Genomic DNA, 144,179 nt, shown 5'->3' on the forward strand with positions numbered 1-144,179 from the left:
GAAGTTGGCTCTCCCACCTCAGAGGCACAGCACTGACTCCTGGTTGCAGCACCAAGAGCCTTTCATCCGCATGGCCAGCCCGCTGTCCCCACGACTGTCGTGGCTTCGGCCGCCGGGGCCACTCCAGAGCCGGCATCCTCAGTGAGGCTGCCCTCCCCTTGGGCTCCAGGGCAGTTCCGTGACGGCGGAGGGAAGAGACCCCGAGCCGGTATTTGTAGACTTTTTGATGATGGCCATTCTGACTGGTGCGAGTTGATACCTCAATGCATTTTTTTGTTTTGTTTTGTTTTTTTATTTTGGCTGAGTTGGGTCTTTGTTATTGCGTGCAGGCTTTCTGTAGTTGTGGCACGTGGGGGCTACTCTTTGTTGCTGTGTGAGGGCTTATCATTGCAGTGGCTTCTCCTGTTGCGGAGCACAGGCTCTAGGCACGCAGGCTTTGGTGGTTCCAGCACACAGGCTCGGTAGTTGCGGCACGTGGGCCGTAGAGTGCACGGGCTTCAGTAGTTGTGGCAAACAGGCTCTGTAGTTGTGTGCACAGCCTTAGTTGCTCTGTGGCATGTGGGATCTTCCCAGACCAGGGATCAAACCCATGTCCCCTGCATTCACGGTTGGATTCTTAAGCAGTGCACTACCACGGAAGTCCGTCAATGTAGTTTTGGTTTGCATTTTTCTAATAATTAGTGATGTTGGACATCTTTGCATGTGCCTTTTGCCTATGTGTATGTCTTTTTAATTTTTTCCCGGTATGCGGGCCTCTCACTGTTGTGGCCTCTCCCGTTGCGGAGCACAGGCTCCAGACACGCAGGCTCAGCAGCCATGGCTCACGGGCCCAGCCGCTCTGTGGCTTGTGGGATCTTCCCGGACCGGGGCACGAACCCGCGTCCCCTGCATCGGCAGGCGCACTGTCAACCAGTGCACCACCAGGGAAGCCCTGTCTGGTTTTTTTTTTTGAGGTTTTTTTGTCTTTCCTCACAGTCTTTTTTCCTTTATTTAAAATATTTATTTTGTATTGGAGTATAATTGATTTACAGTGTTGTGCTAATTTCAGGTGTACAGCAACACGATTCTGTTATATATATACATATACCTATTCTTTTTCAATATCTTTTCCCATAGAGGTTATTACAAAATATTAAGTAGAATTTCCTCTGCTCTATAGTAGGTCCTTGTTGATTAACTATTGTACATATAGTAGTGTGTATAAGTTTTCCCAAGCTCCTAATTTATCCCTCCCCTTACCTTTCCCCTTTGGTATCTTAAGTTTATTTTCTAAATCTGTGAGTCTGTTTCTATTTTGTGAATCAGTTCATTTGTATCATTTTTAAGATTCCAGATATACATGATATATATAGTATTACTCTTTCTCTGTCTGACTTACTTCACTTAGGGTGATCATCTCTAGGTCCATCCATGTTACTGTAAATGGCATTGTTTTGTTCTTTTTATGGCTGAGTAGTATTCCACTGTATATATATAGCACACTGTCTTTATACATTCATCTGTTGATGGACATTTAGGTTGCTTCCATAGCTTGGCTATTGTAAATAGTGCTGCAGTGAACATTGGGGTGCATGTATCTTTTCGAATTATGGTTTTCTCTGGATATATGCTCTCTAGTGGAATTGCTGGATCATATGGTACTTCTGTTTTTAGTTTTTTAAGGAACCTCCATACTATTCTCCATGGTGGCTGTACAGATTTACATTCCCTCCAGTAGTGTAGGAGGGTTCCTTTTTCTCCACACCTGCTCTAGCATTTATTATTTGTAGACTTTTTGATGATGGCCATCCTGACTGTGAGGTGATACTTCGTTGTAGTGGTGATTTGCATTTCTCTAATAATTAGCGATGTTGAGCATCTTTCATGTGCATTTTGGCCACCTGTATGTCTTCATTGTGGGTTTTTTTTGGGTTTTTTTTGGCGGTATGCGAGCCTCTCACTGTTGTGGCCTCTCCCGTTGTGGAGCACAGGCTCCGGATGCGCAGGCTCAGCGGCTATGGCTCACGGGGTTAGCCGCTCTGTGGCATGTGGCATCTCTGGACCGGGGTACAAACCCGTGTCTCCTGCATCGGCAGGCGGACTCTCAACCACTGTGCCACCAGGGAAGCCCCATTGTGTTTTTTTTAATTTGAGCTTTTTTCTCCTTTGTCACAGTTTTTTTTTTCCTTTTAAAAAAATTTTATTTTATATTGGAGTACAATTGATTTATTACCATGTTGTGTTAGTTTCAGGTGTACAGCAAAGTGATTCAGTTATACATATACATATATCTATTCTTTCTCATATTATTTTCCCATTTAGGTCATTACAGAATATTCAGTAAAGTTCCCTGTGCTATACAGTATGTCCTTCTTGTTTACCTGTTTTATACATTAGTAGTGTCTATATGTTAATTCCAAATTCCCAATGTGTCCCTCCCTCATCTATCCCCTTTGGTATCATAAATTTTGTTCTACATCTGTGAGTCTGTTTCTGTTTTGTAAGTCACTTCATTTGTATCATTTTTTAGATTCCACATATAAGTGATATCATATTTGTTTTTCTCTGTCTTACTTCATTTAGGTTTATAATCTCTAGGTCTTTACATGTTGCTGCAAATGACATTATTTCACTCTTTTATGGCTGAGTAATATTCCATTTGTGTGTGTGTGTGTGTGCACGTGTATACACACACACACACACCCCCCCCACATCTTTATTCAATCATCCGTTGATGGACAGTTAGGTTTCTTCCATCTCTTGGGTATTGTAAATAGAGCTGCTATGAACATTATGGTGCATGTATGTATCTTTTTAAATTAGAGTTTTTGTCTTTTGTAGATATCCACCCAGGAGTGGGATTGCTGGGTCATATGGTAGCTCTATTTTTAGTTTTTTAAGGGACCTCCATACTGTTCTCCATAGTGGTGGTACAAATTTACATTCCCACCAATAGTGTAGGAGGGTTCCTTTTTCTCCATACCTGCTAGCATTTGTTATTTGTAGACTTTTTGATGGTGGCCATTCTGACTGGTGTGAGGTGATCCCTCATTGTACTTTTGATTTGCATTTCATTAATAGTCATGTTGAGCCTCTTTTCATGTGCCTTTTGACCATCCTTATGTCTTTTTTTTTTTGAGGTTTTTGTGTCTTTTGTCACCGTTTTTTGTTTCCTTTATTTAAAATTTTTATTTTGTACTGGAGTATAGTTGATTTACAATGTTGTGTTGGTTTCAGGTGTACAGCAGAGTGATTGTTATACATGTATCTATTCTTTTTCAGATTATTTTCCCATTTAGGTTATTACAGATTATTGGGTAGAGTTCCCTGTGCTATACACTGGGTCCTTGTTGATTATCTGGTTTATATATAATAATGTGTATATGTTAATCCCAACCTCCTAATTTATTTCTCCCCCCACCTTTCCCCTTTGGTAACCATAAGGTTTTTGTTTTTGATCCCAGCAGGGTACTCCTCTCTGTTCACTAGAGCTATATGCTGTAGGGGTGCCCCCTGTGGGGGTTGCACAGCTCCTTCTGTTTTGTCAGGTAACTGTTATGGGTAGTCTTGTAGGCGTGGCTGGTCACTGGTCTGGTTGTTTGCTGGCCCTGCCTTGTATAGAGGCTGCTGGCCACTGCTTGCCTGGGCTGGGTCACGAGGTGGCCGGCTGCACAACCCGGCCGGGGGGGGGGGGGCGGTGCACTGAGCCTAGTGCTGGCCTACTGGCAGGCACAGCCAGGTCCTAGGGTCTGGCTGCAGCGTTCAGGGGTCCCAGATCTGGTGTCAAACCACTCGCGATTGGGGCCAGTTCCTGACCCAGATGGCTGTGGGGTCCAGGGTGTCCCAAAGTTTGTGTTCACCTGCTGGTGGGCTGGGCTGGGGTCCAGCTGGTCTCAGGGCTAGTGCTGGCCTGCTGGTGGTGGGCCTGGTGTGCAGTTTTATTGGGGCTGGTGTCTGCCCGCTTTTGGGTGAGGCTGGTCCGTAGGCTAGTGCAGGCTCCCTGGTGTGCAGTACTGGCAATTATAAGGTTGATGCCTGCCCACTGGTGGGTGGGGCTGGGTCCCAGGGTCTCTGGGGGTCCTGGATCTAGTCCCTGTGCACTGGTGTGTGGTGCAGGGTCCTCGGCCCTCTGGTGGAAAGGGCTGTGTCCAGGGGTGGCTGTGGGCTCAAGGGGTCTTAGGGCAGCCTCTCTGCCAGTGGGTGGGGCTGTGTGGCCACCTGGCTAGTTGACTGCCCTGAGGTTTCCCAGTGCTCTTGCCTACAGGCTGATAGGCGAGGTCAGGGCTGGGTCCTGAGGCTCATAAGCTAGATGGAGGATTCCAAAATAGCACTTGCCAGCACCAGTGTCCACATGGTAGAACAAGCTCCCAGAATGCCTGCCTCCGGTATCTATGTCCCCAGGAATGTTGCCTCCTGCCTCTCCGGGAGACTCACCAAGATCAGCGGGTGGGTCTGACCCAGGCTCCTTTCAAATGACTGTTTCTGCCCTAGGTCCCAGAGTGTATGTGTTTCTGGTCCTTTAAGAGTGGGGTCTCCATTTCCTACAGCCCTCTGGGACTCTTGAAAGGAAGCCCTGCTGGCGCTCAAAGCCAAGTGTTTCCGGGTTTCAGCTTCCTGGTGCAGCACCCTCGGGCTGGGGAGCCTGATGTGGGGCTTGGACCCCTTGCTCCTCGGGGAAGACGTCTGCAATTGTAATTTTCCTCGCATTTGTGGGTCAGCCACCTGGGGGTTTGGGTCTTGACTGTACTGTGACTCCACCCGTCCTACCCATCTTGTGGTTTCTTCTTTCTCTCTTTAGTTGTAGAAGATCTCTTCTGGTAGGTTCCGGTCTTTTTCACTGATAGGTGTTCTCTAAATAGTTGTCATTCTGGTGAGAAGAAATGAGCTCACGGTCTTCCTACTCCAACATCTTGGCCAATTTACTTTCCTTAGACTTTTTGATACTTGTGATTATAAAATTATTACGTGGTCATCATAAAATAAGAATAATCCTAAAAATTCAGTCACGGTTTAGAAAATAAAGATTATCTGTAATTCCATCAATTGGATATTATGTAAACTGTGACTTTTGACAAAAATTAATAATATCACGTAGTTCTTACACAATTTACTTAACCAACCCCATTAGTGATAAGTTGTTTCTAATTCTTCACTGTGGCAAACAGTACCTTGACTGGATGATACATGCTTCTTTGCACACCTAATGATGTCTTTGTGAAAATTTCCCAGGACTGGACCACATTTAGACTTTGATTAAATGTTGCCAAATTGATCTCTAGCAGTGTGAGAAGGTCCCCGAGCACTGGGTATTATCATTTTTCACATTTTTACTGTAGTATCTGTTCAAACAGATTCCTGTTGAATTCAAGCTAGATTAGATTAGTTCAGCATTTTATAAATTCATGAATTTTATTTAAAGCCAGCATATTAAGTTAATAAACATGTATGGTTAGATTTCTTAGATAAATAAATACTAAGTTTAATGTGTATTATACAAAGGCAATATTTCAAATGCCTTCTTCAGTGAAGTCAATCCTGCTGGTGGTACTTTCTTGTGAAAATGCTGAACATGCTGAGAAATAGTGAAGATGTCTACAAGAATTGAGTAGCTATAGTAATTACTATATTTTCTTTAATTGATTCTTATGACCTGGACCTCTAAACAGAGAAAATTACAATGAAAGAAATCACTACCAATGGAAAATACATTAACTATATTACACGTCTAGTTTAAAAGTAGGAAATAAATAAACCACAGGTAATGCAGGGCAGAAATAAGAAATAATGTCACCAGGCAGTTCTGTCAGCAGTATAGGAACTGAGTTTGTGGAACTGATTACTTAATGACCAAAGATGAGACAGTGAAATAAATCAATGCAAGAGCAAAGAATAAAGGGGAAGGGTGGCAGTTAACATCAGGTAACCCTAAATTTTTTTATATCCATTAAGCAAGGAAAAGGACCCTGTGAAACTATAATAACCAAATGCTATGTTTTAAGACATGAAAAAAATTAAAATATACAGCTTATAGACTCTCAAATATTAAAATAAATTTGCCTTCTAGTAGCTCAAAATATCATAATTGAAGTTAATTTCTCATTCCTTATGTAAGATAATACACCAAATTCAGAAAACAAGGGATTTGCAGTTATGCATTGTTTATATTCAGTAAAAATCTTTTAGATTTTAATATTCATTTTAAAAAAGTGCATAGCAGGTACACCAGAGGATTCTCAAAAAATTTCAAAACTCAGTATATTTTCCTTATCTTCAGCAAATTAATCTATTAAAAATGAATCAGGGACTTCCCTGGTGGTGCAGTGGTTGTGAATCTGCCTGCCAATACAGGGTACACGGGTTCGAGCCCTGGTCCGGGAAGATCCCACATGCCGCGGAGCAACTAAGCCCGTGCGCCACAGCTACTGAGCCTGCGCTCTAGAGCCCGTGAGCCACAACTACTGAGCCCATGTGCCATAGCTACTGAAGCCCCGTGCCCTAGAGCCCAAGCTCTGCAATGAGAAGCCACTGCCATGAAGAAGCCTGCGCACCACAACAAAGACCCAACGCAGCCATAAATAAATAAATAAATGTAAAAATGAAAAAAGTTTTTTTTTTTTTTTTTGCGGTACGCGGGCCTCTCACTGTTGGGGCGTCTCCCGTTGCGGAGCCCAGGCTCCGGCTGCGCAGGCTCAGCGGCCATGGCTCACGGGCCCAGCCGCTCCGGGGCATGTGGGATCTTCCCGGACCGGGGCACGAACGCGTGTCCCGTGCATTGGCAGGCGGACTCTCAAGCACTGCGCCACCAGGGAAGCCCTGAATTGAATTTTCAAATTCTCTTTTGGCAGGATAAAAACACCACATACCTATTTAAAATTAATTTTGAAAATGTAGTCTCAAAGCAAAACACTGCCCTTGAGTTTCCTCCATAATACTGAGTTCTCTACAAACATATCCATTATACTTCAATAAATTAGTTTTAAAAATTATATACACTTCAGTTTTTATGAGAATCTTCTATACTTTATTAGAAAAGATATCTCCAGTCGAATATGTTAAGAAGAAAGATAGCTCAAATATTCTAGAAATGTAAAATTTCAATTTTTTCCCCATTGCTTACATATTGGTCTATTGGACTTACAAACAGCAACACTCTTGGGCTGATACTGTTAAGAACTTTGCTTAAATTTTGAGGACAGAAAAATAAAAATTTCACAAGTCAAAAATGAATCATGAATAGATTATATGCTGATGCACACTATAAGATAGATTCTACTTAAATAAATTAAAGGCAATAGTTAATGCAAAATAAAAATGGAATGCAGGCAACTTGAAAATAAGTTTAACGTATATTAAAAATTAAAATAGCACTCTATTTAAAAGTACTGTCATATGCATTCCTTAAAAAGCTGTGTGTATATCTAGACTTCAAAAGCGAAAAGTCAGAACGAGCACTGCACAGTGAAGATGCAGAAAGTTTTACCAGAGATCTTTTTGTTTACTAACAGAGACATATAAGCAACTTTCTATTCCTCAGTTAACTGTTCTCCCCAGCCCCCAGTACCCAGCAAATCAACTCTAGTCCCAGCTAAGCACAGCAAGTATCTGATGGAGAACACTGATATCATCTGGTAAAGTCATTTCAGAAAGCCTCAAATCCATAGCTTCCAGTACAGGACGTTTCCATATAGAATCTTAGCACTGGAGTCTAGAGTTTTGCCTAGTCTGAACTTGCGTTTTATGATTCTTTACATTTTTAATAGCTTTGTAAGTACTTCTACATAATAAATTACCTTTCTTATTGATGAGATCAGAAGTTTTTGAGCTGAAGTTTTCCCACAGACAACCACCTTTGTATGGTTTCCCCCTGCGTGTTTGGAGTGTGTGAGATAAGAGAACTAGAGACAGCACATGCCTCCTTGTGGGTATGACACCTGTAAGGGTTTCCTTCAGTAAACCTGCGACTGTGAGAGGTCAGCGTGCTGGGACGGGCAAATCTTTGTCCACTCCTATCTTAGACATAGGACTTCTCTCCGCTATCTGTCCATGTTGTTAATCTTGAAATTGTGGAAGTTGTAAGTGGTCAGTGACATACATCACACTTAAAGGGTTTTTTCTCACCACAGTGAATGCAACTGCGGATGAGTACCTGGCATTTTTGAGCAAAAGCCTCTATCACATAATTCATTTATATGGCTTTCTTACATTGAGTTTTCAGCTGGTTATACTGGGTGAACACATTTCCACACGTGTGGCAGAGGTAGAGTTTGACTCCCTTGTATGTATACTCACGTGCCTTCTCAAGCTGCTGGCTTGTAAAACCACTTTTCCATACACGTTACACATCAGCTTGCCCTTGGAAGACCTCTGATCCAGCTCTTTCCTGGAGCTTTCCAGCTCGTAAGGATTCTTGACACTGGCTGTATTAAATACAGTGTGTTTTCTCTCAGAGTATAGTTGAACTGTGATTTTCCACATTTTCGTTTCACTGTTAAGAGTTTGCACAGAGACATCTAGTAATGGAAATGTATTTCATCAACTCAAGTTCTGAATTATTTCTTTGTGCAACTTGTTCTGTTACAAGTGTGGACAATTTACTTGCATCTAGAACTGTTTCAACAGATGCATTCTCTGACCGTCACTGAGGTATCATACTCTTTTATTCTGCCCTGTTTTCTGGGAGTGGAAAGCTTTCTTTTGAGTTTGAGATAACATCTTTGCTAAAGCCTCTTGTTGAGGATTTGCCTGAACTAAATCTGGCTGTTTTTTGTTTTTTTTTTTTTTTCCCGGTACGCGGGCGTCTCAGAGTTGTGGCCTCTCCCGTTGCGGAGCACAGGCTCCGGACGCGCAGGCTCAGTGGCCATGGCTCACGGTCCCAGCCGCTCCGCGGCATGTGGGATCCTCCCGGACCGGGGCATGCAGGCGGACTCTCAACCACTGCGCCACCAGGGAAGCCCCTGACTTTGTTTTTATTTCCAGTTTTTAATCAAGAGCTTTAGAAGTTTTTTTTTCTTCTTCCCCTTTTAGGTGGCTTGATTTGATTCAGTAATTTTTAAAGATTTAATGTCTTGCAATTAGAAAAATGTGGCCTGTATAATTGTTTTAAAAATTCAGGTTTTCTGGGTATATTTTTTTTTGGTTAATGTTTGGTGGACATTTGAAAAAATATTTAGTTCACGTGAGATACAAAATTTTATTATATGGAGATTTAACTGCCGATTATAATATTTCCTATTTTGTCTGTTTTGCATGTCAAAATTAGACAGGTGTGTTCAAGTTTTACACACAAAATTTAGGAGAATTCTGATGTCACCTTTGTTTATTGTTTATCTTGATAATCTTTTTAAACCCTCTCATCCCCATGTTTCTTTTTTCTATATTTCTTGCTTCTTCCCTGTCTGCTGTGTTCGTTCCTTGTGGTATGCCTTATTGCATCTCCCGGATCTAGAATTCACATTTCTTATGTGTTAGCTCTTCATCTCTATCCCTTTCCTCTGAATTCTAGAATAGTTTCTCTATTGACTCAGTTTTGTGAAATCTCACTACCTATATTTTTAGTTTACAATTCCATAAAAGTTACTTTTCATTTGAAAGCAACCATCCCTGATCTGATTAATCCTTTTTGAGAGATATGACATAGCTGTAGATTTCTGTTTGGAATTAAAATTAGAAATCAAAGTTTGCTCTTCTTCTCTGATTCTGTAGAATGAAGTCCTTTTTTCAGGAGGCTAAACGTTTCCATATGTTCGCTGATTTTTAAGGAAAATTTTAAAAGGTTATGTGGGTCACACTGCTTTAATCTTTTAATCCTTAACGAAAAAGCAAGCGTAAAGCTTTCTACTCTTTTCTGTAGCTTCTTCTTAGTTAGAAAATTACTTGATTACAGAGTATAGGAAAGACAGCGAGGTTGAATGTTTTGCTAAGCATTTGTTTCTAGCCAGTCAATAAGCAAACACCAGTGGCTGGTGCTTTTAGGTATTTACAGCAGGGTTGAAAATTGCTCCCTGGAATCTTGAGCTAGGCTAAGGAAGTTTTTCCTCCATGCTCGTATGGCAGCTTGAAGTTACTGGGTGCATCGTGCTCCTTATCAATGTGGCCAAACCAGTTGTATTAAGTACCTCTCTTATTTAGTCAACTGTGGTGCAAGTGAGACAGAGGGCAGTTGCCGCAGTCTCCCTGCTTTCTGACCATCACAGATCCTTCTATTTGCCTGCTGCTCAGAATTTGGGGGTCTTCATGGCCTCCGTTGGGGAGCCCAATAGACTTGAGTTACAGGTTAACTTTCACTGGCAGCTAAAACTGTGGGTTCTTGATGTTGGTTGCTACCGCCCTCAGTACACACACACACCCCATCTGCATCCTGTCATTTCCTTCTCCCTGAGAGCACCCTTCCCTGTTCTCCAGCCCTTAAAAATGTTTTCATTAGTTATTTCAGTAGAATTTGGGAAGAGAAACTCAAATTCTAATCTTGAAATAGCAGTACCCGTGCCAGCTGTGACCATTTCATTCGTTGTGAAAGTGTAGGAAAGTGTAGAGGGAATGCAAGCTATTTCAATACACTAATCCAATTTTCTCCTCCCCCAACCCCAAATGCCTTTCAAATAAAGACCTTTTTTTTGAATCATGTACACCCAAAGCAGACTATTTTTAGTGACTTAAAAGAAGTCATAATTGGGGGATGGGATTTAGAAATGGCTATGTTAGTGGTTCTTGATCAAGGGAATAGAACTACCTCAAAACAGATTCAGTCCCCAAGAGAATAAATGCATAAACAAGTCAAAAGGAAGCAAAGTAATATAATATATAGTAAGTAGCATTTTGCTCCCGAATCGCAATGCAAAACCGAAGGAAGCTAGGCTGCATCACCTGATTTTCCCGCATTCTCTTTTTCTTACCGCTAGAACGTCATGAGAGGCTGGTGAAAAGCACACCCACCCGGCTTCCCTGGTGGCACAGTGGTTGTTAGTCCGCCAGCCGATGCGGGGGACGCAGGTTCATGCCCCGGTCCGGGAGGATCCCACATGCCGCGCAGCGGCTGGGCCCGTGAGCCATGGCCACTGAGCCTGCGCGTCCGGAGCCTGTGCTCCGCAACGCGAGAGGCCACGGCAGTGAGAGGCCTGCGTACCGCAAAAAAAAAAAAAAAAAAAAAAAGCACACCCACCACTTTTCCAAAGGGCAGGACAAGTGAGATGATTTCACAGCTCTTAAGAGTATGGAACTGGCGAACCAAAAATCTCACCCACATATTATATACCCTATTAAAACCTCTGAAACCTCCGTCACGAAACACCACCTGGATAGTGTCGTAGAAAAAGGCCTGTAGGCCAAAGTCAAGTCAGGAAGTCTCTGGAGGAATTGGGGTAGGAGACAAACCACACCCAGCACACTTCCGTGTGGGAAACTGAGCGGTCAGTACCTGAAGAGAAATCATTATATGGGTAGTGGGATTACAGACAGATGATGCAGTTCTCTCAGATGCCTAATTAACAAAATGAGCAGCACAAGGAATCACTATTGTGGTAACCAGATTTGAAGTAACCTTCTATTTCAAAAACAGATTGTTTAAAAGGGACAACACAGGATGTGAGAAGTGATGAGAAGGGAAAGAAGACAGTAAAAAAATACTTCACATACTATTTTTAGTTATCTTTGATGTTCTTTCTATGTGTTACTTTACACTAAGATGTGGTGGAGGGTAACCAAGTACCTGATGAAGTAAAGTTTCCTTGTAACCTCTGAGAGGGAAGGAGGGAAAGTATATATGCAGATTAAAGATGTAAGAAACATAACAATCAATGTCAAGTATTCTATTTAGACCCTAATTTAGACATGCTTATAAAAAAAACCTGGGAGACCAGTTGGGAAACTTAACACTGGATATTTGATATTATCTTATAAGGTGTGATAGATGGTGCTTTTTAATAAACTTAAAAAAAGTTTATTTACAGATGAGTTGCTAGGATGTCTGGGGATTTGTTTCAAAATAACGGTGGGGGTGGTGGATGAGAATATAGATGAAATAAGTCTGCTTATATCTGGATAATTTTGGAAGCCGGGTAATGAGTGGGGGATTACAGGATTCTTCTGTACTTCTGTATGTTTGCAAATTTTCTTATATTTAAATAATGTAGTGGGAGTGATTTTGACTTTAAATATGCCTAATCACTGAAAATACTATCTACCATACTTCATCTGCAGTATTTTCTGTGCACAGGTTGGGAAGGGTGACTACAGACCCTAGCAAGAGGAAGGTGATTATACCCCTTTGAAAACCTAACTACAGATGACATAAAGATATAAGAAAATCACTCATTCTTTGGTAAGTGATATATATTAAAGTGGAATGAAAAATGTAAATTTTTAACATATCCCACTTTTTAAAACATCTTTATTGGAGTATAATTGCTTTACAATATTGTGTTAGTTTCTGCTGTATAACAAAGTGCATCAGCTCTATGTATACATATATCCCCATATCTCCTCCCTGTTGCGTCTCCCTCCCACCCTCCCTATCCCACCCCTCTAGGTGGTCACAAAGCACCGAGCTGATCTCCCTGTGCTATGCGGCTGCTTCCCACTAGCTATTTTACATTTGGTAGTGTATATATCCCACTTTTATATAAAATTTGCTTATTTATACTTTCACCCAATTTTTAAGTTAGAGTAATGTACTAATACTTAATAACCCACATCTAACATTACTACATGTTCTAATAGAAGAACAGAAAAGATTAGATTTCTAAGACAGCATATTTCAGTCCAGAAATATATGAGTATTGGAACTAGGACTGGTTTGATATTGTAAATCATTTCTAATTACACAGAAAGGATGCAGAATGTAGTGTTTGCTTTTAGTTTATTAACTTATTTCTCAGGGATCTGACTTTCCGAATATGTTCTGTTTGGAGGTACGATGCATGCATAGCCTTTAAAAATGCCTTTGTACAATTTCGCCTCAAAATAATTAAATTCACAACATACACAGAAATCTAAGACATGGTATTTACAAGATTTAATAAATTCTTGCTGTTTTAGGGAAGAAATTGAGCAAATCTTTTACAGTGGGGAAACATGGACAACTGGGTGTCATTATAAACAAGAGATCAGAATTGTTCAGTGTCAAAGCCACGTTTCATGGCTTTAGAAATTAAAATTGAGTCGTCATTCTATTAATCTCTGAATGCTCAAGCCATGCAGAATCTACTTGTATTAAATATTTGGGGATGCAAATAACAGAAAAAAATACGCACGTCTGGTGAATGAAATCATCATCAGAATTACCTTTTACAATAAGAAAATACTGTTAATAATTCTTTCAAAAAGATACAGTAGTGGTGCAACAGACAGTGCCAAATTTATTTTGATTTTAAAGTAACATTACATTTGTCATTTTTCTCTACGGATATACAGACACACACTGTAACGACTCGTTCAAAGTCTGAACAGTGATTACAATATTAAAATATAAATCAATTTAAACTATAAGGGGACATCTTCACATTCCAGGGTACATCACTGATATTTTCAAAGGACAGTTTTTCTATGCCTTATATTCTCGCTTTTTGTTTATACTGTCAAAAACATTACAATCACCTTTTAAAATACTATATAAAATCGAGTTGCCACAGAAAGTTGGAATATGAACCCCCTAGATAACTGGGACAAAGCAATGTCAAAACTGAAGGAAACATTGATCTCTTTTATAATAAGTACTAAAATTGAGACCAGCTCCTTAAAAATTATTAAACTGCTCATCACACTCCCACTTTTTCAGGGAAATAAACAAATTAGCAACACTTTCCCCACCATCATTAATCTGCTCTAAAACTACCTTTTCTACCACGCACTTCTTTTATTTATTTTAAATTGCGCGCCTCTGTACTCCCTCAAACAAGGTCATTATTGGAAACATTTTACAATGCTTAGAAAGTTTCTGACTCATCTTTTACCACTTTAAACTTTTAAGAACTACCTCAAAATGTAAGGGGCAATGTACTTTAACAAAATGACAAAGGTGCTTTCTACAAACCCAGTTTACAAAACAGTGAAATAATGTAAAATGTACAGTCAGCTCTCTGTGTTCCCAGATACATCAAACTGGTTGTATTTTAAGAAAAAACCTGTTTTGTTTTTTTTTTTTTAACTAGAAACAAGAAGTGCACCAACTGATCCTAAAAGCATAGGCACCTCAGCAGCCAGATCCTTTTGAAAAGGCATCTTGAAAGTTGACTGAATTCTTGTTCAAACTTGTCATAGGCAAGAAGTAGTCTATATATGGGACACAGTTAAATATATCAAATTTATCAGTGTCAAATAATTTTGCTTATTTTAAAAACTGAATACAGCCTATGTTGGCGTATGAAACTTGTGCACAACCAGAAATGAACATATACAAAACTTCCTTAAAAATCAATCGCTGATGTCTCAAACCCCACCCTCTACACCTATCAAATAGACTGATTGCTCATATTTCCTGGCAGGTGAAAACAATGATTTACTAGATCTATCACCAAAGGACTGGAACCATGCATCTACTGTATGATGATAACAGTTCAGTAATCTGGATGTATGTTCATGCAATAGTTTTAAAGTCATCTACATGGTTTTAATAAAGCATCAAACGGTTTCCATACATGCTACTTTCATTCTCGACTGACAACTGCCAAGTTAATTGCTGCCACTTCAGCATTATCACTAAGAATACTGGGTAAACCTTTAGCTAGAACATCAAGCAATATATGTATTTTTCCCCTAAATTGTTACTTAATACCAAGTGGGGTTGACCATCACTAAAGAGATGTGAAACCATACAAAGGCAAAAGCATGGGCATATTACAGGACAGTAGGACTGATAGACTTATTGGAGACTGACAGACACCAGTGTTACTACAAAAGCCTTTAAAGAGTGAATGCTGTTTTCAGGTCAATGCTTTTAAGCCCATCTGCTTTCTCACCTTTATTTTCACAGTTTTACCACAGTTGTTATATGAGAGATGTTTTATCAGTGTAAGTACATAGCCACGCTGACTTTGTGAGACAAGTAGATATTCTTCAGGACATTTTCCACATATGAAAAAATGTTTTCAAAGCTGCAGGTACAGTGTGAAATTGTGATTTTGATGATAAGCTATGATAAGTTATTATGCCTTTGGTTTCATTATGCTATTAAGTGCAGCTTGTTTTTCCAGGTCTGCCAGAGATTACTGCTAAATTAGCATACAGTGACAGCGTGAAGCTTGTGTGTGTGTGTGTGTGTGTGTGTGTGTGTGTGATAGAGAGAGGGAGAGAGAGGAGAGAAGGGGGACGGCTGGTATGGGGGAGTATATATACTCCTCAGGTTATAACCTGAGGTAAAATCCTTTAGGATTAGGAAACCTACCAACTTCATTGCTGTTTATATTTACCCAAATAGGGGGAAGATTCCAAAATCCAATTCTGAGCTTGGAAGAAAAGTCAACAACGGTAAAGACCTTCATTCAGTGTCCTGTTAATAATTTTCTAGTGGTGCACTTTAGTAAGTCAAATGATTTTATGTCTTCAGTTATTTATACCCTAAAGTTCTAGTTTCATAAATAAAGAGTGCTTTAGTATCACCTGAACTGTCTGAACAAACTCAGTATCATCTCTGAATACAGTATTGTTACATTTTAAAAGTTCTTAGTTTCAAAGTCTGTTGTATTCACCTTTCTCTCAGTCGTTATTTCTTGACTAGCCTTCTCTTCCTCCCCAAATAACGCAGCGTGCAACTTTATGATATTGGCCAACTATAATGTTCCTCACACTGTTTTGTTAACATATGTGCAAATATATCTTTATTGAACAACTAATATTAATTTTTTTCAGCTAAATTAGGATTATGGCACAAAGTATTATCTGTGCTGTAAACATCATGGACTCATCACAAATTGGAAGGAGGGGGAAAAAGGCTCTAGGGGCTGCAAACATTTCTTATAGAACCACAGCTGAGCTCAAGATTCCAAGTGGATTTTGGAATGGATTTACATTCAGCATACGTTCACTGTGCTATTGGTGAAGCGCAGTTTTACGAGAAGGTCATTCATAAAATCATAATTTGTAAGGACTTGGTTATTTTAAAAACCAGTGGCCTAATAAAAGCATGCAGTAACTTAAAAAATATATCTATTATGCGGCATAATTAGGTCTTAGTTACCAGTGTTGGTATAGCTTGATGAATCACTGTACAAGCAAAAGGGATCTTATTGCCTCTGATTGTACTTTCGAACAAAGGGCACGATATGCCTAATTCCTGACTGCTACAAATCACATTTTAAAACATTTTGTTTGTGTGTTTGAAATTACCCCTGAAAAAAGCAGCAATTACAAATACCCTTGTTATTTTGTCCCCCCAGGAAAACATCCTCTGGTTGCTTCTCCCTGTCCTTCTCTTCAGTAGGAAGCAACAGGAAGAAGCCTGGGGAGCCTGGGTTTTCCAGAGAGCTTGTGACCAGGTAAGTCTGCTCTGGCAATTCACAGTTTGTCTGCATAAACTGTAACATGTCACATCATGAATCAAAGTTCTAGTTTATAAAATAAGGGTAACTTATTTTATAAGTAACTTTAACAGCAGTAACTTTAACAATTGGGGTTGCACAGAAGAGCTCTTGACTTCTCTGTGTACATTCTTTCAGGAGTGAATCCTTTCCCCATTTCAAGTATCCCTTTCTATCTGTAACTCTGCAATGAGTTAAGAAAGGGGGAAAAAAACCCTCCCCATTTTTCCTTTATTGAGCACAAGCGGCTGCATTGTCATCCCCCCCCCCCCCCCACCATGTTATATGAAATGAAAAGGCTGGGCAGATGAACAGATTCCCCAGGTTTCCTTTCTTTCTAATGGGCGCTCAAAGCTTCACTCTCAACCTAGTGCAGACTCTTGGGAATTCAAGTGTACCGTGGCATCTCACACTGCTCACAGCGATTTAGTGCGGGGTGGTTCAGAAAGGTGCAGCTATCACAATTCCATGGAGCCCCTTCATAGTCTTCATCTCGGGGTTGTGTCCGAGGACTCTGTTTGGAGCTACTTGGATGCTCTGAGAGAAGTTAGGAATAAAAGAGAGAAAACAGAGTGAATTTTTTTCTAAGTATCATCAAAACGGAAATTCAAAATTACCCCCCAAAAGCAAGGAAAGTGGTATTGTGAAATGACAAAGCCAATAGTATACATAGCTACTAGAAATGCAGAACTAAATAGTAAGTTTATGATATATTTTCTACTTTGTTCTCAACAATTTACTTTTTTCCTACAAGTAGGTAGAAGTCCAGCACAGACTACCTTCCAAGTTAATTAAACATCTCTCGATAGTGGATAGTTATGCTATATTCCAGCCAAGTGAAAACAATGAGAAATGTTATATAGCATGTTAAATTAGTTCTGAAGTTTTCCCTCACAACTTCGGCCCGCCCATGACTCCCACCCCCCCCCCCCCGTAGTACTAGTCATACTATATCAAACATTGATTAAATGTGTGCCTTCTTCCATGAGACTTTCAGCTCCACAATATGCATGTTTTTAATCATAATGACTTATAAGTGGTGTGACAGTTCATAAAAAACATTCTATCATAGGGTGGATGGGTATGTCGATCCTTTGATAAATTCAAAATAGCTGTCCCTGTTTTACAAATTCAGGTTTTTCCAGGACCAGAGGTGTAGCTCCAGGAACAATCCAATCCAAAGCCCACAATCCTTTACCATTCCCAAATCCCAAAAACCTCCCCTATTTATCTTAAGAGGCTTGTAGTAGTGGGGGGTGGGGTGGATCTGGCCTTAAGGAACAAAGTCCACCTAGGAGAAGCTTGCATTTCTCCTCCTATGCCTTTGAGATGCCAAAGGTCTAGCTGGTCTACTCCAGGAATGCTTATATAGGCCATTTTCAAAATGCAAACTTCAAAGGTAACTAACTCTCATCAACAAGAAAAAAATAAAGGGGGGCTAGGTAACAACATGGAACTTGGCTTGTCATACAGACCATAGAGTCAATTTGACTAGAAGTCAAATAAGATGTTACTATTCCTGTTACAAAATTTGTCAGCAAGAAAATAAGTTGATATGATGAAACTTTAAAGGTAAATGAGATGAGAGTTTTTAGGTGAACTCTTGAGGAATAATGTTTTAGGACTGCCTACACAGAACAGTTTCTCCAGATTTTTGGTAACTTTTGAAACTGCTAAATTAAGCAATGGGAATTCACTGAATATTCGGATCATTTCCAAATAAGATACGAGAACATTAACTGCTAAACAAGTCTGTTTGCGTTCACTGGACATGTCTTGGGACCCACTAAAGAAAGAAATTAATTAGGTTATTAAAGAAAGAAAGCAGGTTATAGGATATGTTCATAGTTTGTCATACCAGCATTTCCTGACTGGCAAACAGTTCATAATTACTTCTTAGATTTTGCTAGAAACCAAGGCTCTAAGGTTACGAATTCTAATTAAAATATGTAAGTAAAAGTACTAAAAACTCATAAGGAAAAACATCTTTGTATGCAAGGAAAAAGAAGGGGCATAAGGAATGAGAATGTGTTTTGTTAAGAGAACAGAAAGTAATTTGTCATAAAGCTGGTTATTTCTAAACGGGAAAGAAAATAAGGGAGAAATTAATACGAATATAGAAAGTTGTAGAAGGTTTGTGAGAAAGGAATTCTATGGGTGGTCAGGACTAAGATTAAATTTGAGCGTGTAGCTGATTCGGTTTGTTATGAAGCAGAAACTAACACACCATTGTAAAGCAGTTATGCTCCAATAAAGATGTTAAACAAAATAAAATAAAAAGTACACTAAGAGGAAATCTTAACAGAAAAAATGTAATACTTTAATGTTAAAGGGAACGTGGTGCAAAACCTGAACTTGTTATCTCTCTGTTAAGAGTACAAAGTTTTCTTATAATATTAATCTGCTTTTGATAAGATATTGTAAAGTCCAAAACTTTCAAGTTGAAGTTGTTTTTTATTTATTTACTTGGCCTTGTTTCCTAGATACTATTATTTTTAGAGGACTCTGTCCCATATGGTGGCCACTAGAAATGCAGCCACTCTGAACTGAGGTGTGCTCTAAGTGTAAAAGGAAGATTTAGTATGAAAGAATGTAAAATAAAATACCTCACTAATTTTATATCGATTTCATAGTGAAATGTTATTTCACTTTTCTCTTTTACTTTGGCTAATAGAACATTTTAAATTATGTACGTGGCTTCAACTGTTACTTCTACTGGACAGCACAGCCTTAGAAACTCAGTAGAGAGTAATTTCTTAAGGGAAAAAAAAAGGTTGGCCTTTACTTATGAGAACTCTACATGGGTTAACACGTGTGTTTGGACATTTTGCACAAACTCCAGACACACAAGTACAAACCATCTGCAGCTGCTGCCTGGGTGTCATGGATGTCCTCCTGTACTCTGGAGGTCACGCTAATTCTTCGGGCTTTCCTCTCAACTGTGCAGGTGTCTGATGAGTCTGCATGAGAAGAAGCAAAGCCAGGAAGAAGGGATCAAGCTGTGCATTAGAAGAGCGGACAGGCTCACAAGGACCTTTCGCAGAACACACACAGTTGAGTATTTACTCTTTTACCTCATGCTACCTTTAGTTCTCCCATGAAGGTAAGTCCCATATTTAATACTGCTCTTACAACCTATCCAGAGCAGTGGATAAGGTGGTATCCACTTTTTCCATCCTCTCTAATTACTTGGAATAAATGACTTATTTCACCAGTTTCCCACTTTCTAGTGAGTTAGGGGTGCAAACTCAGTATAATTAAATGTCAATATGAACACAAAATTCGGGAGATGATACTTTAGCAATTCCCTGATTAAGCAGTAGTTACTAGAAAATTATGGGTTTAAAGTACACCACCCATATAAGGCTAACCCAAGAACACATTGCATTAATGGTAACAGTAAACCATAATAGCAGTACTTGAAAAATCAGAACCAACTCAAAGTAATACTATATACTGAGAATACATACTCCCCAATCTTTCAGAAATTCCAGTTACCTGTGTGTGCAAAAGCCTAGCAGACACTTCACAACATGGACTGCAGGCACACCAATTACCAATTTCTTGCGAGAATACTGTTTCTATTAATGTATAGGCAGTTAGTAAGTAGCGTTTTGTATTAAGTAAAAACAAAAAGTGGCAGACTTCATATGATTTACCCTTAAGAACCGAAGAAAGATCTTACATTTTGTAATCAGTTTGGAGCCCATAAGCAGCCCTCTAGTACAACCTACCTTTGGAAATCAGTGCTCCACAATCTTAAACACTGTTATCAGAGTAAAACAAAAGCAGAGTGAACATCTTAGGCTCCAGAGGATAGACTAAGGTAAAGTTCTACTTCTTAGAACTGTTAACCACTTTTATAGCATCACATACCTCCTTCTCGCTGACTCTTACAACAACCCTGTACAGAAGCACCGCTCTGGATCTGAACAAGGTCAGGTGGCCAAGACAACCAGGACCAGCGCTCAAGTTAAGTTGTACCACACCAAGGTCAGTGCTCTCGCCACTATGAGTTACCAATGTCAAGGTTGGGGGTGGGGGGACAACTTTCTGAATCAGCTGAGGCAGCTTATCTCACTCACACACACACACACACACACACACACACACTCTTGCGTTGCTTAACTACAAAGTCTGGTCCAAAAAGATTTCTCAGTCTCCCTTTCTGTCTTTCCTTCTTTCTCTAATTATCACACTTATTATTCAGATAAACATCTATATTCCACTTGGATATTCTAGGTCTTCTGCATTTCCATATGAATTTTAATTTCTACCAAAAAAAGAAAAAAACAGTAAATCTGGTATTGCATCAATCTGAGAAGAATAGCTACCTTAATAAAACTGATTTAATAACAGACATGGTTTATTTAGGTCTTCTTTAATTTCCTTTGGCAGTGTTTTATAATATTCAATGTACATATCTGGTGAAACTTATTAGTGTCATTTTTTGGATGGTATTGTAATTATCCTTTTATTTCCACTTTCCAGTTGTTGGCTAATATATATAAATATGGTTTTTGGATCCTGACCTTATATCCCAAAACCTTGTTAAATTCACTTATTAGTTCTAATTTTTGGTATCCTTAGATTTTCTTTGCAAATAATCATGTCATCTGCTGAATTTTATCAGATGGTTTTCAGTATCTAATGAAATGATCATATGCTTTTTCTCCTTTACTTTCTTAATATTGCATTCCTGAGGCTAAACCCAATTTGGTCATGATGTATTATCCATCTTTTGTTCTATTGGGAATACTTTATTAAGTTTGTTATGAGGGTTATTGATCTGTAGCTTTGTTTTCTTTTGGGGAGGTAGGTAATGGCTATCAGGTTTTAGAATCACGGTCCTGCTGGCTACATAAAGAAAATCGGAAGCATTCCTTCCTCTTATTTTCTCAGAGTTTGTATGATTGGCAGCATCTCTTCCTTAAATATTTGATAGAATTCACCCCACTGGTGCAACCATCTGGGTCTAAAGTTTTCCTTCTGGGAAAACTTTTGATAATGGATTCAATTTCTTTAATTACATATATAACTAGTTATATTTCCCTTTTCATCTTGTTCTCAGTATTTTTCAAGATGTGTCCATTTCATCTACAGTGTCGAGTTTACTGGCATAAAGATGTTCACTGCATTCCCTTATTTTAACAGGTAGCCTCATCTTTCATTGCTGATTTTGGTAATCTGTTCTTCGAGATCAGTCAACCTGAGAGTTTACTGACTTTGTTTATCCTTCAAAGTTTTGGCTTTTTTTGGCTTTGATGCCTTTCTCTGTTGTTTGTATTTTCTGTCTCATTGATGTTTCTTGTATTTTCTTTCTTTTCACTTCCTTTGTTCTACATTCTTAGGGTAGAATTTTATGTCATTGACATTAGATCTCCTTGTCTTATGTGAGCACTGAAGGCTATAAATTTCCTTCTAAGCACTACTTTAAGTGTTGTAAAGAATTTGGCCTTGCTCAAAGAAAGCTCTAGCTTTGGCCCCAGCTCCTGGAAGATAACCTCTAAAATCCTGAAATTTCTCAAGAGACAGGAGTGTCCTTGTTAATTATGGTGGGCCCTTCAGACCACAGAGTTTATGCTAATAAGGTGGCTCACAGTGGACATATCCCTTAAACAGGGTGATTCCTCCCACAGCCCTTGAATCAATTAACCGGATTACCACTAGGGAATGCTTCCTTAGTAGATACAAATCTGGTACTTGGTAGTCATCCACTAAGATTCTTTGTACCATTTTTAGACAGCAGTAGGCTATTTTAAATGCAGAGCAGTCAAAACATCCACAGTATTGGCTTGGCCAAACAATTCATTCAGGTTTTTCTGTAACATCTTACAGAAAAGCCTGAACGAACTGTTTGGCCAACCCAATAGTATTAAACAATAAAAAGAACATGTACTGCATTGCCACCTATAAATGAAATCCTTAAAACACTCTGTACCGAGTGTTGAACACAAAGCTGTTTAGGTTAGGTAACATTATTTTGTGTAGAATTAAAATTCTCTGATTAATCAGTTTGATGTGATTTTAAAATGTTACCCCTGTAGGTAACTTTTGTAACTTTTGTAAGTAAGGCCTTCTCCAATATTGTATGTCCTCATGATCAACCTACCTTGAGTTCTTTAAACCAAAGAGGATTAAGATATGAAATGCATACTTGACCGCAGGCTTGAGAAGTATAAGAATGGAGGAGAAGAAAAAGATTAATTTTTTAAGATACTGCAATGCTAGTTATACATTTGGTACATAAAACTCAAAAGAAAAGATGTAATACCACACAGAAATGATTTAATAACTATGCAAAAGTGATTCCTCAAATCTTGGTCATGTAGGATTTCCTTTGTCCTAGTCCCAATCTAAGTGTTATGCCCGCCTGTTGAGTACACAAGGATTCTTTTGTGGCCTGTCAATTAAATAATCGTAGATCTACTGCAGATCAAACTTCCCATTCTAAAATAAAACCTTTAAAATTCCCATTACACTGTAAGAATTATCTTTTAGGACTATAGTTTTTATAATGCTGAGTAAATTTAAACTATATTATATAGTTTCCATTTATTTGGGGGGAAGGGAGACAACAGAGCAGAGTAGAAGAACTTGAGCTCACCTGCTCTCACCAAGCCACCAAAATCACAACAAACTGCTGAACAACAATCAACAAAAAACACTGGAACCTACCGAAAAAGATATTCTACGTCCAAAGGCAAAGAAGCCGCCACAAAGAGATGGTAGGAGGGGCACTTTCCCCATATAATCAAATCCCATACCCACCAGGTGGGAGACCCACAAACTGAAAATTAATTATATGGCAGAGGTTCTCCCAAAGGATGAGGGAATGTAAATTGGTATAGCCACTGTGGAAGACAGTAAGGAGATTTATCAAAAAACTAAAAATAGAGCTACCATACAATCCAGCAATCCCACTCCTGGGCATAATATATCTGGAGAAACCCATACTTCAAAAAGATACATGTACCCCAATGTTCACTGCAGCACTATTTGCAATAGCCAGGACATGGAAGCAACCTAAATGTCCATCGACAGAGGAACTGGATAAAGAAGATGTGTCACCTATATACAATGGAATATTAATTACTCAGCCATTAAAAAGAATGAAACAATGCCATTTGCAGCAACATGGATGGACCTAGAGATGATCATACTAAGCAAAGTAAGTCTGAGAAAGACAAATATCATATGATATCACTTATATGTGGATTCTCAAAAAAGGGTACAAGTTCACTTATCTACAAAATAGAGAGTTATAGATAGACGTAGAAAACAAACTTGGGGGTAAGGGGGGGAGGGATAAATTGGGAGATTGACATAGACAGACACACTACTGTATATAAAATAGATAACTAATAAGGACCTACTATATACAGCAGAGGGAACTCTACTCAATATTCTGTAATGGCCTATATGGGACAGAATCTAAAAACGAGTGGATATATGTATGTATAACTGATTCACTTTGCTATACATCTGAAACTAACACAACATTGTAAATCAACCATACTCCAATAAAAGTTAACAAAAACAAAACTCATGGGGATCAGAAACCAAAAATCTACAACAGATACACAAAAGAGAAAAAGCAATCCAAACACAACACTAAAGATAGTCATCAAATCACAAGAGAACAAAAGAGGAAAAGACGTGCAAAAACAAATCCAAAACAATTAGGAAAATGGCAACAAGCACATACATATCAAAATTACCTTAAACGTAAAAGGACTGAATGCTCCAACAAGGAGACACAGACTGGCTGAATGGAAACAAAAACAAGACCCCTGTATATGCTGTCTCCAAGAGACCCAATTCAGTTCTAGGAACACAGACTGAAAGTGACAGGATGGGAAAAGGTATTCCATGCAAATGGAAGTTAAAAGAGACCCAGAGTAGCAATTCTCATATCAGACACAAGAGACAAAGAAGGACACTACATAATGATCAAAGGACCAATCCAAGAAGAAGATATCACAATTGTAAATATCTATGCACCCAACATAGGAGCACCTTAATAAGGCAAATGCTAACACAGCCTTCAAAGGAGAAATTAACAGTAACACATTCACAGTGGCAGACTTCAGCACCCCACGTACATCAATGGACAGATCATCCACACAGAAAATCAATGAGAAAACACAGGCCTTAAGATGACACATTAGACCAGATGCATGCACTTAATTGGTATTTATAGAGCATTCCATCCAAAAGCAGCAGAATACACATTCTTCTCAAGTGCACATGGAACATTCTCCAGGCATGCTGAGCACAAACTGAGCCTCAGTAAATTTAAGAAAATTGAAATGATATCAGCATCTTTTCAAACCACAACACTATGAGATTAGAAATCAACTACAAGAAAAAAAGTGCAAAAAACAAACACATGGAGGCTAAACAACATGGTACTAACCAACCAATGGATCACCGAAGAAATCACAAAATGCTTACGGACAAATAAAAAAAAAGCACAAAGATCTAAAACATATGGACACAGCAAAAGCAGTTCTAAGAGGGAAGTTTATAGCAATACCATCTTACCTCAGGAAACAAGAAAAATCTCAAATAAACAACCTAACCTTACACCTAAAGTAACTTGGAAGAGAACAAACAAAACCTAAAATTAGTAGAGAAAGAAATGAGACAAAGAAAAAATAGAGAAGATCAATGAAACTGAAAGCCGGTTCTTGGAAAAGGTAAGCAAAATTGATAAACCTTTAGCCAGACTCATCAAGATAAATAAAACTAGAAATGAAAAAGGAGAAGTTACAACAGACACCGCAGAAATACAAAGCATCCTAAGAGACTACTACAAGCAACTCTATGCCCCAAAAAAGGACATCCTAGAAGAAATGGACAAATTCTTAGAAACGTACAATCTCCTAAGACTGAAGAAATAGAAAATATGAAGAGACCGATCACAAGCACTGAAATTGAAAGTGTGATTAAAAATCTTCCAACAAACAAAAGCCCAGGACCACCAGAGGGCTTCACAGGCGAATTCTATCAAACATTTAGAGCAGAGCTAACACCCATCCTTCTCAAACTCTTGCAAAAGATAGCAGAGGGAGGAACACTCCCAAACTCAATCTACGAGGCCACCATCACCCTGGTACCAAAACCAGAGAAAGATGTCACAAAGAAAGAAAACTGCAGGCCAATATCACTGATGAACATAGATGCAAAAATCCTCAACAAAATACTAGCAAACAGAATCCAACAGCACATTAAAAGGATCATACACCATGATCAACTGGGATTTATCCTAGGGATGCAAGGATTCTTCAAGATCTACAAATCAATCGGTGTGATACATACATTAACATACTGAAGAATAAACCACATGATCATCGCAATAGATGCGAAAAAAGCTTTTGACAAAATTCAACACCCATGTATGATAAAAACTCTCCAGAAAGTGGGCATAGAGGAAACCTGCCTCAACATAACAAAGGCCATATATGACAAACCCACAGCAAACATCATTCTCAATGGTGAAAACCGGAAAGCATTTCCTCTAAGATCAGGCACAGGACAAGGATGTCCACTCTAGCCACTTTTTTGGAAGTCCTAGCCACAGCAATCAGAGAAGAAAAAGAAACAAAAGGAATCCAAATTGGAAAAGAACAAGTAAAACTGTCACTGTTTACATCATACTATACATGGAAAATCCTAAAGATGCCAGAAAACTATTAAGAGCTCATCAATGAATTTGGTGAAGTTGCAGGGTACAAAATTAATACACAGAAATCTGTTGCATTCCTATACATGAACAATGAAAGATCAGAAAGAGAAATTAAGGAAACAATCTCATTTACCATTGCATCAAAAAGAAGAAAATACCTAGGAATAAACCTACCGAAGGAGGTCAAAGACCTATACTCTGAAAGCCATAGGGCACTAATGAATGAAATCGGAGATGACACAGAAAGATGGAAAGACAGACTGTGTTCGGATTTGAAGATTCAATACTGTTATAAATGACCACACTACCCAAGGCAATCTACAGATTCCATGCAGTCCCTATCAAATTACCAATGACACTTTCCACAGAATTAGAGCAACAAATTTTGAAATTTGTATGCAGACACAAAAGACCCTGAATAACCAAAGCAATCCTGAGAAAGAAAAACGGAGCTGGAGGAATCAAAGCTACAGTAATCAAGACAGTCTGGTACTGGCACAAAAACCGAAATATAGATCAGAATAGAAAGCCCAGAGAAACTCACACACCTATGGTTACCTAATCTATGACAAAGGAGACAAGAATATACAGTGGAGGAAAGACAGTCTCTTCAGTAAGTGGTGCTGGGAAACCCAGACAGCTACATGTAAAAGAAATGAAATTAGAACATTCTCTAACACCATACAGAAAAAGAAACTCAAAACAGATCAAAGACCTAAATCTAAGACCAGATACTATAAAACTCTTAGAAGAAAAACATAGGCAAAACACTCTTTGACATAAATCACAGCGATATGTTTTTGGATCCACCTCCCAGAGTAATGAAAATAGAAACGAACAAAAAACCCCCTAATGGAATCGAATTCAACTTAAAAGCATTTGCACAGCAAAGGAAACCATCAACAAAACAAAAGTCAACCCCCAGAATGGGAGAAAATATTTGCAAATGATGCGATCGACAAGGGATTAGTCTTCAAAATATACAAACAGCTCATGCAACTCGATATCAAAATACAAACAACCCAATCATAAAATGGGCAGAAGACCTAAACAGACATTTCTCCAAAGAAGACATACAGATGGCCAAGAGGCACAGGAAAAGATGCTCGACATCACTGATTATTAGAGAAATGCAAGTCAAAACTACAATGAGATATCACCTCACACCAGTCAGAATGGCTACCATCAAAAAATCTAGAAACAATAAATGCTGGAGAGGATGCGGAGAAAAGGGAACCCTCCTACACTGTTGGTGGAAATGTCAAGTGGTACAACCACGGTGGAGAACAGTATGAGGTTCCTTTAAAAACTAAAAACAGAACTACCATATGTTCCAGCAATCCCACTCCTGGGCATACATCTGGAGAAAACCATACTTTGAAAACGTACCTGCACCCCAATGTTCATCGCAGCACTGTTTACAATAGGCAAGACATGGAAGCAACATAAATGCCCATCGACAGAGGAATGGATAAAGAAGGTATGGAAGATGTGGCACATACACACACACACACACACACACACACACACACACACACACACACACACATTGGAATATTACTCAGCCATAAAAGTCTTAAAAAATGATATAAATGAACTTCTTCACAAAATAGAAACAGACTCACAGACTTCAAAAACAAACTTACAGTTACTAAAGGGGAAAGATGGTGGGGGAGGAATAAATTAGGAGCTTGGGATTAACATATACACAACTATATATAAAACAGATACTCAACAAGGACCTACTTATAGCACAGGGAACTCTACTCTGTAATAGAGTTCTGTAATAACCTACATGGGAAAAGAATCTGAAAAAAGAATGGGTATAACAGAACCAAATTCACTGTACACCTGAAACTAACGTAACAGTGTAAATCAACTATACAAAATAACAATTTTTTTCAAGTTATTTTTTACGAAATAAATTGTATATCGTATTTTAGTTACCTTTGACCTCTAGGAGTTATTTAGTACTTTTTAGAAATTAAGGTTTTGGGGACATTTCATTATTGCCACAGTAACATCAATAGGGTAACTTTTAAAATGCTATCTCTAATGGAAATTTCTTCAGCTTTTTAGGTGAACTGCCAAGGAATTTTCATATTCATTTCTATGACGTCTGTGACATTTCCCTACTTACCTTTTTTAGGTGGCTTGGGTGGTACAACTGGACCAGGTTCTATGTTGTCATAAAAATTATTCATAGCTTTTGGATCAAAGTTACCTATAAAGAAAATAAAATCAGCAAGCATTTAGGACTTTTTCTCCTGTTACTTGAAATTTTTGTTGAGGAAAATATGGAAATAAACATTTAAAAAGGGGAACTGTTTTTCCAGGGTTTCAAAAATCATTATACTATCCTACCCTTCTCCCACTGAAACTGTTTTACCGTTTTGAGAAAATACTCAAGCAAACTACCACTTCAGTGTCTTTCTACAATGTATCACCTAAAGGAACATTTTTCTAACTATAAAGCTCATCTCTTTACACAGGATTAAGTATGTGGCGCACATAGGGAGGTAAATGAAGAAGAGAAATGAAAGGATGACAACTGTTTTCTCTGTTTGTTTTGATTTTAATGAACAAAACCATGAGAAAGCTCACGTTTATGTCTTTCATATTAACCTTAAAATTTTATCCATTATAAATTCAAGTATGGAAGAAGCTACACATAAATTTACCAAGATTAATCAAGTTGTTATGATAGCAGCAGCTCAGGGATTCCTATCTTCAAGAAAAGGAGAATCTTAAATGTTCCCTACAGACTTATCAATAATAAAAGATGATATGCTGCCAATTTCAGAATAACAGAACAATCTCACCTCTCTCAAAATATTCACTCCCTGATACAGTGTGTGTTTCAGCCCCTTCTCCTGACATGACAACGGCAAGGTCAGTTTTGATCCAATGCCAACTTTGGGTCCTACCTTCACATCTGTGAACCCATCATCACAATCTGCCAGTTCTGCATAATTCCAGTTAAGCTTTGAAACTGTATACATGTTTATTTACAGAGGATGATATGTGGTACTGATAGTTCAAATATATTGGATCTCTTGATTTCTAGACCTAATTTTCTCCCCCAACAAAAGTTTTCCTCACCAAAACCAACAATGAAGCTGCTTTTCATCAACTCGCGCACTGATTTGTATATTATCTAAATTCCCTGCCCCCCAAAATGTCTAGATTCCTTCTCTGGCTTAAAAATTTAGGCTGAAAACTCAGTATAAAATTTTTCCACAGGATGGAGGAGTACAATTTAGTATAAAATGGATATATTTGGACCCCTTATGAAGGGAGATTTAGAACTGCTTAAGCACCAAAAAAGAGCTCTTTGTTGCCCAACAGACACCAAAAACACAGCTCTGCGTTTATAAAACCTCAGTAACAAACAGTTTTCCTTGCAGGTACTATACACAAATGCTTTTAATCCATTTAGATATGCTATTTTTACATAAGTTTCTGAAAATAATTCCTGTGATGGCTCATGAAAGCCACAATGCTATTTCATTTATTAACTAGATCTTTTTATGCTTTAAGATGCTGCATAAGTATTTCTTCAATTACTTAAGTTACAGCTGATGATCTAATTTCTAGGTCCCATAAGGCTTACTAAAAATATCCCAACCAAATGTTTCAGTGTTTCTTGTTTAGCTTCAAAGAACACATTAAGCAAAAAAATTGATGCAACCTTCTAATATAGTAGCAATAGTTTGTCTAACCCCACGCAGTAGTTCTTTCATTGCTTAAAGCTACTAGGCTGTAGAGTCCCCTAGGCTTCTGAAATTAACTTCAAGGGTACCCAACCAGATTGCTCAACTTTCACATGGAAATGTGCTTCTGTCTATTGTTCAGAGAGTTCCGTATCTTTTTGGTTCCCCTGCTTCTACTGTATAATCTTGACTTAAAATGGCAACTGGGTACTTTAAAATACAGTAGAAGCTCTCTTAGCTGCCATAATTAAGAATAGTAAGTGGTGGTGGGGGAGGGGTGGCTGACTAAAACGGAATTCTTAAGAAAAATTACACGCCAACTTTATTTTTGGCTGCACTGGGTCGGTTGCTGCGTGCAGGCTTTTTTCTAGTTGCGGTGAGCGGGGGCTACTCGTCTTTGCAGTGTGTGGGCTTCTCATTGTGGTGGCTTCTCTTGTTGCAGAGCATGGGCTCTAGGCGCGGGCCTCAGTAGTTGTGGCTCGCAGGCTCTAGGGCGCAGGCTCAGTAGTTGTGGTGCACGGGCTTAGTTGCTCCGTGGCATGTTGGATCTTCCCGGACCAGGGCTCGAACCCGTGTCCCCTGCATTGGCAGGCGGATTCTTATCCACTGTGCCACCAGGGAAGCCCAGGCCCACTTTAATGTAACAAAACATATAAACATAGCAATATTTTAATGTTGGACCAAGACCTTTTCTTTATGTATCTGTTGACCAGACTTCTTATATTCTTTCTTAAATTAACTACACCCATCATGATGATCTAAAGTGGGGGTGGGCAAACTTTTCCTGTAAAGGGCCAGATAATAAAAGTTTTAGGCTTTGTGGACCTGTAATACAGTTGTAAGCCCTCAACTGCTGTTGAAACACAAAAGAAGCCCCAGACAATATGCAGACAAATGGGTCTGGCTATGTTCCACTAAAACTATTTACAGAAACAGAGAGCAGGCTAGTTTGCCGCACCCTGATCTATAATTCCCTGTTTTGATTTTAGAATGGAGCAAAAAAGATACTTTAAGAACATTTGAGAATAGAATCCTCTGATTTTCCTCTGTAATCATTTTCAGTTGTTTACACCCATATCTAATTCACAGTCCCTATATATTTCTTTTTTAAGTGTTTGCCTTTGAGTCTTTAAAAAGCAGTTGCCTATGGCTTTTATAGAAAGAGCAGCTTCTCCTGCATTCATGTCAATTTTGAAAACATTATGCCAGTTACAATACTTCTGTAATTTAAACGGGTTTAAAAACAGGCACAACTGACTCTTGGTAAGCAGACAATTCAGCTGATGCGAGCAATAGTACAGAGACGTGCCAGAATGCAGCCTCTCCTGGCTGTGTATTTTACAGAGGAAAATGAAGAATATCTCTAACCTGGCGAGTAGGGTAAATCAAAGTCAATTAAGCGAGCTTCTACTGTAGTATACTTCTATAAGAGAGCCAAAAAAAAAACCCCAAAACAAAATATCTAAGATAGAGTTGAATGTTTTCATGTAACAGATAACATAAAAAAACCGCATATGGAACTTATTTTTAAAGTGAGAAATCTGATGTTCTGATTTGGGATCCCTATTTTTACAGATATCTTAGATGACTTATCACATAATATAAATCTACTACGTTTTAGAATTAAACCCCAGCAATTTATAAAATATTCACAGTAAATGACTAAAAGAGGATAAATACAGAGTAACAACATAAAACAGTCTAAATGGTAAGAACTTAATGATGAAGTTGCCAAAGTAATACTATTTTTTGATCACCCAAATCTGATCTATGACCATGGAGTGAGGGATCTCTACCAGGACTGTGATCTTTTAAGAGAGTTTTTATCCATTATATCTGTAAAACCAAAATGATTGCTATTTAAGCAGCTTAAAACACCACACTATTACTTATGGTTTACCAAATAATCAAGTCTATACCTCTAGATTGAAGGAGGTCAACTTCTTTCAGTGTACAGTCAACATTTATCTGGAGTTGTCTGTTCATGCTTCTCAATCTTGTCATTTCCTCAGGCTAGTAAGAAAGGACCCAAAATAGCAATTGTGGGAAAGTCATTATCAAGCCCAACATTTAAGAACTGCTATTCACGTTAATCGTTCTGATTGGTTATTACCAAGAAAATGGCCCTAATCCGTTAGAGGACATGTTTAAGAAGTCCTGTATGTTTTTCAAGGAATAAAGTGGTGACATCAATATGGCCACATATAAACAAAATCTGCATATAATGTGGCGGGGCTGTAATACTACACTATGTTCTCTCATACAAATACTACCATATTTTAATCACAAAGCATTGAGAGTATTTTACGTCTACGTTTTCATGGTAAGGGAAACTAAGAATCAACCTTTTAAACAAGCAACGTCCACGATTTTAGTCTCGTCAAGGCTGGTAAAAATTACCACAGTACTAATTTTAATTAATGCTTATTAATTGTCAGGCACTATGTTCACCAGAATTCTCTCATTCTTTCCTCCAATCTTCCCAGGTAAGTACTGATATCACCCCCAATTTATACATGAGAAAGCTGAGGCACAAAGAAGTTATATCATTTTCCCAAGGTTATAAGAAACATAATTGATAAAGCCAGGATTTATATAGAGGTCTTCCGTATAAACTTATATGGAAATCTGTCTTTTTTCCTAGATCAAAGGAAGCTATTAATCTAGTACATGAAAATTTCAGAAACAAATGGATTCCATTCTTCCTCCAACTCTGTTTCCTTCTGCCTTGACCTTTCCAGCCCAGCCTACTCCCTAGGTCTTTCAGGGGCATACATGAGACTCTGAAATGTGAAGAGAGCCCTATTTTTCAGTTAAATAAAGCTTTTTGGAAGCTGCTACTTCCCTCGAGATTCTGAATTTCCTTACTATTTACATATATGTACAGTAAAAAATAAGAGTTTAGACTCCAGAGGCATGGGTACTGAATCCTTCAGCACAGCACAGCTATTAACCCAGTTACTCAGGTGATTTCAACTACATGAAGTAAAAGATAAATATCTGCTATGATAGGAAGACAATACTGTTAAAAACATGTAGTTTTGCTAAAAACTAAATACAAAAGAAAAATAAGCAAAATGGGTTATCTTAATTACCAATAATGCAAAATATTATGCTGTTAGGACATATTATCAGAATAACTGGGAATGCCCATTACATTAGCAGGTGTCAAAAGTTTTAAATGATATAACAGGCAGAATATAATAAGAGCTACAATCCCTTAGAATGCTAGGGGAACAAAAAAGTCATTGAGAAATATTTATTAGGGACTGCTTTCCTTTTCTCCTTCCTAGGGGCAAACCATGTGATGTTAACATGCAAAATGCTTACACCTTGTAATTAAATATTAAAAGTTTAAAACATATCTGAGCATTTATATTAAAGATAAAGCACTTGGTCAAGGGTTTCAAAGAGTGATGCTGTCTTCCTAGGAATATGTGAAAGAACCTATTCTTTTCTTTGTAGAATCACTGGGAAAGTACCTAAAGGAGCAAATCCTTCCTATGTATTTGCAGGGGGAAGGGAATGTTTCAGCCACAGCAGTCCTGAATAGTGAAGCTCTGTAACTAAGTATGGAAATATTATAATATACTTTATACTCAAGAGGCTACTATACATGGGCTTATAATAACAAAAAAGCTCTCGTCACCACGCTCATTTCCAAAGACAGTAGAACCACTGGAACTTGCTAAAACTAAGAGTTTATCTGTAAGATTCCTATGTCTATCTTCATAGCTTCTGATTGAGGGAAAAAAAGTTGTTTCTGAAACATTACTACCATTTGTCCAAAAGTATATGGTATTTTCATGGGGGAGGGGGTTTCAAGATTGGTTGTGTGTAATTCAGACTTGTTTGTAAAGTACCAGGATGTTTTATATCTGACATTTCCAAGTAAAAAATTCTAAGCTTTTTTCCAAAAGGTGGCAGAAATACCTTGAGTCACCTGTTCCATCAGTTTAAGAAGTTGTCTCAGAGACCAAAGTCGAAGACCACTAATGTTCTTTCATGGTTTGGCCCCAGTTACGCGTCTGGGATTGTGGGTTGGTCCCAAAACCCAATTAATCAGGACAAGATGAATGAAGGGGAAAAACTTGTGGGAGGGAATAACTGGAAGCTCTCTGATTATTAAAATCTTATTTTTCCTTCAAGGTATAACTTAAATTTCCCCCTTCTCCATGAAAGTGTCCCATCTTTGAACCCTACTAGCAAAAACTAACATTTCTATCTCAGAACTCTGAAAGTACTTAATATCACTACTATTTAGTTGGCCAGCACTTCTGATTTACTGTCTTACGTTATCTTTTCCTGCTCTCTCTCTCTCTCTCTCTCTCTCTCTCACACTCACACACACACACACACAAACACACACGTACAGGTTCACAGACAGATATATGTATGTCTTTTCACATACAGATGTTGTTAAGAGATGACATCTCCCACAGCATTTAATAAAATGCTTTGCAAACAGGAGACTGAGAAAACTGATGGCCGTTATGCATCCTTCACTTCTGCCCTCCTTGGAAAGGTTATTTCACTGCCCCTCTATAATCATCTGCAACTGCACATATAGCTGGTCACAAACCTGCATTTCAGTTTCATGAGGCACACAGGTTTCTAACCAATTTTTTTATACACTACTTGGTAAGAAATTAGTTTGAAACGTAAAGGAGGCAATATGTGCTTAGCAGCAAAAAAGTTAATTCTCTTGTATAATCCTACACGAGTGGGACAATGATAGTGATACCCATTTATTGAGCACCCACTTCACACCAGGCAGTTTACATATACTGCCTCTTTATCTTGACAATAATATTAAAATATACCTCTTATAATTCCCGTTTATAGATAGGGAAAATCAGATACAGAGAAGTTAGAACCAGTGAGTAAAGAGTTATTCTGGCTCCAGAGCCTATGTAGGCACCCTTTCAACTACATCATGGTGCCACGAATGAGCCTCTATGAACAAAAATGGAATTATGACTAAATGCTTTATTTCTTAATTAATATCCTACATAATATATACCCTTAATGTTATACATGTTCCTAAAGTTAAAAGGAAATCAAGTTTTTTCAAAGTATTTCACATTTGTGTTATGTATATATATATATATATATACCTAAAGCAGATTTCTCCAGTATCTTGTAAACAACATTTATTTTGTAAGAATACTATCTGTTGGGCATTGTATAAATTGTTTAATGTATATTATCTTACTTAATTCTAACAAAAATCCCATGAGATGGGTACTCCCCAGAAAACAAGCATAAAGGAAGTTGCTTATCCAAGGATATATGAGTGACACAGAAGGAGCAGAAAGAAGTAGGATTCAAATTCACACCTGCATTGAGAGCCCAGATCTTAACCACCATGTATAATTGTTCTTCAGCCACGCATTCCTATTAGTCTTCTATTTTACTCTAGGCCTGGCAGTGGAAACACATGGGAATCACACACTCAAATTTCTCACCTCTCAGATATTATCACCCACATGAGCCACTAATCTCTGAAGCTGGGTGATGGCTACACAGGAGTTCACTATACTATTCTGCTTATTTTATGTATGTTTGAAACTCTGTAACAAAAAGTTAAAAATAAATTATAGCATAGGGCAGCAGTTTGACTAACTTCCCTCTTTTTCTAAAGAAGTCTCATCAATAAAAGCTCTCGTGTAAAATCTGGTTTTTTTTTTAAAGCACTGATCTATGCTACCTTAGACAATTCTCTACTTCCAACAACAAAGAAATCAATAGGGCTTTAGCAGGGATTATTATACAGCAAGAAGTTGCTAAAAAAGTTTACATGGTTATTTTAGAGAAATGACTTCTATGCTAAGAAAATCTGTTTATACTCTACAAGTACCTAAAGGACTCCAAAGTGCCCACCCACCACTGGTGGATTCCCATTTGGGTTATGTTCTTCAATATCTCCCCCAATCAGAGGATATAATTAAGATTTTGATTGGGGAAAAAAAATGAGGCATAGATGTGATTTACAGTATCATCTTTCAATTAAAGAAAGCTTCGTAGGGCTTCCCTGGTGGCGCAGTGGTTGGGAGTCCGCCTGCCGATGCAGGGGACACGGGTTCGTGCCCCGGTCCGGGAAGATCCCACATGCCGCGGAGCGGCTGGGCCCGTGAGCCATGGCCGCTGGGCCTGCGCATCTGGAGCCTGTGCTTCCGCAACGGGAGAGACCACAACAGTGAGAGGCCCGCGTACCGCGGGGGGGGGGGGGGGGGGGGGAAGAAAAGATAGCTTTGTAATTTTCCATGTGTCTTAAGTAATTAAAACCCTTCCTTCTCACTTCTGATATTGACTATACTTAGGTATTTAGTCAATATTAGAAAAAATTCCATTACATTATTAAATATGCCTTTTTCTCAATAGTTAACTTCTCAGAAACTTCCACTGGTTCCCCATTACCAGCAGAATACAGTTCAAACACCTCCACTATTCTACCTATGCATATTAACGTGTTAAGACATCAGAAATCTCAGCTTAAATGAGGGAACTGTAAAGACTCCTTAAAGTCTGTCTTGACTTCAAGCCTTCATTACCTCATGCTCTTTTTCCCTTCTAAAATGCCTTCCCCTTTCCTCTATGTCTACATAGCAATACTGTACTGTTTAGTATTTTTAGGTTATGCTATAATACTGATTTTCATACAGTTATTAACTTAAAGGAAAAAGGTGAGTTCTAATAACCTTATGAAAATCAGATGAAAGCTAGAGACCTGCTTCCCATATAAACACACATATGAAACTCTGCATATAATTTCAGGGACTCACGGATCTCCTTTGAAGCCACGAACTTCAGTTAAAAACTTCTCTATGAGGGCATAGCTGCAGACATCCTGTCTGCAAGAGGCCTGACATATACACTAACTTCTCTAAACTTGTGCACTCTGAGAAAGAGATTACCCTTAGTTAAGAGACAGTTAAGAACATGAGGAATGGCTCCATGAAAAAGTAGAGATTAAGTTCAGCCCTGAAGAACAGACAGCATTTATACATATACACAGAGCTTCAGAAGACCACTGCAGCAGGAGCGTAATGTGAGCGAGCAAAAAGTGTATTGAGTATACACGGATAAACTAGCTGATGTATGAGTTCTCTCATTACCCGTGAGCAGACACAGCACTTACCATACTGTATCACAGTTATCTACTGATGGGTCTATTTCTCCCACTAGCAGGTATACACTAAGCTCCTAGTATAGGACCACATTCATAAACTGTAAAAAAAAATGCTTGTTGAACGAATCAATGTTGAAAGACGAAATGATAGGTTGGATCACAGAAAGCTTGTGATGTCACAGGATTTTAGGACACCTGTTTCCAATTTTTCGGAATTTTTAAAGAACTTTAGAACTCACAAATATTCACCAACATGTTAAAAATATATTACCGAATCTTTTCATGAGAGCAGTTCCTGTTAGGACCGCTGTTAATACTATTATCTTAGTTTCTACAATTATTTACACTAACCAAATTGCTCTGCTTTAAAATATTCTATAGTCAACACTTTCCCAACATGCATATTCATCTTGATCTAACTCATGTGCATTAATGTACTTAGAAAAATAACTTTTAAATGTTTGAAAAATATATATACAATATGCTTAAAAGGATAAATGAATACATGAGAACAATGTATAAAATATTTGGTCAAGGTGTACTTTTCATTTCTATTCGGACAGAAAGCAATTTATAGTGAATGAGATGCTTTACCTTGATTATAACTGTCAGTATTTGAAAATAGTGATGAGTCTATGGAATTCACACGAGAAAGAAAAATAAAGCATCAAATTATTTTGATGAGAAAAGAAGGCAGAAGTCCTTCATCCATTGTTTAAAAAACAGAAACAAAACCAAAACTGTGCCAGGAACAGAACCTAAAAGAAAAACAAACAGCCTGGACAGCCAACATGTCCACCTTCCTATCCATGCATCCTAATAGATCGTACTCACCGTTGGGATCGCAGTGGTGCAGCTGACCCTTCTGAGCCGTCTCTGCATCAGGTCATGCTCCATACTGTTAACTTCAGCCTTCAATTGCTCTAGCTCCTCTTTCTCAAGTTTCAATTGCTTTGCTAACCTCTCCATCCTTGCTCGCTGATGTAACAGCAAGGCTATAGCATTACAGATAAAGTCATTGCAGAAAGTAACATTGAACAAGTGACTGGGAAATTTCTATATGCATTGCTAATGTACGAAATACCTGTAAAGAACCCTGTCATTCAACTTCAGGTGACATTTACTCTCATGTCTTTCTAATGCTATTCTGCCTTCAAATCTGCTTTAATTTAGCTCTTGTAACTTCTGCCAAAATGACACCATCTGTACATTCCTCTTGTTCTACTGTCCTTCATTTCCCCAAGATTCTCTTTAACTATACCTGTGTGCGTTTTAAACAGGCTCAAAACCAGGAATATTGAATTACAATCATAATTACTTCCCTTCTTATATACTGAAAGAATACTAAATTATCACATATCTTGAAACAAACTTTTAAAATACTCTATTCTCCTTATATTTAGTTAGGTCCACTGTGAACTAATCCAATAATGTTCTTCATTACCAATCCCACTTCTTATAAATATATTACTTATAAATATTACACCCTTCAGGCCATCCTCTTAGAAAATATTCAAATTTTTCACCTTGATAAACTTTAGTCCACCCTCTATGAATCTTTTTTTCCCACTCTGTAGTTTGTATTTTTGACAATATTGGTTTCACTTCTCTATATTTTTCTCCCAGTGAATGTTCTTCCTAAAAAAGAAGTCTTTTAGAGGTCACTATTATCATGCCTATATTTTTATATTTTAAAGCAAAGTCTGTAGATGATTCTGAAGCACTAACCCTATTCTTAATAGCAATGCTAGTGCCCAATATTTAATAAATACTAAACATTTAATTAAAATTAAACAGCTAATATAAATTATTTTATTTTGAATAGGAGACTGCCACCTCACCACAAAGATTAAATTTCAAAAAAAGGGTAAAATTACCTTGTGTATAGGCGTAGTCATCTGATCCAGAACTAGAACTTCTCTGATATTTATGGCTTCCCTTTTCTCCCCCAGAGCCTGGTATCACTGAAATGGGCTGAATAGGTTCTGGGGCTGCAGAACGTTCTTCTTGGTCCACTAAATTTAAAAGATTTTCAGTTGTTGCTCGGCCTACAGTAATTTTAAAAACTGTAGTTGGGTTTGGTATCATCCGAGGAGATGGTGATGGAGCGCAAGAAGGTCCAGTTGGCTGTGTATATGTAATATACACAGGATTGACACTAAATGGAGGTTTTGGTTGACTGGATATCCCTCTTGAAGGAGAACTTGAAGGTGGCGTGGTGGCTGTGTACAATGAGTGCTGATTCCGTGGAGATGGCTGATTACTGATAGGTGAAGGACTCCTATTAATTGCTGTCCCAGATCTCTGAGAGGGTTCGACTGTAATTTCTATCTTCTTCATGGATCCTTTGGGTAAGCTAGATGGTGTATATGGGAGATAGGCTACTGAATGACTTCCCTGTTTCTGATAGCTAGGAGGTCCTTGTTGATATGGATGGGGTGGAGTAGTTGAAGGACTAGGTGGCATAAAGACATGGGAACTAGGGTGGCCCAACTGGGATGGCTGTACTTGATGCTGTGGAGAACTGAAGGGTGAAGGACATTGAGAAGGTGGTGGTGAATGGTAAGCAGGTTGAGGGATCTGCTGTTGTTTGGGAGAATACTGAGAAGGTTGATAGTTCTGTTGATGCGGATAAACAGGTAAAGGACGCTGGCTATAATGAGGCACTGGGCCCTGTGGTGAGGACTGCCATGGCGTACTCTGAGGAGTTTGTCTTCCTGATGAACTCTGAGATGTCTGTCTAATATAGATAGAACCAGGAGACCCATAAAGATTGCTTGGAATTTGTGGAAGAATTTGTAAAGCTCTTGGTACAGTCTGTCCAGAAGGGAGGTTCTGGGATACTGTAACAGTAATTGGATTTGTACTATACCGAGGTATGTGCATGTATGAAGGAGGTGGCGGTGGTGGTGGTGAAGGCCCTTGCATAGCAGATGGATTCATTCCTGTTTGAATGGAAGATGGCTGTTGAGGTGGCTGTGAAGGAGGAGTAGCTGCACTTCTGTTCTGTTCATTCATAAAAAATGGATTGTAGTTGGGAGTAGCAGCGACAACAGCTGGAGCTGAGTGTGGTTCCTGAACTAAACATATCAGCTGTTTGCCTGCTGCATGCTGTGGATCAATATGTCCATCGCTTGAGCTATGTACCAGTGTTCGACCACCGTTAAGTTGCACTCCATCTCCTGGGTGGTAGCTACTAGGAGAATGAATACCCAGGTTAATATGCAAAAGGCGATTTCTATTCATCCTGTTGTCATCTGGACTGTGGTATTCCATATATAAGTATTTGCTACTCTCCTGGGAAAGCGCACGGCAACAGGCTTCAAGATTGTTGTTGTTCTAGGGGGAAGAAATGGTAAAAATAACATTGGCAAAATGGACAAATCCTAATAGTGGGAAGTCAAGCTTTGCCACAGAATTATGTAAATATAACTGTCACAGAATAAGTAGAGAACAGTATTTTAAACACAAAAAAGCTTTATGGTCATTGACCCTGAAAAGGAGATCCCAAACAATCCATATTATTTTACAGACATTTAGCTCACATAACTACGCCGCTACTGCTACTGCTACAGAAATGTAAAGTACCTACTAATGAACACTGTGACTCAACCCCAAATTTTCTGACTCCAAATCCAGGACTCATCTTACACTTGTTGCATCTCAACAAATTAAAATGCTGGGCTAATCTTGGATTCACCACACTTGCTGTAATATATAAGTATAAGTAATATCCATCATTAATATTTAAACTGATAAACATGAAAATAACCATGTATTAGTTTTCAAAAGGTAATGAAACCCCAAACAGAAAAAAGTTATAATAAAAATTCCTAAAGACTCAAAACAACAAAAATTCTAAAGCAGCCTTTACTTTTCGTTTAACCAAAGTTAACCCTATCTAACTTCAACTGTCTGTTTCATTATGGAAGATTAAGTTAAAAAAAGATATCAGTATAAAAACAAATCCACTTTTTTTTTTTTTGCGGTACGTGGGTCTCTCACTGCTGTGGCCTCTCCCGTTGCGGAGCACAGGCTCCGGACGCGCAGGCTCAGCGGCCATGGCTCACGGGCCCAGCCGCTCTGCGGCATGTGGGATCTTCCCGGACCAGGGCATGAACCCGTGTCCCCTGCATCGGCAGGCGGACTCTCAACCACTGTGCCACCAGGGAAGCCCCAAATCCACTTTTTGAATTACGGTTCCGTGACTTTGCCGAATTATGGTAATTTAACACAAAACCAGGTCTTCACTGCCTTAATGAAATTCATTCACACTCCCACAGTCTCAAAAGTTTTTACCCGCTCAAACGTAGCTTGGTAAACTTCCAAAATCTTTTAAAGATTTCAATTTTTTGAATTATATACACAAAGATGGTAAACAGCAAACTGACATTTTAGATGTTCCAAGTGACAGTAATCAAACTAATAAAAGGTTTCCTCTTTTGAAAATTTTAAGGTACTATAAGATAGTTTTCCATTAAAATTCAGAACTATTTTATTGGCGTAAAACACAATTATTCATTACCTTTGAGATAATCTATTGAAGTTTCCCAATTATCATGACCTTCTCCGTATTTCATAAATATATATACAGATATGCACATATACACATATTACTATATTCTAGGGAAAAGTACATTTTATATAAAAATGAAAGCAAACACTTCACTTCTGCTGAGAACCAAATAAAGCTAAATGTAAAACAGGACATAAAATCTTTTAATTTTAGAGCTGAGAGAACTCTTAGGGTTCCCATCTACTCCAACTCAACTCATTTACAGATGAGCAAAGAGATGCCTGGGAAGTTACATGACTTGATAACAAGCGCTTAACTAGTTAACTGGAGAGCCAGTTCTAGATTCTTGGTCTTTTGACTCCCAGTGCTCTTTCTACTATCACACAGTAATTTCAAGGGACAGGATGTTAGGCCAAAAGTACATTACTATACTGAAACTTTTTGAAGTAAAAGAAAATTCAGTCAAGCAAACCTTTGTAAAATGAATTCTCAGAAATTCAAAGAATTGCTTTATCAAAAACTCCATAATAACTTTTATCCTTCTCCTTATATAAAACTTTTGATACTAAAATTCAAGTACTTTTTTTTTTTTTTTTATTTGAAGTGGGCCTCTCACTGTTGTGGCCTCTCCCGTTGTGGAGCACAGGCTCCGGACGCGCAGGCTCAGCAGCCATGGCTCATGGGCCCAGCCGCTCCGCGGCATGTGGGATCTTCCCGTACCGGGGCACGAACCCGTGTCCGCTGCATCGGCAGGCAGACTTTCAACCACTGCGCCACCAGGGAAGCCCTCAAGTACTTTTTAAAATACTTTCTGAGCCAAGGAAAAAAGTAATTGTTGAAATGTAAGAAAACAATTAAATTTGGGCTTTTTCTTATCCTGCTTGAAACCATGCTGATCAAGGGAAGGAAGACAGATATTAAGAGAGAAGACAGATATTGCTAGACACTATGCAAATTTGGAGCCAAAGGATTCAAACTGATTGCCAACAAGACAATGTCACTGACAGATATCTGAAGGGGAAAAAAAAAGATTATTAGCTCCTTCAATTTTTTAAATAAACCTATGGATTAAAAGGAGAACAAAAACTAGAGTTTTATTTGAAACCTAAGCAGTAACAGACACTTCACTATTTAACATTTTTATTCATTATCCTAAAATTTCATGTTTTCTACATTGAATTAGGTTGCCTAATTAGTACTGCCACAAAAAAGATACAAATTTAAATGATGCAAAGTTGGAGTTGTCAGCCTATTCAAATGTATGTCTACAGTGACAAGCTGAGTACATTTTCTTAGGAAGAAAAATTTAAAACCACAAATGCAAGATATTTAAGTAGCATCTTTACGGAAGTATTTTAAAAATACCACCACAATAGATTCAAATGTCACATGTGACCTGCTAAATGTCTTAAAAAGAAAAAACAAAGGATAAAAAATTTATCAAATGATAAATATGAAGAATAAAGAAATAAAAATTGTTTAGCTGGATAAAGAGGTCAGAAGTTTTAAGAAGATATATGTGAACACTCATGAAAGGACTGAGCCAATAAAGCATCATACCCCTAAAAAGTGGTCCTAAACTGGGGGATGATAACCTAAGAGAGGCTTTAATGCTTGTGTATTAAATGCAAACTACTGGACAGGGAGGGAGGGATAAATTAAGAGTTTGGGATAAAATAGATAAACAAGGACCTACTGTATAGCACAGGGAACTATACTGTATTCAAAATCCTGTAATAACCTATAATGGAAAAGAATCTGAAAAAGAATGGATATATGCCTATGTATAACTGAATCACTTTGCTGTACACCTGAAACTAACACAACATTGTAAATCAACTATACTTCAATTAAAAGGAAAAAAAGGCAAACTACTGAGTCTTATATACTTTAATGCAAACAGAGAAACTTTCCAGAGCCAGCAGGTGTTAAGTGTCCATACTGATAAACAATATTAATCCCAAAGGAACAAAAAAGTAAAAGACTTAGAACAATGTAAGTTATCAACAAATGTTCACTGAGTTGAATTTAAAGTTCCATTCTTTCAATTTAGTAAAACGAAAACAATAAGCCTTGAAAAAATAAAGGGCTAAATAAAATTAAATTAAGAAAACAAGGTGGGGGCCCTAGAATAAGTTAGGAAGGTAACTGCTAGGAAGGTGATTTAAACTAGAAGGGTTTCACTCCAGTGGGAAGTACCTTTGCTCTACCAGAGACCAAAATGGGGCTAAAGTAAAGAGTGGAAATTCAGACTGGAAATGTTATGGTAGAAAAAATAAAGACAAGCTATAACACAAAAACGAGACCTAGTAGAAGGGCTTGCAAACAAAGGAAGCACCTCTGTTACCACCACTGATCTGTGAGTCTCTATTTGCAATTAACCTCAACTATATATAGGTTTACATTATATCCTGAGCAGCTCACACTGTAAGGGAGAAGCTTGCATATTATGCAGTAACATAGAGTTTGGACTGATTGTGTAATTACGGAAGTCCAGTGAGCAGGACAGAAATACTGCTCCCAAAAGTCAACCAACTAGGGAAATGCTGTAACCCAAAACACACTGCGATGCTGTGAAGGATGATGCAAAACTCAACAGGGGGAGTGTTAGGCCTATTTCTGTGGCCCCTTGAGTGGGAAGAGACGTTCTATCAGAGATGAAAGATTTATTTCAATAGAAGACAACAAGACAAAAGTAATGTGATTAAAGAAAGTAGCCTTCCACTTAAAATTAGATATTAGTTAAGCATTTACTAACTAGAAAAACAGTAAGAAAGGGAGGGAACTTTCTAAAAACTTTAAAAAATAGGCTAAAAAAGTATATAGTTTAAGAAGTTATAATGATAAATTTGAAATCCAAATTCAACTCTTAAGGATTTGGGGACTGATGACACAACCCCCAAAATTTAAGAAGTGAAATGCATGAAGAATCTTTTTGCTACACGCCTTTATTCTTTTCTCTAAATCACTGGTTCTCAATGGGGGAGATTGTGCCTCCCATGGAACATGGAGATTTTGTCTCCCATGGAGACATTTTTGGTTGTCACAACTGCAGGGATACTAATGGCATTTAGTGGGTGGAAGCCAGGGATGCTACTAAACATCCTACAATGCACAAGGCAGACCCCCCACAACAAACAATATATCCAGCCCAAAATGTCGACAGGGCCAAGGTTGAGAAATCCTGCTCTAAATGTTCCCCCAACATAAACAAGAAAACTTAACTGAGTTCTAGTCACTACAACACAAAGTCACCTCTAATAAGGTAAACTGTAACTTTAATATCACTATCATTGGTGGGTAATCTACCTGTAACATGCACTGAGACACCACACCCTCCGGAATCTCAGGGAAACGTTGTCGGAGGTCATGGAGAACCTGCATGTCAAGCTGTGGACTGTTTTGCGCCATGCCAGAGCAAATGGTGGTCAAGCTTCTCTTATGAAATGGATGCTAATCGGTCTTCCAATAGTAATGATCTTCCAATACTGCAGTCATTTTCTATTAAAAGAAATTAAAGTATGGTTAAATTTAATTACATATTTCACTTTATTCAAATAGAAACCATCAATACATTAAAATGAGCAATCTAAAATAAGTATACCAAATTCTAAAGTTGGAAAATGGACAAATTCTACTTAGCCAAAGACTTTTCTGATGGAATATATAGCTAATCACTGGTTTAAAAACAACAACGACAGAATTCCCAAACCTTCAGTTCCATTTTAATGCTTCAAAAATGAAAAAAGCAGCAGCTAGATTAAAAATACAGAGTATTATTATTTGGCAACCATATTTTTCTAAGTCTTGAGAAATCCTACTTATGTATAATCACTCATGTTTTCCTACGGGCTATCATATCAGTCCTCTAAAGCGGGATAATCATTTTGATGTCTGAAGTAATAAAATCAGGCAACAGGAATTGATAATAACACCACAAACCACACATGTCCTGTTTGCCTTACATTCTCCCTGTACTTTGAAGCCAAAAGGCTTGAATTTGAACTCTGAGTAAAGCAAACCCAATGTCTAAATGAAACTACTGGGCAAACAAAAATGGAAATGCAGAATCCTTCGCTTTCAAAGATGATGCTGGTGGTCCATCAGTAGCCAGACTTGCCTAGCTAAGGTTTCACCTAGTTCTGGTGCAACTGGCACAGGTGCAAAGATGCCAGGATTTGGGGGCACAGTTTTAGTAGAGGCAAGTGACCCCCAATCTCACTGGTATTAGTCAAGTTAAGCACCCATGTAAATAAAGGCAGCTAGTGAAGTAATAATGAAATCATAAATCAAGTGGCACCATCAAGGTCAATTAACTGACCCATTTTTCATCTATCTCTCCCATTTTTATGACGGGAAAAATGTACAGTGTATACCATACAATCTCATAATATTTCTGCTGTGATCACTCATGAGATGGTAAAATATTTTTAAGACTGAGAATTAAACACCTGCATCTTCGTAAGATGCACGGAAATCATGATTTTAAGATGCAAGTCTAAACTACACAATAAGGGAGGGTCATCCCACACCAAATCCATTTCTTGCAAACAGACCCTGAAACTTTAAATAATACCATTACCTGGGGCAATGTACAGAACTACAGAGAATTCTTTTTTTTTTTTTCGGTACGCGGGCCTCTCACTGTTGTGGCCTCTCCCGTTGCGGAGCACAGGCTCCGGACACACAGGCTCAGCGGCCATGGCTCACGGGCCTAGCCACTCTGCGGCATGTGGGATCTTTCCGGACCGGGGCACGAACCCGCGTCCCCTGCATCGGCAGGCGAACTCTCAACCACTGCACCACCAGGGAAGACCCAAGAATATTTTAAAACCTTAAAATGCTGCAGGAAAATACTGAATTACTTTTGCTGCTTTATAATTAAGTATATAATTAAAAAATAAATACCATGTAATCTCAAATTTGACTTTCATTATAAGCAGGGAATTTCATTTTGCATGCAATCTCTTGACTTTTACCGGGCATCGAGCTCTCTTTTCTTCCTTCTAAGCCAAGACTGTCAAGAGTAATTATACTCTTTGTGTCTACAAGGTGGCAACAAAGCCCCTATGGATAAGACTCTGCCTAACCTCAGGTATAAATAGCTATTAGGGACTGCTTTAATGACTTCCAACATCAACATGGAGGATATCTAGTGAATCTAAAGAAAAATCAAAATATGGGAAAAGAATAAAGATAACTTCCAATATGCACATATATATAGGCTTTCTGGCCTCCATATACAATTCTGCTCTCTGCAATGCATTCCTTAGTCTGCTCTAATCTGGCTCAAATCACTGTTCCACTGAAATACTCTCTTCATCATCTCTCTGCTGCTAAATTCAGAGGATTTATCTTCTGGTTCCTATGCCCCTTGACCTTTGCAGCATCTGACACTACTGATCATTCCTTCCTTTTTTCAGCCTCTATGACATCACACTAGCCTGGTTTCTTCCCGCCTCTCTTGTCACATTAATGCTTGCCTGGTTTGGGCCCTAAGCCGCCTCGTCTTCTCATTCTACATCCTTGTGCCTAGTGATGACCTCCACTACTAAGGTTTCAAAAACATTTAAAGGCTGATGATTCCCAAATTGCTATTAAGCACCATGCATGCTCTCTCTTAAGACTCCAGACACATAGAGTCTACTGCCTTACACACAGCACCATCTGGATAAACCCAAAGACATTAGTCAATATGTACAAAAAGGAACTCCTTACCACAATCCTTCCCCAAACACTGTGTTCTCTCTATGAATGTTACTACTATTCACTCAGTTAACAAAACTAGAAACCAGAGCGTGCTCCTTGACTTCCCATTCTTGCACAACCAACTAAACAAGAATATTAAATCAAATGGGTGATGGTGTGCACCCTGGTTCTGCCATTTAGTAGCATCTAGGAAAGATACTCAGCTTTTAAGCCTTTGAAGCTTCATATTTAAAAATGGAAATAATTGTAGTAGAATTTAAAAGGCAAACAGTAGTAAGTCAGGAAGCATTAGTTACTATTATTCAGGGCATGTCTGAATATTGTTCTCATCAACATTATACTAGCAACTTCCTGCTGCTCTTCCCACCTCAGGTCTTGCCTTCCCCCACATCACAGCCAGAGTATCTGTTTTCTAATCTCAACCAAACAGCGCTATGTGTGATCCTGTGCATGGATGTCCCACACTGCCTCCTCTCAGGGCATTAGCCCATGATCATCCATCTGCCTGAGATACTTTTCTATCTTCCTCCCTCCCACTGCTTCTCCGAGCCATACTGATACCGTACATGTCAGTATTGGTGGCACCTCCTCTAAGAAGGCTTCCACTGACAGTCACCACCACCCCCCGCAACTTAGTCCGGCTGCCATAACTCTCCTCCACCTACTCTGGGCTAAAGGACCCTCCACTATGCTTCCACAGCAGGCTCTGCTTATCCTCACAGGAGCACCAAACACACTATACTGGAGCCACCTGTGTATCTGAAGGTCTCACATGTGGAACTGTAGCTCCACCTAGAATGTGTTATGCCAGAAAGTGGGGACGTACTCAAAGAATGATGGGAGCTTGTTACAAGGACCTGAAAGTCAGCTTGAAGAGGCTCCCACTGACCAAATCTGTGACAATTTGAGCACCAAAACAATTAAGGACAGTAATGAATTACAGGCCTGTAGAAAAGCGGAACCCGTGAGTCCTTAGCCCGATAATAAATAGTTAAATAGGCACACACACAAATAAAGGCAAAGGGAGGGCTTTTGCTTAGTGGAATCCAACTGGTAAATGTGTGCAGGAAGTGCTGGAGCTGGAAAAATCATCATTTTGCAGCCATCACAGTACAGACTACTTCAATAAAGAATCATCAATGGATGCTAAATCTAGGGGGAAATTTGGATGAAGTTAGGCTATATTAATGGTCTTAAAAGTGTCTCCCCAGAGAACTGCTTATTAGCTGCAAAGGAAAATTTAACTATATAGTAGATAAATCAAACAACATCTTGGATAATCAAAATTAACATCACCAATGAGGGACAGATGGACAGCACACGCCTCCAGATGTGATACTGTGAGAAGAATATATCACTTTATAATATTCCAGTTAGGAATATGTAATCTGAAACTATTCATTAAAAAATAGACAAAACCAAAATGAGAAATGTTCTGTTAAAAACAAAAAGCAGGGAGTGGGAAGGTGAAAATGTCATCTTAAAAAAATGCCAACGTCATAAAAGACAAATGCTAGAAAAATCAAAGATTAAAGGAGATACTAGAACCATGACAACTAAATCTAATGACTGATCTCAGACTGGATCCTATACTAAATGGAGGAAATGTTATAAAATAAATGAATGGATCAACTGACAAAATTCAATGTGGATGGTACATTAGGAAAAGTATTCTACCAATGTTAAACTTATTGAATTTAATCAATTTACTGACTTGGTAATTGTGCTGTGGTTATATACGAGAATATCCCTATTTTTAGGAATTAGGCAATGAAGCATTTAGGAGTAAAGGGCAACTTTACTTTCAAATGGTTCAGGAGAAACAATCAAATATATGTATATGTGTGCATATATACAAACATGCACACACACACATGTGCACAGAAAGAGGGAGCAAGTTACAAAAGCACAAAGGAAAAGGACTTACAACAAGATGGCAGAGTAGGAAGGCCCTGAGCTCACCTCCTCTCATGGGCACACCAAAATTACAACTATTTACAGAGCAACTATTGATAAGAAAGTCAGGAATCTACCAGAAAAGATCTACAACTAAAGATATAAAGAAAAAACCACAACAAGATGAGTAGAAGAGGTAGAGTTGCAGTATACTCAAGACCCAAACCCCCAGGTGGGCAACCCACATACAGGAGGAGAATTACAACTGCAGAAGTCCTCCCCAAGGAAGGGGTCTGAACTCCACATGGGGCTCCCCAGCCCTGTCATCCTGCACTGGGAAGACGAGCCACCAGAACATTTGGCTTTGAAGGCCAGCAGGGCTTTCCTTCCAGAGAACCAAGGGCAGTGGGAACAGAGACTCCACTCTTAAGGGCACACACAAAATCTCACATGCTCCAGAAACCAGGGCAGAAACAGTAATTTGAAAGGAGCCTGGGTCAGACCCACCTGCTGACCTTGAAGAGTCTCCCAGAGAGGCAGGAGGCAATTGGCACTCACCCTGGGGACACAGACACTGGTGGCCGTCATTTGGGGGAGCTTGTTCTATCATATAGACACTGCTGTTGGCAAGCATCACTTTGGAATCCTCCATCTAGCTTATGAGCCTCAGGATCCCACAGAGTCCCTGCCCACATGCCTGTAGGCACCAGTACTGGGATGCCTCAGGCCAAGCAACTAACCAGGTGGGGACGCAGCCCCACCTACCAACAGAGCAGCAGTAGCCACAGGACCCACTAGGCCCCTTCCCCACCCACCATCAGGTCAACAACAGCTCTTAGACAACTTGAGCCCCTCAGCCAGCCACGCTGGGATCCAGCCCCACTCGCCAGTGTGCCAGCACCAGCTTTGGACACCACGGAACCTGCAGCCAGTCGAGTCAAAAACCAGCCCTACTTACCAGCAGGTTGACACTAGATCTGGGAACCCCGGGCCCACAACTACCCACCCCTGAACACGGGTCTGCCCACCAGTAAGCCAGCACTAGCTCTAGAACACCTGGGTTTCTGTAGCCAGTTGCCTCGTGACCCGGCCCACCCAACCAGCAGCTGGCAACCGCTGCACAAAGCAGGACCTGGTGCCCAACCAGACCAGGAGCCAGCCACACCTAGCAAAGTGACATAGTCAGCCTGCCACAACAGAAGGACCCACACAGCCCACACCCCTAGAGAATAACAGCTCTGGTAACCAGAGGGGAGTGCACTGCTGGAACACTTAGGATGTCTCCTACAAAAGGCTACTTCTCCAAGGTTGGGAAATATAACCAATCTACCAGATACACAGAAATAAAAATGGCAGTCAACAGAGCAACATGTTCCAATCAAAGGAAAAAGATAAAACCCCAGAAGAAAAACTAAATGAAGTGGAAATAAACCATCTACCTGATAAAGAGTTCAAGGTACTGACCATAAAGTTAATCAAAGAATTGGGGGAAGAATGGATGAACACAGTGAGAAGTTTAACAAAGAGTTAGAATACATAAAGAACCACAAACAGAAATGAAGACTACAGTAACTGAAATGAAAAATACACTAGAAGGGCTTCCCTAGTGGCACAGTGGTTGCGAGTCCGCCTGCCGATGCAGGGGACACAGGTTCGTGCCCCAGTCTGGGAAGATCCCACATGCCGCGGAGCGGCTGGGCCCGTGAGCCATGGCCGCTGAGCCTGCGCGTCCGGAGCCTGTGCTCCGCAATGGGAGAGGCCACAACAGTGAGAGGCCTGCGTACTGCAAAAAAAAAAAAAAAATACACTAGAAGAAATCAGTAGTAGACTAAATGATACAGAGGAATGGATCAGCGAACCAGAAGACAGAGCAGTGGAAATCACTGAGCTGAACAGATTTAAAGAAAAAAAAAAAGAATACAAAGAAATGACGACAGTTTAACGGACTCCTAAGATATCATGAAGCATACTAACATTTGTATTATAAAGGTCCCAGAAGGATAAGACAGAGGGAAAGGGGCAGAGAACATATTTGAAGACGTAACAGCTGGAAACTTCCCTAACCTGGGAAAGGAAATAGATATCCAGATCCAGGAAGCAAAGAGTCCCAAACTGGATGAACCCACAGAGGTCACACCATGACACAATGAAATTAAACTGGCAAAAATCAAAGACAAGGATAGAATATTAAAAGCAGCATGGAAAAAGCAAGAAGTTACATACAAGGGAACTCCAATAAAGCTATGAGCTGTTTTTTCAGCAGAAACTCTGCAGGCCAAAAGCAAGTGGCATGATGTATTTAAAGTGACGAGAGGAAAAAACCTACAACCAAGAATACTCTACTCGGCAAGCCTCTCATTCACGTTTAATGGAGAGATCAAAAGTTTTACAGACAAGCAAAAGCTAAAAAAGAGTTCAGTACTACCAAACCAGCTTTACAAGAAACATTAAAGGGCCTCCTCTAAGAGAAAAAGAAAAGGCCACATCTAGAAATGTGAAAATTATGAAAAGATGGGATCGGATCAAGATGGGCAGAGGAGTAGGACGTGGATCTCACCTTCTCCCAAAAATACATCAAAAATACATCTACATGCTGAACGATTATCACAGAACATCTACTGAACTCTGGCAGAAGACCTCAGACTTCCAAAAGGACAAGAAAATCTCCATGTAACTGAGTAGGACAAAACTAAAAAAGAAAAAAAAACAAAAGAGAGAGAGAGGAATCAGGAGGGATCCTGAGCCCCTGGGAGGGAGCTGTGAAAGAGGAAATGTTTCCAAACATTGGGAAGTAGGTCTGGGGGTGTAGCTCAGGGGTAGAGCATTTGACTGCAGATCAAACATTGGGAAGTCCCCTCACTGGCGGGAAGATCATCTGGGACAGAAGCAGAGCTTCGGAGCCTCAGAAGAGAGTGGAGAAACCAGTTTGCAGAAGGCAAAGCGGAGTGAGACCTGCAAAGACGGTCAGTGCCAACACCCAGCACTCCCCAGCCTGAGACGCTCGTACACTGGGGCAGGCAGGGGCTGGGTGCTGAGGCTCGCAATTCGGAGGTCAGACTTGGGGAGAGGACTCAGGTTGGCTGTGTGGAGACAGCCTGAGAGGGCTAGGGTGCGATGTGCCACAACCAAGGGAGTATGGGAAGAAGACTGGGCCTGCCACAGAGGCAAGGTGCTATTGTTGGGGGGCACGCAAGGAAAGGGGCAGGACCACCATAGGAGCTTCTTTCTCCATGTGTACTATCAGGCAATAGGGCACTGCCTGCACAAGCTCTGGGGTGGGCACGAGCCACAGCTGCCACATCAGACTCGAGAGGTGGGTGCTGATTGCTGCCACTACCGAGAATTCTGTGAACAGACACCAACCACTGTCCCCGCATTCCTGGCAGCATGCGCAGGCCACTCACCTTCACACCCCCATCAAGGGAATAACAGCTAGCACATACTGAGGAAAGAGACAGCAAGCATCCAAAGCAAAAGCAGCCCTCACGCCAAAACAATATTAAACCCACACAAGCTTCACGGGGACACTCCCACATAGAAACAGACCTCCAAGATTACAGGAGATAATTGTTCTCCTAAACGCACAGAGTAAGAGAAATATAAGCAAAATGAAGAAGCAGAGGAACTACTCCCACTTAAAAGTCCAAGAGAATTCCCCTGAAAGAACAAACAATGAAACAGTCCTCTTCAGTCTAACAGACACTGAGTTCAAAAAAAGAGGTAAGAAAAATACCAAAGGAATGAAGAAAGGCTATCAACAGAAATGCAGATTACTGTAAAAAGGACCGAGAAACTATAAGAAGGAGCTAAGAAAAATTAGAAAATTCATCTGCCAAGACAAAAGCTGAACTAAAAGCAATGAATAGCAGAATGAATATTGCAGGAGAAAGAATAAGCAATCTAGAAGATAGAAAAATGGAAATTAATCAAAACGGCACACAAAAAGAAAACAATATAAGAGACCTATGGGATAACATAAACATGCCAATCTACGCATAATAGGGATTCCAAAAGGAGAAGAAAGAGAATCGGGGATTGAAAATGTATTTGAAGAAATTATGGCTGAAAACTTCCCAAACCTAAAGAAGGAACCAAATATCCAGCTATAGGAAGCACAGAGGGTCTCAAACAAGATGAACCCAAACAAACCTACACCAAGACATATTGTAATAAAGATGGCCAAAGTTCAAGAGAGGATTCTAAAGGCAGCAAGAGAAAAACGAAGAGTCAATTACAAGGGAACCCCCATAAGGCTATCAGCTGATTTCTCAACAGAAACACTGCAGGCCAGAAGGGAGTGGCAAAATATATTCAAAGTTTTGAAAGAGAAAAACCTGCAACCTAGAATACTCTACCCACCACAATTATCACTGAGAATAAGAGGTGAGATAAAGAATTTCTCAGACAAGCAAAAACTAAAAGAATACAGCAATACTAAACCTACCTAAAAGAAATAATGAAAGGTCTTCTCTAAATAGAAAAGAAGTAAGAAGATATTAGGAAGGAGTAAATCACAATTGGAAACTAAATTACTTAAATAAGCCAGTATACAGATCAAAAAGGGGGAAAAAAACCTACTTGTGAAAGTGTTGATAAACAGAAGGAACGGCAAAAGGGTAAACATGAAGATGTAAAAAAGGACATCAGAATCATAAAATGTGGGGAAAGAGAGTTAAAAAATGTAGATTCTTTTTTTTTCTTAGAATGTGTTTGAGCTTATATGACTATCAGTTGAAAAGAAGCAGATATAGGAAGGGATTAACATACCTGAAAAACAGGGCAACCACAAATCAAAAACATACAATAAGTTCACAAAAACCAAAAAGAAGAGAACACAAGCAAAAAATCAAACCACAAAAAGAAAAACAGAAAGAAAAAGATAGGAACAAAGAAGAAACATAGAATCCACTGGAAAACAAGGGTTAAAATGGCAATAAACACATATGTATCAATAATTACCTTAAATGTCAAAGGACTGAATGCTCCAATCAAAAGACATAGGGTGGCAGACTGGATAAAAAAACAGCAGCCTACAATATGCTGCCTGTAAGAGACCCACCTTAGGGCAAAGGACACAGAGATTGAAAGTGAGAGGATGGAGAAAAATATTTCATGCAAACGGAAATGACAAGAAAGCAGGAGTCGCAATACTCATATCAGACAAAATAAACTTTAAAACAAAGGCCATAAAGAAAGATAAAGAAGGATACTACATAATGATAAAAGGATCAACATAAGAAGAGGATCTTCCACTCGTGAACATATATGCACCTAATATAGGAGCACCCAAACACATAAAACAAATACTAACCAACATAAATGGAGAAATTGAAGGGAATACAATAATAGTAGGAGACTTTAACGCCCCACACATATCAATGGACACATCTTCTAGAGAGAAAAATCAATAAGGCGACAGAGATCCTAAATGATACAACAGTTAGACTTAATTGATATTTTCAGGACATTACATCCAAAAAAACAGAATACACATTCTTTTCAAGTACACATGGAACATTCTCTAGGACTGGGCACATACCAGGGCACAAAACTAACCTCAACAAAGTGAAGAGTACAGAAATTGTTTCTAGCATCTTCTCTGACCACAATGGCATGAAACTAGAAAAAAACCGCAAGAGAAGAAATGACCAAAAAAAGACTACATGGAAACTAAACAACATGCTACTAAAAAAACCAATGAGTCGGGACTTCCTTGATGGTGCAGTGGTTAAGAATCTGCCTGCCAATGCAGGGGACACGGATTTGATCCCTGGTCTGGGAAGATCCCACATGCTGTGGAGCAACTAAGCCCGTGCACCACAACTACTGAGCCTGCACTCTAAAGCCTGCGAGCCACAACTACTGATACCACACACCACAACTACTGAAGCCCACGCGCCTAGAGCCCGTGCTGTGCAACAAAGAGAAGCCACCTCAATGAGAAGCCTGCACAACGCAACAAAGAGTAGCCCCCACTTGCTGCAACTAGAGAAAGCCTGTGCACAGCAACGAAGACCCAAAACAGACAAAAATAAATTAATTAATTAATTTAAAAATACCAAAAACAAAAACCAATGAGTCAATGACAAAATAACAAACAAAATAAAAAAATACCTTGAGACAAATGACAATAAAAACACAATCATACAAAATCTTTGGGATACAGCAAAAGCAGTTCCTAAGGGAAGTTCATAGGGATACAGGCCTTCCTCAAAAAACAAGAAAAATCTCAAATAAACAACCTAACCTACCACCTAAAAGATTTAGAAAAAAACCAAACAAAACCTGGGGGAACTGGTTCAAGATGGCAGAGTAGAAGGACGTGCTCTCACTCCCTCTTGCGAGAGCACCGGAATCACAACTAACTGCTGCACAATCATCGACAGGAAGTCACTGGAACTTACCAAAAAAGATACCCCACATCCAAAGACAAAGGAGAAGCAACAATGAGACGGGAGGAGGGGCGCAATCACAATACAATCAAATCCCGTAACTGCTGAGTGGGTGACTCACAAACTAGAGAACACTTATACCACAGAACACTACCCACTGGAGTGAAGGTTCTGAGCCCCACGTCAGGCTTCCCAACCTGGGGGTCTGGCAACGAGAGGAGGAATTCCTAAAGAATCAGCCTTTGAAGGCTAGTGGGATTTGACTGCAGGACTTAGACAGGAATGGGGGAAACAGAGACTCCACTCTTGGATGGCACACATAAAGCAGTGTGTGCATCGGGACCCAGAGGAAGGAGCAGTGACCCTGGGGGAGACTGAACCAGACCTACCTGCTAGTGTCAGAGGGTCTCCCATGGGGGGGGTGGCTGTGTCCCACCGTGAGGACAAGGACACTGGCAGCAGAAGTTCTGGGAAGTACTCCTTGGCATGAACCCTCCCAGAGTCCACCATTAGCCGCACCAAAGAGCCCAGTAGGCTCCAGTGTCGGGTTGCCTCAGGCCAAACAACCAACAGGGAGGGAACCCAGCCCCACCCATCAGCAGACAAGTGAATTAAAGTTTTACTGAGCTCTACCTACCACCAGTCCCTCCCATCAGGAAACTTGTACAAGCCTTTTAAATAGCCTCATCCACCAGAGGGCAGACAGCAGAAGCAAGAAGAACTACAATCCTGAAGCCTGTGGAATGAAACCACATTCACAGGAAGACAGACAAAATGAAAAGGCAGAGGGCTTTGTACCAGATGAAGGAACAAGATAAAACCCCAGAAAAACAACTAAATGAAGTGGAGATAGGCAACCTTCCAGAAAAGGAATTCAGAATAATGATAGTGAAGATGTTCCAGGACCTCGGAAAAAGAATGAAGGCAAAGATCGAGAAGATGCAAGAAATGTTTAACAAAGACCTAGAAGAATTAAAGAACAAACACCTAGAAGAATTAAAGAACAAAGAGAGATGAACAATACAATACCTGAAATAAAAAATACACTAGAAGGAATCAACAGCAGAATAATTGAGGCAGAAAAACAGGTAAGTTACCTGGAAGACAGAATGGTGGAATTCACTGCCGAGGAACAGAATAAAGAAAAAAGAATGAAAAGAAATGAAGACAGCCTAAGAGACCTCCTGGGACGACATTTAACGCAACAACACTCACATTATAGGGGTCCCAGAAGGAGAAGTGAGAGAAAAAGGACCTGAGAAAATATCTGAAGAGATTATAGTCGAATACTTCCCTAAACATTGGAAAGGAATAGACATCCAAGTCCAGGAAGGGCAGAGAGTCCCATACAGGATAAACCTGAGGAGAAACACGCCGAGACACAGTAATCAAATGGGCAAAAATTAAAGACAAAGAAAAATTACTGAAAGCAACAGGGGAAGACGACAAATAAGATACAAGGGAATTCCCATAAGGCTAACAGCTGATTTCTCAGCAGAAACTCTATAAGCCAGAAGAGAGTGGCATGACATATTTAAAGTGATGAAAGGGAAGAACCTACAACCAAGATTACTATACCTGGCAAGGATCTCATACACATTCGATGGAGAAATCAAAAGTTTACAGACAAGCAAAAGCTAAGAGAATTCAGCACCACAGCAAATGCTAAAGGAACTTCTCTAAGTGGGAGACACAAGAGAAGAAAAGGACCTAAAGCACAAACCCATAACAATTAAGAAAATGGTAATAGGAACATACATATCGATAATTACCTTAAATGTGAATGCATTAACTGCTCCAACCAAAAGACACAGGCTCGCTGAATGGATACAAAAACAAGACCCATACATATGCTGTCTACAAGAGACCCACTTCAGACCTAGGGACACATACAGACTGAAAGTGAGGGTATGGAAAAAGATACACCATGCGAATGGAAATCAAAAGAGAGCTGGAGTAGCAATACTCACATCAGATAAAATAGACTTTAAAATAAAGAATGTTACAAGAGACAAGGACGGACACTACATAATGATCAAGGGATCAATCCAAGAAGATATAACAATTATAAATATATATTTATATTTGCAAATATAATAGATATGCACCCAACAAAGGAGCACGTCAATACATAAGGCAACTGCTAACAGCTATAAAAGAGGAAATCAACAGTAACACAATAATAGTGGGGGACTTTAACACCTCACTTACACCAATGGACAGATCATCCAAACAGAATATTAATAAGGAAACACAAGCTTTAAATGACACAACAGACCAGACAGATTTAACTGATATTTATAGGACATTCCACTCCAAAACAGCAGATTATGCTTTCTTCTCAAGTGTGCACGAAAATTCTCAAGTATGGATCACATCTTGGGTCACAAATCAAGCCTCAGTAAATTTAAGAAAACTGAAATCATATCAAAAATCTTTTCTGACCACAATGATATGAGATTAGAAATGAATTACAGGGAATAAAATGTAAAAACCACAAACACATGGAGGCTAAACAATATGTTACTAAAACACCAAGAGATCACTGAACAAATCAAAGAGGAAATCAAAAAATACCTGGAGACAAATGACAATGAAAACATGACGATCCAAAACCTATGGGAGGCAGCAAAAGCAGTTCTAAGAGGGAAGTTTATAGCAATACAATCCTACCTCAAGAAACAACGAACATCTCAAATAAACAATCCAACCTTAAACCTAAAGGAACTAGAGAAAGAAGAACAAAACCCAAAGTTAGTAGAAGGAAAGAAATCATAAAGATCAGAGCAGAAATAAATGAAAGAGAAACAAAGAAAATATCAAAGATCAATAAAACTAAAAGCTGGTTCTTTGAGAAGCTAAACAAAATTGATAAACCATTAGCCAGACTCATCATGAAAAAGAGGGAGAGGACTCAAATCAATAAAATGAGAAATGAAAAAGGAGAAGTTACAACAGACACCCCAGAAATACAAAGCATCCTAAGAGACTACTACAAGCAACTGTGTGCCAATAAAATGGACAACCTGGAAGAAATGGACAAATTCTTAGAAAGGTATAACCTTCAAAAACTGACCCAGGAAGAAATAGAAAATATGAAAAGACCAATCACAAAGTAATGAAATTGAAAGTGTGATTAAAAATCTTCCATCAAACAAAAGTCCAGGACCAGATGGCTTCACAGGTGAATTCTATCAAACATTTAGAGAAGAGCTAACACCCATTCTTCTCAAGCTCTTCCAAAAAACTGCAGAGGAAGGAACACTCCCAAACTCATTCTGTGAGGCCAACATCACCCTGATACCAAAACCAGACAAAAATACTACAAAAAAAGAAAATTACAGACCAATATCACCGATGAATATAGATGTAAAAATCCTCAACAAAATACTAGCAAACAGAATCCAACAACATATTAAAAGGATCACACACCATGATTAAGTGGGATTTATCCCAGGGATGCAAGGATTCTTCAATATACACAAATCAATCAATGTGATATACCATATTAACAAATTGAAGAATAAAACCATATGATCATCTCAATAGATGCAGAAAAAGCTTTTGTCAAAATTCAACACCCATCTATGATAAAAACTCTCCAGAAAGTGGGCACAGAGGGAACCTATCTCAACATAATAAAGGCCACATATGACAAACCCACAGCAAACATCATTCTCAATGGTGAAAAACTGAAAGCATTTCCTCTAAGATCAGGAACAAGACAAGGATGTCCACTCTCACCACTATTATTCAACATAGTTTGGAAGTCCTAGCCACAGCAATCAGAGAAGAAGAAGAAATACAAATTGGAAAAGAAGTACAACTGTCACTGTCTGCAGATGACGTGATATTATACATAGAGAATCCTAAAGATGCTACCAGAAAACTCCTAGAGCTAATCAATGAATTTGGTAAAGTTGCAGGATACAAAATTAATGCACAGAAATCTCTTGTATTCCTATACACTAATGATGAAAAATCTGAAAGAGAAATCAAGGAAACACTCGCATTTACCACTGCAACAAGAAGAATAAAATACCTAGGAATAAACCTACCTAGGGAGACAAAAGACCTGTATGCAGAAAACTATAAGACAATGATGAAAGAAATTAAAGATGATACAAACAGATGGAGAGATATGCCATGTTCCTGGATTGGAAGAATCGATATTGTGAAAATGACTACACTACCCAAAGCAATCTACAAATTCGATGCAATCCCTGTGAAATTACCAGTGGCATTTCTTACAGAACTTGAACAAAAAATCTTAAAATTTGTATGGAGACACAAAAGACCCCAAATAGCCAAAGCAGTCTTGAGGGAAAAAAACAGAGCTGGAGGAATCAGACTCCCTGACTTCAGACTATACTACAAAGCTACAGTAATTAAGAAAATATGGTACTGGCACAAAAAAAGAAATATAGATCAATGGAACAGGATAGAAAGCCCAGAGATAAACCCACACACCTATGGTCAACTAATCTATGACAAAGGAGGCAAGGATATACCATGGAGAAATGACTGTCTCTTCAATAAGTGGTGCTGGGAAAACTGGACAGCTACATGTAAAAGAATGAAATTAGAACACTCCCTAACACCACACACAAAAATAAACTCAAAAAGGATTAGAGACCTAAATGTAGGACCAGACACTATAAAACTCTTAGAGGAAAACATAGGAAGAACACTCTGACATAAATCACAGCAAGATCTTTTTTGATCCACCTCATAGAGCAATGGAAATAAAAACAAAAGTAAACAAAGGGACCTAATGAAACTTCAAAGCTTTTGCAAAGCAAAGGAAACCACAAACAAGACAAAAAGACAACCTTCAGAATGGGAGAAAATATTTGCAAATGAATCAACGGACAAAAGATTAATCTCCAAAATATATAACCAGCTCATGCAGCTCAATATTAAAAAAACATACAACCCAATCCAAAAATGGGAAGAAGACCTAAATGGACATTTCTCCAAAGAAGACGTACAGATGGCCAAGAAGCACATGAAAAGCTGCTCAATATCACTAATTATTAGAGAAATGCAAATCAAAACTACAATGAGGTATCACCTCACACCAGTTAGAATGGGCATCATCAGAAAATCTACAAACAAGAAATGCTAGAGAGGGTGTGGAGAAAAGGGAATCCTCTTGCACTGTTGGTGGGAATATAAATTGATATAGCCACTGTGGAGAACAGTATGGAGATTCCTTAAAAAACTAAAAATAGAATTACCATACGACCCAGCAATCTCACTACTGGACATATACCCAGAGAAAACCATAATTCAAAAAAGACATATACACCCCAATGTTCACTGCAGCACTATTTACAATAGCCAGGTCATGGAAGCAACGTAAATGCCCATCGACAGACATATGGATAAGCAAGATGTGGTACATATATACAATGGAATATTACTTAGCCTCAAAAAGTAACGAAACTGGGTCATTTGTACAGACGTGGATGGATCTAGAGACTGTCATACAGAGTGAAGTAAATCAGAAAGAGGAAAAGAAATATCGTATATTAACACATATATGTGAAACCTAGAAAAATGGTACAGATGAACCGGTTTACAGGGCAGAAATTGAGACACAGATGTAGAGAAGAAACGTACGGACACCAAGGGGGGAAAGTGGCCGGGGGTGGTGGTGGTGTGATGAATTGGGAGATTGGGATTGACATATGTACACTAATGTGTATAAAATGGATAACTAAAAAGAACCTGCTGTGTAGAAAAATAAATAAAATTCAGGAATTCAAGAAAAAACAAAAAACAAAACAGAACCTGAAGTCAGCAGAAGGAAGGAAATAATAAAGATCAGAGAGGAAATAAATAAAATAGAGATTAAAAAAAATAGAAAAAATGAAGAAAACCAAGAGCTGGTTCTTTGAAAGGGTAAACAAAATTGACAAACCTCTGGCCAGGCTCACCAAAAAGAAAAGAGAGAGAACGCAAATAAACAAAATAAGAAATGAAAAAGGAGGAATCTCAACCGATACCACAGAAATACAAAAAACCATAAGAGAATACCAAGAACAATTATATGTCAACAAATGTGACAACCTAGAAGAAACGGACAACTTTCTTGAAACATATAGCACACCAAAATTGAATCAAGGAGAAACAGATAATTTGAACACACCAATCACTAGAAGTGAAATAGAATGTGTAATTTTAAAAAACTCCCTACAAACTAAAGTCCTGGACCAGTTGACTGGACTGGGGAATTCTTCCAAACATACCAGGAAGAACTTACACCAATCCTCAAACTCTTCCAAAAGACTGAAGAGGAGGGAACACTCCCAAAGACATTCTATGAAGCCACCATCACCCTGATAACAAAACCAGACAAAGATATCACCAAAAAAGAAATTACAGGCCAATAACTTTGATGAATATAGATGCAAAAAATCTCAATATATTAGCAAACCGAATCCAAAAATATATTAAAAAGGTCATACACCACCACCAAGTGGGATTCACCCCAAGTTCACAAGGATGGTTCAACATATGCAAATCAATCAACGTACTACATCACATTAACAAAAGAAAAGTCAACAACCACATGATCATCTCAATAGATGCAGAAAAAGTATTTGACAAAATTCAACATCCATTCATGATAAAAACTCTTAACAAAGTGGGTATAGAGGGAACATACCTCAACATAATAAAAACCATTTATGAAAACCCCACAGCCAATATAATACTCAACAGTAAAAAGTTGAAAGCCTTCCCGCTAAAATCTGGAACAAGATAAGGATGCCCACTCTCATCTCTTCTATTCAACATAGTACTGGAAGTCCTAGCCACAGCAATCAGACACGAAAAAGAAATAAAAGGTATCCAAATTGGAAAGGAAGAGGTAAAACTGTCACTATATGCAGATGATATGATACTATATATAGAAAACCCTAAGGACACCACACAAAAACTACTAGATCTGATAAGTGAACTCAGCAAAGTAGCAGGATACAAGATTAACATCCAGAAATCAGCTGCATTTCTTTACACTAACAATGAAATATCAGAAAAGGAATGTAAAAAACAGTATCTTTCAAAAATCACACTAAAAACAAAAACAAAAAGAAACCTAGGAATAAACCTGACCAAGGAGGTGAAAGACTTATACACTGAGAACTATAAAACATTAATAAAGGAAGTTAAAGAGGATTCAAAGAAATGGAAAGATATCCCATGCTCTTGGACTGGAAAAATTAATATTGTTAAAATGGCAATACTACCCAAAGCAATCTACAGACTAAACACAATCCCTATCAAATTACCCATGATATTTTTCACACAACTAGAACAAATAATCCAAAAATTCATATGGAAACATAAAGACCCAGAATTGAAAAAGCAAGCCTGAGGGAAAATACAAAGCAGGAGGCATAACCCTCCCAGACTTCAGACAATACTACAAAGATACAGTAATCCAAACAGTATGGTATTGGTACAAAAAAAACCCACATACGGATCAATGGAACTGAACAGAGAGCCCAGAAATAAAGCCACACACCTAAGGTCTTTGACAAGGGAGGCAAGAATATACAGTGGAGAAAAGAGAGTCTGTTCAGCAAGTGGTGTTGAGAGAGTTGGACAGCTGCATGTAAATCAATCACGTTAGAACACACACACACACACCATGCACAAAAATAAACTCAAAATCACTTGAAGACTTAAGACATAAGACATGACACCATAAAACTCCTAGAAGAGAGCACAGGCAAAACATTCTCTGACATAAATCGAATCAGTGTTCTCTTAGGTCAGTCTCCCAAGGCAATAGAAATAAAACCAAAAATAAACAAATGGGACCGAATCAAATTTACAAGCTTTTGCACAGCAAAGGAAACCATAAAAAAATGAAGAGACAACCTATGGAACAGGAGAAAATATTTGCAAATGATGCAACTGACAAGGGCTTCACTTCCAAAATATACAAACAGCTCATACAACTCAACAACAACAAAAACAAACAACCCAATTGAAAAATGGGCAGAAGATCTTAATAGACATTTCTCCAAAGAAGACATACAAGGACTTCCCTTGTGGTCCAGTGGCTAAGACTCCGCACTCCCAATGCAGGGGGCCCATGTTCAGTCCCTGGTCAGGAAACTAGACGCACATGCTGCAACTCAGAGTTCGCATGCCGCCACTAAAAAGATCCCAAATGCTACAATGAAGGTCCCACAGGCAACAAAGATCTCACATGCTGCAACTAAGACCTGATGCAGCCAAATTAGTTAATTAAATAAAATAAAATAAAAAAGAAGACATAGAGATGGCCAGTAGGCACATGAAAAAATGCTCAATGTCATTAACTATCAGAGAAATGAAAATCAAAATTACAATGTGGTACCAGCTCACACTGGTCAGAATGGCCATCATTAAAAATTCTACAAATAACAAATGCTGGAAAGGGTGTGAAGAAAAAGGAACCCTCCTACAATGTTGGTAGGAATGTAAGTTGGTGTAGCCACTATGGAAAACAGTATGGAGGTTCCTCAGAAAACTAAAAATAGAATTACCGTATGATCCAGCAATCCCACTCCTAGGCATATACCCAGACAAAACTATAATTCAAAAAGATACATGCACCCCTGTGTTCATAGCAGCACTGTTCACAATAGCCAAGACATGGCAACAACCTTAATGTCCACTGACAGATAAATGGATAAAGAAGATGTGGTACATATATACAATGGAATACTACTCAGCCATAAAAAAGAATGAAACAATGCCATGTGCAGTGACATGGATGCAACTAGATATTATCATACTAAGTGAAATATGTCAGAAAGAGAAAGACAAATACCGTATGATATCACTTACATGAGGAATCTAAAATATGACACAGATGAAACTATCTACAAAACAGACTCAGGGCTTCCCTGGTGGTGCAGTGGTTGAGAGTCCGCCTGCCGATGCAGGGGATACGGGTTCGTGCCCCGGTCTGGGAGGATCCCACATGCCGTGGAGCGGCTGGGTCCATGAGCCATGGCTGCTGAGCCTGCGCGTCCGGAGCCTGTGCTCCGCAACGGGAGAGGCCACAGCAGTGAGAGGCCCGAGTACTGGGGAAAAAAACAAAAAACAGACTCAGACATAGGAAATAGACCTGTGGTTGCCAAGGGGGAATGGGAGAGGGACAGGGATGGACAGGGAGTTTGGGGTTAGAAGATGCAAACTATTACATTTAGAATGGATAAACAACAAGGTCCTACTGTATAGCACAGGGAACTATATCCAATCTCCAGGGATAAAGCATAATGGAAAAGAATATAAAAAAGAATATATATGTTTATAACTGAGTCACTTTGCTGTACAGCAGATATTAGCACATTGTAAATTAAGTATACTTCAATAAAAAAAGGAAAATTATGAAAATAAAAAGCTCATTGGTAAAGGCAAATATACAGTAAAGGTAGTAAATCAACCAAGTACAAAGCTAGTAGAAGTTCAAAAGGCAAAAGTAGTAAAATCATCTATATCCTCAGTAAGGGATACAAAAACAAAAAGGTGTAAAATAATATGCCAAAAACAGTAATTATGGGGGGAGACGAGTAAAAATAAAGGGTTGTTAAAATGCATTTGAAATTAAGAGATCAGCAACTTGAAACAATCATGTATATATATAGATAGCTATATATAAACTTCATGGTAACCATAAACCAAAAAATCTATAACAGATAGAACACAAAAAGGAGAAAGGAATCCAAACATAACACTAAAGATAGACATCAAATCAAAGGGTAGGAAAAAAAAAAGGAACAAAAAATAACCAGAAAAATAACCCCAAAACAACTTACAAAATGGCAGTAAGTATATACCTATCAATAATTACTTTATTTATTTCATTTTATTTATTTATTTATATTTTTGGCTGCATTGTGTCTTCCTTGCTGCGTGCCGGCTTTCTCTAGTTATGGCAAGCGGGGGCTACTCTTAGTTGTGGTGCATAGGTTTCTCATTATGGTGGCTTCTCTTGTTGCGTGTGGATCACAGGCTCTAGGCATGCGGGATTCAGTAATCGTGGTGCATGGGCTCCAGAGCACAGGTTCAGTAGTTGTGGCGTACAGGCTTAGTTGCCCCGCGGCATGAGGGATCTTCCCGGATCAGGGCTCGAACCCGTGTCCCCTGCATTGGCAGGTGGATTCTTAACCACTGCGCCACCAGGGAAGCCCCTCAATCATTACTTTAAATGTAAATGGACTAAATTCTCCAATCAAAAGATACAGAATGGCTGAACAGATACAAAAACAAGAACCATATATATGCTGCCTATAAGAGACTCACTTCAGATTTCAAGACACACAGACTGAAAGAGAGAGAATGGAAAAAAGTATTCCATGCAAATGGAAATCAAAAGAAAGCCAGGGAAGCAACAGACACATAGATCAACAGAACTGAACAGAGAGCCCAGAAATAAACCCATGCACATATGGTCAATTAATCTATGACAAAGGAGAAAATACAGTTTCTTCAATAAATGGCACTGGGAAAACTGGACAGCTACATATAAAGGAATGAAATTAGAACATTTTCTCACACCATATATAAAAACAAACTCAAAATGGATTAAAGACCTAAATATAAGACCGGAAACCATAAAACTCCTGGAGGAAAACATAAGCGGAACACTCCTTGACATATATCATAGACAGATCCATTTTCTGGATCTGTCTCCTAAAGCAACAAAAAACAAAAATAAATAAATGGGACATAATTAAACTTAAAAGGTTTTACACAGCAAAGAATACCATCGACAAAAGAAAAAGACAACCTACTGAATGGGAGAAAATATTTGCAAATGATACGCCTGATAAGGAGTTAATATCCAACATATACAAAGAGCTCATACAACCCAACAACCAAAGAAACAAATAACCCAATTAAAAAATGGACAGAAGACCTGAATAGACAATTTTCCAAAGAAGACATGCAGATGGTCAACAGGCACATGAAAAGATGCTCAACACTGCTAATCGTCAAAGAAATGCAAATCAAAACCACAATGAGATATCACCTCACACCTGTCAGAATGTCCATCATCAAAAAGACAACAAATAACCAGTGCCGGCAAGGATGTAGAGAAAAGGGAACCCTTGTACACTGTTAGTGGGAATGTATATTGGCACAGCCACTGGAGAAAACAGTATGGAGGTTCCTCAGAAAGCTGAAAATAGAGTTACCATGTGATCCAGTAATTGCACTCCTGGATATATATCCAAAGAAAACAAAAACACTAATTTGAAAAGATACGTGCACCCCAACGTTCACAACAGCATTACGTACAACAGCCTAAGTGTCCATCAAAAGATGAATGGATAAAAATGATGTGAGATTATAGATAGATAGATAGATAGAGATATAGATATAATGGAATACTACTCAACCATAAAAAAGAAAGAAAATTTGCAATTTGCAACAACATAGATGGACCTAGAGGGTATTATGCTTAGTGAAATGAGTCAGACAAAGAGAAATATGTATGTTATCACTTATATGTGGAATCTAAAAAATAAACTAGTGAATATAACAAAACAGAAACAGACTCACATATATAGAGAATGAAGCAGTAGTTACCAGTGGGGAGAGGAAAGGGGAGAGGGGCAAAATAGGGGCAGGGGATAAGAAGTACAACAAACTACTATGTATAAAATAAATAAGCTACAAGAATATATTGTACAGCACAGGGAATATAGCCAATATTTTATAATAACTATAAACGGAGTATAATCTATAAAAATTTGAATCACTATGTCATACACCTGAAACTAATATAATATTGTAAATCAACTATAACTCAATTTTTTAAAGAAGCACACAGGAAAAAATGTTAACAGTACATGGATCTGGATAAAGGGTATATAGTGTTCTTTGTACTATATTTATTATTATAACTTCTTTAAGTTTAGAATTATTTTCCAAATACAAAGCCAAAACAAGACAAAAACCAAACAGAAAGCCTGTAGTTCTATTCAGGGATTATCCCTTGTTCACCACTGCATTTCCAGAACCTGACCTAGTACCTGCTCAAATGTTTGTTAAATAATGAAGAATCGATTTCACTATACTGAACCAGTCTAGCTAGCAAGAAAGAAAAATATATAGATGAAGCTTGCCCCCTACCTTCTGCACACCCCACCTCCCAATAAAATATTGGGGAATCAGAGATCAACTACATAATGACTTGTGAATGCTTAGAGAAATGAAAAATAGGTTTACGTTACTGAATCAGTGGGTATATTTTTCTAGTTTGCCCCTTTTATTTTTTATTATTATTTATTTTATTTATTTATTTTTGGCTCCATTGGGTCTGTGTTGCTGTGCGCGGGCTTTCTCTAACTGCAGTGAGCGGGAGCTACTCTTCGTTACGCTGTGCGGGCTTCTCATTGCGGTGGCTTCTCTTGTTGCAGAGCACGGGCTCCAGGCACCCAGGCTTTAGGAGTTGTGGCTCACGGACTCTGGAGCGCAGGCTCAGAAGTTGTAGCTCACGGGCTTAGTTGCTCCGCAGCATGTGGGGTCTTCCTGGACCAGGGCTCGAACCTGTGTCCCCTGTATTGGCAGGCGGATTCTTAACCACTGCACCACTAGGGAAGCCCCTAGTTTGCCCCTTTTAAAGCACCCCAAATCTGAAACGCGAAGCAATTCTAACAGTTTAACAATCTAGGCTTTAATTTAAAATGTAAACTATTTAAAGTCCTTAGCGTTTAACTTTTTTCTGAAACAAGGTTTGAATTTTCCACCTTTTTGATCAAAACAAACACTACCTGCCATTTTCACAGTAAGCTGATCTATAGTTTGCACTAGCCACAGGAGTCCTAACTGGACTAGTAACCTTGCCAAGTCACTGAAGCACTGCCTTACAGTGCAGTCCAATAAAAACATAATGTGATTCATTTTAAATGTTCCAGTAGCTACCCTAAGAAAGTAAAATGAAACAGGTGAAATTAATTCTAATATATTTTATTGAATCCAAGATAGCAAAAATACTTTTGTTTTTAACATGAATTCAATATAAACATCATTGATATTTTACATATATTTTTCAAACTAAGTCCTTGGAGTGCAGTGTGTGTTTTATATTTACAGCACATCTCAATTCAGACTGGTCACGTTTCAACTGCTCAGCAGCCACCTGTAGTTAGTCATGACTACCTTACTGGTCAGGGCAGCTCTAAGGCTTAGGATTTTCATTTAAAATAGAGGCTAAGAGCTACAACTCTTAGATTCCCTAATTCAGTACCTCCTTTGAGGGTATACAATTGACTGGGCATAGGGCCTAGCACAGACTAGGTGTTCAATGAGTATTTGCTAGGTGACATGAACAAAATGCAATTCATTGAATTTAATGATAGGAATGAACTTAGGTGATCAAATTTGCTTGTATTTATTTACAGAAACAATAACACCTTTCCTACCAGGAAAGGATTCCTCAATATTTGAGGGACTAACCATATTCAGAACACTTGATGGCTATTTAACCATTGTCAATAAAGAGTTTCTGAAGCATTCAAAGTCTTAACTCAAGCTTTCCTAGTGGCTTCAAAGAACCGTTTTTATTCATTTCTCAACCCTAATTTCAAGTCTTTAAAATATAAGGGCAATACAGTTTGCCTTCTTATGAGAAAGAAGAAAAAGCGACAAGGGTCAGTAAGAACAAAGATGTTTCAGATGTCAAGAGCCTAGGATCCATAGGTTACTGCAGAGCTTTTGGGAGTTCCTAGCTCTCGGCTAGCTTTATTAGCCTTCAGAACCTCAGGCGCTACTAAGACCAAAGTTACTATTAATTTTATCACTATTGTTATCAGCTACCATTTATGAACAACTATGCCCTGAAAGGTGGCTACAATTACCTCCATTTTACAAAGAAGAAATTAAACTCAGAGAATGGGCATATGGCAGAATCGTGACTCAAATCCAAGCCTGCCTTCTCCAAAGTCTTTTCTTTCCACTATGTCATTGGTAGGTATCAAGGACATTCCCAGCAGAGTGATGATGAGCACCCTTCTTTCACTAGCTGGGGGGAAAAAAGACAGGAAACCCTCATCAGTTTATCATCCAAACAGAGGGTTACAGGTGTGTGGGATTTGGAGGGCTGAGAGGGGAGGAAAGAATCCTTTTACAAATAAGCTGTTTTCGGACATACAAGAAACAGAGCTGAAGGGGAAAAGTTGCCATTTTCTTTTTTAGTGGTTACAAATACTTGCCTTTGGAAAAACATTAAAAAACATCTTTAAAATTGAAGCCAACAACTTACACACCCACAAAGACGGCTACCATCTGAAAAGATGATTAATAGTAGACCTACTTTTCACAACAAGTAGGAATCTAAACTGATAAAAACTTACTCTCCTCAAGGGATTACGACAGCGATCTTAAAAGTGATTAGCACTCTGCTCTATACAAACATTCACTCACGTAAGCACTAAATGATGTGGATAATCATTAAGTATTGTAAGTATTTCACAATATATAACATTCTCAAATAAATTTAACTTTCTGAGGATTATAAAATACTAAAATACTTTTTAAAAAGTTATTTCCTGGGCTTCCCTGGTGGCGCAGTGGTTGAGAGTCCACCTGCCGATGCAGGGGACACGGGTTCGTGCCCCGATCCCGGAAGATCCCACATGCCGCGGAGCGGCTGGGCCCGTGAGCCATGGCCGCTAAGCCTGCGCGTCCGGAGCCTGTGCTCCGCAACGGGAGAGGCCACACAGTGAGAGGCCCGCGGAACGCAAAAAAAAAAAAAAAAAAGTTATTTCCTTTCTGCTCACTGGGAGGTTAAGCCAGCAGGTAGTTTACAAACAGAAAATATTCCGACCAATAAGATCAGCCTGTTTCTTAAAAAAGCAAAGTTTTACAGTAAAATACTACACTGTATTTTTGTATTTAATCCCATAGAATACAACTAAAATGACACATTGCCATATATGATCTCATATTAGATTTGAAAGTGATGCATATTAAAACATACAATCTATTCTTGCCCATATATATTAATGTATTCAACAACTATGCAAAATACATACAGACATTGTTATTTAACAATATTATAATGGGCTGCTACTTTTTATATAATATTAAAGTGATGAGTGATGACTTGACACCTTAAAACCAGCCAGAGCAAGTAGCACCTGAACTGTACTGGCTAGGCTAGGATGTGACCAAACTCCTGGGACACCCATGAAACACCCCCACTAAACCACAGATGGCCACAGCTGTGGTCTGTGGAGCTGAGTAGGCAGTAACCCTAGATCAAGAAGAAATACTGAAGGTATAAACCCTACGAATGTCACACTGTTCGAAAGCCACATAAACCAGGAGATTTTGTAGCGTTGAGCCTTCGTTGCCTATTAGCTTTGCGGGGACTCCTAATTTCTCAAGGCAGTACTGAGACTGGGGGCTGGGATGGTAATGCTTAGCAGTGGAATCACTCTAAGGCTTCCTCCAGTGGTGCAGCTACCCTCCTAATTCAGGAGTGTCAGCATAAGGCACAGTGGGATCTCTTCCTCAAAATGCAGGTGCTGGGATTTCTCTCAACAGAATTCCTCCTTCCAACCAGAGGAAGCTCCCCTAAAGCTCTGCTCTGATGCCATGATTCTCTACGCTCTAGAAAATGACCTCAACACCTAGTGCTTTGTTTCCACAGCCTTCTCTGAGCTCAGCAAATATTCAGGGCTGTTATGGCCCTCACTGTTTACCTCTGCCAAAACTTTAGCTCACTTTCTATAATAATAATCACAGGTTATAAACCAGTGTGGTCTCTGGGCCAAAACCAGCCCACCAATCTGTTTGGTTTGGCCTTGGCATATTAAAAAAAAAAAAAAAAAGGTTGAGCCACACTTTAAAATAGGAAAATATGACATAAAAATTTGGATATCTAGCCTTTCTCTGAAAAATCAGATCTAGCAATAGTAGTCAACAACTAGCTGAAGCTGAAGCGCGGCTCACTTGTTTAGAAAGGACACATTCTCTCCAGCTTGCCTAGTCCCTACACTCCCTTGCGTGTCCCAGACACGGAGGCCTGGCCTTGCTCTATTCACTGACATATTTGCTGGGTCTGTGACACCTGAAATGTGTTCAACAGAGAGGTTTAAAGATACTACCGTACATATTAGTCTAGTCTAGTGTGTCTCAACAGTATGCTATTGCTGTGGTAATTTGAGGCACAATAATTCAACATGCAAGCCTGCTCCATGTGTCACAAGGTGTTCAGCACCCTGGTCCCTCCTGTAAAATCCCAAGAGCACCCCCAAACGGCCCCAGGAGAGGCAACAGTATCTCAGGCTGACAACCACTGCTAGCATGTCAAATTTAGTGATGTGAGCATTTCCCAGATTTGAAGAAAAGTTAGCCTTATCTTGAGAGAAGTTTTAAGATAAAAAACTAAAGGAATCATTCATTTTTCTGACTGGTCTGGTCCAAGTAGTAACTGTTGAACAGAAACATACACTAGTATAAAACTTTGAACCTTCATCCATTTTCTTGTTGAGGGGAGGTTTTGATTTTAGAGCACACTTACTTTTTAATTTTTTTATTTTTTTGTGGTATGAGGGCCTCTCACTGCTGTGGCCTCTCCCATTGCGGAGCACAGGCTCCGGACGTGCAGGCTCAGCGGCCATGGCTCATGGGACCAGCCGCTCCGCAGCACGTGGGATCCTCCCGGACCGGGGCACGAACCCGCATCCCCTGCATCGGCAGGCGGACCCTCAACCACTGCGCCACCAGGGAAACCCCTAGAGCATACTTATTGAGCCATATCTATGTACCAGGCACTGTGCTAAGTGCTTTATCTCATATAATCCCCATTATCATCCCATGGGAGAGGTAATATCATCATTCACATTTTACAAATGAGGAAATGCAAGGCTCAGAAAGGGTAAATAATTTGCCTGTGGTGACAAAGTTAACAAGCAGAAAGCTAAAACATAAACTTGAAGTCTATGCTTTAGCCATTATTCTCCTGTACTATAGGCTACATGGTAAGATTTTGATGATGTCATAACTCCTAAAGACACTGTAAAGTTTAAACCAAAACTTGCTTTTAAAAAAGAAGAGTTTTGGGCTTCCCTGGTGGCGCAGTGGCTGAGAGTCCGCCTGCCGATGCAGGGGACACGGGTTTGTGCCCTGGTCTGGGAAGATCCCACATGCTGCGGAGCGGCTAGGCCTGTGAGCCATGGCCACTGGGCCTGCGCGTCCGGAGCCTGTGCTCCGCGACGGGAGAGGCCACAACAGTGAGAGGCCCGCATACCACAAAAAAAAATAAAAATGAAAACGAAGAGTTTCTGCACCAGACTGTGAATTCTTCAAGGTAAATAGCAACAAGGAGTGACTGATATTGGAGTATAACAAATGATCTTTTACTGGAGGGGTAAAAATTCCAATTTCAGAATTTTTCACACATATATGTAAAGATTGTACCAAACAACAAGTGAGAAATAGGAATATGATAGTTATTATTTCCCTTAAGTTAGAGCCTTCCAAATAATTTCTAAAACTATCATCCTACAGGATTTTCATTACAGTAGAAACCATTTTGAAATAGTCACATATTCACTTCATCTATCTCATATTCTATTATATTCTCAAAAGAGACTATGGACCAAAATAATATTCATATTAAAACACTCATCAAAGGAATTTTCAAGTATAACCTCCCACCGGAAACAAACAGAAGCATATTCAGATAAAATTTAAGCGTAATGCCCCTCCCCACAAGTGAGCATCTATTTGCCAGCTGCTACCTATACAGGACGCACCACACCATACAGGGCCACTCCCTGCCTTCCCCCACCAACCTCCCCAACAAAAATAAAGGTACTTGGGGGCTTCCCTGGTGGTGCAGTGGTTGAGAGTCCACCTGCCGATGCAGGGGACGCGGGTTCGTGCCCCAGTCCGGGAGGATCCCACATGCCGCGGAGCAACTAAGCCCGTGAGCCATGGCCGCTGAGCCTGCGCGTCCGGAGCCTGTGCTCCGCATCGGGAGAGGCCACAACAGTGAGAGGCCCACGTACCACAAAAAAAAAAAAAAAAAAAAGAAGAAGGTACTTGGGATCTCCTCCCAATTCCGAGGTTGGTAACAAAGAGGTAGAATATTAAAAGATAAACAAAGCTGAACGACCTTATATAGCGGTAACTGAGAAAAGAAATAGGAACGCCTTGATTCTTACTTATTAGAAATATTTTGTTCAATTAAGAATGAATTGGTGGTGGGAGAAAAAATGGTATCTAGGTTAGAGAAATCAAAGGTTTCCTTTAGAAAGTGACTTTAAAAATATCTCAAGAACATTCTAGAAAAGGCAAAATTATAGAGACAGTAAAAAGATCAACGGTTGCCAGAAGTTTGTGGGGAGGAAGGGAGGGTTCATAGGTGAAGCACAGGAGATTTTTAGGGCAGTGAAATTATTCTGTATGATACTGTAATGGTAGATACATGACATTATGCACTTGTCAAAACCCACAGAACTTTATAATACAAAGAATGAACCTTAAAGTATGCAAATTTAAAAAAATCCTTTAGAAAGTCAGGGGGTCCCAGGAAGGAATGGAGACCATATAACAGAATCCAACTGTATTACAAATGTATGAAACAGTATCGCTGCAGGGGATGGGGGGAAAGGTGCTGACTGAAAGAACTTTGGAAATGAGTGGAGTCTGTAAGACTAAAGGTAAAAGGAACTGTACATAAGCATTGTATTCTAGCTGATAAAGCTGTTTCCCATGGGGGTACAGGTTAACAATTCTGATATTGTTACCCATCAGGGTATCAGGTTAACAAAACTAATATACAACTATACATGTACACTGGGACTGAACAATTAAGTAAATGGATGGTGAATGGTGGGAGCCAGATTTCTCACTGTTGGAGTGGGAGGTTACAGAAAAGCAAGGGGAGGAGGCTAGAATGACCTATGTAGTAATGGATTAGAGCTGGAGACATCAATATGAACTCATGTTTACCTTAATACTGATATATATACAGAAATGAATGCATAGAAATACTTATAAATATGCATAAATATACAGGTAATATATACACAGGATTTCAGCTAAGAAGGCCTAGAAACAGCAAAACTCTAGTAGCAACAAGCACACCTAGCACCCAGATTTTGATTTCCAATAGCATTCTCTAATAAAAGAAATCTGGACTTTGTGGAGAAACTGCTGATTCTAGAACTGGGATAGGGGATATACAGGATGAGCCTGGAGAATCTTGTAGTACCAGAAAATAAGGAAGTGTCCGGAAAAAAAAACAACAAAAAACACCCCATGACGATGGGGGCATGTCAGAGTGACACAGAAGCCAACCAAAAGAGCTCCCAATGGCCAAAACAGCAAAAATTTGAGCAACAAAATAAATAAGGTAGTATTGGATTATGACCCAAAATATAAAACAAATATCTGTAAGCCCATACTGACATAAAGAAATGACTGAATAAATAAATAAATAAATGGGGGAGAAGAGACAATCTCCCATGGAGAATTCCCAGGAACTTACGTAGAAGAGCCTCAAGGAGATGGAGCAAAACTTCCCACTCCTTAAGTGTGGACTACACTTAGTGACTTATTTCCAAACAACACAGCATGGAACAAAGTTTTTACAAAAAATAAAAAAGTAACTTCACAGTGGAGAAACTTGACAAACATTTTCAGCCAGGTGACCAGAGTCAACATTAATAGTGAGAAATCATTGTACCCTTGATATAATGGAATGAGAATGGCACTTTACCTCTGTGGTCTTCCTCCTAAAAACCCATAACCCCAGTCTAACCATGAGAAAAACATCAGATAAATCCAATTGAGGGACATTCTACAAAATACCTGATCAAATTCTCCTCAAAACTGCCAAGGTCATCAAAACAAGGGAAGTCTGAGAAACTGTCACAGTCAAGAGGAGCCTAAGGAGACGTGACGATTAACTGTAATACAGGGCCCTGGTGGGATCCTGAAAGAGAAAAAATACATTAGGTAAAAACTAAGGAAATCTGCATAAAGTATAGACTTTAGTTAATAACACTTTTAATATTGGCTAGTTGTAACAAATATACCATGCTAATGTAAGCTGTTAATAATAAAGGAAACTGGGTGCAGGGTATAAAGGAACTGTCTGTATTATCTTCTCAATTTTTCTGAAAAATTAAAACTGTTCCAAAAAAATAAAGTCTATTTTTTTAAAAATTAAAAAATTACCCTGGCACCGGACTCTTACTCACATCTCCAGCTCTCAAAGCACCTTCTTTTCAGTAGACTTGAAATCTGACAAAATGAGGAGCTAAGTTATCCTTTCATTAACTTCTTAACTCAATACAGAAAAATGACAAAAACTCATAGACTTCTGGTGACTTAAAGTAACAACAGACAGGATGCTAGGCCACACTTTTAGGGCAAGCAGTTCCTTCCCAAGTATCATCACAAACGGAACCTTCTTTTCCTTTAGGTCACAAATATCTTCTACAGTAATTAAATTCTACATTTGTCTTTCTGAGAGCACTTCAGAAAGACAAAAAGATAGTCCACTGCCTGTTTTCTTAAGGCTTTTGTAGCACACCTGGCTGTGACTTACCATCATGAGCCCCCCATTCTATCTAGAGAAGAAAGGATGAAGCCCAGAACTATCAAGCATCTACAAAATTTTCAATTGCATAGCCAAAATAGTATACAACTTTTAAAAAACTGCTACTTTAAGAAAAAAAAAAAAGCCCTTACTGGCTTATTTTGACAGATGAGTATTCTCTCTCTCCATCATTTAGAAACTATCTTCGTTCCTCGGTAAACCTAATAATTCAATGTTAACCTTATCATTTTAGGGCAAATACTGGCTTGTATCAGAGCCATGATGCATATAAGTTTCTAATTAATCTACTGACTCAACCTCATTTTATAACCACAGTAGAGCTAAAATAACATAGCCTGTTTATAATGTATTTTTTAGCACTTTACTATACTTTTTCTTACTTTTTAACTTATTAGTTACTTTATCTTAAACAGTACCTGAAAAATGAACTTCAAGTATGAGCAAGAAGTACTTGCACCTATACGAAGGCTGTTTTCTACCACGTGAAACAGCCTTTTCTGATCTCTGATGTGACAACGCAAAATCCACCCCACATTCACGTTAACCTTCTCCCCATCAACTTGAATCAGTTTTCTCTCCTTCCTAAATGCCTACAAAAGTTATTGTCTGTTTATTACCACCAGCACTTGAAATAATGTTTACCAACTTTTTATTTTCCTCTAGGTTTTATAACTGTAAACCTTGAGAATGAAAACCAAACATGTTCTTTTTTTATTTATTATTATTATTTTTAACATCTATATTGGAGTACAATGGTGTGTTAGTTTCTGCTTTACAACAAAGTGAATCATTTATACATATACATATGTTCCCATATCTCTTCCCTCTTGCGTCTCCCTCCCTCTCACCCTCCCTATCCCACCCCTCTAGGCGGTCACAAAGCACAGAGCTGATCTCCCTGTGCTATGCGGCTGCTTCCCACTAGCTAGCTATTTTACATTTGGTAGTGTATATATGTCCATGCCACTCTCTCGCTTTGTCACAGCTTACCCTTCCCCCTTCCCATATCCTCAAGTCCATTCTCAAGTAGGTCTGTGTCTTTATTCCTGTCTTACCCCTAGGTTCTTCATGACATTTTTTTTCTTAAATTCCATATATATGTGTTAGCATACGGTATTTGTCTGTCTCTTTCTGACTTACTTCACTCTGTATGACAGACTCTAGGTCCATCCACTTCATTACAAATAGCTCAATTTCGTTTCTTTTTATGGCTGAGTAATATTCCATTGTATATATGTGCCACATCTTCTTTATCCATTCATCCGATGATGGAAACTTAGGTTGTTTCCATCTCCGGGCTATTGTAAGTGGAGCTGCAATGAACATTTTGGTACATGACTCTTTTTGAATTATGGTTTTCTCAGGGTATATGCCCAGTAGTGGGATTGCTGGGTCATATGGTAGTTCTATTTGTAGTTTTTTAAGGAACCTCCAAACTGTTCTCCATAGTGGCTGTACCAATTCACATTCCCACCAGCAGTGCAAGAGTGTTCCCTTTTCTCCACACCCTCTCCAGCATTTACTGTTTGTAGATTTTTTGATGATGGCCATTTTGACTAGTGTGAGGTGACACCTCATAAGACCTAAATGTAAGGACAGAAACTATCAAACTCTTAGAGGAAAACATAGGCAGAACACTCTATGACATACATCACAGCAATATCCTTTTTGACCCACCTCCTAGAGAAATGGAAATAAAAACAAAAATAAACAAATGGGACCTAATGAAACTTCAAAGCTTTTGCACAGCAAAGGAAACCATAAACAAGACCAAAAGACAACCCTCAGAATGGGAGAAAATATTTGCAAATGAAGCAACTGACAAAGGATTAATCTCTAAAATTTACAAGCAGCTCATGAAGCTCAATAACAAAAAAACAAAGAACCCAATCCAAAAATGGGCAGAAGACCTAAATAGACATTTCTCCAAAGAAGATATACAGACTGCCAACAAACACATGAAAGAATGCTCAACATCATTAATCATTAGAGAAATGCAAATCAAAACTACAATGAGATATCATCTCACACCAGTCAGAATGGCCATCATCAAAAAAATCTGCAAACAATAAATGCTGGAGAGGGTGTGGAGAAAAGGGAACACTCTTGCACTGCTGGTGGGAATGTGAATTGGTACAGCCACTATGGAGAACAGTATGGAGGTTCCTTAAAAAACTGCAAACAGAACTACCATACGACCCAGCAATCCCACTACTGGGCATATACCCTGAGAAAACCATAATTCAAAAAGAGTCATGTACCAAAATGTTCATTGCAGCTCTATTTACAATAGCCAGGAGGTGGAAACAACCTAAGTTTCCATCATCGGATGAATGGATAAAGAAGATGTGGCACATATATACAATGGAATATTACTCAGCCATAAAAAGAAACGAAATTGAGCTATTTGTAATGAAGTGGATGGACCTAGAGTCTGTCATACAGAGTGAAGTAAGTCAGAAAGAGAAAGACAAATACCATATGCTAACACATATATATGGAATTTTAGAAAAAAAATGTCATGTAGAACCTAGGGGTAGGATGGGAATAGACACAGACCTACTAGAGAATGGACTTGAGGTTATGGGGAGGGGGAAGGGTAAGGTGTGACAAAGTGAGAGTGGCATGGATATATATACACTACCAAACGTAAAATAGCTAGCTAGTGGGAAGCAGCCGCATAGCACAGGGAGATCAGCTCGGTGCTTTGTGACCACCTAGAGGGGTGGGATAGGGAGGGTGGGAGGGAGGGAGACGCAAGAGGGAAGAGATATGGGAACATATGTACATGTATAACTGATTCACTTTGTTATAAAGCAGAAACTAACACACCATTGTAAAGGAATTATACTCCAATAAAGATGTAAAAAAAAATCGAATGGTTTTGATTACAAAACTGTGCTAAGACCCTTTAAGGGCCATACGTCCTTAAATTTAAATGACTCTATACTGCGTCTATACAGAATCTTTATTGAGTCTAATTTATTCTCTGGGAAAGTAAAAGAATGTTTGAAATTTCCACACCCCAAGTGAGCACCACACCTTCAGTACAAATCCCAACAGTGAAGGGGGTATATTTTTTTCCTTTGTATTCCTTTCCTTTCCCCACCATCCACCGCCCCCTCGCCCCCCACCGCTGTACCTTCTCAGGAGAACTTGAACTGCTCACTTAGGACTGGGAGGCCCTCCCCATAACCCAATCCACAAAATCACTAATCTACCACTCAAGAATAACTTTAACTTCCTCAAGAAGGAAAAAAAAATACTTTACTATAGGCCTTAGTGAAATAATCTAAAGAGTCTTACTAGCTAAAAAAGAAAGCAGAGTCTTCTTTCCCCAGTAGAGGGTATTAACTACTCAAGAACTAACTAGATATTTTAGGTTAACCAACTAGCCTTAGTGAATGAGGAAAAAGTTCTTCCAGAGAGAAAAGTTTCAGCTAATTGGCAATTTTTAATTTAATAACTAATCCATGCAATTGTAATCAATGAATAATAAAAGCATTAGGGTGAAAAGTGGGGCTTTATGAAGGGATCAGGCTGTCAACACCTGATCTCTCGCACAAATCAAACAAACCAACTACAAAAGAAATTTTTTTAGACAACTGGGAGAACTTGACCATGGACTAGTAAGTATTGTATACACAATTAAGGAATCATTACCAGGTGTGCTGTACATGACAATGCATTGTGGTTATATAAGAAAATGTGTTGTTTTAGATACATGTTATTTAGGGATGAAATAATGTCTTGGATATGCCATAAATTCTCAGCAAAAAAAAAAGCTATAGGGGGAAGATGAAAGAAGTATGGAGAAATGTTGATGTCTGCAGCATAGAGGATCACTGAACTTTTTATTTTTGTACATTTGGAAATGTTCACAAATAAAAATTTAAAAATAAAAACAATCAACGAGGAGTCACGACAGAGTCCTTTAAGGAGAAAAAACCCAATGTATTCAAAATAATACTTAAAAGCTGATGATTTTCATTCTTTTGTACAGAGATCACAGAGAAAGAAGCTAAAGATATAAAACTACTGAGAAGGTTCTTAAGGCAGTCCAGAGGTAAAATCCTTAAAGAGCCAAAACCATTATATTTAAACGTCAATTAACATTAACTAATATTATGATTAATAATATTAATTAGTAATTATAATTATCAGCATAACTTATAATTAACTATAATATTAAATATAAACTTAAATATTTACTGAATCTTATTATATGCAAGGCCCTGCAATAAGTGATAAAGCAGGGATTCCCTGGTGGTGCAGCGGTTAAGAATCCACCTGCCAATGGAGGGGATATGGGTTCGAACCCAGGTCAGGGAAGATCCCACATGCTACAGAGCAACTAAGTCCGTGCGCCACAACTACTGAGCCTGTGCTCTAGAGCCCATGAGCTTCAACTACTGAGGCCCACACACCTAGAGGCCGTGCTCTGCAACGAGAAGCCACTGCAATGAGAAGCCCGCACACTGCAATGAAGAGTAGCCCCTGCTCGCCACAACTAGAGAAAGCCCGCACACAGCAACAAAGACCCAACTCAGCCAAAAATAAATAATAATTTAAAAATTTATTTTAAAAAATAAGTGATAAAGCAAAAGGGTGAAGCCCATGCCCTGTCTTTTTTTTTTTTTTAATTGCCCATGCCCTGTCTTAAAGCTTACTCTTGAGCTGGTGAAAAAGAACATATGTACTCTGTACCCTGATAACAAAAAGAGTTCAGAGAAGGGAAAGATGAGTTCATGTAAATCAAGTTTACTGAAGAAAAATAATCGAAGTGGACAACAGAAATGATGCAGGATTAAAAGAGAAGGAAAAGGGAAAAGTGCAAAGGTTTGAAACAGGACATTCAAAAGGTACTGGTACCACTCACAATTCTACCAACATTATTATTTATTTATTTTTGCGGTACCCGGGCCTCTCACTACTGTGGCCTCTCCCATTGCGGAGCACAGGCTCCGGATGTGTATGCTCAGCAGCCATGACTCGCGGGGCCAGCCGCTCCGCGGCATGTGGGATCCTCCCAGACCGGGGCACGAACCCGTGTCCCCTGCATCGGCAGGTGGACTCTCAACCACTGCGCCACCAGGGAAGCCCTTCTACCAACATTTTAAAGCATGACAGTTTTGTGAGTGAGATTGAGAGAAAACTGATGAATCAACTTCCAAGAAAAGAATCCTTGGACAGGGACAAAATAAAAAAAAAAACCACCACAGACACAATAGTTCTCAAGAGAAAATGGAATATTACTAAATTTGAGGAGGTGGCATCCTCATACCCTTAAATAAGTAGTAACTGAACACTATGTAATTGAACATGCTCCAAGCAAACAAGGGCATTTGACATCCACATTCCTAACGTAAGAAAACTGTTCAATGTTTTCATTACAAGGATTTTGAAAATGAGATGTGAGTACCATTCAGAAGCAGAAGCACCACCAGACATATAGAAGCACTGACTCTACTGCTAGGAAAAGGGTCTGAGGCAGAAAAGCTTTTTGCTCTCCTTAAGATTCAAAGGATCAGAGCAAACGAGATTTTGGCTAGGATCTTATAAAGAGCGATTAGGAAAGAAAGGAAGGCTTACAGAAGATACCCAGTAAGGAAGTTAGACAGTTTGAGTCTAACCATAAGAGTGACAAGAAAGATGGCAAGTGCACTGGAAAAAAAAGAGGCATCTTTCTTAGAATCAGAAAAATTGAGGCATGTGTAAAGAGAAGGAAAGGGACTGACTATACATGTGGGGTGAGAAAAGACTAGTGACAAAGCAAGCTTTCCAACAGGGCAGAGGAGTTGGCAAATTCCAGGGCTGGTGTGACCATATTCAAGAAATGGGGTGGGCTGAGAGGCAGTGAGGATGGGATATGAAGGAGTAATATCCCAATTGTCTCAATCTTCAGGACATGAGTCATGAGGTCATTATATTACATGGTGTACAGAAAGAAGAAAGCATAACATAACAAAACTGGGAAGTCAGTGAGCATCTACAGGCAAGCATTAACAGGCCACAACAGCTGAAATAAAACACTATAATAATCATAGACGACATAAGCCACTCACCAGATGTGGAGCCACAGACAAGTTACTTAACCTCTCTTAGGCCCTGTTTCCAAATCCTTTGCTTAATACCACACCTCACAAGATGTAGGAATTAATTTATGCAGAAGGAAAATGTTTGTAACTTGTAAAGCACCATATTCATTCAAGAGGATGCTCGAGAGCTTTCATAATACAGCAAACAAGAATCTCAGCAGAACTGCCTCCTTTTTTTCTATTTCACAAAGACATATATTATGTCTACAAATATGTACACTAAAACAGAAGTCATGACACTTATAGTATAACTAGGAAAACATTCTTTTCTATGAAAGGAAAAAAACTTAGTTGATATTGTACATCCCAATTTCAATAGTAATTAAGAGGGATTTCATGTTCTTAAAGTCATTCCAGAGACTTATTTTTAACTGAAACTTAAATACAATAAACCTGTCCACTGTCAAGGACTAGAAACTGCCCTAGGTGGAAGAGACTAAAATCCTGAATCCTGAATAATCAGGTAACAACTTATTTATACTTTCACACACACACACAATGTAACCTTTTAATGAAAATGTGCAAAGTTATCCAAGTGAGTACAGCTACATCAAACAAAATTTAAAGCGAACTAGGGGCTGAGTCTGACCTAAAAAACAAGACAAAATCATGTTCTGCCATAAAGAGCTAATGGGAAGACTCCTTCTCTTGGTTATGGCATATTAGGTAATTTGAACCAATCTTTCCTTTTTTTTTTTTTGCAGTACGTGAGCCTCTCACTGTTGTGGCCTCTCCCGTTGCGGAGCACAGGCTCCAGGCGTGCAGGCCCAGTGGCCATAGCTCGCGGGCCCAGCTGCTCCACGGCATGTGGGATCTTCCCGGACCAGGGCACAAACCAGTGTCCCCTGCATCGGCAGGCGGACTCTCAACCACTGCGCCACCAGGGAAGCCCAAACCAATCTTTCCACTGAAGACAAATAATAAAGTTGGACAAAATGTAAGAAATGACTTTCTTAAAGGATCAAAGAGCCAACAGGATAGTGCTTTCAGATACATTAAAGGACTGAAATTCAGAGAGGTGAGCACAACAATCCAGAAGAAACCAGAAGTTAAACTGTATCTGACAGATGGGTAGGCCCACAGAGACAAAAGGAAAATCCTCTTCGCTACCCTCATGTTAGGAACCTAAAGGGCTGCACCTTAGAAATATGGGTGAACCGGAAATTGAACAGTCCATAAATTGAAAGCAATTTAGCCTTGAGTCATCCAGTTGGCCCAGAGAAATCTCAAAAGCTGAGATTTGACTAAGTAATCCTAGATTCCCTCAGCAGATGCCACCCCCCGCCTCCCCAAAAAATCCTTCCTGTAAGATACCATCCTGGTCTCAAATGATTTCTCAAGTAATTTTTCAAATCCAATGCCCAGCAAACAATTAAAGACAACTGGGCACATGGGAAAACAACAGACATAAGATCAAAAGCCACAGAAATATAAAACAATAAACACTCACAGAGACTCCAAATATTGGAGTTACGAAACACACACTTTGGTTCAAGGAAATGGAAGCCAAACTGAAAAGTCTCAGCAATGAACTAGAAACTATAAAAAGTGATATACCAGATTTTTATAAGAAGCAAACAAATTTTGTTACTGAAAAATACAAAAACTGAAGTTAATCATCCAATGAACAGGTTTAACAGCCAATGGACACAGTTGAGACACTGAATCAGAGACAAGTCAGTGGAAAAAAAGCTCAGAATACATGATAAGCAATATGGGGATATGGTGTGAAGGTATAACATCCGACACAGTTAATTGGAATTCCAGAAGGAAAGGAAAGACAGTATAGAGTAGAAGCAAAACTTGAATGGCTGAAAATTTCCAAAAATGATTTTAAAATGTCAAACCACAAATTTAAGGATGTCAATGAATTCCTAGCTGAAAATCAGCAGACAAAGAAAAAGTTAAAAGCATCCCGAGGGGGGAAAAAGATTACTTTCAAAGAAGCAACAGTTACATGGATAGCTTAATTCTCAACAACAAAAATGGAAGCTAAAAGACATATGTAATGGAATCCCTAAGTAGCAGAAAGAAAAACAACTGCCAACCAAGTATTCCACTACAGAGAAAACACCCATCAAGAATGAAAATTAAGAAGGCGGAGACACAATGGTGCAGTAGAAGAAAGTGAGCTGACCTTTTCTTACGAAAACACCAAAATCACAATTAACTGCTGAATGACCATTGACAAAAAAATGCTGGAACCTCCCAAAAAAAGATATACTACATCCAAAGACAAAGAAGAAGTCACAGTGAGATGGTAGGAGGGGCACAATCACAATAAAATCAAATCCCATACCCGCTGGGTGGGTGACCCACAAATTGGAGAATAATTATACCACAGAACCTCTCCTGCAGGAGTGAAAGTTTTGAGCCCCACGTCAGGCTCCCCAGGCTGAGAGTCTGGCAACAGGAGGAGGAGGCCCGAGAGAATCTAGCAGTGAAGGCCAATGGGGTTTGATTGCAGGAATTCCACAGGACTGGGGGAAACAGAAACTGCACTCTCAGAGGGGGAACACAAGGTCTCGTGTGCACAAGGAACCAGGGGAAAAAAACAGTGACCTCATAAGAGCCTGGGCCAGACCTTCCTGCTGGTATTACAGGGCCTCCTGCAGAGGTGTGGGGCTGCTGTGGCTCAATGCAGGGACAAAGACACTGGCGGCAGTAGTTCTGGGGAGTACTCATTGGCATGTGCCCTCCTGGAGGCTGCCATCTTCTCACCAAGACCTGGCCCCACGCAACAGCCTATAGGCTCCAGTGCTTGGATGCCTCAGACCAAGCAACCAAGAGGGCAGGAACACAGTCCCACCCATCAGCAGACAGGCTGCTTCAAGTCTTCCTGAGCCCACAGCTGCCCCATAAGCAGAACCCCTGACATGGCCCTGCCCACTAGACGGACAAGACCCGGCTGCACCCACCAATGGGCAGGAACCAGTTGCTCCCACCAGGAAGCCTGCACAAGCCTCTGAGACAGGCTCATCCACCAGGGGGCAAACAGCAGAAGCAAGAACTACAACTCTGCAGCCTGCGGAATGCAAACGGTAATCACAGAAAGTACGACAAAATGAGACAGTAGATGAATCTGTCCCAGGTGTTAGAACAAGATAAAACTCCAGAAGAACAACTAAGTGAAGTGGAGACAGGCAATCGACCCAAAAAAGAATTCAGAGTAATGATAGTAAAGATGATCCAAGATCTCAGGAAAAGAATGGAGGAACAGACCGAGAAGATACAAGAAATGTTTGACAAAGACCTAGAAGAACTAAAGAACAAACAAACAGATTAATAATACAACAACTGAAATAAAAAATACACTAGAGGAATCCAATATCACAATAAGTTAGGCAGAAAAAAGGATAAGTGAGCTGGAAGACAGAATGGTGGAAATCACTACTACAGAATACGATAAAGAAAAAAGAATGAAAAGAAATGAAGACAGTCTAAGAGACCTCTGTGGAAACATTAAATGCAACAACAATCACATTAGAGGAGTCCCAGAAGGAGAAAAAAGAGATAAAGGACCTGAGAAAATATCTGAAGAGATGATAGCTGAAAACTTCCCTATCTTGGGAAAGGAAACAGTCACCCAAGTCCAGGAAGCACAGAAAGTCCCAGGCAGGATAAACCCAAGGAGGAACATGCAGAGACACATAATAATCAAATTGAGAAAAATTAAAAACAAAGAAAAAATATTAAAAGCAAAAGGGAAAAGCAACAAATAATATACAAGGGAACTCCCGTAAGATATTCAGCTGATTTCTCAGCAGAAACTCTGCAGGCCAGAAGGGAGTGACACAGTATATTTAAAGTGATGAAAAGGAAAAACCTACAACCAAGAATACCCAACAATGCTCTCATTGAGATTCAACAAAAAAATCAAAAGCTTTACAGACAAGGAAAAGCTAAAAGAATTCAACACCACCAGACCAACTTTGCAACAAATACTAAAGTAACTTCTCTAGGCAGAAAAGAAAAGGCCACAACTACAAACAAGTATATACAAATGAGAAAGCTCACTGGTAAAGGCAAACATACAGTAAAGGTAGGAAAGCATCTACACACAAATATGTTATCAAAACCGGCAATGGTGAGGAGAGCACAAATGCAGGAAACGGGAAATAACGTTTCAAATTAAGAGACCAGCAGCTTAAAACAATCTTGTTTATATATACAGACTGCTATAGCAAAACTTCATGGGAACCGCAAACCAAAAATCTATAAGAAATATACACACAAAAGAGAAAAAGCAAGGAATTCCCTGGCGGTCCAGTGGTTAAGGTTCTGTATTCCCACTGCAGGGAGCACAGGTTCAATCCCACATACCGTGTGGCGTGACCAAAAAAAAGGAGACAGAGACAGAAAGCTATCCAAACACAACACTAAACAACGATCAGAGCAGAAATAAATTAAACAGAGATGAAGAAAAAAACAGAAAAGATCAATGAAACTAAAAGTTGGTTCTTGGAAAAGATAAACAAAATTGATAGACCTTTAGCCAGACTCATCAAGAAAAACAGGGAAAGGGCTCAAATCAATAAAATTAGAAATGAAAAAGGAGAAGGTACAACAGACACCACAGAAATACAAAGGATCATAAGAGACTACTACAAACAACTATATGCTAATAAAATAGACAACCTAGAAGAAATAGACAAATTTTTAGAAAAGTACAATCACCCAAGACTGAACCAGAAAGAAACAGTAAATATGGACAGTCCAATCACAAGTACTGAAATGGAAACTGTGATTTAAAAACTCCCAACAAACAAAAGCCCAGGACCACATGGCTTCACAGGCAAAATCTATCAAACATTTAGAGAAGAGTTAACGCCTATCCTTCTGAAACTTCTACAAAAATTGCAGAGGGAAGAACACTCCCAAACTCATTCTATGAGGCCATCATCACCCTGATACCAAAACTAGACATAAATAATACAAAAAAAGAAAATTACAGGCCAATATCTCTAACGAACACAGACATAAAAATCCTTAACAGGGCTTCCCTGGTGGTGCAGTGGTTCAGAGTTCACCTGCCAATGCAGAGGACACGGGTTCGTGCCCCGGTGCGAGAAGATCCCACATGCCGCGGAGCAGCTGGGCCCGTGAGCCATGGCCGCTGAGCCTGCATGTCAGGAGCCTGTGCTCTGCAATGGGAGATGCCTGCGTACCGCAAAAAAAAAAAAAAAAAAAAAAACCTTAACAAATTACTAGCAAGGCGAATACAACAACACAATTAAAGGATCCTACACCGCAATCAAGTGGGATTTATCACAGGGATGCAATGATTTTTAAATATCCGTAAGTCAATCAGTGTGATACACCACATCAACAAACTGAAGAACAAAAATCACATGATCATCTCAATAGATGCTGGAAAAGCTTTTGAAACAATTCAACACTCATTTATGATAAAAACTCTCCAGAAAGTGGGCACAGAGGGAACTTACATCAACCTAATAGAGACCATATACAACAAACATATATACAGCTAACAACATACTCAACAGTGAAAAGCTGAAAGCATTTCCTCCAAGATCATGAACAAGACAAAGATGTCCACTCTCACCACTTTTATTCAACGTAGTTTTGGAAGTCCTAGCCACGTCAATCAGAGAAGAGAAAAAATAAAAAGAATACAAATCGGAAAAGAAGTAAAACTGTCACTGTTTGCAGATGACATGACACTATACATAGAAATCCTAAAGATGCTACCAGAAAACTAGTAGAGCTCACCAGTGAATTCGGTAAAGTAGCAGGATACAAAATTAACACACAGAAATCTCTTGCATTCCTATACACTAATGATGAAAAATCTGAAAAAGAAATTAAGGAAACACTCCCATTTACGAGTACAACAAAAAAAAGAAAATACCTAGGAATAAACCTACCTAAGGAGACAAAAGACCTGTATGCAGAAAACTGTAAGACACTGATGAAAGAAATTAAAGATGATACAGAGAGATATACCATGTCCTTGGATTGGAAGAATCAATATTGTGAAAATGACTATACTACCCAAAGCAATCTACAGATTCAATGCAATCCTTATCAAACTACCAATAGCATTTTTCACAGAACTAGAACAAAAAATTTCACAATTTGTATGGAAACACAAAAGACTCCGAATAGCCAAAGCAATCTTGAGAAAGAAAAATGGAGCTGGAGGAATCAGGCTCCCCAGCTTCAGACTATACTACAAAGCTACAGTAATCAAGACAGTATGGTACTAGCACAAAAACAGAGATATAGATCAATGGAACAAGGTAGAAAACCCAGAAATAAACCCAAGCACCTATGGTCAATTAACCTAAAACAAAGGAGGCAAGACTATACAATGGAGAAAAGACAGTCTCTTCAATAAGTGGTGCTGGGAAAACTGGACAGCTACATGTAAAAGAATGAAATTAGAATATTCTTTGATACCATACACAAAAATAAACTCAAAATGAATTAAAGACCTAAATGTTAAGACCTGATACTATAAAACTCTTAGAGGAAAACATAGGAAGAACACTCTTTGATATAAATCGCAGCAATATCTTCTTCGATCCACCTACTAGAGTAATGGAAATAAAAACAAAAATATACAAATGGGACCTAATGAAACTCAAAAGCTTTGGCAAAGCAAAGGAAACCATAAACAAAACATAAAGGCAACGAACAGAATGGCAGACAATATTTGCAAACGATGCAACCAACAAGGGATTGATCTCCAAAATCTACAAACAGCTCATGCAGCTCAATATCAAAACAAACCCAAACAACCCAATCAAAAAATGGGCAGAAGATCTAAATAGACATTTCTCCAAAGAAGACATACATACAGCCCAGAGACACATGAAAAGATGCTCAACACTGCTAATTATTAGAAGAATGCGAATCAAAACTACAATGATATATCACCTCATACCATTCAGAACGGCCATCATCAAAAAGTCTACAAACAATAAATGGTGGAAAGGGTGTGGAGAAAAGGGAGCTCTTCTACACTATTGGTGGGAATGTCAATTGGTACAGCCACTATGGAGAACAGTATGGAGGTTCCCTAAAAAACTAAAAACAGAGCTACCATATGATCCAGCATTCCCACTCCTAGACATACATCCGGAGAAAATTATGGTTTGAAAGGATACAGGCACCCCAATGCTCACTGCAGTGCTGTTTACAACAGCCAAGTCATGGAAGCAACCTAAATGTCCATCGACATATGAATGGATAAAGAAGATGTGGTACATATATACAATGGAATATTAATCAGCTATTAAAAAAAATGAAATAATACCATTTGCAGCAAAACGGATGGACCTGGAGATTATGATACTGAGTGAAGTAAGACAGAGAAAGACAAATATCATATGATATTGTTTACATGCAGACTCTAAAACAAATGATACAAATGAAATTATTTACAAAACAAACAGACTCACAGACTTAGAGAACAAACTTACAGTTACCAGGAGGGTAAGGGTAAGGGTAAGGGTGAGGGGAAGGAATAGTTAGAGAGTTTGGGATTGACATGTACACACTGCTATATTTAAAATGGATAAACAGTACTTCCCTGGTGGTCCAGTGGTTACGACTCCGTGCTTCCACTGCAAGGGGTGAAGGTTCAATCCCTGGTCAGGGAACTAAGATCCCACATGCCGCCCAGTGCAGCCAAAAAAAAGGGTAACCAAAAAGGACCTACCATATAGCACAGCAAACTCTGCTCAATATTATGTAACAACCCAAATGGGAAAAGAACTTGAAAAAGAATAGACATGTGTATATGTATAACTGAACCACTGTGCTGTACAAGTGAAACTATCACAACACAGTTAGTCAACTGTACTCCAATATAAAATAAAAAGTTAAAAAAAATTCAGAGTTTGAGACTGATATATACACACTACTGTATTTAAAATAGATAACCAACAAGGACACATTGTATAGCACACGGAACTCTGCTCAATATTCTGTAATAACCTAAATGGGAAAAGAACTTGAAAAACAATACATACATTTTTTAAAAAAGAGTGAAAATGAAATATATTTTCTGACAAATAAAAACAGAATTCACAATTCACTAAAAAGTCATAAAGCAAAAAAACTGACCCAAAATGGAAGGTCACAGATGCAGAAATGAATGAAGAACCATGAAAGTTTAAGTAAGAATGTGAAAAATCTAATGGGGCATTGATTGTATAAAATAATAATGTCCTGTGGGGGTTAAAATACGTACAGCAACTTATCTTCCAACCCACTAAATTATATACATGGAATATGTACAGCTTTTTGTAGAAAAATATACATACAGAATGTTAAGTTACAGGACAAGAGCATGTATGTCAGGAGATCAGTAAGCGGAACAGAGGTATTTTAACGTTCTTGCTTCAACCAGGAGGAAGATAAAAGTATCAGTTAACACTAGACTTTGATAAGTGACCTATGCATGCTGGAAGTGCGAGTGCAACCATGAAAATAATTAAAATGAACATGTGATATCTGAACCAATAAAGGAAAATTGATATAAAAACAATCAAATAAAAGGAAGAGAAAAATAAAGAACAGGTGGGACAAAAATGTGCTGCTGTATTTAATCTCAAAATGTCAGTACTTACATAAATACAAATGGACTGAATGTTCCGAAAAAAGAGAAAGATTATCAGACTTAAAAAAACAATCTACAAACATATGGTCTCTTTCAAGAGACACATTTAAACATAAGAATACAGAAAGGCTGAAAGAAAAAAAAATATATCATGCAAACACTAGCCAAAATAAAGATGGTATAGCTAAATTAGTTTCAGAAAAAACAGACATCAAAGAAAAAGTATCACTACAGTTAAAAGAGTCACTTCAACGATGATAAAATGTTTAACTCACCAGAACATAATTAACTAAATTTATATGCACTTGGGACTTCCCTGGTGGACCAGTGGTTAAGAATCTGCCTTCCAATGCAGGGGACGTGGGTTCCATCCCTGGTCAGGGAACGAAGATCCCACATGCCACGGGGCAACTAAGCCCACGCACTGTAACTACTGAGCCTGTGCGCTCTGGAGCCCACACGCCAGAACTAGAGAGTCCACGCACCACAACTAGATAGAAGCCCATGTGCCGCAAAGAAGAGCCTGCATGCCACAACGAAAGATCCCACGTACCCCAACTAAGAACCAACACAGCCAAATAAATAAATAGTTTCTAAAAATTTACATGCACTTGATATAATGACCTCAAATTATATATACAGGAAAAGCTCACAGAACTAATAGGAGAAATACACATACATAAGTATCATAGTGGTGGATTTTAAGGTATCTCTCAGTAGTTGAAATGAGCAGACAAAAAAAAATCAGTAAAGGGCTTCCCTGGTGGCGCAGTGGTTGAGAGTCCACCTGCCGATGCAGGGGACACGGGTTCGTGCCCTGGTCTGGGAAGATCCCACATGCCGTGGAGCGGCTGGGCCCGTGAGCCATGGCCGATGAGCCTGTGCGTCCGGAGCCTGTGCTCCGCAATGGGAGAGGCCACAACAGTGAGAGGCCCACGTACCACCAAAAAAACAAAAACAAAAACAAATCAGTAAGGATAACACAACACAATTAACAAATCTGATCGATGGGCATATATAGAACTCTGCATACAACAGCTGCAGAATATATTCTTTTCAAGGTCTTACATATTTACAAAAACTGATCACATGTTGAGCCATAAAGTAAATCTCGAGAAATTTAAAAAGACTGAAATCACTCAGAGAAAGTACTCTAAACCAGAAAACAATTATAAAATATGCAGTTAGAGAATTCTTATATTAGTGGAAATTAAAAAATACACTTTAAAATAACCCATTGATCAAAGAAGAAATTACAATGGAAATTAAAATATGTTGTGAAACTATAATGGAAATACTACATATCAAAAATAATGGGATGCAAGTAAAGACATACTTGAAATGTGTAGTTTTAACTGCATATGTTAGGAAGGAAGTAACGGTGCAAATTAATACCTAACCACCCTTGTTAACAAGTTAGAAAAATAAAAGCAAAAGGAATCCTAAAAAAATAATAAATATAAAAGCAGATATTAACAAAATAAAGAAACACCAACACAGCTGGTTCTTTTGGAAGAATTACTGTAAGTGCTAATCCTCTAGTAAAATTCTTTTTAAAAAGAGAAGGAGGAAAAAAAGATACATATACCCAGTATCAAGAATGAAAAAGGCCCGAGAGAAATAAAAACATATGTCTGCACAAAAACTTGTACATGAATGTTCATGGTAGCATTACTCATAATAGCCAAAAACTGAAAACAACTCAAACATCCATCAACTGATGAATGAATAAATTAAATATGGTATATCCATACAGTAGCATGTTATCTGGCAGTAAAAAGAAATGAAGTACAGTTGACCCTTGAACAACACAGGGATTAAGGTTGCTAACCCTCCACACAGTTGAAAATCTGAGTATAACTTATAGTTGGCCCTCCACATACATAATTTCTCTGTGTACACAGTTCCTCTGTATTCACGGTTCCACATCTGCAGATTAAACCAAATGCAGACTGTGTCGTACTATAGTGTTTACTACTGAAAAAAGTCCCCATATAAGTGGATCCACACAACTCAAACCCCTGTTGTTCAAAAGTCAACTGTACTGATAATATGCTACAACATAAGTGAACTTTGAAAACATTATGCTAAGTGAAAGAAGCGAGTGACAAAAGACCACAAATTGCATGATTCCATTTATGTGAAAATTTCAGGAAGAAAATCTACAGAGGCAAAAAGATTTGTGATTGCCTAGGGCTGATGGGGCAAGAAGGAGCTCAGGGAAAATGGGGAGTGATTGCTAATGGGTGCAGCATTCCTTTTTGTTCTGAAATTGATTATGCTGATGGTTGTACAACTCTGTGAATGTTATAAAAACCGCAAAATTGTACACTTCGAGTGGGTGAAATGTGCGGTTATACCTCAAAGCTATTAAGAAAAGAAAGGAGGAACATTCAGTAAGGAATCTGTAGACAATAAATGATAAAAGGGCATAACTGTAATGCCCATAATTTGAAAATTGGGATAAAATGGACAAATATTTTAAATATATAACTTACCAAGCAGTTGTAAGAAGAAATAAATTCATACCAAGCATCTTTTCCCACAATGGTATAAAAGTAGAAATCAATTACAAAAAGAAAACTGGAAAATGCACAAATAGTGGAGATTAAACAACATGCTACTGAAAGACTAAAAGATCAACAGAGAAATGGAAAAATACCTTGAGACAAATGAAAATACAACACACCAAAAATTATGAGATGCAGCAAATCAGTTCTAAGAGGGAAGTTCATAATAACTGAGGCCTACCTCAAGAAACAATAAATATCCCAAATAAATAACAAAATATTACACTTCAAGGAACTAGAAAAAGAACAAAGTTCAAAGTTAGTAGAATGAAGGAAATAACAAAGATCAGAGTGGAAACAAATAAAATAGAGGCCAAAAAGACAAAAGAAGAGATCAAGGAAACAAACAGCTGGTTCTTTAAAAAGGAGACAAAATTAACAAACATTTACAACAGATACCACAGAACTATGAAGGATCATAAAAGACTACAATGAACAATTATACACCAACAAATTGGACAACCTAGAAAAAATAGATAAATTCCTACAAACACACAACCTTCCAAGAATGAATCATGAAGAAATAGAAAATGTGAATAGACCAATTACTATTACAGAGACTGAATCAGTAACCAAAAATCTCCCAACAAACAAAGAGTCCAGGACCTGAGAACTTCACTGGTTAATTCTATATTCAAAGAAGAATTAATACAAATCCTTCCCAAACTCCTCTAAAAATAGAAGAGGAGAGGACACTTCCAAACTCATTTTACAAGGCCAGCATTAGGCTGATACCAAAACTAGACAAGGATAGCACAAGAAAATTACAGGCCAATATCCTTAATGAACACAGATGCAAAAATCATCAACAAAATATTAGCAAACCAAAGTCAACAATACATTAAAAGGATCATACACCATAATCAAAGGGGTTTATCCCAGGGAGGCAAGGATGGTGCAACACCTGCAAATCGGTCAATGTGATACACTACATTAACAAAATGAAAGATAAAAATCATATGATCATCTTAACAGATGCAGAAAAAACATTTGACAAAATTGAACATTCATTCATGATAAAAATTCTCAGCGAAGCAGGTACAGAGGGAATGAACCTAAACATAATAAAAGGATGTATGTAACAAGCACACAGCTAACACTATATTCAACAGTAAAAAGCTAAAAGTTTTCCTCTAAGATCAGGAACAAGACAATGTCCACTCTCATCACTTTAATTCAACATAGCATTGGAAGAACTAGCCACAGAAATTAGGCAAGAAAAAGAAATAAAAAGCATCCAAGCTGGAAAGAAAAAAGTAAAACTATCAATTTTTGCAGACGACATGAGATTATATATAGCAAACCCATAGGATTCCATCAAAAAACTGTTACAACTAATAAACAAATTCAGTAAACTTGCAGGATACAAAATCATTACACAAAAACCCTGTTTCTTTACACTAATAATTAACTATCAGAAAGAGATGTTAAGAAAACAATCCCATTTACAACTGCATCAAAAAGAATAAACTATCTAGGATAAATCTAACCAAGGAGGTTAAAGACCTATATACTGAAAACTACAAGACACTGACAAAAGAAACTGATGACAGAAATAAACAGAAAGATAGTCTATGCTCATGGATTGGGAGAATTAATACTATTAAAATGTCTATACTACCTAAAGCAATCCACAGATTCAATGAAATCCCTGTCAACATTCCAATGGTATTTTTCACAAAAAGATAAACAATCCTGAAATTTGTATGGAATCACAAAAAACCTCCAATAGTCAATCTTGAGAAATAAGAACAAAGCTGGAGGCATCATGTTTTCTGGTTTCAAACTATATTAAAAAGTTATACTAATCAAAACAGTATGGAGGGAGACCTTCAAGATGGCGGAGGAGTAAGATGTGGAAATCACCTTCCTCCCCACAAATATATCAGAAATACATCTACATGTGGAACAACTCCTACAGAACACCTACTGAATGCTGGCAGAAAACCTCAGACTTCCCCAAAGGCAAGAAACTCCCCATGTAAGTCAGTAGGGCAAAAAAAAAAAAAAGAGACAAAAGAATAGGGACAGGACTTGCACCCCTGGGAGGGAGCTGTGAAGGAGGAAAAGTTTCCACACATTAGGAAGCCCCTACACTGGCGGAGAAGGGGGTGGGGGTGGCGGGGGTGGGGGAGCTTCAGAGCCACGGAGGAGAGTGTAGCAACAGGGGTGGAGAGGGCAAAGCAGAGCGATTCCCACACAGAGGATCGGTGCCAACCAGCACTCTCCAGCCCGAGAGGCTTGTCTGTTCACCCACCAGGGAGGGTGGGGGCTGGGAGCTGACGGTCGGGCTTCAGAGGTCAGATCCCAGGGAGAAGACTGGGGTTGGCTGTGTGAATATACCCTGAAGGGGGCTAGTGAGCCACAGCTAGCCGGGTAAAAGTCTGGAACTGCCTAAAAGGCAAGAAACCACTGTTTTGGGGTGTGCGGGGAGAGGGGATTCAGAGCACCACCTAAACAAGCTCCAGAGATGGGCGTGAGCCGCAACTATCAGAGCGGACACCAGAGATGGGCATGAAATGCTAAGGCTGCTACTGCAGCCACCAAGAAACCTGTGTGCAAGCACAGGTCACTATCCACACCTCCCCTCCCGGGAGCCTGTGCAGCCCACCACTGCCAGGGTCCCGAGATCCAGGGACAACTTCACTGGGAGAACACACGGCACGCCTCAGGATGTTGCTACGTCATGCTGGCCTCTGCCGCCGCAGGCTTGCCCCGCACTCCATACTCCTCCCTACCACTGGCCTGAGTGACCCAGAGCCCCCTAATCGGCTGCTCCTTTAACCCGGGCCTGTCTGGGCGAGAACAGACGCCCTCAGGAGACCTACCCGCACAGCCGGGGCCAAATCCAAAGCTGAATCCCAGGAGCTGTGAGAACAAAGAAGAGAAACGGCAACTTCTCCCAGCAGCCTCAGGAGCAGCAGATTAAATCTCCATAATCAACTTGATATATCTTGCATCTGTGGAATACCTGAATAGACGAGTCATTCCAAAATTGAGGTGGTGGACTTTGGGGTGGCAGGACATATTTAAAGAGATGAAAGGGAAAAGCCTACAACCAAGATCACTCTTCCCAGCAAGGATCTCATTCAGATTCGACAGAGGAATTAAAACCTTTCCAGACAAGCAAAAGCTAGGAGAATTCAGCACCACCAAACCAGCTTTACAACAAATGCTAAAGGAACTTCTCTAGGCAAGAAACATAAGAGAAGAAAAAGACCTACAATAACAAACTTAAACAACTAAGAAAATGGTAATAAGAACATACATACCGATAATTACCTTAAATGTAAATGGATTAAATGGTCCCACCAAAAGACATAAGACTGGCTGAATGGATACAAAAACAAGACCCATATATATGCTGTCTATAAGAGACCCACTTTAGATCTAGGGACACATACAGACTGAAAGTGAGAAGATGGAAAAAGATATTCCATGCAAATGGAAATCAAAAGAAAGCTAGAGCAGCAATTCTCATATCAGACAATAGACTTTAAAATAAAGACTATCAAAAGAGACAAAGAAGGACACTACATAATGATCAAGGGATCAATCCAGGAAGAAGATATAAAAGTTGTATATATTTATACACCCAACACAGGAGCACCTCAATACATAATGCAAATGCTAACAGCCATAAAAGGGGAAATCGAGAGTAACACAATCATAGTAGGGGACTTTAACGCCCCACTTTCACCAATGGACAGATCGTCCAAAATGAAAATAAATAAGGAAACACAAGCTTTAAATCATACATTAAAAAGAAATAACTTAGTTGATATTTATAGGACATTCTGCCCAAAATCAACAGAATACAGTTTCTTCTCAAGTACTCATGGAACATTCTCCAGGATAGATCATATCTTGGGTCACAAATCAAGCCTTGGTAAATTTAAGAAAACTGAAATCGTATCAAGTATCTTTTCCAACCACAACACTATGAGACTAGCTATCAATTACAGGAAAAAAATCTGTAAAAAATACAAACACATGGAGGCTAAACAATACACTACTTAATAATCAAGAGATCACTGAAGAAATCAAAGAAGAAATCAATAAATACCTAGAAACAGATGACAATGAAAACATGGCGACCCAAAACCTATGGAATGCAGCAAAAGCAGTTCTAAGAGGGAAGTTTATAGCAATACAATCCTACCTCAAGAAACAAGATATATCTCAAATAAACAACCTAACCTTACACCTAAAGCAATTAGAGAAAGAAGAACAAAAACCCCCCAAGTTAGCAGAAGGAAAGAAAGCATAAAGATCTGATCAGAAATGAAGAAATGAAGGAAAGGAGAGCAAAGATCAATAAAACTAAAAGCTGATTCTTTGAGAAGATAAACAAAATGAATAAACCATTAGCCAGACTCATCAAGAAAAAAAGGGAAAAGACTCAAATCAATAGAATTAGAAATGAAAAAGAAGTTACAACTGACATTGCAGAAATACAAAGACTCATGAAAGATTACTACAGGCAACTATATGCCAATAAAATAGACAAGTTGGAAGAAATGGACAAATTCTTAGAAATGCACAATCTTCCGAGACTGAACCAGGAAGAAATAAAAAATATAACCAGACCAATCACAAACACGGAAATGGAGACTGTGATTAAAGATCTTCCAACAAACAAAAGCCCAGGACCAGATGGCTTCACAGGCGAATTCTATCAAACATTTAGAGAAAAGCTAACACCCATCCTTCTCAAACACTTCCAAAATATAGCAGAGGGAGGAACACTCCCAAACTAATCCTACAAGGCCACCATCACCCTGATACCAAAACCAGACAAAGATGTCACAAGGAAAGAAAACTACAGGCCAATATCACTGATGAACATAGATGCAAAAATCCTCAACAAAATACTAGCAGACAGAATCCAACAGCACATTAAAAGGATCATATACCATGATCAAGTGGGGTTTATTCCAGGAATGCAAGGATTCTGCAATATACGCAAATCAATCAATGTGATAAACCATATTAACAAATTGAAGGAGAAAAACCATATGATCATCTCAATAGATGCAGAGAAAGCTTTTGACAAAATTCAACACCCCTTTATGATAAAAACCCTGCAGAAAGTAGGCATAGAGAGAACTTTCCTCAACATAATAAAGGCCATATAGGACAAACCCACAGCCAACTTCGTTTTCAATGGTGAAAAACTGAAACCATTCCCTTTAAGATCAAAACAAGACAAGGTTGTCCACTCTCACCACTAGTATTCAACATAGTTTTGGAAGTTTTAGCCACAGGAATCAGAGAAGTAATAAAAGGAATCCAAATCGGAAAAGAAGAAGTAAAGCTGTCACTGTTTGCAGATAACATGATACTATACATAGAGAATCCTAAATATGCCACCAGAAAACTACTAGAGCTAATCAATGGATGTGGTAAAGTAGCAGGATACAAAATTAATGCACAGAAATCTCTGGCATTCCTATACACTGATGAAAAATCTGAAAGAGAAATTAAGGAAACACTCCCCTTTACGACTGCAACAGAAAGAAGAAAATACCGAGGAATAAACCCATCTAAGGAGACAAAAGAACTGTAGGCAGAAAAAGATAAGAAACTGCTGAAAGAAATGAAAGATGATACAAACAGATGGAAAGATATACCATGTTCTTGGATTGGAAGAATCAACACTGTGAAAATGACTGTACTACCCAAAGCAATCTACAGATGCAATGCAATCCCTATCAAACTGCCAATGGCATTTTTCACAGAACTAGAACAAAAAATTTCACAATTTGTATGGAAACACAAAAGACCCTGAACAGCCAAAGCAATATTCAGAAAGAAAAATGGAGCTGGAGGAATCAGGCTCCCTGACTTCAGGCTATACTACAAAGCTACAGTAATGAAGACAATATGGTACTGGCACAAAAGCAGAAATACAGATCAATGGAACAGGACAGAAAGCCCAGAGATAAACCCACACACATATGATCACCTTATTTTTGATAAAGGAGGCACAAATATACAAAGGATAAAAGACAGCCTCTTCAGTAAGTGGTGCTGGGAAAACTGGACAGCTACATGTAAAAGAATGAAGTTAGAACACTCCCTAACACTATACACAAAAGTAAACTCAAAATGGATCAAAGACCTAAATGCAAGGCCAAACACTATAAAACTCTTAGAGGAAAACATAGGCAAAACGCTCTATGACATAAATCACAGCAAGATCCTTTTTGACCCACCTCCTAGAGAAATGGAAATAAAAACAAAAATAAACAAATGGGACCTACTGAAACTTCAAAGCTTTTGCACAGCAAAGGAAACCATAAACAAGACCAAAAGACAACCCTCAAAATGGGAGAAAGTATTTGCAAATGAAGCAACTGACAAAGGAGTAATCTCCAAAATTTACAAGCACCTCATGCAGCTCAATATCAGAAAAACAAACAACCCAATCCAAAAATAAGCAGAAGAACTAAATAGACATTTCTCCAAAGAAGATATACAGACTGCCAACAAACACATGAAAGAATGCTGAACATCCCTAATCATTAGAGAAGTGCAAGTCAAAACTACAATGAGGTGTCACCTCACACCATTCATAATGGCCATCATCAAAAAATCTACAAACAAAACAAAAAAAAAATCTACAAACAATAAATGCTGGAGAGGGTGTGGAGAAAAGGGAACCCTCCTGCACTGCTGGTGGGAATGTAAATTGATACAGCCACTATGGAGAATAGTATGGAGGTTCCTTAAAAAACTAAAAATAGAACTACCGTACGACCCAGCAATCCCACTACTGGGCATGTACCTTGAGAAAACCATAATTCAAAAAGAGTCATGTACCAAAATGTTCAATGCGGCTCTATTTACGATAGCCAGGGCATGGAAGCAACCTAAGTGCCCATCCACAGACGAATGGATAAAGAAGATGTGGCACATATATACAATAGAATATTACTCAGCCATAAAAAGAAACGAAAGTGAGTTATTTGTGGTGAGGTGGATGGACCTAGAGTCTGTCATACAGAGTGAAGTAAGTCAGAAAGAGAAAAACAAATTCCGTATGGTAACACATATATATGGAATGTTAAAAAAAAAAAAAGGTTCTGAAGAACCTAGGAGCAGGACAGGAATAAAGATGCAGACATAGAGAATGGACTTGAGGACATGGGGAGAGGGTAGGGTAATCTGGCACGAAGTGAGAGAGTGGCATGGACTTACATATACCACCAAATGTAAAACGATAGCTAGTGGGAAGCAGCCACGTAGCATAGGGAGATCAGCTCGGTGCTTTGTGACCACCTAGAGGGGTGGGATAGGGAGCATGGGAGGGAGGGAGACGCAAGAGGGAGGAGATATGGGGATATATGTATAGTTGATTCACTTTATTATAAAGCAGAAACTAACACATCATTGTAAAACAGTTATACTCCAATAAAGATGTTAAAAAAAAAAGTAATACACGTCCTGAAAAATGGCTTAGGCACTCCTCCACTCCCACCCTGTGACCTCTGTTTCGGACTTGGGTCTTTGTGCTGTTTTTCAGGGACTGCTTTGAGTTTAGCTGTCCTGATATACATAGTGGTGGTACCGTTGAAAAGGACCTCAGAGTTGAGGATAGGATGAATATCAAAGTCATAATTTAATTTAAAAAAAAACTGTATGGAATTGGCATAAAAACAGACACATAGATCAATGGTACAGAACAGAGAGTCCAGAAATAAACCCACACATATAGGATCAACTAATTTATGACAAAGGAGCCAAGAATATACAATGGGAAAACGAGTCTCTTCAATAAATGGTGTTGGGAAAATTGGACAGCCACATGCAAAACAAAAAACGGACCACTATGTTACACTATACCCAAAAATTAATTCAAAATAGAATAAAGACATGACTGTAAGACCCAAAACCATAAAACTCCTAGAAGAAAACACAGGCAGTAAGCTCCCTGACATAGGTCTTGGTGATCATTGTTTGGATCTGACACCAAAAGCCAAGGCAACAAAAGCAAAACTAAACAAGTGAGATTACATCAAACCAAAAACGCTTCTGCACAGTGAAGGAAACATCAAGAAATGAAAAGGCAACCTACAGAATGGGAGAAAATATTTTCAAATCATCTGATAACGGACTAATATTCAAAATATACAAAAAACTCACACAACTCCACAGGAAAAGAAACAATCTGATTAAAAAATGGGTAGGGCTTCCCTGGTGGCGCAGTGGTTGAGAGTCCGCCTGCCGATGCGGGGGATACGGGTTCGTGCCCTGGTCTGGGAGGATCCCGCGTGCTGCGGAGAGGCTGGGCCCGTGGGCCCGCTGAGCCTGCGCGTCCGGAGCCTGTGCTCCGCGGCGGGAGAGGCCGCGACAGTGAGGGGCCCGCGTACCGCAAAAAAAAAAAAAAAAAAAAAAAAAAAATGGGTAGATGTGAATGGACATTTTTCCAAAGAAGACATATAGATGGCCAAAAGGTACATGAGAAGATGCTTAACATCACTAATTATCAGGGAAATGCATATCAAAACCGCAATGAGATACCACCTCACACCTCTCAGAATGACTATTATCAAAAAGACAAGAAATAACAAGTGCTAGCAAGGATGTGAGAAAAGGGAACCCTTGTGTACTGTTGGTGGTAATGTAAATTGGTGCAGCCACTATGGAAAACAGTATGGAGGTTCCTCAAAAACATCAAAAATAGAACTACCATACAATCCGGTAATTCCATGTTTGGGTATTTATCTAAAGAAAACAAGAACACTAATTTGGAAAGCTATATGCACCCCCATGTTCACTGCAGCATTATATAAATTATAAAATAGCCAAAATATGGAAACAACCTAAGGGTCCATCAAGGAATAAATGGATAAAGGAAACTGTGGTGTATTATTCAGCCTTAGAAAAGAATGAAACCTTGCCATTTGTGACAACATGGATGGACCTCAAGGGCTCTTCAAGGGCGTTATGCTAAGTGAAAAAAGTCAGAGGAAGAAAATATCATATGGTCTCTATTATATGCAACATCATATAGTCTATTATTTGCAGAATCTTAAAAAGAAAAAAAAAGCTCATAGATACAGAAAACAGATTTGTGATTGCAAGAGGTGGGAGTGGAAGAAATGGGTGAACTTGTTTTGTTTTAGTTTAAATAAATAGAAAAAATAAATTTTTTAAAAGAAATAACAGGTACCTTCCTTAACTCTTTTTACAAGTCCGCCAAAACTGGACAATAAAACAAAATTAGAGGCCAATCTCACTCAAGAACAAAGGTACAAAGTTCCTATGTTAAGTAAGAGGAAAATGTGATAATGACCAAATTGGGTTTATTCCTGGAATGCAAAGTTGATTTGGCATTAGGAAATCTATCGATATAATTTGATTCGAGAAGTAAAATAATATATTAACAATAGGAAAAGCATTTGATAAAATCGAGTATCACTCATGATATGAGCTCTTACCAAACCACAAACAGAATGAAACTTTAATAGAGTTACAGGTAAAAAATTATACCAAGTATCATATTTAGAGTAGAAATGTTGAAAGTTTTCCCTTTGAGAAAGGGAACTAGAAAATACTGCCCTCTACTACCACTTCTATTCACTTAGTTTATGTTATAATATAAGTACTAGTCAGAACACTAAGAAACAAAAGTGTCACAGTTTGAAAGGAAAAAACAAGATTCTAAAAGATAAATTCCTAAAAGTAATAAACGTTGAGCACAACTGATAGATACAAGCTTGATATACAAAAGTCAATTGTATTTTTATAAACAAATGAAATCTATAAAAACTTACAATATCAAAAAGTATCAAGATCTAGGAATAAAACTTTCAAAAGTTGTGAATGACTTTTGGAGAAAATTATAAACATTACTGAGAAAAATTAAAGAGGACCTAAATAAATGGAGTGGTATATCATGTTCATGAATTAGAAAGCAACATGATAAAGATGTCAGTTCTTCCTAAATTGCTCTATAGATTCCATGCAAATTCAGTCAAAATCCCTCAGTATGTTGTGTCAGTGTGTGTATGTGTGATGTGTGGGAAGTTCCAATATGATACTAAAATTCACATAAATGTGCAAAGGGCCAAGAATAGCCAAGATGCTCTCAAAGGACAATTGGGTGGAAGAGCTTGTTCTACTGAACATCAAGACTTACGACAAAGCTACAGTAAAGAAGACAGTGTGGTATCAGTGCAAGGACCAATGGAACAGGACAGCCAAGTAACACAACCAGAGACACAGGAATATCTGATTCTTGACAACAGTAGGGAAAAGACAGTGTGCTGGGCCAATTAGCTATCCATGTGGAAAAAAGGAATATTGTCCTCTTCCTCACACGATGCACAAAAATTACTTTCAGGTAGATGTTAGACCTATATAAGAAGGCTAAAACAATAAAGTTTCTGGAAGATGACAGAGAATATCTTCAAGACCTTGGGATAGGAAAGGATATTTTAAACCGAACCTGATGTCTAGTTTAAACATAAAACACTGATAAATCAGACTACATTAAAATTTAAAACTTTGGTTTATCAGAAGACACATTAAAAATGAAAAAGCATGCCCCTGCAGTGAGTGAGGGCTCATTTCTAGCATACAGTAAAGAACTTCTACAAATCAGCAAGTCAAAATAGGCAAGGGAGTACATGACACATTTCTGAAGGAATACCACCCAAAACAGTTATAAAAGCACAAACCTCAGTCACCTAGATCTAGTTTTAAATCTGACACTTTCCCTAAGATTTACAGACTAAAAGATTTTTACTATATATTAATATTTTCAAAATTGTTTAGATGCCTGTATTAAAGTAAGCCAGTTTTCTCATTCTTTCTCTAGTCACAACTCTAAAACAAATATGTATCATTGAAAAAGTCCTGTTTAAGAAATCTTTGCCCACTCCAAGGTCAACAAAGACATTCTCCAAAAACTGAGACCTACCTACATACCCATCAACAACAGAATGATATATTCACATAATGAAATATACAGTAATGAGAAGGAATAGTTAACAACTATATACAATACAGATAAATCTCACATTCATAATGCTGCAAAAGAGAGTACAGTAGGATTCCATTTATATAAAATACAAAAGTAGGCAAACCTAATCTTTGATGTTAAAAGTCAGGGAAGGGCTCCCCTGGTGGCGCAGTGGTTAAGAATCCACCTGCCAATGCAGGGGACACGGGTTCAATCCCTGGTCCGGGAAGATCCCACATGCCGCAGAGCAACTAAGTCCGTGTGCCACAACTACTGAGCCTGCGCTCTAGAGCCCGCATGCCACAACTACTGAAGCCCGCGCGCCTAGAGCCCGTGCTCTGCAACAAGAGAAGCTACTGCAATGAGAAGCCCGCGCACAACAACAGAGTAGCCCCCAATCGCCGCAACTAGAGAAAGCCCTCGTGCAGCAACGCAGACCCAATGCAGCCAAAAATAAAATAATAAATAAAATTAAATTAAGAAAAAAAAGTCATGGAAATGGTGGGGGGATGATAGGGCGGCAAGTGACCAAAAGGGCAAACAAAAGGGGCTTCTGAAAGTGGCTGGTCATGTTCACTTTCTTGATCTGGCTGCTGGTACACAAGTGTGCTCAGTTTGTGAAAATTCACTAAACTGTTCACTACTGATGTGTACTTTCTGTACATATATTAAATTTTAATAATTTTTTGATGTGTACTTTCTGTAAATATATTAAATTTTAATAATTTTTTAAGTGTGAAAGAGTACCTATTTTTCAAAATTGGTTAGGGGATATGAGAGCAAAAAAGTTTGAAGTCCACTACTTCAGGTCAAAGCACAGAAATTAAATAACTTAACAAAAACTAAAAAAGCAGGTATTAGACAACATACTAATTACCAAAAAATATTGATAGAGCTGTCAAACCAACTAGAGACTCTCAAACTTACAGTAACAATGGTTTGAAACTATTTGAACGCTGAAAGATAAACTGATTTATACCTAGATTAGTGACTAATGCTGATTCATAAAGATCCAAGATAAGCAAATTGACCTTATAGGTTTTTTTTTAATTTATTTTATTCAAGTACAGTTGATTTACAATGTTGTGTTAATTTCTGCAGTACAGCAAAGTGATTCAGTGATATATATATATATATATATACACATTCTTTTTCACATTCTTTTTTTTCTTTTTTTCCCACATTCTTTTCCATTATGGTTTATCACAGGATATTGAATATAGTTCCCTGTGCTATACAGTAGGTTTTTATTAAATAAAAGGGTTTCAAATCTTAGAAATGAATAGATTCACACATCTAGTCAAATCTCCTAATTTTATATACAAACGAAGAAACCCTTGTCCTTTGAAGTTGGGTGATTTGTTCAACGTCATAAGCAGCTCTTGATAAGTAGAAACAACTGAAACTATTTAATTAAGTTCTCCCCTCTGCCAATTTTCTCTAAGTACTAGGGGATTTCCACCCACCAAGAGTACTTGTTTACTGACAGTGTCCCTCAACACATACCATATTCAACTGAAACATTTTCATCCAAATTTTACCAACTCAAAATTAATTTCTTTGCCATCCATGACTAATAGCCAAAACCTATTTCTGGGGCAGAAAAGATAAGACTTTCTAAAGTAAAGCTCATGATGTGCAACCTAACAGATAACTTTCTGTTTACACTAAGTGATGACTGTGACATCAATCTTAAGGCATATGTCACAATTTAGAATGACAATGGCACCTATAGCATACGGTACCCTGAAAAAGACAAAATAAAATCAATCACGACCACAAACTGAAGCCAACACATATAAACAAATGTGCTAAATTAGTAACAAATTATTGTCCTAACTTAATATTAATTTCTCAATCAAAATTATAAGTACTTTCTGCAATTCATTCCAGTTAGCTTCTACATCCAATATGAAGTATGCTTTTTATATATCTTTAACATTTTAAAAAGAATGTCTTGTCACTCTGAAGCTAAATCCACCAAAAGTGAACAGTACATAAAACCCATTTAGTCCAACATATTTTTAAATTATAAAAATGCTTCAATCTCACCCTAACACCATAGCATTCTTTCCTCTATCACAGGACTCCTCTTATTTCAAACTATAAAGTTCAGTGCCAAGATGACTCCCTGAAGTTGCCAACCCCAGGGGAAACACCTGGCCTTTTGAGGATCTGCAGAAAGCTTACATCACAAAATGGTTTTATGGCCACAGAAACTTATTCACTAAAGATTAAAAATGACCTAACAACTAAATGCAACATGGCACCCTCGAATGGATCCTAAAACAGAAAAGGACATTAGTGGGAAAACTAGTGAAATCAAATAAAATCAGTTTAGCTAATAATAATATACCAATGTTAGTGTCTTAGTTTTGACAAACGTACCATCACTGTGTATACCTGGATGAAAGGCATATGGAATTCTGTACTATTTTTGCCTATTTTTTAAAAAAATAACTCAGTGAGAACTACCAAAAGTCAAAAGTTTGCACCTCAATTCCGACCCAATCACATGTCCACAGTCAGTATCTTCAAGCAATGTTGTCTCCACATCCCTACAAAGCCTAAAAAGGGGATGAGGAGAGGTTCCCAGAAGGGACTCTTTAAATGCCACCTATTTCTCCAATATTACTACATAAAATAAACCCCAGAAAAGCCAAAAACACACACACAAAAAAAGACGCTTACTTTAGGCAGGGATGAAAATGAAAAGGTATGAAACTATTTCTCACTGGAAAGGGAGGAGAATAATCCTATTTAAGTACAAAAAAGGGACTTCCGGGCTTCTCTGGTGGCGCAGTGGTTGAGAGTCTGCCTGCCGGTGCAGGGGACGTGGGTTCGTGCCCCGGTCGGGGAGGATCCCACGTGCGGTGGAGCGGCTGGGCCCGTGAGCCATGGCCGCTGAGGCTGCGCGTCCGGAGCCTGTGCTCCGCAGCGGGAGAGGCCACAGCAGTGAGAGGCCCGCGTACTACAAAAAAAAAAAAAAAAAAAAAAGAGGGACTTCCCTCTATTGGTCCAGTGGCTAAGAGTCTGCACTCCCAATTCAGGGGATCCGGGTTCGATCCCTGGTTGTGGAACTAGATCCCACATGCCGCAACTAAAGGTCCCACATGCTGCAACTAAGACCCGGCGCAGCCAAATAAACAAACAAATAAATAAATAAATATTAAGTACAACAGATATGGGCAGTGGACAGCCAAGTAGAGAGGGGTATTCTGGCAGTCCTAAAACAGTAAAGGTTAATAATATATATATAACATTTCTCATGCACTCACCAATGGGCCAGCTACTGTTTTAACTGCTTTATATATATTAACACATTTAATCCTCCCAAGAACCTTGTAAAATAGGCAGTACTTATATCTACATTTTACACATGAGAAGTTCTGTAAGTGATGGAACAGAGACCGAGGGCAACCACTACACTGGCAACCACTACACTACACAGCTTCTTGAGGAGCCAAGCCAGGAAAAAGCTCCTGCCTTCTAGAGACCAGGTCCCACTACTTACCCTGTCCTTAGCCTCCACCAGAAGAAAGCCCTCTGCCCAAGGCTTGGGAGTGCTTGCTGGAATCGTGAAGGAATGTGACCCCACCACGCCATCTTCAAGATTGTGTTCATAATCTTTAAGTACCTGATGCACTCAGTGCAGATTCTTGTTGAGACACTGTTATACATAGAAGTTAGCTTTTATAGTACTATCAGTCTTCAAATTCAGATGTGCTGGGCTGGCCTGGGAATCTAAAGGCCATATGTGACATTATTTCTGTGGGAAAATGGTGCTGACTTCCTAAAAGAAAGTCTTAACCATTTAGAAATTAAGGCTCTGTCTACACAGGCTCTGGCCTTATAGTTAAACAAATTTTAATAAAGACTGTGATTACTAAAATAATCCAGTTTTGCTCATAACGTCAAAGTGGCACAGTTCCTTATACCTAACATAATAGGAATGGTGTTACTGAAAAAAATTAGTTTAATATTTTATGAATTTCCTGCACTATGGCCAATTTTGGATGTATCCAGCAATGAATATACTGCTCTCCCTGGCCCCCCCAAGCTTTGCATTTAAAAATTATTAACAAATAAATATATCTTACACACACACACACCCAGAACAGAAGGGGTGTTATGTCAGAAGGTAGCTAAAGTAGTAATAGCAGCAGTAATAATGATGATGACAAAGTAGTAATAATAGCAAGAAAAACTAACTCTTTTTGAGCATTTACCATTGCTAGGCATGTTCTACATACTGTACATCCTCTGTACATCTCATTTAATCCTCATGAAAATCCTGTGAGGTAGACATTACACTATCCCAACTTCAAAAATGAGGAAACAGGTCAGAGATTAAGCAACTTGCCCAAGATCACAGAGCTAGTTAGTGTCAAAAGTAAGATCTGAACATTTGAGCATTTTACCCCTAGAGATTTTATTTTTAACCACTGCAATCTGTGTGTAATTAAATAATCTAGTAAACTCTTAAAATAAACAGTACTTAACTCAAATTCATTTTTAAACAAGATTGGTTTGGAGACCAAAAAAAATGGTCCCATCTCGCCTTTTATTAGAAATATGTCCTTCAACCAAGCTAAGACTGAACACATTTATGGATAACAAATTCTAAATGTATTTTGCTTTGCTTTTATCACTTTGAAATCCCTCAATTGTTTGAACCATACAAACGGTGGTAACAGCATGCAACTTCAACAACAAACTAATAAAACTTTACTTTAAAATCTTTTGATTAAAATAAAACACTGTCCATGTTTACCACTAAGTAAACTTGGGTAAAATAACTGTAGGAGTTCCAATACCCTTGAAAAGTTTGAGAACAGCAGCAAGAAATAGCGGGAACAAGATATTCCTTTTATGACAAAGAAAAATTCTGTTTTTTCCACAACACTGTAACATCTGCTCTAAGGACAAACATTCACCACAAACATTAACCTGGGATAGACTGAACTTCAATTGTATTTCAAAACGTGCCTAAATTCAGAAATTCTCCACTGACCACCTAAAAAGACTAACCGTTTAATCTCCCAGAAGAGCCACCTGATCCACATAACAGATAATTTTGGATAGCTTAACCTGTGCTCCCTACCAGCCCATGAGTAATTAACAAAAAGCATGCAACCCCTAACAACTTCTGGAGCACAAGCTGTTTTTTTAAATCACCTACTTGAACCTCAGAACTTGCCTTCCCAGGAAACAAAGATCTAAGGTGCCAGATTTCCAAGCTAGTCCACTAAAGCTTAAACATCCATAAGGTTACAGGTATAATAAAATACCGAACCTGCATGGGCAATGTTTCTATGGGAAAACCCATTTAACAGTCAACTTAGAATAAAAGAATATCCCTGCCCCAATAAGCCTTGGAAGTAAAAAAGAATCCTTCCCTCCTCTAACCGGGAGTCAGCTCCCCTAGGACCACAGGCCTAGGCTTCCATGATCAAGGCCAAGGAGGAGGAAAGGCATGAAAGAGGGCACTCGACAGTGCATCAGGCTTCAGAGTTAGAAGGACAAAAAGGTAGAGCTGTAGTGGAAGGAGATCCTGGGATGAGGAAGGCACGACCTACTTGGGAATAAAGGATGAATGGTGGGATGGCAGCTAAAAGGAGCAAGGAAAAAGTGTGTGAGGGTCGGGGTGGGCTGCAGAAGACAATGAGGGAACAGTGGCTACTCCTGCAGCAGATGGGCTTTTACAAACTTTCCTCCTTAATGCTTCAGAGAGAGAAGGAAAAGAAGCCATGGCAAGGGTCTTGACACTGCCTCCCTCTCTCTGGCTACTCTCATTCTCCTTTGCAAGAGAGAATGGAGTGGGTAAAGGGCTCCTGTCCGGGTCCCTCTTGACCTCCTAGAGCACAAGGGTTTGGAGAAGGGGAGTGGACTCAGAGAAGTTTCCTTGCCCTCCTCGTCATCATTCATTCTGCCGAAGACTTCAGTGTCAGTTGAGAACTAATGGAAAGCTCCAGATACCAGCAGGAACAGCACCAGAAAGAGAGGAAGCAGAGGAAGGAGAGAAATTTGAAGCAGGAGAGAAGTGGGATGTTAGAGGGTCAGACAAATAAATTAATAGAACTGCCAATAAATTAAACTATAATAAATGTTCTTAAATATTTAGGATTAATTCATTTTGACAGTTTCAGAAATTTCATAGGACCATTTCACTTTTAGACAAATGAACATTTGTGGTCATGATAATAAACTGAGGCTTATTATAAGAAAGGTATGAAAATAAACTTCTAAATACATATGAGACAATCTCCTGGTGTCTTTTCTTTATATAGTGGCAATATAAATCATTTCAGAAAGGCTTTTTTATTTACTTGGTGAGCACTCAGTTACATTATCATTTGTTGACTTTTTCACCTCAGTAGCCCAAATACAGTAATTACCTTCACAAGTAAGGAATATATTTAACCCTTTCTTGGGAGTATAACTATTATGAAAAACTTGCTCTTTCATTACCAAACATCGCCCGTGAGGATTTCAAGATATTACATTTCAAGCAAAGCTCTAAACTCCATAAAACATAAGCAGATGCGTCCTGAGGAGCACAGGACTGTTTTTTCTTCCAGCCTCTTATGCCCATGTTTCTAGAACTTCCAGCCAGGGATAATTAATTCGACAGGTAAACCTAACCAAATGACCTGGTATAGGATGAGTGCCAGCACTTAGCATTCTTTTTTTTTTTTAATTTCAGCTTTCAGCAGCTACTCTTCCAGTTGAACTCTCTCTTGAGCAGAGATAATGGCCAGGTAGGCAAGTTCAGCATCAAGTCAAAGCTGCAAGAGCAGAGACCAGTGGGGGACAAAAGTGACCAATGACCATGCACTGGGAAGATGTTTCTACTGTTTCACCAACGTCTCAGGTCTTTCACTCCCTAGCCCCATAAAAGATTATGCTGGATCCCAGAACAGCTGCTGTATTTTCTGCAAACCACAAACTGGGTCCAAAACCTCTGTACTAAATTAAAGAGAAGAAAAACATCTGCTATCAAGTACTTCACTTGCTGGAGAAGGTGGGTGGGTGGGTATGTGTGCGTAAACCTCCAAGTTATGATAAAGCAAATTCAAATCCTTATAAACAGTTCATATTTTATTTTAGTAATATAATTTGAAAAGCTACTCAGGACCAGAATAAACAAGATATCTGATCTTTGAAGTATCCTGGGCATGCTGAAACTGAAGGCAAAGATACTGAAAACATCTGAATTTCAGATAGGTCACTACCGACTACTAGGAATCCTCACTAATCAGCAGACTTCTGCTAAAATGTTAACCTCTGGCGAGAAAATGGAAAAATCTGCAAAGAAAAAAAAATGAGATTATCTTCAGCCAAGGACACTGAACGCTTTCAAGATTACCAACAGAATTGAAAGGTTTCTTTGTAAGAAAAATTTCCATTTTCATAAAATATGTATTAATCAGCACATACACTTATGCAGAGTATAGTAGAAAAATCACATATTCTAGAATCAGACACACATGAGTTTGGGTTCTAGCTCCACAATTTACCAGCTATATGACCTACTCAGAAAAGTTACTGAAGAATACTGGAGGTTAGTGTTTATCTGTACAACAAAGATAACATCTTTAGCACAGGGTAGCTATGAGGATTAAATGCAAACATACATAACCCACCAAGCCCAGTGCCTGAATACTCAATGTTAGCTCCCTTTGCTCCAACACAAACTGTACAGTGTGTCAAAGAAACATGTGGGAGAAAATTCAGAGTGACAGAACACAGATTATTACGTTCGGTCAAATATTAAGATAAAAATCACATATGTAATATTTACCTTCACTAAAGTGTGGAAAAGAAGCTAAGTTTGTCAAATTGTTCTTCTTTCCCATTCATTCTTGTTCTTTTACACACCAGAACTACATACATCACACGCCAAAATTGTTGTCTGGTTGACAAACGTTGCTGATGAACATGGAATTGATAAGCCCCGTCTGAACCAAAGGTGACAAGTTTTCTTAAGCAATTTAAATAAATTACGTTTCAGTAAGGACATAAATGCTTTGCATCAACGGTATGAACTTCTGACTTTATACGCAGCTTACTTTATAACCCACCTTGTCCCCCATCCCATCCCCCCCAAATTCTGCTTTTAGGCACCTTAATAAGCCGGCACACAGCACTAAACTATAGAATTCCACCTGGGAATAACTCTAATCTGTTGTTGGACCTCAGAGGACTGCTTGTGTGATCTTTAAATGAACGTCAACAGTATCTTCTCCTTACTCCACACCTGCCAACAATCATTGCAAACCTCTTTCAGAACAATTACTACTATCACTACTAACCATTCCCAGGTCTCAACACCCTCGACAACCCCAACCTTGGTGCTGCTAGTCTTCATTCCCAAGCGCTTTGCTGGGGCTTGAAACCAGTCCACAGAGGTTCACTACTTGTAATGCCCAGGGTCCGGCGAGGAAGGACATCATCCCTCTCGGCTCGGGGGGCGAAGGCCAACCCAGGCCCCCGGCCACTCCCTCTCTCCTCGGCCTCCAGGGGCGTCCCGGGAGGGCGCGGGCGCGTCAGGCCCTGCGCAAACCTCCGGCAACCCCGCATTTCCCGGAGTCCGCCGCAGCCCCAGGCCGAGACGAGCCCTCGGGACACCCGCAGACCAGCACACGCCCAGCGCCCGGGAGAGGGGTCACCGGGACGACCCCAGGGCCACCCCCGACGTCCCGGCTCGGGCAGGTGCCGGGCCTCCTCACGGACACTCACCCGCAGCCGCTGCGCTCCGTCCGCCGCTGCCGCCGCCTTGCCCTCACGCCAGTCGCCAGCTCCCACGGGGGTCCGGCCCCGGCGCCGCTTCTCCGCCCGACCCCCCCTTGGGTGCGCGCTGCGCGGGGCCCGGGTCCGGTGAGAGGAGGAGCAGCCGCCGCCGCCGCCGCCCCCTTTCCTCCCTCCTCCTTCAATGCGTCCCTCCCACCGAGACCCGCCTCGTGTTTCCTGGATCCGGTCTCGGAGAGAGCTTGGCAAGCGAACCTCCGGCTTCAGGGTTCGCATCGAGCGCCGTCGCTCGCCAGGCACAAAGATGGCGCCGCCGGGGGACTGCCGATGGCGATCTCGCGAGGTTTCCCCCACAACCACGGGAGGGCGGGGACCCACAGGAAAGGCGGTCAATGAGGGTAACCTAAGCTGACTTCACAGCAAACGCTACCCCATATCGGAAACGTGCAGCACCAGGCGAACGTTATTGCGCCTGCGCGCGGAAGGACGAGAACGCATGCCCAGAGCAGCCCCTGAAATAGGACCCAGTTCTCCGTGTTTTACCTGTTTCCTCTGGAAGCGCGGGGCGGAGAAGGAGGGGGCGGAGCAACCAGGACCGAAACCAGGGAAAGGATTGGGCGGGACCCGGAGGCGAAGTGAGAGAAGTCCCTCAAGGCTTGGTCATCCCTCCGGAGCACGAACAGCTTACACACTTTGGCGTCTCCGGGAGTCCTCCAACCCTTTCCTCTCCCTACTCTCCCTGTCACCGAGTATCCTTTGCAAAGTCTCAGCTGCCCCTTCATCCTGTTGTCGGTTCGCTTGCTGTATGCAACCATAGCCCTCCTGTTTCTCACATCACCACCTAACTTTCTCTTTCATTTTGGCACTACATGAGCCTTCCAAATCTCATACTAAAATAGCTGCTTCTGCTCCTGATTTATTTTTCCTCGCTCATTCATTTATTCATTCATTCAAACCCTCTGTTTTTCAGAGTTTCCTATGTGCCAGGTACTGAGGAAACAGATGTGCTCTGACCTCAGGGATCTGTTGGCCTAGGATGGAGATGGGTGAGAAAAAAACAATGCTGACAGTTCAGTACAGTGAATTCTGTGATAGAAATGAGTACAGAGAGAGGTGACAGATATTGGAGGCGGGGTGTCACGAAATACTCTATCAAAGAGAATTCTTGAGGGGAGTCTCACAGTCATGGGATTTAGTCCAATGAATCAGTCGGGGTGATGTCAGGAAACAAACCACCCCAGGTATTTTCACGGAGAGAAGTTAATATAAAGAATTGATAATTATATAACCAAAAAGGCAAGAAGAGAACCCTTAATATATTGTTGAGGTAGCAACTGAAGGAAGCAGCTACTATGCCTAGAACTAGTGGAACCAAGGAAAGCAGTTGGGATTATTACAGTCATTACAATTTAGATATTTAGACCAGGGGCCTTGTGGAGCTGAAACTCAGACCTCTGAGGAGGAAGCAGCATCTGCCGATGCTGGTGTCTCTGAAGGAGGCTCCAGATGCTGTGTCTGCAAGTGTGGGGAAAACTGCAAACTGCATCCAACTGCTGCTATGGGAAGGAACTGCCACTGTCCTGAGAGCTTCCAGTCTCCCTGCAGCCTGGGAATGAGAATGAGACACATAAAGCAGAGCTGAACCGGGCCCACATTCTGAAGCAGAGCAGCTCCAGTGTTGAGAACCAATCATTTTAGAAGCTGGATGTGGTCAGAAAGGGAGCCATTCGCTCCTGTCACACACCCACGCATAGTGGGAACTAGTGTGTTAAAACATTTGTAGAAAACCTGCTTCAAGTTCAGGGTTTCACACCAAACAGAGCTGCCCCAGCCAACTCACAAAACCATGAGTGAGCAATAAATGTGTATTGTAGTATGGCGCTGAGACTTTTGCTTATTACATGGCAAAAGTGGAACAGCAGCTCTATCCACAAAGTGAGCAGTTAGTCTCCTTCTGTCTTCTTGCCCCACCATCCCTAGATTGCCATCCCAGTATATTTGGTCCAGAATGGCTCAGCACCACATGACATTCCAGTCATTAGGAAAAGGAAGGCCTACCCATTTTCTTTAAGGGCACTATCCATGGGTTGTTAACATCACTTAATCATATTACTGTATCTACCCTCAGGGTAGACTGGGAAATGGGGTCTCATTCTAAGCGGTCTTGTCCCTAGCTAAAAATTCTCTGACTTTAGAAAAAAGGTTGGGAGGACAACCAGCAGCCCCAGAAAATAATCAAAACTCAGATCTTGACTTAAAATTATTTCTTCCCTCTCCCAATTGGGTCCTGCCCCCCGTGAGGAGCTTGAAGTCAAAGAGCAGGTATAACCCTTATCTTTCTGTTCCTTAGGCTTCTATTTCTCCTCCCGTTTTGCTAACCACAGTTTCTTCTCCTCTAGGGAATAAGAGGGTGGGAATGGAGGTGGGCAAATTATGGCTTTACAGGTACAATCATGAGATAGCTTTGTCCTCTCTGGATATGACAGGTGTCTAAAGTCAGCTCGCTCTCTCTCTCCCGGTTTCATTTGGGCGTTCTTCTTAGGCTCCCGCTGGGAAGATCTGATAGCACATCCTAGGACACAAATGATGCTCTTTCTTCTATCGGGCCTCTCTCGCCTCAGCCCCTTGTCTCTTTTACTTTTTGATGCTGCTGTAAGTCCTCTCTAGGCTGTCAGTTCTTTCTATGTGATAGGCATTCAAATGCTGGCTCTCTCATGGGGTGAGTATGATTCTTCAGCACGTTCCTCATGGCACAGTTGTTTGATATGAATCAAGCTTTTCTAACTTCTTCTCACTTCCTGCCGTTTGTAGAATACCCAGAACTTCTTACTTCTGGTATCTCCTCATCCATCGGCAGAGCACAAGCAAGAGGCTCAAGCTTTTTTGCTTTCTGCAAAAGTCACTTGATCTGCGGGAAACTCACAAATCGTGGCCATGTTGAACAACAGACATGCTACCCTGTCACTGCTGCTCAGCAAGCTTCCTGCCTTCAGAATTCTTCTGGCAAGAAGCAGGCAGCAGTGTCTATATCAACACAGCTCTCCAAACTCCAAAGATACGTGGTTGGCTCTCCTTAATATTCTCTCTCTAGATTGGACCTATAGGTAGCTGCAGTTCAGTAACCAAGCAGCTGGAGAGTGATACATCTTGAAGACACTCCTCACTCAGCTCAGAAGTCCCCTCACTTGGCTTCGCCTTCCCCAATGGGAGAGAAAATCTACAACACTCTCTCAAGGATGATAACTAATACAAATCTCCCTTCTAGTCTTCTCTTTTTTAAGCTGGAGGAAGTCACAGAGCCAGTTTTGCCACCTCCTGTTGAGCCTTTAGGGAAGACCCTAGAAGCGCTCTCCCAGAAGTTCGTTGCAGCACTATTTACAATAGTCAGGACATGGAAGCAACCTCAATGTCCACTGACAGATGAATGGATAAAGAAGATGTGACACATATATACAATGGAATATTACTCAGCCATGAAAAGGAACAAAATAGTGCCATTTGCAGAGACGTGGATGGACCTAGAGATTGTCATACACAGTGAAGTAAGTCAGAAAGAGAAAAACAAATATTGTATAATATCTCTTATATATATGTGGAATCTAGAAAAATGGTACAGATGAACTTATCTGCAAAGCAGAAATAGAGTCATAGATGTAGAGAACAAACTTATGGTTACCAAGAGGGGGAGCGGGGAATGGGATGAATTGGGAGATTGGAATTGACATATATACACCACTATGTATAAAATAGATAACTAATGAGAACCTACTGTGTAGCGCAGGGAACTCTATTCAGTGCTCTGTGGTGACCTAGATGGGAAAGAAATCTAAAAAAGGTGGATATATGTATACGTATAACTGATTCACTTTGCTGTACAGCAGAAACTAACACAACATTGTAAAGCAACTATAGTCCAATAAAAATTAATTTTAAAAAATACTGTGGTAGAATTTGGAATGTATCGTCTTCAGCTGTATCAGACACATGTACCATTTCAGATATTTTTGGTTTCACTTGTTGAATTAATGAACTATCGCCATGTAACCAAACCACTTTAAAACATAATAGTTGGGCTTCCCTGGTGGTGCAGTGGTTGAGGGTCCGCCTGCTGATGCAGGGGACGCGGGTTCGTGCCCCGGTCCGGGAGGATCCCGCGTGCTGCGGAGCGGCTGGGCCCGTGGGCCATGGCCACTGGGCCTGCGTGTCCGGAGCCTGTCCTCCGCAGCAGGAGAGACCACAGCAGTGAGAGGCCCATGTACCACAAAACAAACAAACAAACAAACAACAACAACAAAAAATAATAGTCTAATATAATAACCATTTTATTTGCTCATTGTGCAATAGATTCTCAATTTGTGTTGGGCTCAGCTGGGCAGCACTGCTTCTGGTCTCACCCAAGGTTACTTATGGTGATAAGAATAGAGGCAATTTGGGGACTTTCCTGGTGGTCCAGTGGCTAAGACTCCACGCTCCCAATGCAGGGGTCCTGGGCTTGATCCCTGGTCAGGGAACTAGGTTCCACAAGCCGCAACTAAGAGTTCACATGCCACAACTAAAGATCCTGCACACAGCAACGAAGACCCCATGTGCCTCAACTAAGACCCGGCGCAGCCAAATAAATAAATAAAATAAATATCTATTTTTTAAATGTTAAAAAAAAAGAATAGAGGCAATTCATGGCACCAACAAGGACTCCCTCTCACCAAGTCACCTCAGCTCTACAGAGTATGGTCTAAGATCTAAAATGTTAGCTGGGCCTTTAATGGGCTATTCATTAGACTGTCTGCTTCTGAATGATGAGGTATATGATGAGACCAGTGATTCTCATGGTCATGTACAACTCCTTTGCAGTAACACGGGTCCATTGGTTTCAGGCAATACTGTGTGGGATACCACATCAATAGGCGACCGTTTTGTAAACTCTTGAATGATGGTGCTGCTGGGGGAACTGTGAATAGGAAAGGCAAACTCATAATGAGAGTCTGAATCAGTTCTGGAAAGAATGAACTTCTGCTCCACTGTCACACACACACCCCTTGTGGAAGGGATCCAAAGTAATCAATTTGCCCAAGTGGCTGGCTGGTCTCCTTGAGAAACAGTGCCATAATATGGCTCAGTGTTGGTTTCTGCAGGTGGTAGATTGGGCCAGTAGTAGCTAATTGTGCCTTAATTAGAGGGAACCCTTGTTGGACCTGAAGGGCCAGCCTGGGTTCTGTTGGCAGGATCACTTGCTCTGCCTTCTTGTAGAATAAGCCTATGAGGAAACTTATTGGGGAAATCTGGATTTGGGGTGCCAGCTGTTTATAAGCATTATCTGGGACTCTGAGGCTGATAAGATGTTACAGTCCTTCTGTGAGGGAAGGAAGTCCCATGGGAAGCTGAGTTTGGGTGCAACCCACCCTTCTGGGAGAAGGGCAGATGTCTGGTTCCAGTTAGCTTTTTGCCTGCAACCCAGCATGAATTTTCAGGGTCAACTTCAGACAAATTTGTACTAAAAATACTATATTTAAATTATGTTAATTTTCACTTCTGTGTAGACTCCTTGATTTATTTTTACCTTGTGATTTGGTGATTCTCAATGGGAAAGGGGTTCCTTATAATCTAAAATTTCCCCTATAATCTACTTTGCTTCCCACCTAAGCTTCATTTAGTACTTGCCCCTGTACTGGCCAGTACTCTAAATAATGAGTGTGTCAGAAAGCCTTCTGAGCCTGCTGGAAGACCTAAAGGTAGCCTCCCCTCACTTTCCCTATCATAACGAACAACAGAACTGAGCCTCTTTATACAAAGACACCTAAAGAGGGGAAAAATTATTAATTAAGTGCAAAGGACAAAGAAGGAAGAGACACCAGTTGCCCATCACCCCCACCGTTTTACCCTTGGTCCCAGGACAGGACATGCCCATTGTTTCCAAATTCTCCGACTTAGGAGTTGTATATCTGGTGATGCATAATGGGTTAGTCCTCCTCCTGGAACGTGATTCACCTATACTCACCAGGACTCTTTTTGGAACAAGCCAGAGGAATAGCGTTGTGTCTCAGGCTGTCAACCGAACTGGATGCATATAGTACACCAATCTCAGCGACACCAGCTGGTGGCCAGGATCAATCCTTGCATATTCCTCCCTTTCTCTGCTAGACCCCACTACTAAACACCAGTGCCTCCATCCAGTGGGTCAACTCCCCCACTGGATCAACTCTACCAAGGCAGTCATCTCAGGAGAGCTAACCTTTCTCTCAGAAGAAAGAGTTTCATTAAAATTGGCCTAACATCTTTTTCTTGTTTGGAGTCAAAAGTCAATTAATAATAGGGATAGAAACATTTAGGGAGCCAGTTCTCTAAACCAGTACAAAGTAACCTTTAAATTTTTTCCCCCAAAAGTCCATTACAAATAGACAATATGTTCAATATTTACTGCTAAATAAATGTATTGTGACTTTCCTTAATGCTAGATCAGCTCAATGATGCTGTAAGAGAATCCTCATACACAGGCTGACAGAGCCCACCTTCCTCAACTGTTGAGTTGAAAGAATCACAAATAGATTTCTTTTTTAAAAAAATCTCTTCTCAGGCATGGACATATATACACTACCAAACGTAAGGTAGATAGCTAGTGGGAAGCAGCCGCATAGCACAGGGAGATCAGCTCGGTGCTTTGTGACCGCCTGGAGGGGTGGGATAGGGAGGGTGGGAGGGAGGGAGACGCAAGCGGGAAGAGATATGGGAACATATGTATATATATAACTGATTCATTTTGTTGTGAAGCTGAAACTAACATACCATTGTAAAGCAATTATACTCCAATAAAGATGTTAAAATGAAAAAAAAAAATCTCTTCTCTAGGAAGCCATCAAATTAGGTTTGCTACAGATCCAGTGGGTGGATAATGGTGGATGGGACCCCTCCGAGACGGGAAAGGAAAACACCGTTTTTGGCTAGGCAGGTAGAAGAGAATGAGCGGGCAGGTGAATTAGGAAGAATTCACATGGAGTGATCTCACTAAGATTACAGCAACGGTATAGAACATTTGTAGTGAATACTGTAATGCTCCACCAAGATCCCCTCTTCAGGGTAATGTATCTATTCCTGAATTGCTGGGGCTACTGGTTCTCAACAGCTTACATCTATGTCCCTCGCTGGGAATTGCCTTTGCCTTCAGGCGTACGCCTCACAAAGGTTATGCACTCTCCCAGTGGATGGCCCACAACCAATGACTGGCTGATGTGGAGCTATAAAGGCTTAGCATCTTTGCATTCATTTGAGACAACTCTGAAGGACCATTCCAGCTCCAGAGCTCCATGTGAGACAGGCTGAAGCCTTGGTTGCAACTTCATCATGGATCAGGGTCTCCCTCTCTCCAATCTTGTTTTCCTCACATCCTTACAGGTGTATTTTCCAAGAGGATTTCTCAATCACCTTCTGCACTCAGTTACTCATCTCAAAATCTGTTTCCAGAGAACTTAATCTTAGACCTCTGTATAGTAAACCTATGTATAATTGCACTGAGTTGTTTTATTTGTCTAGTATCTACCAACCCTTCTTCTAGTAATTCTCTCAGATTTCCCTTGCTGGGGGATGGAGGAAACTACTCTCCTCTTTAAATGTACTTGCCTTTAGTGAAGTTGCCTCCACCTCCAGCTCCGAGGATGATCATAGTACTCTGGCCATTCAGAGCCTCAGATTCCTCAGATCACAGTAATTCGTTCAGAGGTGGGTACATGATTTAGGCAGAGCCAATCAGATGCAATGAGGCTCTTGCTGGGACATCCAGGGAAGACACTCACTTTTTTCTGAGTGTTTAGAAGATCTGGAGTTTCTATAGCCGTTTCATGACTGCTGTGGGAACTCCTGCCTAAAGAATCGCACCAACTAGGGCTTCCCTGGTGGCGCAGTGGTTGAGAGTCCGCCTGCCGATGCAGGGGACGCGGGTTCGTGCCCCGGTCCGGGAAGATGCCACATGCCGCGGAGCGGCTGGGCCCGTGAGCCATGACCGCTGAGCCTGCGCGTCCAGAGCCTGTGCTCCGCGGCGGGAGAGACCACATTGGTGAGAGGCCCGCATACCGCAAAAAAAAAAAAAAAAAAAGAATCATACCAACCAAAAGGAAGTGAACTGAGACATGAAGAAAGAGAAAGAGACAGAGAGGAACTAGGTTTGGGGAACATCATTTGAACTCCTGCATCACACAGTACCTAAAACCAGCCCTATGCTCTATACTATTCAGTTGCACGAACTAATACATTTTCCTTTTGCATAAGCCTATTTGGGATAAATTTTCTGTTGCTTGCAAACAAAAGAATCTAAACTGATAAACTATGAATGAATAAGAAATTAATGGTTTGAATATTCAAGACAATGATTGAGTATAGGGAAGGCAAAGTGACCAAAAATATTTATATTCTGTATTACTAAAATATCCTTGTCTAGTGCTTACTGCCCAACACATAATAAGCTCTCAAGACTTAAGTGTTCAATAAGCATCTGTTACATTAACTGTGATTCTGCAAAAGGAACCTGGAGAACCTAAGTGACACAGTGAGTTTGGAAAAAGGGAAATTTTAAATGCCTTCTCACCAAAAGTGATTTATTGATTGATACTGCTTACAAAATATTGTAACTGAAAATCTTCTTTGCTCTTGGGAAGATCATAGCCAACTCGTCAATACACATAAAAAATGCTTTTGTTTCAGCCATTTCCTCTACCAGGTGGTCTTGAGGTCTTTCTGAACCACACAGTTTCCTTTTCATAGTAAACATGGGTTAGTAAAAAAAAGATCTTTGACAGATGAAAACTGAGATTAAGTGAATTGCCTAAGGTAATAGGTAACCTGTCCAGTTAAGATGGGCGTTTGGGTCTTCCCTTCGCAAATGCAATAAGCTCTCTGCCAGGAACATCAGAAACAGCCAGTGTCCTTTATTCATGGCTATAGGAATTCATTCATTGTTCCACATACATTTACTGAGCCAGGTTCTGAGAAAACAGAGATGAGTAAAACAAAGTCCCTGGCTTCAAGGTATTTCCCAGTTTTTGGAAGAAGTGTCACATAAATAAGCGTAATGGAGTGTAGCAAATGAAGCCATGGTTCATGCCTTTGGTGTTCTAGAAACTATGGGTCTGGAGAAAATGTTTGGGAGAGTGAAAGTTTGCAAAAGTTATAGGAAGTAGTCAGTCGTCTGGGGAGATTGTCCCGAAGGAGGTCATGTGTAAACTCATAATAAAAACGAGTAAATACATGTTCAGTTTTATTTTTCTTTAAATTTAATTTTATTTATTTTTGGCCGCGTTGGGTCTTCGTTGCAGTGTGCAGGCTTCTCCTTGTGGTGGCTTCTCTTGTTGCAGAGCACAGGCTCTAGGTGTGTGGCCTTCAGTAGTTGTGGCATGTGGGCTCAGTAGTTGTGGCTCACGGGCTTTAGAGCACAGGCTCAGTAGTTGTGGCACATGAGCTTATTTGCTCCGCGGCATGTGGGATGTTCCCGGACCAGGGCTCAAACCCACGTCCCTTGCACTGGCAGGTGGATTCTTACCCACTGTGCCACCAGGGAAGTCCCATGTTCAGTTCTTATCAATGAAACAATAAATATTCAAAGTTAAAGTTTATTATTATTTCGATTTTACCAAGGAGAAATTACGTGGAGAATTTTTTAGAATTTCTCTTTTTCACACCTAAAAAGATCATTGTTTGACTCTCGAATCCTGTGCTCCTGATCAGAGGGTGCTCTTCCTTAACTTCTCACTCTATAATTTTCTGACCTGTGGTCATCCACATACAAAGTTGAGAGGGAATAGCTGGGAGATGGTAAATCAGGGTATATGAGAGTGAGTCCTTTTGATATTGTCATTGTTAAAAAGGGGACAACAGACCCCAAATGGAGTCACTTGTGCTAAGCTCACAATACCAAACTAAGACTTATAATATCTAAATTGCAGTTTCAACCTCTTTCAGAAGTGGAACTTTAAACCAGTCAATCTGGAATTACCTGGTCAGTACTAGTGAGGTAATCTGCCTGATAGACCCCTGCCGTCCCCCAAAGAAAGGTGACCTGGCCTGAAACAATCAGCTCCTTGCTAGAATAACTGCCTAGTCCCGCCTCCTTCTGCCTATAAAAGTCTTCCATTTCGTATAGCTCTTCGGAGCTCCTTTCTATCTGTTATATGGGATCTGCCCAATCCATGAATTGTTGAATAAAGCCAATAAGATCTTTAAATTTTACTCAGTTGAATTTTGTTTTTTAACATGATTTATAATAAGGGATATATTTGATCTTTGTCCCCATTCTTGGCACAGAGCTCTAAAACCCTTGGAATTTCTTAAGTGATAAGAGCTCTAAAAGTGACTTTAGTTATTCATAATAAGCCCCTTTCAACTACACCTGAGTTTATGCTAATAAGGTGACTTTTGGAAAGCCCCTAAGAATGGGGGCTGGTTGCCAAGGGAACCAACAACAACGATTAGAGGGTTGGAACTTTCAGTCCCATCCCCCAACCTGTGGGGAGGGGAGAAGGACTGGAGGTTGAATTACTCACCAATGGCCAATGATTTAATCAACCATGCCAACTTAATGAAGTCTCCATAAAACCCCAAAAGGACAGGGTTGGGAGAGCTTCGAGGTTGGTAAACACATGGAGCTTCTGGAAGGATGGCATGTCCTGAAAGTGTAAAGGAGCTCTGTGCTCTTTCCCCATCCCTTGCGCTAGGTGTCTCTCCCATCTGGCTGTTCCTGAGTTATATCATTCTATAGTACACAGGTAGTCTAGAAAATAAACTGTTTTCCTAAATTCTGTGAGCTATTCTAGCAAAATTAATCAAACCTGAGGCCATGGGAACATCCAATTTATAGCCAGTTGTTCAGAAGCACAGGTGACAACCTGGATTTGTGATTGGCATCTGAAATGGAGAGGGATGGGACAGTCCTGTGGGATCTTGTGGGATCTAATGCTGTCTCCAGGTAGATAGTGTCATTGACTAGAACTTAGTCATATGACTACATCTAACTTCATATGCCCAGGAAGCAGGTTAGAATGGATTTTAGTATATGTAAAATCTTTTTGTACATTCTTATTTTACCTATCATTATATCAAACATTTTCCATGTTATTTTCGTAGTCTTCATTACTGTGAAAGATTTTATTATTGTTGAAAATATTTGCTATCCCTTTCCTCTGGTGCCACCTCTGCGGAACCAATTCCTGGTGGGCCTCCCCATGGGAGTGGCGTCTGCCCCATTGAAATCAGGCTTGGTCATGTGGAATTTAAGCAGAAATGATATATCCCACATTTGAGCATAAGCTGTAGGAGTTATTGTACTAGTCAATCCTTGCTCTTTATTCACTACTTTGAGATCAATACGGAGCTAGTCCTTCCAACTGGGTCCTGGGATGAAGCAGAGCTACAGCTGAACTGCAAAGGGTAGGTAACTGAGTGAGAAATAAACCTGTGATAAACCACTGAGATTTGGGGATTATCTGCTACTGCAGCAAAATCTAGCAAAAGCTGACTGGTACAATAATTATAACAGCTGCATATTACTCCATCATGTTATGTACCCTGATTTTTTTAGTCCATTCTTCCAATATTGGCCATTTAAGTGGTTTCCAATTTTCCGATATTAAATATAATGCTGAAATGGACACGTGCAGTTTTTGTTGTTGTTGTTTCTGTTAAGTTATTCCCTTAGGATACATTTTTCAGCATAGAAAACTGGGACAACATGTATGATCATCATTACCGCTCTTATTCCCCAAAGGGGTATATTGTCTGTGTATTGAGTCAGGTTCCAGCAAAAACCATGAAAACCACTCTAGTAATTTTAACAGAGGGAAAATAAAACAGGAAATTGACTTCACAAGTAATGGAGAAGCTAAGAAATCAGTAGTGAAATAACCCAGAGATTGACAACAGCAGAAAAATTCTGCCACCCTTGGGGATGGAGGGACACTTGGATGAGGTGGTATTACCAGAGGGCAGAAACTAGGGCCATCTGAAGGGAACTAGAGCCATGACTGGGTCTGCCGGGTCAGAACTCTCCAGTAGTAACTGGGATCATCAAGGAAGGTTTGCTTTGGGAAAAGCTGGATCCATGAAAGAGATGCTGTAAGAAACAGAAAAAGAGACAGAGAAAAATATTTCGGACTCTTCCATCTTCTTGCTTTCCAATCTTCTGCAAGTATTGTCCGTTGGGTAAACCTACCCAGAGGCCAGAGAACAAAGGAACTTGGAAAATATAGTTTTCTATGACACAGAGGGCAAGAAAAGGGCAGCGAGGTATCTGAAAGCAAACTGGACAGTAATGCATGAGTAAACCACTTTACCAGTCTTTCCAGCATTGTACATTATCATCATTATAAATGTTGCTATTTTGGCATGAGAGGCAATATAGTTTAGTAGTTGAGAGTACTGACTCTGAAGTCAGACACCCTTGGATTTGAAACCTGCTCAAAGCTCTTCCTGGTTATGTGACTTTGGGTGACTTGCTTAACTTCCTCAAGTCTCAGTTTCCCTTGTATAAAATGTTGTGAAGAGACTTCCCTGGTGGTCCAGTGGTTAAGACTCTGTGCTTCCACTGCAAGGGGCATGGGTTCGATCCCTGGTCGGGGAACTAAGATCCCACATGCCTCGCAGTGCGGCCGAAAAAGAAATGTTGTGAAGACCAAATACATGAATATAAATACAAAACACTTAGCATAGTGTGTAGCATGAAATAGGTTGTATGGTCAGGCCACACAAGATGGCTGTTCTCTTGCTCTCTGTACAACCCCTGCCTGACCAGTGCCTGCTTCATCTCTACCCTACACACACGACTGACCTTCCTACTATTGATACTTGCCCCAGATCCCCGGTAGTGATTATTCTTATCCTATCTTATCTTCTTTGGCGTGCCCCTCTACTGGTTTCCCTCTTAACTAATGATGAACTCACCTGACGTCAATTCCCCTATAACTGGTAATCGCCCTCCCTCTCACATACCACTGGCCAGAACTTAGTTCCATGACCACATCTAAGTACAAGGGAGACTAGGAAGTGAAGTTTTTATTTTAGGTGGTCATGTACTCAGCTCAAAATTCTATTATGGTAATAGAAGAGGCAAACAGATATTGGGGGAAAACGACTGGCCTCTGCCATTCTGCTATTCTGGCCACGCAAACATCCATGTGTGCTCTTCTTCCCATACATAGAACATACCCATCACCAAGGGAAAGTTCCAAGTACAATTCCATGACTACGGAAGGGGAGCAAAATTTGCCACCCCAAAATAAGATTATCTTGAGCTGGTTAAGTTCAAGAAGCAAAAGACAAGAGAAGCTCTGAAAACCAAGTAGAAGTCACCCTTTTGTAAGGGACATATACATTTATAAGGGGAAACTCCGTTTGTAGGGGTGTCTCCCTCTCTGTACCAGGAAGAGGAGAATGACTCTAAATATCCGGAAATCTTCATCAAGGGAGAAGGCAATGACGTAAATCTGTATACCAACCATACCCTTGTTTACTGTGCTTTGCCTGGTAACCTCCCCAAACTGACTGCCCCTGCTTCCCGCCCACCCCACTTTCCCCAGCCCCATCTTCCTTCGTCTTTAGCTGAAGGTGGTATTTAAGTGATGGTTCAGGTCATTTTGGGGGAGTTACTCAGTTTTCCTAGGTATCTCCCATGCATAAAGAGAAGTACACATGTTATTAAACTTCTCTTTTTCTCCTGTTAACCTGTCTTTTATTACAGGTGTGTCTCAGCCAAGAATCCAGAAGGTTAGAGGGAAAATAATTTTTCCGCCCCTACACTGACTCTAATAATCATGGGAATTTGCCAGGCTTTTGGTCTCTTTGGCTTTCAGATTCCTGTAACACTTAATAATAGGCTTCTGTTGTATTTGCTGTTCGTCAGTTACATATAGAAGTAACACTCTGCCGGACAGCAGGAGTCTATCTTGACTATGAACTTCTCTGGAGGAAAGAGGCAAGAAGCAGCAGGGCCCAGGGATAGACAGGCTCACAGACCCCAGGAACCAGACCAAGATGTGCAAGTACCCAAAACTTGGTCCTATGACCTGTCATGGAGCCCTGGAGCTGGGGCTTCCCGTGGGGGTCAAAGCCTTCCTGCCCCTGGGCACCCTCCTACAGCTGCCCCAGTCCCACAGCTTCTCAGCTGAAGATGTGCAGCAAGTGGTGAACACCATGGGGAAGCAGTGGTTCACACTGCAGCCAGGGGACCCCGGCATTGGCTCTCATCCAAGCCAATCTTGGTCACTTCCTGCAAGTACCTGAGATGGATCTGATGCCCTTGGCAACCCGACAGGCCCTGCCCCTGATGCTTATTTATGGCACATTCTGGCAGCACTGGCCATCCATCCCGTTCAAAGGCATGTCCTGCTGGGGAAGGATGCACATCCACCTGGCCTCAGGACTGCCTGGGGACTGTGCACAGTGTCATCAGTGGCATGTGGCCAAATTGTGAAGTGGCCTTGTTCATCAATGGGCCCCTGGCCCTGGCAGTTGAAATACCCTTCTTCCTCTCCGTCAGTGGGGTGATCCTGATTCCAGGGAATGCTGATGGCTTCCTGCTTCCCAAGTATTTCGAGAAGGCCGTGCAACTACGCCCCACCCAAAAGTCCCTCTCCTTGGCCGGTAATGAGTAGACAGAATGTCAGAGTGGCCCCAAGCACCGCTCCAGAGGGTAAAAGATGATCCAACAATAAAATATTCATTAAATAAAGAAATGTAAATAGACAATCAAAAAAAGAAACTCAGGATTGAAAAAAAAAGAAGTAACCACAGCCCAAGATCTCTTCCAGGCAAATTCTCTTACTGTTTCACTATTCTCTGTGCTGACTCATCTTCCTCTCATTCAACTTGATGACTGCTTCCTTAAGCTCTTCTTCTTCTTTTTTTTTTTTTACATCTTTTTTGGAGTATAATAGCTTTACAATGGTGCGTTAGTTTCTGCTTTATAACAAAGTGAATCAGTTATAAATATACATATATCCCCATATCTCTTCCCTCTTGCATCTCCCTCCAATCCTTCCGAACCCACCCCTCTAGGTGGACACAAAGCACCAAGCTGATCTTCCTGTGCTAAGCGGCTGCTTCCCACTAGCTATCTATTTTACATTTGGTAGTGTATATATGTCCATACCACTCTCTCACTTTGTCACACCTTACCCTTCCCCCTCCCCATATCCTCAAGTCCATTCTCTAGTAGGCCTGTGTCTTTATTCCCATCTTACCCCTAGGTTCTCCATGACATTTTTTTTCTAAAATTCCATATATATGTGTTAGCATATGGTATTTGTCTTTCTCTTTCTGACATACTTCATTCTTTATGACAGACTCTAGGTTCATCCACCTCATTACAAATAGCTCAATTTCGTTTCTTTTTATGGCTGAGTAATATTCCATCGGATATATGTGCCACATCTTCGTTATCCGATGATGGACACTTAGGTTGTTTCCATCTCCTGGGTATTGTAAATAGAGCTGCAATGAACATTTTGGTACATGACTCTTTTTGAATTATGGTTTTCTCAGGGTATATGCCCAGTAGTGGGATTGCTGGGTCACGTGGTAGTTCTATTTGCAGTTTTTTAAGGAACCTCCATACTGTTCTCCATAGTGGCTGTACCAATTCACATTCCCACCAGCAGTGCAAGAGGGTTCCCTTTTCTCCACACCCTCTCCAGCATTTATTGTTTCTAGATTTTTTGATGATGGCCATGCTGACTGGTGTGAGATGATATCTCATTGTAGTTTTGATTTGCATTTCTCTAATGATTAATGATGTTGAGCATTCTTTCATGTGTTTGTTGGCAGTCTGTATATCTTCTTTGGAGAAATGTCTATTTAGGTCTTCTGCCCATTTTTGTTTTGGGTTATTTGTTTTTTTGTTATTCAGCTGCATGAGCTGCTTGTAAATTTTGGAGATTAATCCTTTGTCAGTTGCTTCATTTGCAAATACTTTCTCCCATTCTGAGGGTTGTCTTTTGGTCTTGTTTATGGTTTCCTTTGCTGTGCAAAAGCTTTGAAGTTTCATTAGGTCCCATTTGTTTATATTTCCATTTCTCTAGGAGGTGGGTCATAAAGGATCTTGCTGTGATTTATGTCATAGAGTGTTCTGCCTATGTTTTCCTCTAAGAGTTTGATAGTTTATGGCCTTACAATTAGGTCTTTAATCCATTTTGAGCTTATTTTTGTGTATGGTGTTAGGGAGTGATCTAATCTCATACTTTTACATGTACCTGTCCAGTTTTCCAGCACCACTTAGTGAAGAGGCTGTCCTTTCTCCACTGTACATTCCTGCCTCCTTTATCAAAGATAAGGTGACCATATGTGCGTGGGTTTATCTCTGGGCTTTCTATCCCGTTTCATTGATCTATATTTCTGTTTTTGTGCCAGTACCATATTGTCTTCATTACTGTAGCTTTGTAGTATAGTCTGAAGTCAGGGAGCCTGATTCCTCCAGTTCCATTTTCATTCTCAAGATTGCTTTGGCTATTCGGGGTCTTTTGTGTTTCCATACAAATTGTGAAATTTTTTGTTCCAGTTCTGTGAAAAATGCCAGTGGTAGTTTGATAGGGATTGCATTGAATCTATAGATTGCTTTGGGTAGTAGAGTCATTTTCACAATGTTGATTCTTCCAATCCAAGAACATGGTATATCTCTCCATCTATTTGTATCATCTTTAATTTCTTTCATCAGTGTCTTATAATTTTCTGCATACAGGTCTTTTGTCTCCTTAGGTAGGTTTATTCCTAGATATTTTATTCTTTTTGTTGCAATGGTAAATGGGAGTGTTTTCTTGATTTCACTTTCAGATTTTTCATGATTAGTGTATAGGAATGCCAGAGATTTCTGTGCATTAATTTTGTATCCTGCTACTTTACCAAATTCATTGATTACCTCTAGTAGTTTTCTGGTAGCATCTTTAGGATTCTCTATGTATAGTATCATGTCATCTGCAAACAGCGACAGCTTTACTTCTTCTTTTCCGATGTGGATTCCTTTTATTTCCTTTTCTTCTCTGATTGCTGTGGCTAAAACTTCCAAAACTATGTTGAATAAGAGTGGTGAGACTGGGCAACCTTGTCTTGTTCCTGATCTTAGTGGAGATGCTTTCAGTTTTTCACCATTGAGGATGATGTTGGCTGTGGGTTTCTCATATATGGCCTTTATTATGTTGAGGAAAGTTCCCTCTATGCCTACTTTCTGCAGGGTTTTTACCATAAATGGGTGTTGAATTTTGTCAAAAGCTTTCTCTGCATCTATTGAGATGATCATATGGTTTTTCTCCTTCAATTTGTTAATATGGTGTTTCATGTTGATTGATTTGCGTATATTGAAGAATCCTTGCATTCCTGGAATAAACCCCACTTGACCATGGTGTATGATCCTTTTAATGTGCTATTGGATTCTGTTTGCTAGTATTTTGTTGAGGATTTTTGCATCTATGTTCATCAGTGATATTGGCCTGTAGTTTTCTTTCTTTGTGACATCCTTGCCTCGTTTTGGTATCAGGGTGATGGTGGCCTCGTAGAATGAGTTGGGGAGTGTTCCTCCCTCTGCTATCTTTTGCAAGAGTTTGAGAAGGATAGGTGTTAGCTCCTCTCTAAATGTTTGATAGAATTCGCCTGTGAAGCCATCTGGTCCTGGGCTTTTGTTTGTTGGAAGATTTTTAATCACAGTTTCAATTTCAGTGCTTGTGATTGGTCTGTTCATATTTTCTATTTCTTCCTGATTCAGTCTTGGCAGGTTGTGCATTTCTAAGAATTTGTCCATTTCTTCCAGCTTGTCCATTTTATTGGCATAGAGTTGCTTGTAGTAATCTCTCATGATCTTTTGTATTTCTGCAGTATCAGTTGTTACTTCTCCTTTTTCATTTCTAATTCTATTGATTTGAGTCTTCTCCCTATTTTTCTTGATGAGTCTGGCTAAAGGTTTATCAATTTTGTTTATCTTCATAAAGAACCAGGTTTTAGTTTTATTGATCTTTGCTATCGTTTCCTTCATTTCTTTTTCATTTATTTCTGATCTGATCTTTATGATTTCTTTCCTTCTGCTAACTTTGGGGGTTTTTTGTTCTTCTTTCTCTAATTGCTCTAGGTGCAAGGTTAGGTTGTTTATTCGAGATGTTTCCTGTTTCTTAAGGTAGGATTGTATTGCTATAAACTTCCCTCTTAGAACTGCTTTTGCTGCATCCCATAGGTTTTGGATCGTCGTGTCTCCATTGTCATTTGTTTCTTTTCTAGGTATTTTTTGATTTCCTCTTTGATTTCTTCAGTGATCACTTCGTTATTAAGTAGTGTATTGTTTAGCCTCCATGTGTTTGTATTTTTTACAGATCTTTTTCTGTAATTGATATCTAGTCTCATAGTGTTGTGGTCGGAAAAGATACTTGATACAATTTCAATTTTCTTAAATTTACCAAGGCTTGATTTGTGACCCAAGATATGATCTATCCTGGAGAATGTTCCATGAGCACTTGAGAAAAATGTGTATTCTGTAGTTTTTGGATGGAATGTCCTATAAATATCAATTAAGTCCATCTTGTTTAATGTATCATTTAAAGCTTGTGTTTCCTTATTTATTTTCATTTTGGATGATTGTCCATTGGTGAATGTGGGGTGTTAAAGTCCCCTACCATGAATGTGTTACTGTCGATTTCCCCTTTTATGGCTGTTAGTATTTGCCTTATGTATTGAGGTGCTCTTATGTTGGGTGCATAAATATTTACAATTGTTATATCTTCTTCTTGGATCTATCCCTTGATCATTATGTAGTGTCCTTCTTCGTCTCTTGTAATAGTCTTCTATTTTTTCTGATATGAGAATTGCTACTCCAGCTTTCTTTTGGTTTCCATTTGCATGGAATATCTTTTTCCATCCCCTCACTTTCAGTCAGTATGTGTCTCTAGGTCTGAAGTGGGTCTCTTGTAGACAGCATATACATGGGTCTTGTTTTTGTATCCATTCAGCCAGTCTGTGTCTTTTGGTAGGAACATTTAATCCATTTCCATTTAAGGTAATTATCAATATGTATGTTCCTATTCCCATTTTCTTAATTGTTTTGGGTTTGTTATTGTAGGTCTTTTCCTTCTCTTGTGTTTCTTGCCTAGAGACGATCCTTTAGCATTTGTTGTAAAGCTGGTTTGGTGATGCTGAACTCTCTCAGCTTTTGCTTGTCTGTAAAGGTTTTACTTTCTCCATCAAATCTGAATGAGATCCTTGCTGGGTAGAGTAATCTTGGTTGAGGGTTTTTCTCCTTCATCACTTTAAATATGTCCTGCCAGTCCCTTCTGGCTTGCAGAGTTTCTGCTAAAAGATCAGGTGTTAACCTTATGGGGATTCCCTTGTGTGTTATTTGCTGTTTTTCCCTTGCTGCTTTTAGTATGTTTTCTTTGTATTTAATTTTTGACAGTTTGATTAATATGTGTCTTGGCGTGTTTCTCCTTGTATTTATCCTGTATGGGACTCTCTGTGTTTCCTGGACTTGATTAACTATTTCCCTTCCCATATTAGGGAAGTTTTCAACTATAATCTCTTCAAATATTTTCTCAGTCCCTTTCTTTTTCTCTTCTTCTTCTGGAACCCCTATAATTCGAATGTTGGTGCGTTTAATGTTGTCCCAGGGTCTCTGAGACTGTCCTCAGTTCTTTTCATTCTTTTTTCTTTCTTCTGCTCTGCAGTAGTTATTTCCACTATTCTATCTTCCAGGTCACTTATCCGTTCTTCTGCCTCAGTTATTCTGCTATTGATCCCTTCTAGAGTCTTTTTCATTTCATTTATTGTGTTGTTCATCGTTGCTTGTTTCATCTTTAGTTCTTCTAGGTCCTTGTTAAATGTTTCTTGCATTTTGTCTATTCTATTTCCAAGATTTTGGATCATCTTTACTATCATTATTCTGAATTCTTTTTCAGGTAGACTGCCTATTTCCTCTTCATTTGTTAGGTCTGGTGGGTTTTTATCTTGCTCCTTCATCTGCTGTGTGTTTTTCTGTCTTCTCATTTTGCTTATCTTACTGTGTTTGGGGTCTCCTTTTTGCAGGCTGAAGGTTCGTAGTTCCCGTTGTTTTCGGTGTCTGTCCCCAGTGGCTGAAGTTGGTTCAGTGGGTTGTGTAGGCTTCCTGGTGGAGGGGAGTAGTGCCTGTGTTCTGGTGGATGAGGCTGGATCTTGTCTTTCTGGTGGGCAGGTCCACATCTGGTGGTGTGTTTTGGGGTGTCTGTGGACTTATTATGATTTTAGGGAGCCTCTCTGCTAATGGGTGGGGCTGTGTTCCTGTCTTGCTAGTTGTTTGGCATAGCGTGTCCAGCACTGTAGCTTGCTGGTCGTTGAGTGAAGCTGGGTGTTGGCGTTGAGATGGAGATCTCTGGGAGATTTTCACCGTTTGATATTACATGGAGCTGGGAGGTCTCTTGTGGACCAGTGTCCTGAAGTTTGCTCTCCCATCTCAGAGGCACAGCACTGACGCCTGGCTGCAGCACCAAGAGCCTTTCATCCACACGGGTCAGAATAAAAGGAAGAAAAAGTAGAAAGAAAGAAAGAGGATAAAAGAAAATAAAATAAAGTAAGGTAAAATAAAATAACGTTATTAAAATTAAAAAATAATTATTAAGAAAAATTTTTTTAAATAGTAAAAAACAAAACAAAACAAAATGCAAGGATAGAACCCTAGGACAAATGGTGAAAGCAAAGCTATACAGACAAAATAAGCATACAGATACACACTCACAAAAAGAGGAAAAGGGGAAAAAATAATAAATCTTGCTCTCAAAGTCCACCTCCTCAATTTGGGATGATTCGTTGTCTATTCATGTATTCCACAGATGCAGGTACATCAAGTTGATTGTGGAGCTTTAATCCGCTGCTCTTGAGGCTGCTGGGAGAGATTTCCTTTCTCTTCTTTGTTCTCACAGCTCCCAGGGGTTCAGCTTTGGATTGGGCCCCGCCTCTGCGTTTAGGTCGCCAGAGGGCGTCTGTTCTTCGCTCAGACAGGACGGGGTTAAAGGAGCCGCTGATTCGGGGGCTCTGGCTCACTCAGGCTGGGGGCGGAGGGAGGGGCTCTGAGGGCGGGGCGAGCCTGCGGCGGCAGAGGCCAGGGTGCCGTTGCACCAGCCTGAGGTGAGCTGTGCGTTCTCCCGAGGAAGTTGTCCCTGGATCCCGGGACCCTGGCAGTGGCGGGCTGCACAGGCTCCCCAGAATGGGGGTGTGGAGAGTGACCTGTGCTCGCACACTGGCTCATTGGTGGTGGTAGCAGCAGCCTTAGCGTCTCATGCCAGTCTCTGGGGCCCACCCTGTTAGCCGCGGCTCGAGCCTGTCTCTGGAGCTCCTTTAAGAAGCGCTCTTAATCCCCTCTCCTCGCGCACCAGGAAACCAAGAGGGAAGAAAAAGTCTCTTGCCTCTTCGGCAGCTCCAGACCTTTCACGGACTCCCTCCCGGCTAGCTGTGGCGCACTAACCCCTTCAGGCTGTGTTCACGTCACCAACCCCAGTCCTCTCCCTGACCGAGGCCCGAGCCTCAGCTCGCAGCCCCGCCCGCCCCGGCAGGTAAGCAGACAAGCCTCTCGGGCTGGTGAGTGCTGGTTGGCACCGATCCTCTGTGCGGGAATCTCTCCGCTTTGCCCTCCGCACCCCTGTTGCTGTGCTCTCCTCCGCGGCTCCGAAGCTCCCCGCCCACCTCTGCCACCCGCAGTCTCTGCCCGCGAAGGGACTTCTAGTGTGTGGAAAGCTTTCCTCCTTCACAGCTCCCTCCCACTGGTGCAGGTCCCGTCCCTATTCTTTTGTCTCTGTTTATTCTTTCTTCTTTTGCCCTACCCAGGTACGTGGGGAGTTTCTTGCCTTTTGGGAGGTCTGAGGTGTTCTGCCAGCGTTCAGTAGGTGTTCTGTAGGAGTTGTTCCACGTGTAGATGTATTTCTGATGTATCTGTGGGGAGGAAGGTCACCTCCCCGTCTTACTCTTCCGCCATCTTCCCCCTCTCCTCTCCCGTATACTTTAAATCATCTCTATATTACTTATGATACCTAATACAATGTAAATGCTATGTAAATAGTTATAAATACTATGTAAATGCTACATAAATATTTGCCAGCAGGGTAAATTCAAATTTTGCTTTTTGGAACTTTCTGGATTTTTTATTTTCCTGAATATTTTCTATCCTAGGTTGGTTGAATCCAGGGATGCAGAGCCTGCAGGTACGGAGAGTAGAGGTATGCTCTTACCTCTGCTCCAGCTCTCCTTTACCTGTCAAGAAGGAAGGTCCTTGGGGAGCCATAGTATTATCTCTTGCCAAGTCTTCCCTTTTGGCCCTTTAAACTGCTTCACCGTGGAGTTTCAGAAAGCAGTTGGCTTTTTCAATTGTGTGGAGCTCTGAAATCAGAGGCCACAGGCCAAGAATGGTCTTGACATAGCTATGTTCTCTTCCATTTTTGGTTGCTGTCTGGCTAGCTCTGACTGGGGTCCATCCCTCTGTAGGATGTTGCTAAAAGTAGGAAGAAGCAGCAGACACTGCTAAACTTGTAAATCTTTCTTGTTTACCCCACTGCTATTGCCTCTGCTGCCTGTGAGCTGCTTTCCAGGATCTTGTCGACCTGTGTGAATGCTGTGCCTAGCTAAGATTCTGTTTCCTCAGAAGAAAGAGAAAATGGATGCTGGGGGGAGAACTTGCACTTTCTGCCACAAATGCCTATTGATTCAGACAGATTCTTAATTTCACTCCAGAAAGTGAGTCAGCAACTTGTAGAAGGCACGGGGGCAGTGAATAGAAAACTGGCACCCTCAGACTGCCATATCATACAGTAGCAAAGGACTCACTTTCAAAAAGGAGATAGCCAGCTCCTCCCACAAGAAAAAAAAATGCAGCTAAACTTTTGCTAGTTTTGATATGATTGGTATAAATGCTCAAAGAATGTCTTATAACTAGCGGTGAAGCTGACTTTCTGGGCCCTGTCAAAACTTGATTTTGAAAGTCGAGTAAAACAGCTACACAGTGACTTTAATAACTGTAAACATGAGAAAACTCATGCACTATTACAATTTTTTTAATATGCTTGTCAGACTGCTGACATTACTTCCCAAATTCTTTTATTCTCTTTCAGATATAGTTAATGCGAATTTGGAGCTTGTAATATATTCCAAATACCTGATCATGTTTCCTCCCTTCTTATATTATAAAATAAACCTTTAAAGAGAATGAAAAATTAATGATTGTCACCAAGAGATTTTTCTTTCTTTTCTCAGCATGTTCATTTTATTATGTTATTTTCCTGATGTTCATTTTGTGTGATAAATCTACCCCATATTCCTTTATCTCTAGCACTAAAGATACCTTCATTAATTTGCACTGTCTAAATACAAATTGAATACCAATTTTATTTGAGAATGGAGACAATGACCATTCTCAATGGAAGTTTTGGAACAAAGTCAACAGATTTTAAGAAATTTGTATTATAGTTATTTATACTGGTATGTAATATAAGGGTGTATTTGGTCTATTTTGTGCACTGCTCTATACCTGGTACCTAGCACAGTATTTGGTGGACACTGAATAAATATTTATTTGGTTAATGAATTAATGTATTTTTCTTTTTAATAATCATAAGATATACTGGAAAATATTTAACCAAAGTAGTTGCAAGAGACTTGAATCTTTTCTAGTCTAACAAGGAGAAGGCATGGTGGGATTATATAATTCAGATTATTAAAATTCATGAAAAAAAAATTCATGAAAGCAATCACACTGGGTAAAAAGACATTTAACCTCAGTTTAATGTCTCTGAATAGTCAACCAAGAGAGAGGAGTAAGGGCACAAACTGTGGGAACACAGTTATGTGATACAGTGTCTCAGATATGTATCTCTGGTGGGAGATAATGGCTGAGAAGACACCGGTCCAAATGATTGGCAACATTAATATGGAAATATACATATTCACCCGTTCTTCATATAGTCTCCTGGTCTCACAACAAATTTGAGAAGTGGTTTCTATTACTGTTCTATTACAAATGTGGAAAATGAGCTTCACAGAGGTGAATAACTTGTCCAAAGTCCCACAGGTGATGATTGGTAGAGCCAAGGTCAGAAGGTCTTTGACAATCAAGTTCACATTGGATAAAAAGTCACGCTTTTGTTCCACTGGCATTCGGCTACTCTGTGGTTCTCTCTCTGCCCCTCATACCCTTCGGCAGCATATCTCCCTTTCTTCTTGTTAAGGATATTGTCCTAACGTTGTAATGTCATTATGTGCTCTGAGTTAATAAATGGCTTCTTTTCTCTTTTAGTGTCCGAAGTGATACATTATTTACTGAGTCTTCAAGAAGGAAATAATGATGACTGGAGCCGAAGTCCCAGAATTCTCCACAAGCAACCTGCCATGCTACAGATTTCTAGGAAAGCTGGTTAGTAGGAACCCTCTATTAGAGACTGCAGGTTTGTCTCCCTCTTCACCTCTGTTATTATTTTCGCTCTCAAATGTACTCTGATATTAATATAACCACTGCAGCTTTATTTTGATTAGTGTTAGTATGGTATGTATTTCCCCATGCTTATACTTTTAACCTGTTTGCATCCTTCAATTCAAAGTGGGTTTTTGGTGGCAGCGTATTTGGATCTTGCTTTTTCATCCAACCTGATGATCTCAAAAATTGTTAGAAGTTCTCTACATATTTATTTTTTATTTCAAGCTTTTAAAAATTCTTTATTGTGATCGTGTGCACAAGTCTATATTTTATAAATAAAGGTGTGTATATATATATTGGAGAGTGTGATCAAAAATCTTTTTACTGATGGGCTAAACAATCAAAAATTCATGGAGACCAAGGCTTTAAGGGCAATGTGAACAATTGACCAATCCTCATTTCAGGTGAACAGAAATAGAACTGGAGGGTGAGACGGGGTCTAGACACCACACAACTCTAATTGAATGGCACCCTTCGGATCATGCCTGTGAATGACGCTCCCTGGAATTGTGTTGGGCTATGGCTTTTGCTAGAGGATCCATTTGGAGGGAAGAATTAGAGTCACACATGAAAAAGGCTGTGAGGGGTCTGTTCCCAAGTGGACACAGGCCAAGCAAACTGTCCCAATTCACATTATTGTCCGCGTAGAGGAGGAAAACTAATTTTCCCTCTACCCTTCCAGGTTATTGGCTGAGAACGCCCCTGTAATAAAATACAGATTAACAGGAGAAACACAAACAGAAGTTTAATAACGTGGATACCTCCTGTATGCATTGGAGAGACCCAGGAAAACTAAATGACTCCCTGAAATGGCCCAAGTCCCCACCTTAAATACCATCTCCAGCTAAAGACGAGGATGTTGGAGGGATGGCAGGGCAGCCAGTTCTGAGAGACTATCAAGAGAAGCACGGTAAACAAGGGTAAGGTTGTTATGCAAATTTAAACCTCTGCCTTCTCCATGGATGACAGGTTCTAGAGACTCCTCTTCCTGACCCAGAGAGAAAGACACCCTTACAAATGGAGATTTCCCTTATAAATGTAAATGTTTCTTACAAAAGGGCAGCTTCTAGTCTATTTTCAGAGATTCTCCTCTGGCTGAAGTCTCTCAAAAATAATCAGCTCAGCAATTTGCAGACCCCTTCACTAAGGATGAGGATTCCATTCACCTGCGCTCCTAAGCGCACAAATGGCATCTCTATCCTTAAGGGCTCCCAGGCGAGTCCTGGTCTGCAGCTGCAGGTAATAAAGAAGAGGTGGGGCCTGGCACCTCGCTAAGGATCAGTTTTCTTGTGAGGGGATGGGGACTTCCCAAGGTTCTGAGCTGGGAAAGACGCATTCGGACTTGCCTTTAAAACCACCTGGTGGAGGGCTTCCCTGGTGGCGCAGTGGTTGAGAGTCCGCCTGCCGATGCAGGGGACACGGGTTCGTGCCCCGGTCCGGGAAGATCCCACATGCCGCGGAGCGGCTGGGCCCGTGAGCCATGGCCGCTGAGCCTGCGCGTCCGGAGCCTGTGATCTGCAACGGGAGAGGCCACAACAGTGAGAGGCCTGCGTACTGCAAAAAAAAAAAAAACATCTGGTGGAGAAGAGACAGGCAGGAAGGAGATGCGTGAGGAGGTGACTGCGACCACCCAGCCATGGGCCAGTTCAGACTGGTTGGTGGAGCTGTGGTGGTGAGAACCGGTTGGATCCAGGTATGTTCCCACCAGGGAGTCTTACTCACCAGCCACTGTGTAAGTCAGATGGTGAGAGATAAAGGACTCGAACCTAGGATTTGCCTGAGCAGCTACAAGCCTGTTTCTCCCTTTGAGATAAAGGGCACAGGACAGGGAGGTGGGCAGGTGGGGGCAGTAATCTAGTTGTGGATGTCTTCAGTTTGAAATCTAAGTCAGAATAGCCGGGTGAGAATGAGAACTGAGACCATTAATCTAGAAAGTTAATCTTTACACGATTCCTTAGAAGAAATGAGGCACATACCAACTCTTACCTCTGCTGATAGTCGTGTTTTCACCCCTGAATAAAGGAAGTTTATGAAATGAGAAAAAAAATAATCAGCCCCCCCAAATAATCAATATGCCAAAGAGTCATATTTTGGGGTGGCAAATTCTGTTCCCCTTCACCCATGAATCCAGAAAGATTGTCCAGGAAATTCCCTGGTACTCCAGTGGTTAGGACTCTGAGCTTCCACTGCAGAGGGCACGGGTTCAATCCCTGGTTGGGGATCTCACATGCCCTGTGGCCAAAGAAAACCCAGAAAGATTGTCCAGTGGAGGGAGATGTTTATGCCGGGCAATATACTAGAAGGGATTAGACAGAAAAGATCCATAAACCCACATGGGGTCCCTTCGAGGTCTGTGGCTGAATGCTAAGTTGTGTACAAGCAGGATTTAAATACATAGTATGGCAAAAGTTTAAAGTATAACCTCTGAAAAGGAGATAGTCTAGAAAGGCTAAAGCTTACAAAACATGCTCTCCAAATCGTTTACTTGGTTAAGAAGGTACATTCTGCTGAAGAATATTGGTAATCACCTATTTTAAAATGGTACTTTTAAAGACTAAATGTGTATGTAGACTCGCTAAAGATTACCTCACTCAGTATCAGCCTTCTTGAATTTATTTTCTGAACTTCCAAAAGCAATCTAAAGCCTGGTATTTTGCAAGTTGTGGATTAAAGGTATGAATTTCTCTCAGCCCTTGTAAGGAAGCACTTTTGAATTCATTTCCCTGACATGAGATTGCTCTCCCCAAAGCAATTTTGGAGGGAACATTAAGTACTATAGAACTGGAGAAATGTGCCCCAGAAAATGTTTTTAATCAGGGCTGTGTGGGAGCCTATTTAATCACTGGGCAATGGAAGACGTTAAAGGAACAACACTTTGTTTAAGGGACTTATGGACTGAGAAGTTCATTTAAACTGGGTCCTCTCTTTTCTGGCTTCTCATTTTGGAAATATTTGGCCAAGACAGAAGTCAATATTTCTGGTAGCTATTCTGCAGCCTACCCTGACCACCCACTGCCCAGCATCTTTATCCTTTGAACTATAAATGCAAATTCACATGTTTTGGTTTTTGTCTTTGCAAATTATAGTTGTCTCTGACAATTCCCTTTGCATTTGAGAAAAGCCAGAGTGGTGCTGTGTATTTTCAGTCATATTCTCTCTGGTATCAAATGTCACAGCTGCATTGCATGAAGGTTTATTTGTATTATAATAGCATTTCCTGTAGATCTCAAGGGACCTCTATCTGTAAAATCACTTGTCTACAGGAACTTCAGAGAGAATAACTTGACCTTTCTAAAAGTAAACTTTCCAACTGAATAAATCCCTCTGGATCTAGGTTCAGATGGTTCTTTGTGTGTGTGTGCGCGTGTGTGACCTGAGCTTTTAGGTTAACGTAGAGTCTGGCTTTTATTTATTTATTTATTATTTTTGGCTGTGTTGGGTCTTTATTGCTGCGTGTGGGCTTTCTCTAGGTGCAGCGAGCGGGGGCTACTCTTTGTTGTGGTGCGTGGGCTTCTCACTGCGGTGGCTTCTCTTGTTGAGGAGCACAAGCTCTAGGTACATGGGCTTCAACAGTTGTGGCTCGTGGGCTCTAGAGCGCAGGCTTGGTAGTTGTGGCACATGGGCTTAGTTGCTCCGTGGCATGTGGGATCTTCCCAGACCAGGGCTCGAACCTGTGTCCCCTGCATTGGCAGGTGGATTCTCAACCACTGTGCCACGAGGGAAGTCCTAGATTCTGACTTTTAAAGTGATATTGTGTGCCTTTAATTGCCCAAACAGAGAGAACTTTTGTTAATTATGGGGATGAGTAAGCTCTAAGTATTGTGCTGGGATAATTTCTTGAGAGCATAATGTATGTTCTTCCTTCCCCCATTCCAGAAAGTTAGTCCATTCTTTTTATGCCCCTTCTCAAATTTATATTTGTAGACTGAAACAGGGTGACCAACTCTCCCAGTTGGTCCAGGACTTGGGGAGGGGGAGTTCCTGGCATGTGGAACTTTCAGTACAAAAACTGGGAAAGTCCCAGGCAAGCTGGGACAAGTTGGTCACCCTAGGCAGAAGTCAGTACAAGATACCTCCCATCCTGGAATTTTTTCTAAACCCTGAGTTCACTGAAGAGAAGTGGCCCTAAGGGCAAAGGGAGAGCAGGATAACATATTAATGTAAACTTTTAATTGAAATATAACATATATAATGCACAAATCATAAGTGTGTAGCTGTACAAAATTTCACCAAGTGAACACACATATGTAACTAGTGTCCAGATCAAGGAAGAGAATATTTCTAGGGTCCCAGAAGCCCTCTTGTGCATTCTTTCAGTCACTACCCCTTGAATAACCACCAAAAATAAATTTCCCTCTATCCTTCTGAGCTCTTGGCTAAGACTCCCATAATAAAAGACAGATTAACAGGAGAAAAAAAAAACAGTTTAATATATATTCCTTCTGTGTACATGGGAGATACCCAGGGAAACTGAGTAAAGCTCTGTAAAATGGCCCAAGACACCACCTTAAATACCATCTTCAAGAGGGGTAAGGAGACCAGTTATGGAAGGTTACCAGGAAAACACAGATTGTTAGCAAGTTTAAGTCCATGCCTTTCTCCACGATGAGAGTTCCTTGTGATTTAGAGTCATCCTCTTTTTCCTGGTACAGAGAGAAAGACACCCTTAAAAATGGAGATTAACTTTAGAAATGTAAATTTCCCTCACAAAAGAGTAAATTCTGGGCTTCCCTGGTGGCGCAGTGGTTGAGAGTCCGCCTGCCGATGCAGGGGACACGGGTTCGTGCCCCGGTCCGGGAAGATCCCACATGCCATGGAGCGGCTGGGCCAGTGAGCCATGGCCGCTGAGCCCGCGCGTCCGGAGCCTGTGCTCCGCAACGGGAGAGGCCACAGCAGTGAGAGGCCCGCGTACCGCAAAACAAAACAAGAAACAAAAATAAAGAGAGTAAATTCTACTCTGATTTTAGAGCTTCTCCTGTGTCTACTTTTTCTCAAAAATATGCCACCTCAAAATAATCCTTATGCCAAAGAGGCATAATTGGAGGTGGCATATTCTGCTATCCTTCAACTAGTATCCTTCCTTAAGTACTTTAGATCAGTTTTACCTGGTTTTAAAATTTATATAAATGAAACCATACAGTTTGTACTTGTTGGGGAGGAAGAAAGTTTCCTTTATCCTTCCAAGTCCTTCTGGCCAGTCTAAAAGTTAAATTGACAGGAGACAGATTAACAGGAGACAATCAAACAAACATTTATTAACATGTTTACCGGGGAGAGACCCAGAAAAACTGAGTAACTCACCAAAATGGCCAAAGCCTTCTCCTTAAATACCATCCACAGCTAAACAAAAAGGAGGATGGCTGAGGGTGGGGAGAGTCAGTTATGGGAGGTTCCCAGGAAAAGCACAGTAAACAAGGATGATTGTGATGCAGATTAAAGTCTGTGCCTTCTCCATTGATAGGTTTCCAGATATTTGGTTATCCTCCTCTTCCAGGTACAAAGAGTGAGGCCCTCTTACAAATGGAGATTTCCCTTACAAATGTAAACGTTTCTTACAAAAGGGCAACACCTACTTGGTTTTCAGAGCCCTTTCGATGTCTGCTGTTTCTCTCGGAAAATAATCGCTTAAAACAATTAATATGGCAAAGAGACATATTTTAGGGTGGCAAATTCTACTCCTAAATGTTCTTGTTTCTCGTTTTCTTTCATTTAACATTAAGATTGTGAGATTCATCCATGTTGTTGTGTGTCATGTTGTTTGTTCATTCTTGGTGCTGTATAATAACCCATTGTATGACTGTACCACAATTTATTTATCCTCTCTACCTTTGATGGACATTTGGACTGTTTCCAGTTTGGGGCTGTTATGAGCAGTGTTACTATGAATACGTTTATTGATAGGGAGAGAAAAGGGGCAGTGATTTGGCAGGATCTCAGGAAGGCAGCAATGCTCAAAGGGCTTGGTGGACATAGCTATGTGGATCCTCACCTCTGCAAATTCCGTGACCCACGTAGGGCACAAAGCAAAGGACTGCTGTATCTCAAGGGAAACTCAGTCTTTGACAACAGAATAATCAGCTGTGATGAAATGAAGATGAGGGGCCTGCTTGGAGCTAGCCAAACTGCAGGTTAAAGACATAGTCTAACAGATTGCCAATTCTGCCCAAGAATTCTGACACTAACTACAAGTGCAAGGCTTTCTTTCTTTTTTTTTCAGTTTTATTGAGATATAATTAGCACACAATACTGTATAATTTTAAGGTGTACAGCATGCTGACTTGACATACATATACTCAAAATGATTACCACAAGGTTTAGTTAATAGCCATTGCCTCATATAGTTACCAAAACAAAAAAAATTTGTTTTTGAGATGAGAACTTTTAGGATCTACTATTCTCTCAGCAACTCTCAAATGTACCATACAATAGTGTTAGCTATCATGTTGTACATTACATCCCCAATATATATCCTCCTCAACTTACAATGAGGTTACGTCCAGATAAACCAATTGTAAGTTGAAAACATTGTAAATCAAAAATGAACTTAATACACCTAACCTACTGAACATCATAGCTTGGTCTAACCTACCTTAAATGTGCTCAGAACATTTACATTACCTTACACTTGGGCAAAATCAT

General features: G+C 39.8%; 1 protein-coding gene and 1 pseudogene across 2 annotated transcripts; one reads left to right on the forward strand and one right to left on the reverse strand.

Moving 5' to 3' along the window:
• Nucleotides 1–16,813: 16,813 nt before the first annotated feature.
• Nucleotides 16,814–75,497, reverse strand: TAB3 (TGF-beta activated kinase 1 (MAP3K7) binding protein 3). The gene is made up of 8 exons (XM_082864703.1): nt 75,379–75,497; nt 44,849–45,040; nt 38,901–40,362; nt 37,858–38,018; nt 31,811–31,904; nt 28,319–28,402; nt 19,346–19,447; nt 16,814–17,024 (listed from the first exon to the last, which is right to left on the reverse strand). The coding sequence occupies exons 2-8, from the start codon at nt 44,948–44,950 to the stop codon at nt 16,876–16,878; spliced, it is 2,154 nt and encodes a 717-aa protein (XP_082720829.1). The 5' UTR covers nt 44,951–45,040; nt 75,379–75,497; the 3' UTR covers nt 16,814–16,875.
• A 51,538-nt stretch (nt 75,498–127,035) lies between these two features.
• On the forward strand, nt 127,036–127,857 carry LOC309977726 (tRNA 2'-phosphotransferase 1-like; annotated as a pseudogene). The gene has a single exon. The product of its transcript is annotated as a tRNA 2'-phosphotransferase 1-like (transcript).
• Nucleotides 127,858–144,179: the final 16,322 nt, after the last annotated feature.

This window comes from Leucopleurus acutus (assembly GCF_964270905.1).
Source record: "Leucopleurus acutus genome assembly, chromosome: X".
NCBI classification, from domain to species: domain Eukaryota; kingdom Metazoa; phylum Chordata; class Mammalia; order Artiodactyla; family Delphinidae; genus Leucopleurus; species Leucopleurus acutus.

Excerpts from the sequence above, each read along its gene's own strand:
- TAB3 (XM_082864703.1), bottom strand. The coding sequence starts at position 44,950 with ATGGCGCAAAACAGTCCACAGCTTGACATGCAGGTTCTCCATGACCTC. Across the intron at positions 38,019-38,900 it reads TGACTACGCCTATACACAAG|CCTTGCTGTTACATCAGCGA; the intron begins GTAATTTTACCC and ends GTAATGCTATAG. Across the intron at positions 31,905-37,857 it reads GCACCACTGCGATCCCAACG|CCTGAGGAAATGACAAGATT; the intron begins GTGAGTACGATC and ends CTTTCTTACTAG.